The sequence below is a fragment of the Petromyzon marinus genome, chromosome 3, assembly GCF_048934315.1.
Source record: "Petromyzon marinus isolate PM22_M1 ecotype Great Lakes invasive population chromosome 3, UKy_Petmar_22M1.pri1.0, whole genome shotgun sequence".
NCBI lineage: Eukaryota > Metazoa > Chordata > Hyperoartia > Petromyzontiformes > Petromyzontidae > Petromyzon > Petromyzon marinus.
In genome coordinates, this window is record NC_133669.1 from 13,921,010 (window position 1) to 14,065,188 (window position 144,179).

Consider the following 144,179-nt stretch of genomic DNA (forward strand, 5'->3'; position numbering starts at 1 on the left):
TGCCCACTTAATTTTCCAGAGACTGTGCTTGTACAGGGTCATGCAGAGGTTGCATTGTGGGTACATGTACGTGCGTCTCGAAGCAAGGAGCCGTCAAGGCTGCAGATCCTTTCGCATGGAGGCACAACGGCAGGTGTCTGCTCGAACAGTTCAGCTTTAAAACCGCGACCTGAGACGCCATCACAGAATCAGTAGACGACATTTCACCAAATTGGATTGCAATGGGAATAAGGATATAACATCCACATTAATGGCATGTGATGTGCATATGAAGGCTTCCCTAAGCTGTCGCTGCCTCTAGTGGGTCAACAATCCGTCCAGCATGTGCAAGCTCGCCTATTTCATCTCCACGTCTGCAATAGATGTCTTCTCGGACGTGTTATCTCCTTTGGCTGACCCTCCGTCATTAATCTTGACCATCGACTACCATCCGTCCGTATAGCAGTACATTATATTTTCCTTGCGTGTGGCGATATGTTCAGGAGCTACATACCAATATCGAGGTCTTTCTAGCCACAAGAGTGTGTGGTTTTGCGATTGCCCCTTCATTGAAGGAGCTACAATGGTTTACTATATGGTGCGTAGTTTGGGTTGCATGGCCACAGTAACATTGGGGCTCGTCTTTAATTTTCCATTTACGACGGAGATGTGCTCAACCACCTGTTGATGTTCTGATGCGGTCGAATGTTACTCCAGTGTCTTCGAGGAGGGATGTCAAAGCCAGGGGGTGCGATATTTGGGTCTCGAATAAGTTGTTTAATTTGGATGTCCGCATTGTTGCATTCTGTTCGTCAGCGTTCTTCCAGATCTGGGTGAGATTCTAGGATGGTGACAGGACGAACCCGTGAAGGCGATCGACAGGGACGTTGCCGGGGTGATTGACCTCTGCAATACCAAATCTTGTCCACCTGGCGACGCACGACTCATTGCGCTCGTCACCGTCATTCTCTCACAGCCACACCCCTCGAATCTTACCCCCATCCTTTCCTCCATCGGCTCAGCCACTTCCACCCATGGACAGGCGCCATCTGAATCAGAATTTTGACTCTTTTCATTTATTTATCCTGGAGCAATCGAATGAACAAAAAGAGCATTTTTTCCACATATATCCAGTACCGGCGTTTCAGAAAGTAACAACAACAAACAATACAAAAACCGATAGTCATTGATATTCTTAGACCAGGTCGATTTATAGCCTGATCCATAATGCTCTCTGCCAACTGGATGAGTTTTTAAACGTAATTGTTATACCTGTTTACCTAGGAAAACCTAACTGGTTCTCAAAACTCTTTTTCAGGACGATCATGCTAAATTTTCGGATAATGTTGCTCTGTATAATCCCAATGAGTAATTTACAGGTAATTTTTCAGCATTGGAATGTTTGGCCAATGGCAATTACATTGTATCTTTTTTTTTAGCTATGGGAGGAAATCGGGGCACCTCGAAGACACCCATGCAGAACTTGGGGGAGAACATACAAACTCCACACAGCACAGTGCCTGAGTCGGGAATCGAACCCATATCCTTGTTTGCAATTGTGCGGCGCTTCAAGACGTATTTTTTGGTGGGGACGTGTACATTTCAACTCGTATGTTTAGGTGAAAAAGCTCAATATAGGTTAGTGTTTTATGCTATTGCTTGTATGTGCAGGCGAGCACGCACACTCTTATCAAGTCAAATGCCACGTGTCGTCTTATTCCTCATTTGGCATCACAAGGTGCAGCTGCATCCCCGAGGCACCTCCCGGGTGTGGCTCGCTTCAAGCGGCACCCTCACGAGGACCTGACCAGGAACTTCGGTTACAGTTAATACGAATAATAATGGTTCAGAGTGATTAATTTCTGACATTTGGTATTCGCGCCAATATTATAGCAGAAGGCTACCACGAAGGCGCCATGTTTCACAGAAACAGCTTGCAGTAGTTTCACAGTAGGAGGCGATGTTACGATGCATAATCCCCATTGAATAATTTGGTGATATTTTTGTTTGAATTTTGAAATGACGGCAGCACACAATGCCCTACTCTTATCCAATGACGTCAGGGGATCGTTAATGTATGTGTGTATGTTGAACTTCTTTCGTGCCGTACGTAGCCAACCGTCCTAATCGGAGGTGCTAGCGAACGGACAACAAACTAAACACAAAAAGTCCACTGTGAAGCAGCCAACGCGTATTTAACGCTTAATCTACCTGCAGTATTTACCAGTGGGACCTGCTGGACTCAAACCTCGAACCTCTGCAACAAATCAGTAAACGCATTGACGCTCGGCCATCTCACCGTCCCTTCGTCTTTGCCTCCTCACCCTCCCCCATCACTCATGCCCCCTGCCTCGATAGTCCTCCCCGACCTCCACGCGTCCGATGATCACGTGTTTGTTTAACTTTGTATTTACCTGTAATAGGAGTTCCCTGTTCATCTCCACCTGTGGAGCGCTTGGTGTGCTGCACACTGCTGTGTACATTGCACCTCAATATTTCCTCGCACATGTTTGGAAATACATTTTGAACATTGGCATTTAAAAGTATTATGTATGCAATGCGTTGCAAATGAATGATTACATCATAAAACGTGTGTAATTATATTTTTTTTAAAATGCTATGAAGAAGGGCCATTGTCAAAAAGGTCTACTCTGATGTATGTATTTTTTTTGTTTTAAGGCCAGTGTTATTGACAAATTATTTGAGTTAATTACTTCTCCAAACGAATGTGTTTGGTCCACTAATATGGAAATGAACCATCACCACAAACACAACATTTTTTAAAAAAAGCGTCTCCCTGCCCAAACCAAAGTGTCCCCCTGCCTATTCGACCAGAGTGGGCATTCCAATGGTATCCATTTCACAATTCTATAACAGGGTTAAGCACATACACCCATGGATTAACTTTCGCCGTGCCGTCCTGTCTGGAAGAGAGTTCCACAACATATTACCCGCAACCTCCTTCTGCACCTCCGATTATGACGGTTGGCTACATACGGTGCGAAAAAAGTTCAACATACATACACACATACGCATGCACCGCCCACCGCGCCTTCCCCACCCACTGTGTCGCGTCCGGTGGGTTGTGTGGGTCGACGGGCTCCGGAAATTGTTCCATGAGAAAGTAAGCTCTGACTGAAAATTCATAGGGCATTATGGCATTTAAAAAAATATACTTTTCTTAGTGTTTTAACAACAAAGCTCAGAAAAAGCTAACGTCGCTTAAAATGAAAGCGCTGCTGCTGCCGCGGTGCCCCTTGCAACTGACGGCAGAAAGTTGCGACCGGCGCGCACAAAGCTGCGACCACCTCACGATGTCACCGCGAGCGACTTGAGAATCACAATCTGTGTGTATACTGGAGGAATCCGATGATCTATAAAGCTCTATTTTTTAAACAGATGTCCAGTAGGGGCGGGTCAGAACGTTACAACAACAAACAAAACTAAAACACGACAGGAGTGCAAAGTTTAGGAAAGGTCCAGAATCGAGTTTTTTTGGGGGGTTAGATTATGGATAATATTGGTCGTGAAAACCCACGTGTTAATCTATAGGAAAGGTACAATATCACTATTTCTACAAAAAAAATAACAGGTCCCTGCAGGGTGGGCTGGTAGGAACATTGGAAATTTGCGCAATTTTATGACATTGTTACTTCCAAATGTTGGGTGCAATAAGACATCAAGTCTCTGTGCTGTCTATTGCTGATACACCCAACAGCACGAGATTTCACTTCGTTAAAGTATTGAAAGGGGACGGACGGACGGACACATTAATCTATTGCAGGCTGGTACACTCAGTTTACAACTTCGTTCCTACCAGTATAACTTTATGAGTATCTTACCAGGTAAAGCCCACCGAGCGCATTAGCTCATTTTCTTAAAGCGACTTGGCCACAAATGATAGCTCTACAAAGTGGCTTGTCACGTAGAAATCTATCACAGCAAAACCATCTGAATGCATGTTTCTTGATGGCAATAGCGTCGTCGCATTCTTCTCCCCTGCAATGCGTAGAAATAATCGCGCTGCAAACCGCGCAACCTTTTTGCAAGGTGTTATGGCTTCGTGACTCGGTTCTATTCGGGAACTAAATGCCAATGTCGAGGTCTTGTTCGTGCTGCGATGGGTTTTCCACTGCCTCGTGCCCACCCACGTGTTTTGAGATGCGCACAGCAACTCGCACCGCCTCCTCCAGGTGGTCTTTTGTCGCGCCCTGCTCAAGTCGCTGCTTGCGTTTTTAGAATTTCGCCAAGCGTCGCTATTTTCCTCGTACGCACGAGATTCTTTATACAGTACAGTAAGGGGAAACTGGAAAATGCCATGTACGTGCGTATAGACTTTGGTTAAAAATGCAACTTACAAAAGTAAAAATAGACGTGTGAGATGCTCAAAACGAAAATGGATTCGTAACACCGAGACGCAAATTACATGCAGATACGTGGTGCAAAACATTTACAATTAAAACTCTCCGGTGTGCGACTGTGGTCACCCAGAACAGAAGGTTGCACGTGCGATTGTCAACGGAGACGTCAGGGGTGATGGCTGGGTCTGTGCGGTGAGCCCGCCTGTTTGATCGCTCTGGATGACTATATATGTATGTTGGACTTCTTTCGCACCGCACCTAGCCAACCGTGCTAATCGGAAGTGCAGAGGAAGGACAACAAACTAAACACAAAAAGCAGTGTTAAAGATGTGAGTTTTCAATCTCTATTCCAAAGTGCCATAGCTCCAGTGGCTTCCTAATATCGGAAGGAAGAGTGTTCCAGACGGCCGCAGAAGCGTATTCGAAAGAGCGCGATGCGGTGGCCGTCTTTGTTCGATGGCTGGTCGCATAATCATGGTTACGTTTCTGAGCGCAATTGCCACATTTTAAGCCTTGGCATTGCATCCTCTGGATGCGACTCCTGCACTGTGATGGGCCTTTTTGCAGCAAAGCAAGTGAGTCTTCGAGACTGAAGTCGTATGCAACAGCATATCCAGATTATGCACATTGCACAAAATGTGACGGGGAAACATCAGACATGGAAACACGTTCGTCATCTGCATGGAAAGTATATTTAGAAGGGCGCATTGCAAAAGTTGTAAACCTGTTGCTTGAACGAAACTAAACATTCCCTGAGCGTTGTTACCAAACTTATACCATGGTGATTCCCAGTCCGTGACAGTCAGGATAGATTCGCCATGCCTCTTGGCCACAAGATATGCTCACCACCACCACATGCTGATTAGTCTTTTAGCCTCGATGACTCATGGAGGAAATAGAGGGTGCAGCAAAATGAAATGGTGTGGGTGCAGCAGGCACGAGGTAGACTGCAGAAAAACGTTAGGGTGATTGATGGAGTACATCAGGGACCATCATCATGAGCTGCCATTGCCAATTCACTGCTGGATGAAGGCCTCCCCGAGCTGCCACCATCTCTCAGTCCTGCGATATAATAATCCACCGAGCACCTGCAGAACGAGATGATTTAATGGCTCCGTCTCCTGTGCGTATAAGCGTCTCGGACGCGTCCCATCCCTTGGCTGATTTTTCCTTCATTATTCTTGACCATCGGCCATCATCGCTTGTACCAGCGTGCTCTACCCAAACCCACATTTTTTTGCACATTTTTTTTTATCATGCCAATAACCTACATATGTATGTTCTTTTAATCCATGTGTTTCTCTTTCTATCTCTCAGTATGATTCCAAACATGTATCTCTCCATGCTTCTTTCGACACTAATCGAGTTCTATATTGTCGTGTTAACGACCGTGGTTGTTTCTGAACCACGTGTCATAGCAGGTAGTACACACTGATTTAATAATAATGTTCTACTTTAAGCATGTTACTATACAGTAATATATTTTAATATCACAATCAGCTTTCAAAAATCACTCAAAGCCCCTCTTGTCCACCCCTTTATTTGATCTTTTTCATTCCGGTGCGACGTAAATAGCTGTCCGAGGTACAGAATACTCTGCTGCACCCATCTCAGGCCTATCTAAGACCTTGTTTCAGTAGCTTTCTTTCTCTCACCTGAAGACGGTCGCTTGTGTTGCGATCGAAACGTCGTGATTTATTAATTTTCTATCTACGTGACTTTACCGAAATAACAAGAGTATGGATTCCTGCAGTCACGAAAGCTTCAAATCAAGATTGAACCGCCTCTACGGAGAGGGTTTTCACACAACTGTTAGATCTTTTAACGGACTGCGAGACAAGAAGGCTCACTTGATCGAGTCTCTCACCTTTCTGAAGAGATCCCGCGACACTAAGGTAATACCGATCGCCTTTACACTCACATCTGCTGCTGTCACTTCTCCTAATGCTAAACGGATCATGTTCAGGGCTAGCCTAGCCCTAATCTCAGATAGAATAAGACTGCTCGATTTGAACTTGATCATTTAGACAAGACTCTCTTACAATCTCACTTAGCATTGACAGAAAAAATGTCCACATCTGATTGGGACCATGTAGATAACATTATAGTTTCTTCTGCGGCTTCAGTGTCAGCCAAATGTAAAGTTAACCTGATTGCTAAATTCAACTTCCCGTCTAAGAAGAAGCCAGATCCACATATTAAAAAGTTAGATGTTAACAAGATTGTTATCAATCAGAGTAACAGCCAAATTTCTGACAGCCTAAAATCGGTATTAGCTAAAGGGTTGAATTTCGCAGTCACCCCTAATCACACCCCAGTGGATGATATCATTGCCCAGGTCGATGTAGACCTCAAAGGGTTAGGATACATCCCGGCAGACGCAGCAAGATCTGAAATCGCTGCTATCCTCAAAAACTCTAAGAAACCCGTTAGCAACACCAGCAAGGGCGAGCGTTTTTAACGCGCTCAATTAAAAAAGAGAGATGATATTGTCATCCTCTCAGCCGACAAGGGCAATGCCACTGTCAGCATGGATAAAACCACATACAACAAAATTCAGGACCTTCTTATTCCAAAATCAATAGAGATCCTACCAACCGCTTGGTTACGAAAACCAACAATGTCATCACGAACTCGGCTTCTCTAATCGAACCAACCAAGCTGCTCTCTCTAAAACCTTCTGCTGCTAGACCACTCAGATTTGATGGCCTTCCAAAAATCCACAAAGAAGGTACACCGCTCCATTCCATCATCTCCACCATTAACTCAGCCACCTACAAACTGGCACGATTTCTGTCTGAGACCCTGCTTCCATTCACTGGCAAGACCACCTCAGCTGTACTCAGCTGTACTTAACTCTCTAATCAAACACATCTCACTGTCTCCAGATGATTTGCTTGTCAGTTTCGATGTAGTCTCTCTGTTCACCAAGGTACCTGTGCCTGACACCATTGCAATCATTGAAGCCTTGGCCTAACAGGGATTTAATTCTGATGTGCCAACGTTGGTGAGGCACTGCCTTACCAATACTTACTTCACCTGGAATGGTACAGTCTACAAACAAGAGGAGGGTACCCCAATGGGTTCCCCCTTATCGCTAGTGGTAGCGAATATTTTCATGAAGAAATTTGAGACAGATGCCATCCAGACATCCACCCTCCGTTCTTCCTTGTGGAAGAGATACGTAGATGACACGTTCGTCATTTGGCCACATAGCCAGCCAGCACTAAACCAATTCTTCAACCACATAAATTTCATACACCCAGCCATAAAATTCACTATGGAAGTGTAAAAGGATAATAAATTGCCATTCATGGATGTTTTGATCGAGAAGAGACCTGATGGCTCGTTGGGACATTCTGTCTACAGGAAAGCCACCCACACGGATGCCTATCTAAAGCCTGACTCTCACCACCATCCAGCCCAGAAAAATTCCCTCATCAAAACACTACACCATAGGGCCCATTGCATCTCCGACCAGCACCACCTAGCCAGTGAGCTGGAGCACATACACCAAGCCCTCAGGATGAATGGATGTTTTGACCATACAATTCGCAAAGCTGTCCACTACCAGTGGACGTTATAATGACCATGCTCTCAGCAAATATCAGATGGTCAGTCAATATTGTGTCCAATCTAATTTTCACAAAATATCTTCTAATGTCCGTGTGAATAACTTTGACTCCCCTTTTAACATGAGATTTGTTGGTTACTTCTTTATGTTATATCATTGTGGCTTTTTTGTTTTTGTAAACGGATTTTATTGCTTTGAAATATGTTTTATTTTGGCATTGGTTTTCAAGAGTTTTGATAACTGCATACATTTTTACTGAGTCAAATGCTTTTTCATAGTTCCCATAGGCCAGCACATTGGTACTTAATTATTAGGTAGCAGTGTTGATGTTGACCAGGTGCAGTGCAGATTAGACTGAGTTTATCAGGGATTAGACTGTGTGTGCAGCAGGGATAAGACTGGAGTGCAGCAGGGATAAGACTAGGGGTGCAGGAAGGATTCGACTGGGTGTGTAGTGAAGATTAGAATGTGTGTTGCAGCAGGAATTAGACTGTGGGTGCAGCAGAGATACGACTGGGTGTGGAGTAGGGATTCGACTGGGCGTGCAACAGGGTTTAAACTGTGAAGAAGGTATTTGCCTGTGAGTGCAGCAGTGATTATACTGCGTGAAGCAAGGATCTGTCTGTGCGTGGAGCAGGGATTCGACTGTGTGTGCAGTGGATATGAGACCGGGTGTGAACAGGGTTTTAACTGTGAAGCAGCGCTTCGACCGTGCGTGTGTAGCAGGGATTAGACTGTGCGTGCAGCAGGGATTCAATGGTGAAGCAGGGATTAGACTGCGGATACAGCAGGGATTTGACTGCGGTTGCAGCAACTATGAGGCAAGTCATGTTCCGCACTCTCTGCGTGCGCTACGTGGATGAGCGAGAGCTGGTGCTGCAGGGGACGCGAGAGCAGGGAATGGAGGGAGGGAGCTGGGCCCTGCAGGAGCAGCAGTGGCCACGACGTGCGGAGGCTGGCAGTGTCGCGATAAGGCAGTGGGCAGCACTTCCTGTTGTTGGAGGCACGATCTGGAAAAAAGATATAATCTCGCGTTTATGACCGTATATATGCACGCCTAAATGCGACATGATTCTGGCATCTCTGTTTTATAATTTCATTTCCTAAAACATGTATGTTGAACTTATTTCGCACCATACGTAGCCAACCGTGCTAACCAGAGTTGCGAAACATCGCTAATTCGTACATAGTTGGGGTTTAACAATGCTTAATTTAAAACAATGTCAAATGTCTCATTTCTTAAACTCGAAATATATGTATTCAATGCCACGTTGAATATTCATATATGGCTTCATGTGTACCCTTTGGCCACTATAGGCTGCTACATTCACCGCATTTGCTTGAAAAACATTAGTTGTCAATCAATTCGTGAATGAATTGCAAGTGGATGGAATTGCGAGGGGGTACATCGTGGTGGCACCCCGTAAAGACAGTATTGCATATACCTCGAGTACAGTGTCATCGCACACGGTCTCAAAAATTAGGATTTCATAGCGAGTACAGACATGCCAATCAAGGACCTCCCCATACCATGCGGGTCGTGGGGGTGGTTATTTTACCATACTTCACCACGCTGGTCACTTCTAGTTGGTGAAGGCGGGGAGCATTAGCTGTAGGAGCACACCATAGATCCACAGCCTATAACACCTGTTGTGCCATGGTAGTCTCCCTATCCAAGCACTATCTTGCAGACTGGCAATAAGTAATGCACTCCGGGTCATTTGTTCACGGGCTCACAGTGTCAGACTCAAGCGACGACCTCATCGCAGCCAAGGCAATGCGGGCCGATTGTTGCTGCAGGTCAATCAAGGTGCCTCGTTGAGTCCAGAGAGAGAAACCCATCCCCAGGTGTGCTCTCCCCTCACCCAATCCGTACACAATTCACACAAACACAAGGACGCATTTCTGTGCTGACAATATAGTACCAATTTGAACACTGGTCGAGACAATTTTGTACGCTGTGTTTCCCCGAATAAATAAAACCAACCCATCACGATAGTGGCAAACACGTGCCGTGACAGCCGGGCCTTTTGCCCCATCCCCCCCCACACCGAGTGAGCCGCACGAGGAAATGGACCGGGCATACATCGGTCGGGGCCCGGAGGCGCCACGTCGATTCCCGTAAAGCGACGCCGAGCAGATGCCTACAAAAACCCAGGTCCTGTGGCGATCGCCGTGGTCACAGCTGCGGTGGGCTGTGAGGTCATGTCAAGAGGAGATTAGCCCATTTTCCAACCGCATCAACCGCCCTGCACGTAGCCTCCACTGCACCCCCCCCCCTACACTGCTGCCCCCCACTTCTCCCCAGCCTACGCTTGCGCCCATGAGCGGTCACACCACCCAATCGTAGAGGTCGATACGATCAAGCGACAGGCACCCAAGAGGAGAGGCAATGGTGATTTTGGGTAACTCTGGGAAACGATTCTGCTTTACGTCAACTGCAATGCACACACGCCAGGCGATTGACGTGCGCTCATCATCGTCACCACCATCATCCGATAGCGACAATTAAAGACAACAAGTCCCCCTGGCATTTCCCATCGCTGCATGGACGTGCATGCTAACACAGCGATAAGCGGGGGGTTAATTGTTTACTTTCAAATGTGCCCTCACGGGGAGACGAGGGGCTGACTCCTATGGCAAAACGCCACTCTCTTTGTGCGGGCTGCAATAGCCAGGAGGGCAGCTGCTCTTCAGCTCATTCAACGCCCGGTGCTCGTCCTCCCGTACGCGTACAACGCACATGTACATCCTTGGCAGCCTTCCAAGGGCTACATTTTAACCTAAAAACCCCGAATCTTGACCCCAACAGGAACATGACTTCTGCCGAGGTGCGTGCCTGGGTCGTTGCAGCAGAAAGTCGTGAGTCCGTCGTCCGTCGCCTAGAATTCCAGTCGCTTTGCCCAAGGTCCTCCAAAACGCTCAGCTCAGCCCTGAAGCAATGGGACGTCCAGAAATCTCAAGGAGCATAAACCATCGCGCAAACTCCGGTCATCCTCGCAGCGCCGGCTTTTGGCTGGCCATCGAACAGAGACGGCCACTGCAATTGCGCGCTTTCAGATGCGCTTCTGTGGCCGTCTGGAACGTTCTTCCTTCCGATATTAGGAAGCAAATGCGAGCTTTGCACTTTTAAATCGAGATTGAAAACTCATTCGTTTAGAACTGCTTTTTGTGTTTCATGTGTTGTCCTTCCACCGCACCTCCTATTAGCACGTTTGGCTAAGTACGGTGCGAAAGAAGTTCAACATACATCACTGCACGTATACGGTGGTGACCGCGTTACGTTAGCACTGATCAATCAATATAAATCGTTAGATACTGTGGGTCCAAATAAAATACATACACTAACTTTACAGGCAGTTGAGAGGTAAAAGTAACAACACTGCGGTGCAGAAACTGACATGGGAGGGCGATAATATCGTGAAGTACACTACTTGGTGGACAGTTCAGGAAGAGGAGAACATACATTATTGCAATTAGAATCGTGCACGTTTAGGACAACATCCGCTTTATAATTGCAAGTATTTTCTGTACAGTTGTATAAACGCAGAAATTCGGTTGGAGGTGGATGGGAACCCTTTCGAGCCTTGGCTTAGATCTGCTGAGAGGCATCATCAGCAGGGCGGCTGGTTCGTGGATGAACTGGAGCCGCCTCTGTCAAACCCAAAAAGTGATTTACGCAGTTACCATCGGGTTCTTGTTAAACTACACTGCAGCAACACGTTACTTACCAACGACGCGAGCTACGTGGCCCTTATCACTAATGCCGCGTGCACTGTTAACGCCATAGAGCTCACGGAGAGAGATCTGCTCTCAGATATGGATGGTGTGTGGGAGGAAGTCGTGCGGGCTGAGTGCGAGGTGATTGGCCACCGTGAGCTGATAAGGCCACGGGGACGCACTTAAGTACTGGCACTGGGTAGCTCCACCGCGAGCTTGTAAGTCACCGCGTTCATCGGCACAGCGCCGAGATTGTCTCCTGTCCTCCTTACCTGTCTTACCTGACGAACCGTCTGCCTCTTGCCTACTTGGTGGTTGTTATTGTTGTTATTGTTGTTGTCCGCTTTTCCTTGCCTGCAGTGCAGGCGGAGAATGAGGCACAAAACCAAGAGGCACGGGCTAATTGAGCCCGCGAGAAGATCTCCTGCTGTGAGAGAAATTGAAGAATTTGTTAACTGAGAAAGCACTGCCTCGTCTCGTAAGTGTTCGGTGCGTGTATGGCAGGTTCACATCGCGCGCTCGAGACCTGCAAAGGTAAACGTGTTGGCGAGGGCACAGCGCGTGCACAACAGAATGTCAGTGCGTGATGCACATAGCAGCGAGGGAGGTTGAGACCGCTACATCGAGATGACGTGTGTACCGTGAGGCATCGTTGGGGTGTACCGTGACGGATCGCTACACTTCGGCGGGAGTCGCGTCTTCCATACTCGGGCACCACCGTGAAGGTGGATCCGGGGGTGCCGATGGAGGCGCTTGTGGGGGGAGGAAGAGGCCGTCTCTGGCCCAGCACCTCGCTCCCCGCCGGCCTTCACAACTGGCTGCTTTACTGTAGAGGAAGGGGTACAGCATCCAGTTGTGTGAGACGGTGGTGGGCTCTCTCTGCAGCTCAAATTGCGTGGCTCGTCTACTGGAGTTGGCGGAGCCACGCGAGAAGGGGCGGCGAGAGGCCGATGTTGCAACCACGACGGTGTCACCGCCGACACTGCTGATGATTGCCATTATACGCAACACGGTGATAGTTGTACCACTGTGATTGTGATTTTTTTTTATCCCCCCGCCCTCACATCGCTTGTCATTTTTGTATCGTAGTTGTTAGCACAATCCCAGTCGTTTGTTATTGTTGTGCCGTTATTATGTTGCGCATTTGTTACCGTTGTGTTGAATTTTGGTTGAGTTTTCTGTCGTGGCGTTGAGCAACAAAAATATAACGACGGTCCGGCAACGTGGTGGCACGGTTGAAATATAATGTTGATGCGATGTTGAACGAAGGTTGTGAGTACAACACAAACTGAAATAGTATCCCAGTAAACATAGAACTTTGGGGCAAGGTTGGTCAAATTGTTTCAGCTACGTGCAAATGTTGCCCCTACGTTGAATATTTACTGAGTTTGTGTAACACATACGAGTATGTGTACTTGTGGAATATGTTACATTTGAGTGCAATATGATTAGTATACCGTTCAGCTGTTCATGCACTAAGTTACTCGGGGTTATAGTGACAGAATTACTTGGTAATGTTTTCCATTTAAAATATTTCATCATTGATTTTAAAACATCGATTCAAATTTGTGAACATTAAGAATGCTCATTTTCAGAAAGTAATGCTTGGACAAAATTGTTCCATATCGTGCCCCACAAAAAATGTGAGACCCAAAATCCAAAATTTTACTGTCAAAATTGTTAGTTATCAGTGCCACACCGACTCTATTTGTGTACATGCACAATATTTCGACGTTAAATACCTATTTTATAGTGGTGTTAACGTTCCAAATTGTGCCCCTTAAAATTGGAGGGCTAAAACATATTTTAAAATTTTCAGCTTTTTCTCATCATCATGAACACCAACATCATCAAGATGAATCTTCCATATTTAAGTGTATTAGCTCTTATATAAGTAAAGTTCCAAATAGTGCATCACCACGATACAAATAAAGATTTTGGGGAACCAAATTCTAAAATGAAATGCGGACGTTTATGCAGCGTGTGCATTTCGACATCAAAAACGCTTGCGAAGCTCAACCAAATCCTGGAATCAAAACACGAGTGTTGCTCAATGCCAATTCAACATGTTTTGGCAGCTGAAAATTATATTGTTGGTGTTATTGTTTTGTGGATGTTATGGTGATTGTGTTGGGGATATTTGATTGTTTGGTGTTATTTTGTTATTTGTTTTGGGAAGGTCGGTGTACTATTGCGTTGTGTAGCATTATTTAATTGTGGTATATTGTTAGTAATATTGTGGCAATTTTCCGGCCACTCGGTTTGTATTCCTTCTTACATAGATTTACAGCTTACGTTCTTTTTTCGTAAGACCTGTGCGTTACCACAAGGTCGTGCAAGAAAATATACCAGTTGCTTGGAAAAGTTAAAATGTTCCAGTTGCTTGGAAAATGGTAGTTTTTTCACCACCGTTGCATTGTGAATAAAAAACGCGGGAACTGACACGGGGTCGCCAGCCTCGTCTCTCCACACGCAGTGGTGGTGTCCCAGCCCCGCACTGCGGCTCGAGGCGGCCTCACCACAGGCTGAGCGAGCTCGGGGCTCTCACAGCAAAGGGCTTCCTCTCTCCCGAGCCCCAAACCCCTCCGCACTCGAGAGGATCCGCGTTTTCTTCTTTCGCATGGCTGATGTAGATACAGAACAACAAACCGGGCCAGGCAAGGACAGCAAACAAGCTCAGCGTTCCAGGCGTGACAGGGACACTGCGCCTCCATGATCCGTGTTCACAAAGCCACAAACCCAGCACTGTTCATGAAAACGGATCACGGACTACTCCGCGAGATGTAGACATCCACTTAATAACTGTGTCCAACATAAACTTTTTTGTCCAAACTTGCTCACATTTATCTTTTGACCCACTTGTTCGCTTTTTTTTCAGCTCCTTTCCGTTGACTGTTATAACTATATTGTGAGCGAATTTGAAATGTTTAATACGTTATCTATATTTTTCCCATTGTTTCTCCAATCCAAATCGGAAAAGTCACCGTGAATCGTCTTGAGAATAGCACGTCTCACAACTTGACCTCCATTCGAATTGATACTCTTCGATTTTTCATGTAATTTCAACGTATTTATTCAATTGTTATACTGTACATGTTTTCCCCCTATAATTTCAATATCTTTAAATTAAGGGTCTAAGTTTATGAGCTTGGATGACATCATCAAATTAATTTTCAATGTCTGAAAACGCCCAGACTTTGGTAAAGCCGTTCCATATGCAATAATGGCCTAGCAGTTCCCATAGATTTCCTCGTCACAAAGTCGTAAGCTTGTTTAAAAGTTCACAAAGGAACATTCAAACATCCTCTCCATAATTCCAACTTCGCTCAGCTGTCGTGCTGTAAATATTCTGGTTGCCTAAGTGCACAAAGTTCTCAAGCTTTGCCATAAGTTCGGCAGGCTACAATTGTATCAATTCCATCATAAGAGATTACGGCTAATAAGGAAACACACGTGTTCTTGAGACATTGTAACTCCCACTCACGCAGGATCTGTTGATTGCGATTATCACGACTCGCACTGCACCGGCCAATGAATCGCCCGGGGTGAATGGCACAGTTGCAATTTGAGCGTCATGGATGTTGCAGCTGCTACCATTTCCTCAAGAGCAAATTTTGCATGTGAAGCAAACTTCCTTTTGCTGCCCGATGTCCCGAAATGATTGAATGGATCGTGTTCAAAAGCTAGCCAACCACACCGGCGCGTCTCAAAACAATAATTCCATGGCAATTTCGAGCTTTAACTGTCTTAGGGTTTATATTCATATCCATATCTCCGGTCTTTTACTCCTAGCCTTACACACGACCATCACTAGTATATTTGACTTGCAATGTTTCAATCGTGCAGTTGTCTCCCATCTCACTCTCCCCCGCCCGGCGCCGCTCCCCCCCATCCGTGGTGCAGGATCCGGAGCTTTACCATCCCCGTCTCCCAACACCCCCCCCTCACCCGGCATCCTTCCTCCCTGGCTCCCCCCCCCCTCCTCTTACCCCATGTCTCTTATTACAAATAGCTCTTTACAGTAATTTTGCTGTGCTAGTTACACCTGACGACGGAAGCTTGTTGCCTCCCAAAACGTCGTGATTTGATTAACTTTATTTTTTACCTACGTGACTTTACCGAAAGAACTAGAGTATGGATCATTGCAGTCACGAACACTTCAAATTTAGAATCTCGAGCTTGTTAAATGTGCATGGCAGCGTTAGCTGCTGTTACACGACAAATGGATGGTGAGAGGTGGGGGCTGGATTGCCCACTGCCTTCATAAATGACGTCACACAATCCCCCCTCCTCAAATGACGCCACAAAGCTGCCCCGCCCCCCCAGATTTAATGTGGCGCTGCAGTTGTAAAAGAAAACATTAAAGTGTATTTGAGTCGAACGCGTTGTCTATTTAAAGATGCGCATTTGATGTGACGTCACATTTCTCAAACTCTCCCCCCCCCCAGGTCCGTGACGTAATTTACGGAAGGCTCCTTACCTTGCCAAGGTTATCCCAAGATTCCAAAAATACGCAGCATACTCGAGACTTCGCCGTGGAACATCGGTTGAAAAGCACTGCCATAATCGAGATGAATTATTTTCATACGTTACAAATCCATTGCCTAAGTGTGTGTGCAATGGTTGAGGCAGCAAAGTGACCAAGGGAGCCATGTTACCAATTCCCCAAACAATACGGCCAAGTGCTCAACTGAGCTGAGCCAAAACAGGCAAGTGCCTCATTCCTGTTTTTAAGACATTTGCAAGCATTCCAACCTGCAGTCATGCACCTGTGCCTCAACAGTTACGTGCGTCTCACACTATTTGCGCATCAACATAGTAAAGTGTGCCTTGCATGTCATTGAGATTATTTTTACTTGGGTTGACCACTCATCAACACATGCTTGTTGCAGTCTGCAAAAGTCTTAGTTGTATACACGTTATTGTAAAGTAAAATGAAAACAAAAAAGCCACAAATCACAATTGTTTTTTTTTATTGTGCCACAGTAACGCCTTCTCCACACGGATAGATGCAGAAGCGGCCATTGTTCTGGCTGCCAGGAGATTTGTCCCAGCATTCCCGTGCCTACGGTGTGGTCCCTAAGACCAATCGGCAGTGGCTCCACCCCAGTCCTCGGTTTGAGCTGTGGGGGCTGCAGTCCAGTCCTCCATGGTTGCCTGGAAGCCCCAAGTTGCTGCAGCTACACAAACAGAGGCAGCATGTTACACGAGGCCATGGTGTACAGCTGTCCATCACCCTTACAACATGGACGCCATAGGACACTCCACCGTGTCACATTTTCTGTAGCCAAGATGAGTGCATCCTCTTAATTTAAACTTACTGGTGGGATTCTCAGTGACGGGCACGGAGGGTACCGGCACCGCCTCGGCAGCCCAGTCAGCAACCTCAGGTGGCGGAGGAGCCTCGGTAGGTTGAGCAGCCCACTCGCCCTGGTATTCTGGCTCCTTCACGGCCGCCTTCTCTGCTGCAGCCTGTTCCTCCTTCTCAATCTACAAATGAAAACATCACGAGTCAGGGCCACAAGACAACATACTACATCATCTCCGCCTCGGTAGGCTGAGCAGGATATAGAACCAAACATTATTTAAAACCTGAGGCTTAACAGTAGAATGATAAACCAATGTTGCTTTCTGTTATCAGTCTAGAAAAAAATGTTATCACGTAGCATTGCACATGATTTTCGTACATGAAAATGTATTTCAGTAGGTGGAAACGAGAATATTAAAAACCAAATAATTATCAGTTACAAAAGCAATCTATGATGGAACAGCTAGAGGATGCATTAATTAAAAAAACAAATCAGTCGTCAGGCAAGGACACTCACCAAAGTTATTCAGAGTGACATAGAAAATGTTCTGAAGATCAGTTGGAAAAATGCATAAATGTAGTCAATGACAAATAATATTAGATATAAGCTAGAAAGTAAACAAACATGGAGGGGGGTGTACACTTGGAATGACGCTGGAAAACAATATTTAAAGACTCACTGGTCCAGTATAAGCACCACCATTTGAAGGTGCCAATTTAGACTGAACTGGCCACGTGCACAAAATGTACAAGTCCAGCCTCCAAGTGTGATTAGGAATAGAGTACTGAGAGTCGCCCTCGATGATTTGCTTTGGGTTTACCTCTTCGGGGTCACGGTAGAAGTAGAGATCAGGCATGATGTCCCAGGGGTGCTCCCGTCCAATAGTCCCACGCAGACGCAGCACCTCACGAGCCAACATCCACCACATGAGGCCGATGGAGTGAGCTCCCTGAAATAAGGGACAGGGTGCAATAACAGGGGACAGAGGAGAGGGGGAGATCAGGGGCACAGGGGATACAAGAAACAGTGGAGATGGAGAGGGGACAGTTAAGTGGCGACCACACTATTCTTAACTCGGCTTGACAAAAAAGCCTCACGTACGCTGACAAAATGTATTAGTAATTGCGTTTAAATTGCAATTCGTTTGCATTCAACACCATACCTTAGAAAGTTACATTTGTACTTATATTTGATAGTCTTAATTATACTGAAGCTTTTTAACTCGACTGTTTGCCAAGAGTAAATTAACTTTATTGAAAGCCTTAACCATAGGAATTAACATGATCTATTGCGAAATTGTAGCAGGGCCTACTACCAACGGCCAGTCAGGGGGCACAAGAGCCCTACTGGTGTCAGCGAAAACCCTGCAGATTGCTGTTGCACACAGACTACGCTCCGCGTTCATCGACCAAGGTCTCAGCGCAGAGCTCCAGCTGTGTGCCGGCTTTACACCACGTGGGAGGAAGGGCTCGAGAGCTTTTAACTATTAAAAATGTGCTTGGGCTTAAGCAGAAGAGATGGAGGAGACATCAGCTGTACCTTATTGTTACAGGGAACAGCAATGTCCACGTAGCGCAAGGGCGAGTCAGTGTTGCACATGGCAATGGAGGGGATGTTAACGTAGGAAGCCTCCGTGAGCGGCTGATGGTCCTGCCGGGGGTCGGTCACGACGAGCAAGCGTGGCTCACGAAACGCAGCCTGGATCTGGTTGGTGAAGGTTCCGGGGGTGAAGCGCCCAGCAATCGGTGTTGCTCCGGTAGCAGAAGCAAACTTCAGCACTGCACGCTGAGCAGCACAAGATGAAAGCAACTTTATCAAAAAGGCTGCAATTTTTATACTAAAACATTATATAAAACGTCAATGTTCATTGGACTGCATATCTGAGTAAAGTGGCTCATGACTGTCGCACAGATCAACTTTGATCTTAAACAATTTAGAATTTTATATGCAAAAAATCTTGTCCAATTGGTTTAAGTTATGGTATCATTATAGCAAGACCAAATTGAACATGGTTGGTTTTGTATACAAATTAGTGTGGAGATTTAATATTCATGCTATCATTTATAAAGGGAGCTATTTCAGTACCAGAATATGTATTTATACTGGAGGAATTCAATGAGTTAGAGATATTTTTCAGATGTCCAGTGGAGGCGGGTTAGAACGTTACGACACAAAAACACAACGTGGGTGCATAGTATAGGAAAGATCAACAAATCTCATACAATGTGAAGTAAATCTTAACTATTTTTCACCCCGGTTATTCTTGTATATTATTATTATTATTTGCTCCTCAATTACTTGCCTGGCTTTTATTTACAAGCCAAGCTGGAGTCTATATCATGAGCCGAGTTCTCCCAGCCAGGCATGCAGTGTTCCCGCCTCTAATGTACAAGGGATCAGACAGGGGGCCCTCACTTAGCTTAAGGACCCAGTTAAGCGAAATAGTGTCCCATAATAGTTGAACATTTACAATGTTTTACACCAAGTTCGCTCGATCAATCAATTTAAGATTTGAAACATTCCATATTCAGCAAAAGGATGCAAGCTACCATACAGAGTAATAAGTTTGGGTGGCTTACAAATGTAGCAGGGCCTACTACCAACGGCCAGTCAGGGGGCACAAGAGCCCTACTGGTGTCAGCGAAAACCCTGCAGATTGCTGTTGCACACAGACTACGCTCCGCGTTCATCGACCAAGGTCTCAGCGCAGAGCTCCAGCTGTGTGCCGGCTTCATGCCAAGTGGGAATGAATGCGCCTTTGGATCTCATCTATATCCATCAGAAACGCGTTCAAGACTAACTCGAGCTGAATGACTGAGGAGTCCCAACAAGTGTCTGGCCATTTCACGCGAGGCCACGAGCCCACCTGGCCGTAGGGGCGGGAAGAAATGACGCAAACGTCCGCTGGGTTCTCAATGGCCACGATGGCCCTGGCCGCCAGAAGCAGCTTCTCCCACGTCTTCTTCAAGTTCAAAATGAAGATTCCTGAAATTTTGAACCACGCAAGGAGGTAACCCGCGTTACTACCGTAATGTTCAATTCCAAATCTTGGTCTGTAAAACAGGCATTCGGTAGAGTAGCTTAATTTTCAAAGCGTGGTGAGACACCGTACCGTCGTTCTTGCGCTTGTAGACGTACTGCTCCATCTGGAAGTCACAGTTCGTGGTGCCAAGGTGGGAGTTGGCGGCAAGGAACTTAAGCACGTCCTCCTCGCGCATGGCCAGCACATCTAGGCCCCCGGACATCGTGTCGCGTTTCCCGAGTAAAGCAACGATGGGAAACCTGCGGCACAGATAAAGTCGCCCGCCATCAACAACGTGGCGTGCACGTTCAGCGCGAGCTGCAGCTCTCACTGTGAGCGCCAGGATCACCCAGCGACAATCCACTCGCGGCTGCGCCTCATCGAGCAGCAGCCGAGACGCGAGCGCCTACACATCGTGGGTTCGTGCGGCAGGAGCGAGGGGTATAGGGTGGTAGCGGCGGAGGGGCCCCAGGACAACGCGGGGCCTAGGCCGCGAGGCTTCTCGTCCGCGCTCCACGTGCCTCATCCAGATCGCGCAGCCTCCACGCGGCACGATACATTCGCGGAGGGTGATAGGATAGAGTTAGGGTGCGGCGAGACATGGTTGTTGTGGCTAGGTTAGGGTTGGAGTCGCGTTGAGGGCCGCGTTACGGGATGCTGAGCGGAGCGAACCTGAAAACGAAGCCGCATGGAAGCCCGGCCTGGTGAGAGAGACGGGGGCGTGAGCTGCGCCGCGCGATTAGCGCGCGCGACGTCACCGCGCATCCTTGCGTCTTCACGCACAGCCAACCAGCGAGCCTAACGTCATTACGCACAATTAATCGCGGTCTCTTGACGTCACCACGCTGCCCGACGATGCCACATGGAGCCAATAAGCGCCCGCGTTAGCCTCACCGAACCGCGTGTCGTCACGTACGTCCCACCAGCGCGCGTGGCGTAATCACGCACAGTCTCCCAGCTTGCGTCGTGACGTAATCACGCACAGGCCACCGGCGCGCATCGTGACGTAATCACGCACACGCTGGAAGCGTGCGTCGTGATGTAATCACGCACAGTCGACCAGCGTGCGTCGTGATGTAATCACGCACAGTTGACCAGCGTGCGTCGTGATGTAATCACGCACAGGCCACCAGCGGCGCTTCGGGACGCAGGAACGTTCAGCCCAAAAGCGCGTGACGTAATCACGCACTGCTCGAGCGGCCGTACTACGTAAGCGCGTAGCGCCACGGCTTCACGTGACATCACGGGGAGCGATCACCCAGAGAGGTGAGAGGATCGCGGCCTGGGCCGGGGATCGTGAATCCCCGGGGCTCCTTCCCTCCCTCCCGCCTGCCTCTCGTTCTCCCGGGCCTCAGGCTACAGCTTCGAGCCTGGCTCCTGTTTTTGTTGGGTTCATATCGCGGTGATCTGCCGCAGGAGATACGGAGAGAGGGGGGGGGAGGCACCTTGGTAACGGTTCTTTTGAAAAATACAAAAAGTGACATCACCGAGGCGGCTCGTCGCCGTGGCGTAGCGAGGCCGACTGTGAAGGGCGAGGGAAGCCGACGGAGACGAGCCGAGAGCCAAGCGGCGACGGCCGCGCCAGCTTCCCGCGAGCAGGAGCCGGGAGCGAGTTGTCTTTCGTGCGAGCAGGAGCCGGGAGCGAGTTGTCTTTCGTGTGAGGAACTGCGCGTGAAGGGGCTTTAACGTGATAAGGAAACCGTGTGTTGAGTTGAGAGTGAGGTGTGTCTTCATCATATGAGCTGCTGGTAGTGAGGTGTCTTCATCATGCGAGCTGCTGGTAGTGAGGTGTCTTCATCATGTGAGCTGCTGGTAGTGAGGTGTTTTCATCATGTGAGCTGCTGATAGTGAGGTGTCTTCATCATGTGAGCTGCTGGTAGTGAGGTGTCTTCATCATGCGAGCTGCTGGTAGTGAGGTGTCTTCATCATGCGAGCTACTGGTAGTGAGGTGTCTTCATCATGCGAGCTACTGGTAGTGAGGTGTCTTCATCATGCGAGCTGCTGGTAGTGAGGTGTCTTCATCATGTGAGCTGCTGGTAGTGAGGTGTTTTCATCATGTGAGCTGCTGATAGTGAGGTGTCTTCATCATGTGAGCTGCTGGTAGTGAGGTGTCTTCATCATGTGAGCTGCTGGTAGTGAGGTGTCTTCATCATGTGAGCTGCTGATAGTGGTGTCTTCATCATGTGAGCTGCTGGTAGTGAGGTGTCTTCATCATGTGAGCTGCTGGTAGTGAGGTGTCTTCATCATGTGAGGTGTCTTCATCATGTGAGCTGCTGGTAGTGAGGTGTTTTCATCATGTGAGCTGCTGATAGTGAGGTGTTTTGATTATGTGAGCTGCTGGTAGTGAGGTGTCTTCATTATGCGAGCTGCTGGTAGTGAGGTGTCTTCATGTGAGCTGCTGGTAGTGAGGTGTCTTCATCATGCGAGCTACTGGTAGTGAGGTGTCTTCATCATATGAGCTGCTGGTAGTGGTGTCTTCATCATGCGAGCTACTGGTAGTGAGGTGTCTTCATCATATGAGCTGCTGATAGTGAGGTGTCTTCATCATACGAGCTGCTGATAGTGGTGTCTTCATCATGTGAGCTGCTGATAGTGAGGTGTCTTCATCATGTGAGCTGCTGATAGTGAGGTGTCTTCATCATGTGAGCTGCTAGTAGTGAGGTGTCTTCATGTGAGCTGCTGGTAGTGAGGTGTCTTCATCATGTGAGCTGCTGATAGTGATGTGTCTTCATCATGTGAGCTGCTGGTAGTGAGGTGTCTTCATCATGCGAGCTGCTGGTAGTGAGGTGTCTTCATCATGTGAGCTGCTGGTAGTGAGGTGTCTTCATCATGTGAGCTGCTGGTAGTGAGGTGTTTTCATCATGTGAGCTGCTGATAGTGAGGTGTCTTCATCATGTGAGCTGCTGGTAGTGAGGTGTCTTCATCATGTGAGCTGCTGGTAGTGAGGTGTCTTCATCATGTGAGCTACTGGTAGTGAGGTGTCTTCATCATGTGAGCTGCTGATAGTGAGGTGTCTTCATCATGTGAGCTGCTAGTAGTGAGGTGTCTTCATGTGAGCTGCTGATAGTGAGGTGTCTTCATCATGTGAGCTGCTGATAGTGAGGTGTCTTCATCATGTGAGCTGCTGGTAGTTGAGGTGTCTTCATCATGTGAGCTGCTGATAGTGAGGTGTTTTCATCATGTGAGCTGCTAGTAGTGAGGTGTCTTCATCATGTGAGCTGCTGATAGTGAGGTGTCTTCATCATACGAGCTGCTGATAGTGGTGTCTTCATCATGCGAGCTACTGGTAGTGAGGTGTCTTCATCATGTGAGCTGCTGATAGTGAGGTGTCTTTATCATGCGAGCTGCTGGTAGTGAGGTGTCTTCATCATGTGAGCTGCTAGTAGTGAGGTTTTATCATGTGAGCTGCTGGTAGTTGAGGTGTCTTCATGTGAAGAACTGAGTGAGGTGTCTTCGTCATGTGCGCGGTTGAGAGTAAGGAGAGCTCCAGGAAGGAATGAGGCACGAAAGGGCTGCGTCGTCGTTAGTGCAGTTTTCCAGGGTGGGTCTGCGTGTTGATTCGAACCGCATAAGGGATTTGTCGTGCAAGAGTACCGGTATCGATGGGGTTCAGTATTAAACATTCAGTAACGAGTGGTGATTTCTCTCCACTCGCACCGTTCAATACAGTACATGACTCGTAGACAGTATATTTGACACGCCCAGTATAGCGCAATTGAGGCAATATGGGGGAGACGTCAAAATTGGTTACATCTGCAAATTCAGATTGTGAAGGAATGCCTTACTCCTCCCCACAAACCTTTTTTGTTGTTGTAAATATTCTATTCGGCACGTTCATACATGTCATCCCAATACGATTTACCCGTATTCTCGTACAGGGAAATTGAGTTTTCATGTCCATACGGCGTATAGCCGTTTCAGTACGGGCTTTGTAGGATGAACGTTGAGATTTATAAAGGCACGGCGTGACCAATAAGGTATGAATTGGTCTGTAATAAGGTCACTGATGAGGCGTTGAAAGGTTTGCATGTTTATCTGCAGCCATGTGTATAAAGTGCAATGTGTCAGATTGCAGATTGAGCTGTACGCATCCCTGTCCCGATTTCCTTCCCCTACCTCACCACGGCAAGCCTATTTTAAACCCATTGCAATGGTGGAAAATTTCAGACTGATTATGACTGATGTCCTTGCTATAATTGAAACGTCTCACTTGTTACGTTAGAGGTGGGTGGTCTTGATTGTTACTTTTAAGACGAGCGTGAAAAATATATTGCTTAACTAACTCTGGTTTCTGCCAGCAGAGAGAAGCTTGCTGTCACATCACACTGCGGTGTGAAGGGTGACTGCACTCTTAAGTCATGGATGAAGATGAACAAGTGGAGTTTTCAAGCGTGGAGGAGGAGTTGTGCTATTGGAAGCAAAATGCATTAAAATACAAAGCAAGGTAAGGGCACACATTTAATGGTGCCTCTCACCACTCGGTTGAACATGCTTGTTTGTCCTGAGGCTGCCGTGGCATGAGGCTGAGCTCATGCGAGTGTCTTCATGTATTCAGTTGGATCGCTGCACAGGAGGAGCTTGAGGAGTTCACCATTGGTAGCCGTGAGCTGGAGACAGAGCTGGAGGCACAGCTGGAACAGGCCGAGGGCCGCACTCGCGAGCTACACGCCACCAACCAGCGCTTGATTAACGACCTGGAAATTCTCAAGGTGTTTTACAGCGCACAGCTTTACAGCACCATCACACACACAGACCTGTACAACAACAACCGCCATTCACCACTAAGTAGTGGTGATGTTACCATGGCGCTTGTGGCATGCTAGCTGCACTTTGAGGCTACGTGAAGTGTCCAAGGCCTGTTGGCAGGAGGTCATGGAACAGTGCCATGAGTTCATCTTCTTTGGTTCTTTCGGTAAAGTCACGTAGAATGAGAATAAAATAATAAATTGATAAAATAAAATAACAATAATATTCTCACGACGTTTCGGCCACAACACAAGCGGCCTTCATCAGGTGAAGGGACGAGACTGTCTGGTAGGACTTTACGAGACTGTCTGGTAGGACAGCGCTGTCCTACCAGACAGTCTCGTCCCTTCACCTGATGAAGGCCGCTTGTGTTGTGGCCGAAACGTCGTGAGAATATTATTGTGTTATTTTATTTTATCAATTTATTATTTTATTCTCATTCTACGTGACTTTACCGAAAGAACCAAAGAAGAGAAAAATTATAATTAAAAAAATCACGACTTTTCGATCGCAACACAAGCAATCGTCTTCAGGTGAAAAAATACAGCAGGAGAACTGCGATCGAAAAGTCGTGACTTTTATTGATTATATTTCTATCTACGTGACTTTACCGAAAGATCCAAAGAGTATGATTAATTATTATTCGTTATTAATTATTATGAATCATGCCTGACAAGACCAACATCTTATCTAGATGGTACCATATTCATATTCTTAGCTTTTTCGGTAAAGTCACGTTGAAATATGAATGAATAAATACAAGGCACAATATAAATGAGACAACATACAAGACAGTAAAAATAAACCTATTTATATCAGGTAATACCTGAAAAAGTACAAATAAGATGAGACAAAATTAATACAAGCAATACAAACTTTACATGTGGAACAAATGATTTAGAACATATGAGACACAACACGTCAGAAAAACAAATTACATTTTCAAAATAGCAGATAGAAAATTCAAAGAAGACGTACAATAAAAATGAGAAAAAGTATGAGACAGACAATACAAACAAATCAAACAATACAAATGAACCAGAACACATGATACCTTTAATACATTTGAGATACATATTACATATGAGACTGTATAAATGAAATAGAAAATCGTTCTTGATTTGAGTCATGACCCAGAATAATGACAATGAATAATGTGACTAGGGTGTTGATTTTTTATATCATGACCTGTAATGACAGGAAAAGCTGGAGCAGCAACATGGCCAAAGCTATCAACAAATATCATCCCTGGAGGAGCAGTTGGCACAAATCACTGCTATCAAGGATCAGCTGCACAAATATGTGCGTGAGCTGGAGCAGGCGAATGATGACCTGGAGAGGGCCAAGCGGTATGTTACACAGTGCATTGGCAGTACATGAGGCACAGTGGTGAGGTTTATGATGCAGAGCACCCATCATGGCCCCGTAAACTGACAAGAGTGGCTGTGCTTTTTGCTGGTTCTTAGTGCAACGTTCGTTTCCATGGACGACTTTGAGCAGCGAATGAACGAGGTGATTGAGCGCAACGCCTTTCTGGAGAGTGAGGTGGACGAGAAAGAGAACCTGCTCGAGTCTGTACAGCGGCTTAAGGACGAGGCTCGCGGTGAGTGTGGTGTAGTACTGATGTTGTGGGACTCATGTTTGTCTGTGTGTGTGTGGCCTTAAAGTGCACATAGCCTGGTGACTGGCAAATGGCGGTGTTACATGTTGTTTGCTGATTTACATGACGGTTATCTGAACTGGTCCCGGGCCTCCCCTAGGTAGACTTGGTCTCAATGAGTACCTCGTGTGTGTAAACATGGCCACTGGCGAGACATAGGTGGCCGGGCATGGTGCTGGCCACCCACGACCTCGTGTGCCGTGCCGGTCTTTGTAGGCATTTGCTGACAGCACCTGCCCCAACCGTCTGTTACAGGCTATACGGAGATCTTTGGCTTGTGATTGCATGGTGTCTTTGTATGGTTTATTGGTGTTTGGGTGTTTTTCCATGGTGTATGTGTTCTGATGTGTACCATCAGCCTAACTAACACACTTGTGAGGCACATAAAAGTGGATACTCCACCCACTCAACTCTCCTAGACCAGTCGGGTGGTTATGAAGAAGTTCGAGAAGTTTTCATTACTCGGCATTGTGCTCCTGGCCAGCTCTGCTTTGAAAACAGGCCTCGCTCAAAATCATATATAGCACAAGCTAGAAGGGTGATGGGCTGATGTGGTACAGATGAACTTGGCGGTGAGTAGACTTGCCTTCAACTAATACCAATGGTGTCAAGATTTACCTCTGGTGGGGGCTCATGAAATATGCTACTGGGCAGTTAGGGGCAGCTATCAGCAACTATGGAGAGAGGAGGAGCAATGCTCACAACAATAAACAGTGCTGGATGGCTTTAACATCATCATCATCATATATGTGTAGGTGGCATCAACCCTTTGCACTAACCTGTATCCATGTGGCACCACGTTGAAAGCCTACTGCAAGGCCAGTTTCACGATAGATCTGATGAACCCACGAGTCCCTTGGGCAGCTCACTGAATGTTGCAATTATAGAGACAGTCGAGATCTGCTAAAACACAGCAGGGTGGTCGTAGCAACGACAGGTGGTGCATCTACAGTGAGGGAAAAAAGTATTTGATCCCCTGCTGATTTTGTACGTTTGCCCACTGACAAAGAAATGATCAGTCTATAATTTTAATGGTAGGTTTATTTGAACAGTGAGAATAACAACAAACAAATCCAGAAAAACGCATGTCAAAAATGTTGTAAATTTATTTGCATTTTAATGAGGGAAATAAGTATTTGACCCCTCTGCAAAACATCACTTAGTACTTGCTGGAAAAACCCTTGTTGGCAATCACAGAGGTCAGACGTTTCTTGCAGTTGGCCACCAGTTTTGCCCACATCTCAGGAGGGATTTTGTCCCACTCCTCTTTGCAGATCTTCTCCAAGTCATTAAGGTTTCGAGGCTGACGTTTGGCAACTCGAACCTTCAGCTCCCTCCACAGATTTTCTATGGGATTAAGGTCTGGAGACTGGCTGGGCCACTCCAGGACCTTAATGTGCTTCTTCTTGAGCCACTTCTTTGTTGCCTTGGCCGTGTGTTTTGGGTCATTGTCATACTGGAATACCCATCCACGACCCATTTTCAATGCCCTGGCTGAGGGAAGGAGGTTCTCACCCAAGATTTGACGGTCCATGGCCCCGTCCATCGTCCCTTTGATGCGGTGAAGTTATCCTGTCCCCTTAGAAAAACACCCCCATAGCATAATGTTTCCACCTTCATATTTGATGGTGGGGATGGTGTTCTTGGGGTCATAGGCAGCATTCCTCCTCCTCCAAACACGGCGAGTTGAGTTGATGCCAAAGAGCTCCATTTTGGTCTCATTTGACCACAACACTTTCACCCAGTTGTCCTTTGAATCATTCAGATGTTCATTGGCAAACTTCAGACGGGCATGTATATATGCTTTCTTGAGCAGTGGGACCTTGCGGGCGCTGCAGGATTTCAGTCCTTCACGGCGTAGTGTGTTACCAATTGTTTTCTTGGTGACTATGGTCCCAGCTGCCTTGAGATAATTGACAAGATCCTCCCGTGTAGTTCTGGGCTGATTTCTCACCGTTCTCATGATCATTGCAACTCCACGAGGTGAGATCTTGCATGGAGCCCCAGGCTGAGGGAGATTGACAGTTCTTTTGTGTTTCTTCCATTTGCGAATAATCGCACTAACTGTTGTCACCTTCTCACCAAGCTGCTTGGCAATGGTCTTGTAGCCCATTCCAGCCTTGTGTAGGTCTACAATCTTGTCCCTGACATCCTTGGAGGGCTCTTTGGTCTTGGCCATGGTGGAGAGTTTGGCATCTGATTGATTGATTGCTTCTGTGGACAGGTGTCTTTTATACAGGTAACAAGCTGAGATTAGGAGCACTCCCTTTAAGAGTGCTCCTAATCTCAGCTCATGTGATCTCAAAGTGCACCCATCCTTCAAATCTAGATTGCACCCATCCTGGTACAAGTGCCGTGGTAACGGCAAGTGTGTGTGTGCTGGCTGTAGACCTGCGCCAGGAGCTGGCGGTGCGGCAGAAGCAGGTGCGACGCTCGGCACCGAATTCACCATCAGCAGAGGTGGCTCCATCACCGGCTCCATTACCATCTCCATCGCCTGCTCCAGCTCCAATGTCCGTGCCATCACCTTCCACCCCCCGTGTCCCTGGAGACATCGCCTTCGAGATGCCTGTCACTCCGCGATCAAAAGGTACCTCCCTCCCACTGCCACCAAATTTCAGGGTGGCCTCTTTGTAATTGTGTTTAAGAGGGCAACATGCAACTAGAGACTGGGTAACATGTGTGAACCCCTAAGGTATGCAATAGACTATGGAACATGTGTGAACCCCTGCTGCAGGAATGCCCAATGGTTACGGGAGTTCGCCACTGACCCCATCGGCCAGAATCTCTGCTCTCAACATTGTTGGTGATCTTCTCAGGAAAGTCAGTGTAAGTAGCACGTTGTCTTTTTGTGTTCATTTTGCTGATTGCTTGATATAAATGTTAAATATATTAACACTTATGTTGAAATATTTAAGTCCTGAGGTGAGGATGTATGCTTCAAGGAAGGTGCTGTAGTGAGTCCGTGCGGTTTTGCAGGCACTGGAGTGTAAACTTGCCTCTTGCAAGAATGTCATGCGGGACCAGCAGTTGCTGGGAAAAGTGAGCGGGGGTCTCTCGGGTACGTCTCGGGCCCCCCACAGCCCAAGCCCTCCATCTCCCGGACACGACATGGGGTGAGGAAGGACCGCACACCCCACATGCCCGTAATCGTCCTCTCGCACTGCCCATAGGAGATCCATATCTCAATCCCCACGAAGCCAGGAGTAGCAGAGCTTCAGGCTGCACATGCCATTTCCCTATCTAAAGTGTGCACAATGGGTGTGAAGCACTTTTTGTTTGCTCATAGAACATGGTGCAACTGATCAGGAAATACATCAAGACACGCGCAATAGTGTACGGCTATGACATGAATGTTCAATGGTTGTTTCCTGGCTGTTTCTTGAGGATGATGCATAATTGCCTCAATAATAATTGTGTCTGTGTGTACTCTCTGCAGGCCGAGCAAAAGGTTGGAGAGAGCTTCCTATTTGCCCTTTGCGGGCCCAACCCCACCCACACCTGCCTCCCCACCGGGTGGCATGCAGATCACCGTTTGACCTACAATGCCACCTCTGCAACCTGGCCACCACAGTACCATAGCAACCCTGGAGCAACCACAAGCACCCAGCACACCCTACCTCAGCATAGGCTGTATATCCCAACACAAACTACCATCCGCACCTCTAAATTTATTCGGTGTCCTCTGCAAGTACTGGTCCCCCTATAGTTGTGTTCTTTAGTTGTGAAGTCCATTCGAGAATCTGCACAGAGCAGATGGAGTTGTAATGTTCACTTATGCCACAAACCTTTAAAGTGTGCGCCTCGTGCTGCCAGCTATTTACTGCGTATTTATTGTCTCATGTAGGGATTTGCTCAGCATGCGCGTACATATAGGCGGATCCGTCTGTACGCTCGATACAAGAGTAGATTACATTGTTGGAGTGAGTTCAAGGCCATGATCCACTTGAGCATTTATTTAAAGGCAATCGTTGCTTGCAATGCATTTACCATGAGAGACTGGAATTTTGGTGAGAAATGGAATGGGGTGATTGAGTTCTGTCTTGCCTTTAATCTCTTGAAATGACTCGGGCCCATCATGCCTCTCACAACACATCACATCTTTTCACCACCAACTCCACATCAGACCACCACACCGCATCTCTCCACACAAACACACTATCTCTCCACATCATCACAACACTACATCATCACATCATATCCACAGCTCACTCGTGCGGGGACTTAAAGGCACCATTTTTAAAAATGCAGATTGTGTCAGTCTTGTGAGCTTTCTGCGATCTAATTGGAAGTTGCTGTCCCAGTTGCCCACGAGGGGGAGTTGAGATCAGATTCAGATTTGGGCAACAATATTTTAACAATGGGTAATGCTGCGGCAACCATTGCCGGTGCTGATTTCCGGCAATGATGATCATGGCCTTGAGAAAATGATTTGGGATTCTGTGCATCTTAACATGCCGGAGGTGCCTACGCCTGTTGCTTTGGCCTATGAGCCACAAAGCAACGTGCGGTTTTATTTTCAAAATGTGTTGTACAGCAGACAGAACTTTTACAATATTCCCCAGTGCTGCCAGAAAGCCTTGAGATTGCTCTGCCCAATTAAATTCTCTGTTTCAATGGTGGACAACAGAGCTGTAGTTTCAGGTGCATAGCAAGGGTCCTAATGGCACTACGTCTGTAGCTTGCACAGCAGGTATGTGCTTTTGCAATTGCACATGCTCGTAGTACCATGTGAGTGTTAATGCAGAGCGGTGGTACTATGGGTTGCTGTACCCCCCCTATCACCAAAGCAATACTAGAGGTAGCTGCAGCCCTTAATCACCATCACAGCGTGAGAAGTAGCAACCTATGGCGATGCAAGGGCTGGAGCAGCAACTCCGTGCAGTTGTGGCAGAGGTTAAGGTTTGACTTGAAGGGTGTGTGTGCTGCTCAATATCTTCTTGCTTTTGTTGTAATCCTCTAACTTTTGTCAGCACATTTCATTGTATATACGATTGTTCTTGTAAAGTGGTGGACTAAGTGAACACGACTATTGCACATAGGTTTTGATCGCTTGAGGCAATGCCTTCCACTCAAGTGACTGAAAACCGTGTGCTTTATCTTTTGTTATAAAATGTATTGGAATAAAGTTGGACTTCAAAAACATAACGATTTCCCTTTGAACATGTATGTATATTAGAGCACTTCACGTTACTACACCATCTCTAATTTATCTTAATGCCACAAACTTAATGTAGGAACGAAGCAACACCAGTCTACACTGAGCCCCAAATACACATTGCTTCTGTAAGACAGCAAAGATGCATGGCAAATGAGCTTTATTGAAATCTGTACAGCAGCGGTAAAACATTCATTAATGTAACATCCTTTTGCGTATTTATAATCACATCTTCTGTAAACATTACGCACATGCTTGTTAAATTCTCAATTGGACCCTTTTATTTAAAGGCACAACTGCACACTGTCGAGATTTAAGTGCTAGATGGCATCAAGTGCTGGTAAGTTACCCAAGTAATATAGAACGTTCTTGCTTGGCAAAGTCCTTGTGACTTTCGTAATGTTATCTCCAAACAAATTCAAATGCCGGTTGATTTGTCACGGTGGCGGCATGGTCATGTGGGTCTGTTCACCACCACTCAAGGTAATACTCGTGAGACGCCTGGGTTACATGGATTCCTGTGTGGGAATTGGTGCAAATGGCGAACGCTTTGGTCGTGTAAGACTCATTGCTTTGACTCCACACGCCAGCGTGACAATGAGAAGCAGTATTGTCATGTGTGTTGATGTCATGTGGCATTGTTAGTCAGAGACACTTGTATCACGTGTCAGACTCATGCGTAAGTCACTGTCCGGTGTGCTGCAGCCATGGTGGTGGTTTCACGTCTTCAGGCCCAGTCCCACCATCATCCTTTCATACACTGTCCACGCCATGGCTGTTACCAGTGTGCGGCGTAGACATCGCGGCACAGCGCCATGGAAGAGACCTGTCAGACCTTGGCTCTGTGCACGTGGGGACGGAAGTCGCACACAGCATGCGCATGATGGCAGTCAGGTCCTGTAAATGGCACGAGCAGTAGTGTTCTTATAGAGCCCAGCTACATCCTGTGGCCAAGGACACCCGTTGAGGATTTGGAAAGCGAGCTGGGCTTGTTTTGTATTCACTTGGTGGCAGCAACTTATGATGCCTCTGTCTCCATCGGGTAATGCAGTAAAGTGCAGAGACCGTGGCTATCAATACCGAGGGGCTGTGAATACTGGGTTCTGCCAAGTGCACTGAAGGAAATAAACATCCCTGTAGGTAGAGCTCAGCATTATGGGTGCATGTAAAAAGGGACTCACTCTGCAGATGGCCACAAAAGTTTGTCCTGTGTGGGAAAATCTGTGAGGCTCCATTTGCATGTAGGTTTTGATGGTATCGGCTGGTTGCGTGACGAGAGATGCTACCACTCCAGCCAGCACCCCGCACGCAAACCGCGTCGGCGCCTGGCCCTCCCTCTCCACTCCTGCAGGACACAAGATGCAGTCGGCACCAGATGCAGGAATCGTGGCTACGCAGGAATCGTGGCTACACAGTTGGCGTGGTAAAGGCACCACTCTGCAACCCCTGCCTTCACAGAGCCCGATGCAACCAAACCGGCCAGTGCAATTTTCCAACCATTAATGGAGGTCACACAAGGTGAGGACTCATCTATTTTAAAACCCAACAACTTTAAGTGTGGAGATGCTGGTGATAAAAAGGCTTTGTACCATGTAGCAGCATGTGCTTGGCCTGAGTGTAGATCATGACGTAGATCCCCGAGAAGGGCGCATCGCGAGCGAGTGTTGCTGTCAAGCCGCTAAAGAGGGCGCGGATGCCTTCCGTCTTACGGATGCTGCTCAGTGCTCCGAGCACACTCCTGTACTTGAAGCGGCCACTCTGCCTTGGAAAAACACAAAATTTAGCAAAAGCTCATGGTGTTAGTGCGTGCAAAATTATCCGAAGTGGTGATTGTACCTCATATCGTGTTTTCACAACGGTAACGGGCAGCATGCACACTGCAGATATGGTCCTTGCCGACAGCCCCAGCAGGAGCGAGTCTAGGGCGGATGGAGCACGATCCCTGCATCCCCACGGCACAGGACCCAGTGACGTCACTCACTATCTCTACGGAGCAACAACAAACCCCTGTTAATGAGATCGGGCACCGCAAGCTACTTGGAGCCATCGGCCCCGATGCTTGTTCTCATCACGCTGGCTCATCTGAGCCTTTAGTCCATTAAGTGCAATTCACCTTGTATCAACGCTGCCCAAATACAAGCTCAGGCCCCATGTATAGCCACGTCGCCAATAGGACCAGCACTCGCCTTCGGAGTTGATTTGGTCACATTGTGTTAGCAGTGCTAAATCACAAAAAAAGATATTCAGAAATTACACTACCAAAAAAGGAAAAACAAAAGCAACTTTCTGGAAATGGCCCTTCATAGCAAATATTTTATTTTATATGTGAGGTCAAGATATTTTTTACGTGCTCTGAAGGGCCATTGCTCGAAATGTCGCCTATGATGTATTATTTTTCCTTTTAAGGCAATATTACCTGAAGAAACTCTCTCTGAGTGAGTGCAGGGTGCAGAAGTAGATGCCAACGCCAGGTACGCAGCGCACGAGAGACTGCAAGTGACACGGACAAGGAAACAGGCATTTGTAGCGCAGGTAGAATCGTAGCAACAGAACAATGACTGTGCTACGGTAACCTCTTTAAACACATGTGTGCGGTTGTAAAATACTTGTGTCCACTCCACGGGGACCTGCAGACTCACAGGGCCAAGTCCCTTCCAGAGGCCACGCACGCTCTCCGTACGCACCACATGGGTCAGCACGGACACCATCCGCACCCTCGGGGACCTGGCAATGAAAGGGGCGACATAGGCCACATTGAAGCTGGGTCCACACCTGAGTTGCATGTAAATCAATCGCTTATATGTTGGCATCTCTGCAATGAGTTGTGAGCAGTTCCGTAACTGGTTTATTACAGTAGGCTTTGCAGCAGTGAGCATTGGTGATTATACTTATAAGTCCTGCTAAGAAAAAAACTGGTATACGGTTAAATTTTGTCTGTCTCACTTGTCAGTTGGTCTCACTTGTCAGTTGGTCTCACTTGTCAGTTGGTCTCACTTGTCAGTTTGTCTCACTTGTCAGTTGGTCTCACTTGTCAGTTGGTCTCGTCAGTTGGTCCCACTTGTCAGTTGGTCTCACTTGTCAGTTGGTCTCACTTGTCAGTTGATCTCACTTGTCAGTTGGTCTCACTTGTCAGTTGGTCTCACTTGTCAGTTGGTCTCACTTGTCAGTTGGTCTCGTCAGTTGGTCTCACTTGTCAGTTGGTCTCACTTGTCAATTGGTCTCACTTGTCAGTTGGTCTCACTTGTCAGTTGGTCTCACTTGTCAGTTGGTCTCGTCAGTTGGTCTCACTTGTCAGTTGGTCTCACTTGTCAGTTGATCTCACGTGTCAGTTGGTCTCGCTTGTCAGTTGGTCTCGCTTGTCAGTTGGTCTCGTCAGTTGGTCTCACTTGTCAGTTGGTCTCACTTGTCAGTTGATCTCACTTGTCAGTTGGTCTCACTTGTCAGTTGGTCTCACTTGTCAGTTGGTCTCACTTGCTTGTCAGTTGGTCTCGTCAGTTGGTCTCACTTGTCAGTTGGTCTCACTTGTCAGTTGGTCTCACTTGTCAGTTGGTCTCACTTGTCAGTTGGTCTCACTTATCAGTTGGTCTCACTTGTCAGTTGGTCTCACTTGTCAGTTGGTCTCACTTGTCAGTTGGTCTCACTTGTCAGTTGGTCTCACTTGCTCAAATTTATTGATGGTCACCGTGACAATAGGACCACGATGCAGTTTTTTTGCACAATGCATATGGCCGAGTGCGTTTTGTACATTGCTGTGTTGTCTTAAACTTAGTCGACTTACTATTAAGCGACACAGATCAGCAAAGTGAGTGATTATTTCACCACGTGCACATTTGCGAACAATGATTGGTTGTGAGAATCTTGAACATCTTGTTTGTCTTTAGAGGCAGTAAATTCATAACAATGTTGACCAATAGAATGCATTCAGCAGGCATTTCAATACCATCGGTAATAAATGAAGCCATAATTTAACGAAACTGACAGCACCAAAAGAGTCGGTCACTCCAAATGCCAGAAAATGTTTGACACACGTCTCAACACGGAAACCTTGCTTTGCAACAACTACTTCCTCAAATGTGGTCAAAGCAGTTGGCTGCGCAATTGATCACTCAGGTGTGGACCTGGCCTTCGAGACCCGTTGGGTGGAAGAGTTTAGGCATAAACTCGTTTTTTATAATTAGTGTATGTATGGCTAGTTGGGGCTAATGTTAAATTAGCATAAAAGTATACGTTTAGGGGGTAGAAAAGTGAAGGTAGACTAGTTTAGGGATATTCAGGGCATTAGGCTGACGGCAGGAGTCGGAGAGAATTTCCTGATCGAGGGCAAAATAGGACTGCCCAATAACTTTAGCGGACTACACATTAACATCCACACTTTCAGCCCCGTTACTCCAAGATGCCCTTGCAATGGCAGAAGTGACGGAGCGCGCTAATCCTGTAGTTATAAAGTGTCGTCGTGTCGAAGACATTCCCCTCTAGTACCCGATTAGTGTGGGTGAGATGCATTCACTGACGATTAGACGTTGATGAGACAACGTGTTTCAGTAAAAACCAGTTTGGTTTGTACTGAAGCAATGTTGCTGAAATTATGCAGTCCCAGAAGGCCGCTGGGCCGACGGCTTCTGTAAGAACTGTTTTTTTATTTGTATTCTACGTGCACATTGTCTGCCTATCTCTTGTTAATTGTTAAGTCGTCCGCCTCATGTGGCTGCCGAACGTAATCGATAATGTCGCGGGTGAGCACAAGTTGCGTCACCGGCCCTGACGGTGCACGACATCGGCGAGGTTCACGGCTTTAGGGGTAAATGGTTTTGACGGGGTCCCAGATGACCGCTGTTGTTTTTGTTGCTGCTGCTGCTGTTGTTGCTGTTGTTGTTCGCACCGCGGGGTACCGGCGGCGCGCAGCAGCTGGACCCGCGTCTTCACCAGGTCCAGGGGCTGGAGCAGCAGCGTGGAGCACGACCCGCTCAGCGCCCCGCACAGGAGGGCGCGCAGCGCCGAGCCCGGCGTCTACGAGCAGGAGGCAGCAGAGGCCGAGACGGCAGCGGCAGTAGGCGAGGGTCTGCGGGCACCGTCGTAACGAGCGGTCTCCCACAGCTGCCATCGGCTCTAACCCCCTCGCTCTCTCCCGGGCAAGGGGATAGCCTCTGCCTGCACTGGGCCTAGGAAGGTCCGCGTGCTTACGGCCTCCCACCCCGTCCCCACCGTCACCTCGCCTTCACTTTCTACGACCATCGCCAGATATTATCCGAGGATTCACCCTCTCCTCACCTCCCCGGCCTCACCCTCCTCCTCACCTCCCTCGGCCCTCGCCCAAACACCCTCGGGCCTCACCACCACCAGCACCACCACCCTCCTCCCGCCGCCGCCACGGTCCTCACCTCTACTGCCTCCATGAATCTACGCAGCAAGGGCAGCCGAGAAGCGGAGAGTCGATCGGAGTCATGGCCCCGACGGATGAGTGGAAAGTTTATAGCCGAGAGAGAGAGGGGGGGGGGTGAGAGACGCGAGGGTTGGGGGGGGTCGTAAGGGGGGGGGGGCGCAAGGGGGGGGGGTCACAAGAAGCCGGCGGCGGGGTCCCGCTTGGCGCCGGGGTCCCGCTTGGCGGCGCTGTGTCGCTGATTTCTCATCAACAGCAAGAGAGCGGGAAGGGAGTGGAGAGGGGCCCACACGAACCTTATGGCGGTACCCCGGCTCTCGCACGATGCCCGTGATGCCAGTCTTTTTTAGTCTGTTGATGGTCGGCGATGCGGCGATCGACTCGGCGAGCTGTACTCACGATGCACCACTGTGGTGCGCGTGTGAGCGTTCAGGGTTTCAGCGCAATCGGCAGCGATGTCGGATTGATTTGGTGACCCAGTCGTGGAGTGAAGTACACCCCTGGACAAAAAGTGTCCCAGAAATGAAATATGTAATTGCCTCGGCCATTCTGTATTATTTGGTACCCCGGAGTACCGCCAGAAGGATCATATCTTGGTGTGTGAGGGGGTGGCAGATGCACATGAACGGTGATGGGTGTTCACGTGTTCATTCATGGGGGGTTGGAGTCAACGTGTTCATCGTGGGAATGAGTTGTTCACGTATTGATGGGGAGTGGGGGGGGGTCCACGTGTTACTTCATGGGGGTGGCGATTGTTCACGTCTTATTTCATGACGGAGAGCGATTGTTCACGTGTTACTTCAAGACGGGGCGATTGCTCACGTGTTAACTCTTGGCGGGTTGAGTTACCACTGCTGCTTCTGTACCTGTTCGGAATTTGAGAACGCTTGTCACGATTTTATTGAGAACGCGTTCAAGTGACATTGTTGCTTGATACCGTTTCACGTAAACGGAAGAAAATGTGTTTTAAACACGACTGTTGCTTATGGAAATTAAGCACATATACACCCACATGAGACAAATAAAACATTTATTTAGCCACAGGACGAAAAATTGCACGGTATTTTATGCCATTGCACTCACTACTACCTTTTGTGAGGGCACGTTGTTAAATAGAGGCCATCTGCAGCGTTTGACCGCGAGCAATGGGACGGCACACTTGTCCGCAGCGCGTCAAAACCCACCATCGTTTCGTATGCGCCACAACTTAACCACAAACGTCAATGACATCCCTGTCAAAAGCGAGCTGCAACAACCTCCCCCACGGACCAACAGGTCGCGGTGAGGCCCTCGCAGAGCGCGCATGGATTGGCGCGGGTCCCAAGTGGGCCGCCGAGGTCACGGGCGGCGCGGCGCCCTCAGGCCGCTCGCCGCCAGGTACAGCTCGGCCGAGTCGCGGCGGCTCGCGGGCGGCTTGAGGGCGCGCACGTCGCGGAAGGCGGCCCGGAGCCGGGCGCGGAGCTCCTCGCTGCTCGCGCCGTCCCAGAATTTGCAGAGGAAGTGGCCCCCGGGCCGCAGGATGACGAGGGCGAGCGCCAGGGCGGCCCCGCACAGCGCCAGGCTCTGCTCGTGGTCCAGGGCGCGCACCCCGCTCGCCCGGGGCGCCATGTCGCTCAGCACCAGGTGCGCCGCGCCGCCCGGGAGCAGGGCGCGAACCTTCGTCTCGGTGTCTGCGGCGCGCACGTCGGTGCCGCCCAGGAAGGAGACTCCGTCGAGGGGCTCTACGGGCAGCAGGTCCAGGCCCAGCACGAAGCCGCGCGGGGCACCGGGCAGGGCCCCGGTCGCGTTCACCCTGCGCGCCGCCTCCTGGCTCCAGGCGCCCGGCGCCGCCCCCAAGTCGAGCACGGCTCGGCCGGGCCGCAGCCAGCCCAGCTGCTCGTCCATGTGCGCCAGCTTGAATCCGCTGCGGCATCGCAGCCCCAGCTCCTGGGCGCGCTGCACGAACGGGTCGCGCCGCTGCCTCTGCAGCCAGATCTGCGCGGCCCCCGAACGCGCGCGGGGGGCCGGGCTCGGGGCGTGCAGGGCCCGGCGCGGCGAGGGGGCGCGCAGGGCCCGGTGCGCCCTGCACAGCGAGTCGACGCGGCGCGGGAGACCCACGGGGAAGCCGGGGGCCATGGCCTCGTGGCTGGCGCACGCGACACGCCTCTCCGGAAGTGTCGCTGTGCAAGTCACGCGAGTTCATTCATTTCGCTTGGCGCCACGTGGGTGGTGTGGTGTGAGGAATCCTGAGACGGTGCGGGGTCGTCGTCCCCCCCCACGGGTCCGGGTTTTTGGGGTGCCCTTGCGATGTCGCGCCGCCTCTTCACGCTCGTGCTGGTGTTGAGTCCTCCGCGGGTGCTGCTCGGGATGAAGAAGCGCGGATTCGGCGCTGGGCGCTGGAACGGGTTCGGGGGGAAAGTGCAGGCGGGAGAGAGCGTGCGGGAGGCGGCCAAGCGGTACGGGCGGTCGGGCTGGAGTAGCAAGGTGGTGGTCGTGGTGGGGGGTGGGTGGGAGATCTGTGTAAAAGGGAAAAAGGATGAGGGAGATAGGGGGGTCGGATATTGGTGGGTTGGCGCAGGGATTGTTTGGGCAGATGTGACCTGTGCCAAGCATAACCACTGGCACTTGCCATCACACAGCTCGAACGCATAGTTGTATAATTCCCAACGCGAAACGTTGTCTCTAGATTATAGTCAAGTTGGTGGGGGCGCTTGACTCGAAACGCACAGCCCTAACGTAAACACCTTGCACGAAAACATTAGTGCATGGCCCTAACCCTAATGCATGTACCTAACTGGTGAGACGTGAGGTCAATAAGCAAAGTTTATATTTGTCACTCAAACACATGTGCGGGCAGGGGGGTGACAGTCATTTGTAATTTAACAGTCATGTTAAAGTATGTAATTAGTTATTTATTGTTAAATAAATACTATAGTACTGTACGTTAAAATTGCAGAAATATATAAATGTAGGAGCGCGTGTGAGGTGTGCGTTGTTTTGAGGTGTCTAATGACTTGCAGAATGTATGAAGGGTATGAGGTGGATCTGTGCCAAGTGACGATGCGTGTGAGGGTTGGCGTGTGTGGTGAAGAGGGTGGTGAAGAGGGTGGAGAATGAGGAGAGTGGGGGTGAGTTGCATCAGGTGGCGTGAGGAGCTATGTGAAGAGGTGAGTGAGAAGCTGTTGGACGAGGTGTGTGAGGAGGTGTGTGTTTTGCAGGGAGCTCTGGGAGGAGTGCTCCATCACGGCTCAGGAGCTCATTGAGGCCGGCACGCTGACGTTCGAATTCGTTGGGGAACCTGAGGTGATGGAGGTGCACGTGTTCCGGGCTGACGCCTTCACCGGGGAGCCCAGCGAGTCAGATGGTGAGTCACTGGGAACAAAGTAACATCTTCTTCTACACGTTTGTCCCACTCATGTGGGGTCCGCTGTCCTTGCCAACCCTCTCCACACTGCCCTGTCTTGCGCCATCTCACGTCCGATCGCATCGCCCCACCTCATTTTCTGCCTTCCTCTTGATGTTCCACTTGCATCACTTGAACGCAATAATATCACTCGCCGCAACACAGCGACTCCAGCACCTGTTATGAGTGAACACCTTGCAGCTGCTTCCCTGTGTGACACTTGTACTGCACCCACCCCCCAATTTCTTCCATCAGAAATGCGCCCTCAGTGGTTTGACCTGGACAAGGTTCCCTTCTCGGAGATGTGGCCCGATGACCACCTCTGGTTTCCGATGTTGCTCAAGAAACAGAAGTTCTGCGGCTTCTTCCGGTTCCAGGGCATGAATACCATCTTGGAACACAGCCTGGAGGTTGTGGAATAAGGGTTGCGGCAAGCAAGCGCTCGTAAAACATTAGACGAGGTCCAGACACACCTACCGATGTTGCACGTGCTACACGGCTTTTTGGAGGAAACGTTTGTTGAAGCTGAGATATTAGTAGAGGTTGTAGATATTTGTGATAATGGCGCGTTTGTGTGGGCGGTGGGTAGAGGAACTCCGGTTTAATCGCATTGTTTTTTTTTCACATTGTATAGTGTTCACTGCTGCAAACGTAAGTGGTGCCTGAATCATTTGTGAACTTTCATCTCAGCATAGCAAAAGTATGTTAGTTTTACATAAACATTCCTTATACACCATTTAATCCAAGTGAGGGCGAATTGAAACCAAAATGATATTTTACAAAATAACCTCTGGGCCACAACGTAATACAATATGCATGCATTTGAAAGATGTACTGTAACATTGTATATTTAAGCTGATGTGAAAATAAAGCTCATGAGTTTGTAAGGACACGTGAAACACGGCTACATGCAGGTACAGTGTTGTGAGTGGGCACAGCCGCAGCACGGGCAACGTGGAGACATTTCCACGATGTGCTTTTTTCATAATCCTTATAGAACTTCGCTATTCCACTCCCAGAGTTGTGTAACTTGTCTCTCTTGAGCCTCAATTCACAATCGGTGAGCGTTGTGTAACGGGGTTTTAATAGTTGGTGCAAGACAATCTTTAACAACCGGAACAATGAGAGGTGGATGTCAACCCTGAATTTTATTCTTGATTTGAAGCTTTCGTGACTGCAGAAATCCATACTCTTTGGTTCTTTCGGTAAAGTCACGTAGGTAGAACTAAAATAAAACACCTGATGAAGATTGTGTTGCGATCTAAACGTGTTTTATTTGATTTCTACCTACGTGACTTTACCGAAAGAATCAAAGAGTCTGAATTTTATTGTTAGCTTGTGGCACACGAAGGGACTAAAAATCCCCCCCTTAACCAATCACAGTGCCTCCCACTTCCTCATGACGCTCATTGCCTTAGCGTGACAGCGTCTTGAGATAAACGCGTTTCCGACTCTACAAAGCACGAAACACGTCACCAAAAGCAGCGTGCCACCTCAAGCTTTGTGTGGGTTGGTTCGGGTTCTTGGGCTCCTCTGGTAGAGGGGTGGGGGCGTGGTTATGGTTCTTGGGTTTCTCTGGTAGATAGGGGGGCGTGGTTATGGTTATTGTATTTCTCTGGTAGAGAGGGGGGCGTGGTTAGGGTTCTTGGATTTATCTTGTAGAGGGGGGCGTGGTTATGGTTCTTGGGTTTCTCTGGTAGAGGGAGGCGTGGTTATGGTTCTTGGGTTTCTCTAGAAGAGAGGGGGGCGTGGTTAGAGGTCATGATTTTCTCTGGTAAAGGGGGGCGTGGTTATGGTTCTTGGGTTTCTCTAGTAGAGGGGGGGCGTGGTTAAGGTTCTTGGATTTCTCTGGTAGAGAGGGGGGCGTGGTTAGGGTTTTTGAGTTTCTCTAGAAGAGAGGGGGGCGTGGTTATGGTTCTTGAGTTTCTCTGATAGAGAAGGGGGCGTGGTTATGGTTCTTGGGTTTCTCTAGAAGAGAGGGGGGCGTGGTTATGGTTCTTGAGTTTCTCTGGTAGAGAGGGGGGCGTGGTTATGGTTCTTGGGTTTCTCTAGGAGAGAGGGGGGCGTGGTTATGGTTCTTGGGTTTCTCTGGTAGAGAGGGGGCGTGGTTAGGGTTCTTGGGTTTCTGTGGTAGAGAGGGGGCGTGGTTAGGGTTCTTGGGTTTCTCTGGTAGCGGCGGCATTCGCTGTCATGTTCGCGTGGACTTGATCTCCCTCGCAGTTGAGTTTCTAAGCCCCAGTTCCATCAGGCGCCATTAGCTGGTCTTGCTGCCTGTTGTGCCCGTGTCAGTGGACGTACGAGTCTTCATGACGAGCTGAGCTTTGCTGGACTGGGGTTTCTAGACCGGTGCGAGTTTGGAGGTGAGGTTCAGAGAAGCGGGAAGTGCGAGTATCAGGGTGTGCGCTTGTGTGGTCGTGTGCTGACCATAATATGTGTTCGCTAACCGCACCATTCCCCAACAGTCTGTACGGCTATACGGTAATCTTTGTGTGAGTGTGCATGTCAGTGTCATTGAGTGAGCAGCGGTTATGTAGTGGTTAGTGCGCTGCGCTACGAACCCGGCGACCCGAGTTTATTTTTTTGCTCACGCTCCTGGGCCTCCCTTAGGTCGACTCAGCCTTAAATGAGTACCTGGCATTGGAGAGACAAAGGCGGCCGGGCGTAGTCTTGGCCACACCACCCCGTCGTATGCCGAAGCGGCCTTCATAGGTGCTCGCTAACAACACTTACCGCAACAGTCTGTTAAGACTGCATGGAGGATCTTCGTCTCGAAGGGGGGCAACTTCGCCTGGGCACCAGCAGCAGTGAGGTGAAATCACCATCACTTGGTGGCGAATAGCTGCTGCGTTAACAGTGTCTGTGTTGGTATGTCGTTGTGCCATTGTGTTAGCGTGTGTGTCAGTATGTATGTCGTTTTTCATTTGTGCCGATGTATTCGTGTATGCATATCAGTGTGTCTTTGTTTTTGGGTTGTATGTGTACTTACGCATTTCTGTGATGTGTATAGTAGTGTATTTCTTTCAGTGTGTGTGTGTGCGTGCGCCCTAGAGTCTGAGGATCTGGGTTCGACATGGATATGCGGGAGGCAGCGCTGACGTGTCTCTTGGTGCTGGCGTTGGGCTGTGCTGCGAAACGGAGTGAAGGTGAGGGGTGTGTCTGTGTCGTTGTCTTCGTGTGTGTCATTACTGGGATATGGGGGGCGGTAGTTTTCGTGGTGGTGGTGGTGATGGTGGTGTCGATTGGTGGTGTAGTAGCGGTTAGCGCACTGCGCTACGGCCACCAACACCAGTGGTGACGATTATCTGAACCGGTCCTGGGCCTCCCTGAGGTCGACTCAGCCTCGATGTGGAGACAAAGGCGGCTGGACGTGGTTGCTGGCCACCCACCCCCTCGTGTGTCGTTACGGCCTTCATAGGTGCTCGCTAACAGCACTTGCCCCAAGATTATGGTAAGGCTATACGGGGGGGCTTTTGTCTTTGTGTACGGATCGTGGAGAACTGGCGCACTGGTGAGCGCACTGCTACAAAATCCGCTCACCCCCAATATCAGTGTTAAATATTTGAACCGGACCCTGGGCCTCTCCTAGGTAGACTCAGCCTTAAATGAGTACCTGGTGCGGTGTGTAAACATCAGCACTTGGGAGACAAAGGCGGCCGAGCGTGGTGTTGACCACCCACGCCCTCGTGTACCGTCCCAGCCTTCGTAGGTACTAGCTGACAACACTTGTTTTAACAGTCCGTTAATTTGCCAAATTCGTGTTACCTCAAAATGCACCTAGCCTGGCACAAGCACCATGGTAAGGTCACCACCAATTAGCATTTTGGTCTCCATCTGTGTGTGGTTGAGTATACAGTAGTTTCTAATTTCTTGCCGTAGATGTGCATAAGCGTGTTGTTAATGTGTGTGGTTATGAATAGCTTATTGACTGGAGTGCATAGCTGTGTGGTGGTCATTCCATTTCTTGATTCTGAGCTGGTGGTGTAAGTTCCACACTTTTATGATGAGGGTCAGTCACTCCTTTAACACGACATACACTTGTGATGCCTTATCCAGGTGTTACTCATTCTGCCTAAGGGACACTGTTGTGCCTTCGATACCATAGTTGGGATCAGAACACCTGAATGTAACTTTCGGGGATTTGAATCTTTACCCACCGAATTCTATCCCAGTCCATATCGTATAACCGGCACATGTATGTCAGTATTACACCATACACTAACAGGAATACACACGAGAGACATTATTATTCCAGTTGTAAAGATGTTTATTGTCATTGGCCTTCTAAGTAAAAACTTTATTTTAAGTTTTAAAAAGATGCTTGACCTAGGAAGGCCATTTGGTGACATTTTGCATGATTGGCTTTGGAAGTGCATGGTTCTTCATTGGCCTTGTACCTTTCATGTCAATTTTCACTGATAGCGTTGATGCGTTTTACAACACATGCTCTATGTAGATGTACATTAATATTGTTGGTGGTGTTTCTATCACAGTAAACAGGGGGCACATATGTGTGCACCACCTAATATTAGTGGGGCCGTCTGCAAAACACCATAATTGGGATTAGGCTGTAAGAGCAGAGCTCGAAGTTCAGGTGTCAACTGTGTAACTCTTTCTGGATCTGGATGGGATGGTAAGAGGTGGTGGAGCTAATGGCATGAAAACATTACTTATTTAACCTGAGGGCCTCCCCAGCACTAAATGTTTGGCCAACTCCTTGCATTTGTATTGCACACCAACAGCATGGTAATGTGAATATTCATGCATTTTTATCTAGTTAAGATTTCATATTAAAATAAACCCTTGTTTCCTCATTTATTAAATGTTCAGGCACAGTCTTTATTTTTATTCAACTGAGTTGTTTTTTTTTATGTTGCAAACTGGTAACTTCATGCTGAAATGTAAAACAAATTGATGCAATGCTTACATTGCCCATATACATTTCAATACTTGCTGTATACAGTATTCCCTCGTTATTCGCGAACTTGTTATCTGCGATTTTGGCTATTCGCGAATCGCATCTGGAACTTTACTTGACTGCATCGAGAGAGAGAAAGAAAGTGATGAGATAAAATGATGAGATAAACTCATGTGCAACATCATAATTTAAGGTGAGTTCATTTATAAACTATTATTTAAAACTTTAATATTTATGTTTATTTACCATGGTTATTAAAACCAATTGAATATGTTCGTGTTACTCAAGGTAAGTCATTGCGAAGATAGATTTTCGTAGGCCAATATATTTATTCGCGAAATTTTCTATTCACAAGGATCGCCGGAACGTATCTGTATGCCTCGCGAATAATGAGGGAATACTGCATATATTATATATACAGGCAGACCTCGCTCAGCGTGACCCCGTACAATGCTGATTCATTACGGCGTTCTTTGCCCTGGATATTTTTTTACCATCTTTTTTTTTTTAAATCAAAATATCTACAAAGTGCTTACGAGTGAGAACACAAAGCAGTGCCAGACGAGAAAAAGTTCCCGCCCCCCTCATTCACTTTGCCATTCACAGCGACTTAAGCTCTGAGCCAATCAGAACCGCACCCCCTGCGATTCTATTATCACAATTTGTGGTCACCATTCTATTTTAAATAATCGATTTGTTGAGGGAGGTGAGACCTCACAAGACCAGGATGGAGTCTCAGGCTCCACCTAAAAGAAACCTCACCACAGAAATGTAGACTGAGTGCATCACAAAGATCACAGAGTTCCTGGAGCTTTTCTCTGAGAATGATCCAGATTGGGAGTGCAGCAGCTCCCCCATGGATGCCTTGGAGGAGTACGGTAGAATGCACTCATGAGTAAAGGATATACTACTGATCATAAATGATTATTTTTACGTATGAAATAATGTTTACCATTTGTATTATTCGCACTTTTACCAATACCCTAATGAAGCCCTCATATTTTGCTCAAACTAAAGACACAACAGTATATACAATATATAATGACCCCTTTTAGCGCTGTTTTGATTAGTGCTCCCTTCTCTTTGAATACATCTTGAGTGCTAAGCGAGGTCTGCCTGTACTCACAAGATATCGCACCCTATGGGAGGCAAATTACTTGATTTATTTAAAAAAGTGTATTTGTGTTTGGGATGAGATGTAAAGCTATGTAGAACTTTAGGGTGGCCCTATACTGTGATTGAAACCAACATTTGGGTGTAATTCTTTGGGGCCTAAATTCTAATATTACTATTTTCAGATTTTTTTTATTTCTAGTAAAGCATAGATTAAGGGTGCGGTGGTGGCAAGATGGTTAGTGGGAATGCACTGTTATCCTGGTGACCTGCATTTGATTCCCGGCCACATTAATGGTGAGTCATATCTGACCTGTTAGTGGGCTCCAACCTGCACTTATCAGCTTGGTGAAGTTTGGTCAAACAATCCGCAAGACTAACATAGCATGAAGAAGCTTTCATTCAGAAGTGAATTAACAAAGTGTTGAAAATAGTTTTTTTTTATTATAATTATCAGCCATATTCTATCCAACGCTGGAAGAAGGCCACCTCATGTCGTCACCATCCTTCGCTATCATGCGATGTACCAAACCCATCTCGCTCCTACACGTGAGCCGATCTTGTAATTTTATCTCTGCAGTAGTGGTCCTCCTGGTTATGTCCTCGCCTTTAGCTGCCATTTCACGTCCTGCAAAAGCCAACTATTCTTAAGTCAGCAGGATTGATCCAATTTGCATTTGTTCTCTGATCCATGTCACTGTTATTCCTAGCATGCATCGATCTCTATGCTTTGCATACGTTTCATGTTTTACCTTGAATAGCCTCCGTGAGTGTACTTCCTTGTTTAACTTATTTTCTAGTCTGATACTACTTTGTTTATATTCAGTCTCATTGTAATGTCCATTTTTATAAATTTGTTGTCAATATAGCAATCCCCTGCCAACCGCGGGGGTTAGACTCGTCATAGCTTAACTAAGTTTCCTGTTTATTAACTAAACACCGAATAAAATACAGTACATGACACAATAACCTAATGAAACATAAATAACATTACATACCTGTAATATTCACGATGACGACAAGGAGATGATGTGGGAGGAGCTGAGCCAAACCTGCTCTTCCTCGGCCACAGACGCAAACGCTGGCCTTCACCATTTACGGCACGCTTCGGGTCCATGGTTAAGGGCAAAATTAACCCTTTCCCGGAATCGGAAGAAAAATTAAGTAACTTTATTGGCACATTATGTCTTTTATAACATCACACAATACAATGATGTCATGCTGTTATGTAATACACACATTATTTCCTTAACACCGTGCTTACCCGTGGATGCTGACGTTTCCAGGCCGCGGTTGGTAAACAGGTTTTCAGAATATTGTGTTATTTTATTTTATCAATTTATTATTTTATTCTCATTCTACGTGACTTTACCGAAAGAACCAAAGAAGAGGTTTTCAGAAGTAAATCCGCGTATACTCAAATCTCGCAGCTGGAAAATTCTCAGTTGGAAAGAGATTACTGTGTATTTTTTTAATAAAGGTTCATGAGAGCTTAGATGACTGTATCATATCCACTAATAAGATGAATTATGTATTTCTGGGTCAATTCGGTAAGCGCAGATAATAGGATTAATTTGCAGAAACTTCTGGTGCATGCCACTTATCTTGTAAAGAATGTGAATTATAGAATGAATGGTGTTTTTTTTTTATCCAGTACTTGGAATGTCCACAGATCGATGGGGCAGTACAGATGTAGGAAAACAGAAACATGAGGGCATATAAGAGATATTTCACTGCACAAGTAAATGACTCTTATATCTTAGTATTCAACAGCACGCGCATCATTTCTGTAAACGCGCATACTGTACGTAATTATAAATAACGGACAGCATTATAACGCATTGTGCACTTTTTACACTTGCATTAGTGTGCATGCATGTAACTCGAAACCTGAGTCGATGTGTGTGTGTGTGCTGGTGTAATTTCATAGGGCTCCACAATAAATATATTTTTTTACGTCAAATATCTTAGGGTCTAATTTGCCAGTGGAGTAGAAACACATGCTGAATATACTTTACAATTCTCATCACTTAATGACAAACGCTGCAATACCAAAACGAGGAGCATTTCCAAAACGGTACATAATTTACATAAACCTTCACTTATTTGCCTTGCAGTGTTGTTAATGCGGTGATAAGAAAGCATTCCCATCCTGTGTTTTTTGGTACGTGAGAATAAACTTGGCACGTTGCGGCTTGCCTTCTTTAAGAAGTGGTTTTTTAGAACTGAATAAAATAACGAGGTCTATAATGTTTTTTGCTCAGAATACATTTTGATAGTTTGGTGGTAGAGCCATGGCTTTCTTCAGGGCTTGTATGAATGTCCTGATTGAGGCCAGACAGCCAAAAACAGCCATTTTTATTAACATTTATTTGAATGTTCTTTCAACAGTAGGAAAACAAGGCATGACTGTATTTTTTGCTCCTCTACTTGCTTGTAATCTCTGAAGGAGCAACAATTAATTATTCTACGTGTATACTATATAGTGCTCTGTAATTGCTTGTGAGTGATTGTGTGAAGTTTTATACATGTGTTATTGTGAGAATAGGTTTTCCCCTTTTTTTCTGGCAATAAACAGGTGTTAAGATATTAAAACACCAAACTGAAAATCTTTTACAAGGAATCATGTCTGCATTAACCACAATACTGTGGTCAGACTGCAAACAAAAAACACTCTGATAATATATGCATTGTCTTTGAAACTGATTGGTCCACACCAGAGACAGCTTTCTTTTGAGTCTAGTCTCAAAACGGTGTTAGACCAGAGGACACCAAAAGGCGTACAGCACAACGACAATGCCAATATCAGAGTAATGAGAGCTCGGGGGGAGCAGATACATCATGGGACCTCCTTTGCCAGTACCAAAACATGAGAATAGGTTTTCCCTTTTGTGTTATTGTCTTTGCAGTTTAATGCATGTAACTGTGCCTCTATATGTGTGGCTGTGTAACTTTATAGGTGTTTGCCTGGCTATATTTTCCATTTTGTGTCTCTGGTTGTACTTGTAACTGGTGAAAACACACCTCCCCCTTGTGTTGTGCTGGCCTAAATAGGTGCTTACAAACAGCATTTTCTTAGGCAGTCCAAGGTTAAATGGAGGATTATTGTATGAGATTGTGTGTGTGTGTATATAAGTATGAACTTGGCTGCTTGAGTTCGATTCCCGCTCATGGCCAACACTAGTGACGATTATTTGAACCAGTCCTGGGCCTCCCCGAGGTCGGCTCAGCCTCAAATGAGTACCTGGTGTAGTGTGTAAACATCGCCACTGGGGAGACAAAGGCGGCCAGGCGTGGTGCTGGCCACCCACCTCCTTATGTGCTGTGCCAGCCTTCATAGGTGCTTGCTAATAGCACTTCCCCCGACAGGCTGTTCAGGCTACACAGGGAATCTTTGTCTTTGTATATGAGTGCAGGGCTGTTAAGTTTGAGGAAAGAAGATGCATTATCTGTAAATTGTTGCAGCAGTATAAGTTGAGAGGAAGAGTGAGTGAGTGGAGGGGGTGCTGAGTGAGCAGTTTTTTTTGGTCACTTGTATGAGTCTGATTGCGTGTGATATGTGCATGTGGAAGGCTGATTGCGCTGCGTTCGCGTGCGAGTGTTTGACGAGGCCCAATTGCACGTCACACTTGGCAATAAGTGAGAGTTGACAAGCCTGTAAGAATAGCAATGTATGGAATGGTGCATGTTTAGTGGTGTTTGTGCGGTTGGGTTTGTGTGATTCTGTATTTTTGGCTCTGGGTGGTTGTGTGTGAACGTGTGTTTGGCTGGTCCAGTTTGAGGAGCTGGTAACCCCTTTTCATTTATTTCCTTTATCAAACGACCAAAGAACACAAATCCAAGTAAGAATGTGTAAGAGGTTCTGAGAGAACATGCATCCATTTGTTCCCTAGCCAAAACAATATGGTAGAGCCAGCGGACTAAATCCCCGCCGCCACTTTCAAGAGCTTCTTAAAGCGGCAGTTAATTGATTCAACTGGCCACGTGGAATATTTGAACGCTCACTGGGGTAGAGAGACTGCCATTCCGCGGTCCGGAGCTCTTCCAGTACCAGCTAGAGAACTGTGGAATACAGGCTTTTGTTACAACGAGGGGTGTACAGTGATTTATTCAGGGCAGGATAACTTTAAAAAAGTGAGTGCTCATTCTTGAATAAAAGGGGGGTGTAGGAGTGTGGAGGTGATGATTGGGAGGTGGTGAGTGCTAGGCTGTTGTGTACTCACCTGCCTCTCAACAGATGTTGAGGATTGATGGGATCGTTGTCATTGGAGTGTGTGTTTTGGGGTGTGTTTGCGTGCGCATGTGACCTGTGTGTGTGTCTGTGTGTGTGCAAAAAAGATCTGGACAAAGTCCCATCGGTGAGTTCCTCCGGCAGACAAGGCTGCATTGGCTGGGTCATGTAGCCCGCATGCCCAGCCACCGCAAGCCTAAATAGCTTTTGTTCGGCCGGATCGAGGGGGCTAAATGGGTGCGGCACGGGTTAGAGAATAGATGTATTGATGTGGTACAGGAGGATGTGGTGCTGAGTGGACTTGCCGATGACTGGTACCAGCGGTGTCAAGATCGGCCTCAGTGGAGGAGGCACGTGAAGGATGCTACTGGGCAGTTGGAGGCAGTCGCCCTCCAACAACAACGGAAGGGGGAGGAGCGACGCTCACAGCAATGAGTGGAGTGCCGGGTGGCTAAAGCACAGAAAGTTTGCACAGTCCCGGCACAAGGTGGTGCATTTCAGTCAATCAACCCATTGCACCTGGGTGCAATGGCCTTAAAGTGCACAAAGCCTGGCACAAAGCATCGTGGTGACGTCACCGCCACTTAGTGGAGATTGGTGGTAGTTGCAATTTTCGTGGCTCATTGCGCCCTCTCCGACAAGAAAGCCATCATCAGGACTCAAGGTAAGTGAAAATGAAACAGATTTTTTTCTATTTTTGTTACTTTATTTTACGTGTTATTTACTGCCCAGTTTTATTCATGAGTTGAACAATACTTCCCTTTGTTGAACTGTAAAATGTTTAATAACACTGATCATATGGGCATTTATATCCAGCATATTCTACGTTCGACTTTATGAACGGGTCTCAGGAACTAATTGTGTTCGTAAGTCGAGGACTGACCATAGTCTTTCTCCTTGCACAGATATTCCTGTGCTGTTGTCCTGAATGGCATCCACTCTTTCTAAGTATCTGACGAAGTTGTTTGGTGATAGTGGATCTCCCTTTCTCATACCTGTTGTTGTTGGGAACCATTCTATTTCTTTTCCAAACTTTACTGCCGACTTAGACCTTTCACCTATATCTTACAGAAATCTCTGTCAGTCTTTTCTCTACTCCACATGATCTTAATGTTGCCCACATTGTCTTGAATTTCGATTTAAAGCTTTTGTGACTGCAAGAATTCATCTTCTTTGGTTCTTTTGGTAAAGTCACATAGAATGAGAATAAAATAATAAATTAATAAAATAAAATAACACAATAAAATTCTCACGACGTTTCGGCCACAACACAAGCGTCACATTGTCTTGCTTAGTCGAATCAAATAGGTTCTGGAAACCTATTAAACGTTCCTGTCTTTGCTAAACCCTGCCTGTTCATCCACAAATCGATTTGATAGTATTATCATTAGTATCTTCCCCGTGTGGCTCATGAGTGCGATGGTTCAGTAATTTTTTACAATCGTGAGATCTCCTTTCTTGGGTATCGTCCCAAATATGGATTTTTTACACTCTTACAGTATTTTCCCTTCTCTCCATACTTGTTTTCATAGCTCATTCCTTCATATAGTCTATTATTACTAGTCAGTTAACCAGTCACTCAGTCAATACAATATATTATTTACTAGGAAAGCAATCAATCAGAAGGCTTTCTCTGTCATCCATCAAGATCTCACTCATTTGAAAACCCAAATTTTTTTCAGGTGCAAAAAGCATGTCAGACGATTGTGTAATACCCTTCCTCGGTTCATTAGGGATTATCTTTTTCTTTTTAAATCACGTCTTAAAATTCACCTATTTCAACATGCTTTCCATGTAACTTACAATAAAAAATGTCTGTTTAGATTACTCACTAATTATTATTACAGTATTCACTTTTCATCAAAAGTCTTATTTTATTGGAATTTCGAGTGTAGTTTTTAATTTTGTTATTATCAGCATTCTATTTCGCTAAGATTTTAACTATAGTTGTGAGTGTAGTTTTACTTTTAAGTACCGCGCTTTAAGATACTTCAATATGAAAGGCACTTTATAAAATAGAGATTATTATTGGAATTTGCCACCCCAGTTGCCCACTAGGGGACAGCTTAAATCAAAATTGTTCAGATTTTGGGAAATTAGTTTTGCAATGAGAAGTGCTGCGGCAACCATTGCCGGTAATGACTGCCCTCAAATTGCCAACGTAGATCATGGCCATTAATCATTTAGCGTTAAATGTTGAGACGTTTGTACAGTGTAAAACTTTTTTTATTTGTACTCTTTGGTTCTATTCGGTAAAGTCACGTAGGTAAAAAATAAAACAACAAAAATCACGACGTTTCGGCCACAACACAAGCGGCCTTCTTCAGGTGAAGGGACCAGACTGTCTCGAAGACTGCGCAGTATTCGAGACAGCACGGTCCCTTCACCTGATGAAGGCCGCTTGTGTTGTGGCCGAAACGTCGTGATTTTTGTTGTTTTATTTTTTACCTACGTGACTTTACCGAATAGAACCAAAGAGTATGGATCCTTGCAGTCACGAAAGCTTCAAATCTTTTTTTATTTGCTTAACGTTTAAACTGTCCAAAATGTGTAACTTCCAACGCCACCTACAGCACGTGGCTTGCAGTGCTCGCACACAAAACGTGCCCTCCGTACCTTTATGGTTCTGTCTCTCTTGTTTTATTTCTCTGATTTTTTTTGTCTGCCTTTTACTGCGCTTTGTCTCCCTTGCTTTATTTCCACACAACAACAATGGAGGATGGATGAGCCATTGTTACAACAATGAGCAGTGCCAGGCAACTAAAACATAGAAAGTTGGCGCATTGGGGTATGCAGGTGGTGCATCTGGTAGTAATCTCAGTTAACTCGTAACAGCTGGGTCTGTTTCTCTTGCCAGCAAGCCTTCAACACTTCCCTTGGCCTCAAAGTGCACATAGCCTGGCACAATCACTGCGCTGATATTTCCACCACTTTATAATGAATGGCGGCTGTTGATGTTATTTTGTCTGTGTGTGATTGTGTGTGGATGCGTGTTTGGTTGGGTGGTTATGTGTTTGAATTTGTCAACGTGGGTGTGTCACGTGTTACGTGTATGTGGGTGTGGGTGTGAGTTGTGTTGTAAACATTTTGTACACATTGTTCGTGGTAATCTGTAATGTGTGTGAGTGAATATGTATGTGATTATTAATAGTCTGAACCAGCACTTGCAGAACAGCTTTCAGACCAGCAGTTGTTTGTCGTCATCTTTTGTGTCAACATATTTTTGGTAGTGATTCTGTGTGCTTATGCCATTTAGGATTTGTTTTTAAAGGTCGTGTCTCGTGAATGATTTTACAATGTAAATGTTGAAGTTGCTGTATAGGTAAATATCAGAAGGCTTGTGTGTGATGACGTGCAATGGGTATTTTTTTTAACTGCCCTACGGTTCTATTACTCTCTGGAGTTCCCTGCTATGAATAATATTCATGGCAGTTCGTATATGAACCTCTCCTTGGTCTCCCTAAGGTAAAATTGTCCCTAAATGAGTACTTGGTGCAGTGTGTAAATATACAACTTCTCAAAGCTAGTTAGGGAGACAGCCTTTCCAGTTTTGGGGGATGTCTGACATACTGCAAATAGTTCATATTTTAGTTTTACAAACATTCACTTATATTTACAGGTAATTAACGCCTAACACATTTCATTAACAATCAATTACTTGATAAGAATGATCTATTATTCAGAATGTAAGATTAACAATTCAGCAACAAGTAAGATTACTACTGTACAGTTTCATCCAAGACATTGAAACAGAGGTGTATTGCTGATGTTCAGAAGATGTGGAAAGTGGAGGAGATTTTTTTTAACAGGTTTGAAGAGTTTATTTTGTTGTTGTAAAATAAATGTGAAACCCAAGAGACATACTTAGCCGAGCACGTTGATGGATTGAGGTGTCCAAGGACATGAATGAGTAAAAAAAACCCATAAACCTTTTCAATTTGTAGATTTTGATTTTCTAGTGCATAAACATACATTAATTGTATATATTACAATGCTCAAAAACACGGCCTTAAAAAGAAAATATACACGCACTCTTTGGGTCTTTCGGTAAAGTCACGTAGAAAAAAAATCACAACGTTTCGATCGCAACACAAGCCATCGTCTTCAGGCGAAAAAATACAGCAGGCGGACTACTGAGGCAGGAAGAAAAATAGCGAGAGAGCTACTGCAGCTAAAGGTTATATATGTTTAAGATGGGTACAACCCAAGGGTAAGTGGACGGGGCTAGAGATGGAATTTGCAAGTCAATGTAAGATCGCAGAGCTAGATATACCACGGCTAATCATGTCTGCATTAACCACAATACCTGTGGTCAGAATGCAAACAAAATAAAGGCGATTGGTATTGCCTTGGTGTCGTGGCATCTCTTCAGAGAAGTGAGCGACTCGATCAGATGAGCCTTCTTGTCTCGGAGTTTGTTAAAAGATCTAATGGTTGTGTGGAAACCCTCCCCATAGAGGCGGTTAAATCTTGACTTAAAGCTTTCGTGACTGCAGGAATTCATACTCTTTGGGTCTTTCGGTAAAGTCACGTAGATAGAAAAATAATAATAAATCACGAAGACGATTGCTTGTGTTGAGATCGAAACGTCGTGATTTTTTATTGTTTTATTATTTTTCTATTTACGTGACTTTACCAAAAGACCCAAAGAGTATGAATTCCTGCAGTCACGAAAGCTTTAAGTCAAAATATATACAGCAATCGGTGACGTGACACTGTTTAACCACTACATACTTCACTTGGAATGGAACTTTCTACAGACAAACTGAGGGCACCCCAATGGGCTCCCCCCTATCTCCGGTTGTAGCCAACATTTTCATGGAGAAATTTGAGACTGACGCCATCCAGACGGCCACTCTGCGCCCAACCTTATGGAAGAGGTACGTGGATGACACTTTTGTCATCTGGCCACATGGCCGGCCTGCTCTAGACCAATTCTTCGACCACATCAATTCCATACACCCAGCCATCAGATTTACCATGGAAGTCGAAAAAGATGGCAAGCTACCTTTTTTGGATGTCCTAATAAAAAAGAGACCTGATGGTTCAATGACCCACTCTGTCTACAGGGAAGCTACCCATACAGATGCTTACCTGAAACCGGATTCCTACCACCATCCATCCCAGAAGAATTCCCTCATCAAGACTCTGCACCATAGAGCCCAATGCATATCCGACCAGGAACACATAGCCAGTGAACTCAAGCACGTACAACAAGCTCTTAAGGCTAATGGTTTTTCCGACTACACAATCCGCAAAGCTATCACTCCAACCATGAAGAAGGACCCTCTTGAGGAGCCTTTCAAAACCATCACTTTACCCTACATTGCGGGGATCACAAAAAAGATCTCCAAAATCTTGAATAAACACAAGATCCAGGTCCGATTCGACACATTACATAAAATCCGTGATCTTGTTCTGTCTGTAAAAGATGTGATTCCGGACATACAGTACCCTGGCGTCTACAAACTAAGTTGCCTCTGTGGTAGTAGTTACATTGGAGAAACCAAACGACATGTCTCGGAGCGCATTCGTGAACACAAAGCAGACCTGAAACACGGTAGGACCAACACTTCGGCGTGGCAGATCACTGTTATAATTCAGTAGGTTCACATGACATTGACGTCTCCAAGACAGAGGTTCTTTGCAAGCCATCTGGCTACCATGAGAGATTTGTTCATGAGGCTATCCACATATACAAATACAGAGACAATTTCAACCGAGAAGATGGATTCTGGCTTTGCAATCATTGGAATGATTTGATAAACCATTTCGGGTCTTAATTGATTGTTCACGCTTAAGGTGGCTTTCAGACCGCATCAATTATTTTCGTCTCCCCCCTCTTTTACGAACATAGATGGACTCATACTCTTTGGTTCTATTGGGTAAAGTCACGTAGGTGAAAATAAAATAACAAAAAATCACGACGTTTCGGCCACAACACAAGCGGCCTTCATCAGGTGAAGGGACGAGACTGTCTGGAGGACAGCGCTGGAGTGGAAGAAGCCACGCTTAGATCACGACCTTTAAGCTGTGTGAGAAGAAAAAGACCACGCGCCTTGACAAAGGAATTGGCATATAATTTAGCATTGAAATGGCTCATTGAAATAGCTAAGTTAAAGTATACACATCCGCAGAGGTACCCCTTGACAAAGGAATTAGCGCTGGAGTGGAAGAAGCCACGCTTAGATCACGACCTTTAAGCTGTGTGAGAAGAAAAAGACCACACGCCTTGACAAAGGAATTAGCATATAATTTATCATTGAAATGGCTCATTGAAATAGCTAAGTTATATTCCTTTGTCTAGGGGTACCTTTGGGGATGTGTATACTTTAACTTAGCTATTTCGATGAGCCATTTCAATGCTAAATTATATGCTAATTCCTTTGTCAAGGCGCATGGTCTTTTTCTTCTCACACAGCTTAAAGGTCGTGATCTAAGCGTGGCTTCTTCCACTCCAGCGCTGTCCTCCAGACAGTCTCGTCCCTTCACCTGATGAAGGCTGCTTGTGTTGTGGCCGAAACGTCGTGATTTTTTGTTATTTTATTTTCACCTACGTGACTTTACCCAATAGAACCAAAGAGTATGGATCCTAGCAGTCACGAAAGCTTTAAATCTAGAATAGATGGACTCGTCCATCTGAATAACTGCCAAACCGCTCTCCGTGGTGCTAACGTTAAAAAAACTGCCACTTTTTTCAAATTTTCTTGCTGTGGTTTTCACACCTGATGATGATTGCTTGTGTTGCAGTCGAAACGTTGTGATAATTTTATTGTTTTATGTTTTTATTATTTAATTGTTTCCCTTCTATGTGACTTTACCGAAAGAACCAAGAATAAGAATATGGCAATAGTCCTTTTCCATAGCACGTAAAAAATATGCATACCATTATAAAGAAAGGGAAATTCCTGAAATGTTACCTGATTATAAGAATATTTTCATGGCGTGTTATTGATGAATCTATTGAGTTTTTTTATTGTGCTTGTACACCACTGCTAACTCAGCAGCATCACCAAATAATGTATTTATGAAAATCGTTGTGCTATCGCGGCTTGCAATTCCCAGTGGTGAATAGCACATCTCCTATTTCCTGCACATTAGCATAGAGATGTATGGCCGACTTGCAATGAGGATCACTGCAGAATGCCATGTTCTCCCGCTCACAGCTTAATTAGCCCACAAACAGTATTTTGGTAGAAGTATATTTTTTACAAATTTTTCCTTATTTTTTTACAAACCGTTTTGGTCACCTTTCCGGCTTGATCAAGTTCCAGATTACTCGAGTCCGTATTGAAGAGGTTTTACTTTATCAGCACACCTGGCTTTGACATTCATCAAAGACATTTGTGTAACCATCAACTTCATCACAACATTTACTGGCCGATGCACACTTCTCCTTTGTATGTGGAAAATTTAAGACAAGCTGCAATGCGATTGTCGCCATGCAACCAACAACTATGGACTGTATAATAAACCACCGTGGTCTGCGCTCCTTCAATGGAGGAATACTAAAACTACACAAACTCGGTCCTGAGCCTTCTCTTGGCTAGCAGACCTCTACATTGGCACTTACTCCCTGAACATATTGCCATTCGCAAGCATAGAATACACCACCTCCCCAATGTCACCTCAGCAAGTGTCCATTAACAGTGAGTGGTGGGGTGGGGAATTTACTTAAAAAATTTGTGAGTGACACTTTATGGGACCACACATCCGTGTGCTTTATTGCCTCAGTTCCTTCAAACGGAAATTAATCCATGAAACCTGTGTGTACAGAGAACACCCAGTGTTGGGGCTGTTCACGAGCACTTAAGACCACCTAACACCGGCTTGGCGCATGTGAAGTTGGCCTGGCCAACACCATGCCCGGCCACCTTTGTCCAGTGCCAGTGTTTACACAGTATCTCGTACTCCTTTAAAGCTGAGTCCACCGATGGGAGGCCCATGACTGGTTCAGAAAAATCGCCGCTGATATTGGCCGTGCCAGCAGGAATATCATTGGGTTTATAGTGCAATGCGATAATTACTACGACTGCTCCCCACAATAATATGAAAAAATGCATTCAACAAAGACAAAGATCCCCAGTTTTAACATGTAACAGTATTTTAGGGCAAGTGCTGTGCGTGAGCACCTTTGAAGGCTGGCACGGCACAGAAGGGGGTGGGTGGACAGCACCACGCCCAACTGCCTTTGTCTCCCCAGTGGCGAAGTTAACACATTGCACCAGGTACTCATTTGAAGCTGAGTAGACCTAGGGGAGGCCAAGGGCCGATTCAAATATTTGTTGCCACTGTTATTCATCTTGATCGGCAATCGAACTTTGGTTGCTGGGTACGTAGCACAGCGCACCAACCACTACACTTCTGCTTTCTAACCACACACTGATGCACATATTTACGAAAGACATACAGTATACAGTACGGTATATGAATGCACAGACAAGTACTAGATGTGCACACATACACAGACATAACACGTGAACACTTAATAACGTACATGGTAATACTGTACACCATACACAACATTCGTACTTACAGAAACTTTGCACCCAGGTTACAAGTAGCTGTGTGCATGCTTACTGACGTGAGCACACAGGCGAATGGGCCATGTCACGCAAAGAAAAATATCCCCCTTTTGCCATACAGACTGTTGGGGCAGATGCTATTCGTGAACACTTTTGAAGGCCATATTCATAAACACCTTCATTCGGGTATGCAAATACACACATCGCACCATATGTAACGCATGTATTAACAACTGTCCAACAATATTCAGAGCACGCCTTAATTGCTGAAATAAAAAAAAGAATTTGCAATGCCCCTGTTGTGAAATCCATATATGTATGTGCTTGGCCATGGTACTGGATATTAAATCAAAGACCTTTAAAGGCATGTTTATGGCTCATTGATGAGACACTAGAGCTCAACACACATTTACAATGAGACTCTCCCAGCAGTTACCCATCCATAAGCTTTGATCCCTAAACCATAATCCCTTAAAACCTATACAAAGTCAAATGAAGCGGCATCTGATAATATTTCATCTATTGAAAGTCAAGGAAGGTCTGTGATTGCATTAAAATCTGGTCTATGATTTTTTGTTACAAAAATCTGTGGGAACAGTAGAGCCAGATATTATATAAGTACAATCGTCACTTTTTGCAGTTAAACAAGTGGAATTGTTGAAGCTTCCGGAATGAAAAATCCTTAGTTTGACACCATCCTCAATGAGTACCACTTCTTGCCGCATGTAATTTTGTTGTTTTAAGGCTGCGAAATGTATGTGCCAGTTATAAAGTTTGGATATAAGGCTGATAGATCTGTTTAGACCTGTGTGCCCGTGTCAGGTGTATTGTGTACCTTTGCATGCTGCTCATCGTGTGTTTTATATTGCGCCCTGGAAAGGGTACTATATAAATGTGAAATAAAATCTTATCCCTGTGCTCTCTACATATGTAGTACAGCAGTTAGATTGCTGTGTTACGATCCCGGCGAACCGAGTTGTTTTCCTGCCCACGGCCACCACCAGTGACAATTATCTGAATTGGTCCTGGGCCTCCCCTAGGTTGACCCAGCCCGAAATGAGTACTTTGTGCCATTGGGGAGACTAAGACAGCCGGACTTAGTGCTGGCCAACTACCTCCTTGTGTGTCGTGCCGGCCAACATAAGTGCTTGCTAAAAGCACTTGCCCCAACAATTTGTTGAGGCTTTAAGGGGGAATCTGTGTCTTTGTGCATGTGTGTACATGCCGATGTATGGACTTCTTGCTAATTGTTTTATTCTTGCCTATGGAAATATGTTCAGTAGCTAAATTCCAATGTTGAGGTCTGCTAGCCACGAGATGGCTTCAGGAGAAAGTTTGTCTAGTTTAGCTATTCTTCCACTGAAGGAGCGCAGACTACATTGGTTTACTTTATGATCTATAGGTTTGGGTTGCATGGACACAATCGCACTGTGACTTGTTTGTAATTTTAAATGCATTAAGGAGATGTGTGCATTGGCCTGTTGATGTTCTGATGCAGTTGATGGTTACACTAGTCTTTTAGAGTAATATCAAAGCCACTTGTGTTTGTCTGTTGTGTGTGTGTCTGTTGTGTGTGTACACGTGTTGTTTAGCATTTTGTTGTTTTCCTGTGCTTCTCATGTGCAGACAAGTGTCCTCTGCCCGGGTGCAATGTGGACCCCGCAACGCAACTGAGCTTCGATGCCGTGAGCTCGATCCACGCGCGCATGGACGATGATGAGGACGGCACCATTGACACGAGGGAGAGCGACGGCGTGAGCAACATCATCGTCACTGTCACGATCAAAACATTATGATCGTTGTCATCATCAATATCATCAACAAAAATTACACCAGTTACTTCATCATCATCAACATACCATCATCGCCAACTTCACAATTGTCATTATTGCCAGCATCATTCACACTGAGACATGGAAATGGCATAAGGATTTCACCAACACAAGCCTCACTAGCATTGTGTGTATGTGTGAGTGTTGGGTACATGTGTCAGGCTAAAGCCCATTTGCCCTTAGTTAAGGGACTGAAATCCTGCCCCCCGCAGAGAGCCTACAGAAAGACTGCACAGGTGCAGTCCTGAGAACTTATGTTTAATTCTCTGCAATGTAACACGAGTTATCCCTATCCGCACCACTCGTACTGTGGCTACTCAACCGGAAGCTAGTCTTTGATGAAGCGTGTTTACATCAGCATCGTGGAGACAAATGCGCCTAGGCATGGTGTTCGTCACATGACCCTCTTGTGTGCCATGCAAATCTCAATAGATACGAGCACCACTTGGTGTTCTGGTTTGTATGATTAATAATAATAAATAATTTCAACTTGTCTTGGACACAGTACACACACTAGAAAAGTTTAACATACATACAAATAAAGGCATTCAGGTGGTGAGCCGGTACCAATTTTCGGCTAAAGCTCTGTGGTCTTCTATATATTGAAGTGTTATTGGTGATTTAATTAGTGTTTACATGTTAGTGTAAACCGGGCCACCTGGAGAAAACCGATACGTAAGAGGGGGAAACACTTTATCCCATGCAGATGGAAAAGGTGGAGTCCACATTTTCTATAGCGCCTTCTCCTGGCAAGTAAGGGTAATGCACATTGACACCAACAGGATTTGTGTGATCCACCATCCCTCACTGCATCCACAGTACTGGATTATATGCCTACACCACCATCGCCTGGTGATGTAAAGACATGTGTTTGTCTGTGTACATCCAAGTTCCTGCGTGAGGACATGGAGTACAGCGACCCGGCCACACAACACCGTCGCTTCCACGGCGGAGACCAGACAATCACGCTTAAAGAGATGTGGGCAGCCTGGCTTGCATCTGATGGTACACTCACACACACTCACAAAATCGTACATTTCGCAGTGCAATGCTTTACAATCACTCACACGCTCATATACACACGAGGGTACGCACATGTCATGTACACAATCTTGAATGCAGTGCTTGTACCTGCACTCATTGTACATGCTCACTCGAATTGGTTAATTTGCAATTTCGTTGTATCGGCTACGTAACAATGTGTGAAAGCTACTTAGCTTGTTCCTCCACAAGAAGCTCTGGGAATTCTCGGCCACATTTAATGCTCTCATTTTTTTACTTGTGAACCATACACCCATTTAAAAGAACACCTGTGCTGGCTTGAAACATTCAGGCTGGCCAGCTTATGATCAACTGTTGGTTTGACAAGACTGGATTGTGTGATGAACTTACATATTGGAAATAATGTAGACTTCTTTTTCTATGCCCAGCCTATTGCATACTCTGTTTGGCTCAATGGGCCTAAATGGGCATGGTATGTGCTTAAGAGGAGATGGGCAGATATGGTACAGCAGGACACGGAGCTGAGTGGACCTGCGAGCGATTTGTACTAGCGGTGTCAAATTCAGCTTTTGTGGAGTAGAGTCGTGAAAAACGCTGCTGAGCAGATGCAGACAGCCACCCTCCAACAACAACAGAGTGCCTCGGAGTGACACTCAAAACAATGAGCAGAGCCCTGGACAGATACAACACAGCAATTTTTTTTTTTATTTAAAGCTTTCGTGACTGCAGGGATTCATATTTTTGGTTCTTTCGGTAAAGTCACGTAGAAGGAAAACAATAAAATAAAAAAATAAAACATATATAGAACAATAGAATTTTATTGTTTGATATTTTTATTATTTTATTTTTTCCCTTCTACGTGACTTTACCGAAAGAACCAAGAATATACAGCAATAATTGTTTTATTTTATCAGGTAAAACCCACTGAGCTATTAGCTATTTTCAGAAGCAACCTGGCCACAAATGATAGCTCAACAAAGTGGCTTATCATTTGAAAAGTTATAGCAGCAGCCAAATAATCCAAACGCATGTTTCTGAATGTGGAAAGAAAAACCGGAGGACCCGGAGAAACATCCACGCGACCACGGGGAGAACAAGTAAACTCCAAATATACAGGCATCGTCAGGGTTGAACCCCTGAGCTTCTGCATACCAGGCGAGGGAGATGACACTGGGGAGCAGTCACCTCAGTAATTTAAAACGGTTATGTGACTGATGCGATAAAACCTGACCCTGTTCAGTCGCCTCCTGCGATTGAGCCTATAACACTTTACATGGCCTTAGTGTGAACCATCGGTTATTGTTATTGTGGTGTCTGTCTACCCCCCTCAGTTTACAATTGGACAGTGCAGGATGTGGCACTGTGGCTGGAGACCATGGTGGAGCTGCCCCAGTACTTGGAAAACTTCCTCGAGAACAACATCGACGGGCCTAGTCTCCCCAGGTGTGTACAAACATGTTCTGTCTTAGGCAAACTCAGCCTAAAATGGCTGGAAGGTCCTTGTGTGTATGCATTTGGTCAAGAAAAAATGAACACTGGTATTTTGGAGCCAAAGGTGACCTTGTGGTCACGGTTCTGGGCCTACTGTTACCTCTATATGTGTTTTGATGTACATGTTTGCATTTCAGCTTATACACATTATTTACATATCTTCAACCAGGTGAGCGCTCATTGTTTATGTACAGTCCTTTTGTCACTCCACTGCTGAATGAGGGCCTCACAGTGCCATGCGGGTCATAGAGGTTAATAGTCCATACTTCTCTATGCTAGTCAGTGTGGGTTCATAAAGGCGGGGAGCATACACATAGCGGCACAAGTACAGTACAGCAATAGATTTTTCCGCACTACCCTATGCTGCCTACCCTCTGTTTCCACAGTCTATAACAACCAACTGTGCATTGTGGTCACCAATCCCATCACTTTTCAGGCTCAGGCTTGCTTAGCTTCGAAGATCTGACGGAATCGGGTGCATTCTGGGTGATTTAGTCATATGCGAGAGCACATTTACAGGAGGATAAAACTAAATTTATCTTAGCTTTTGGTGATAATTTCAAGTGTGTGTCTCAGGTTGTCCAATATGGGCGAGATTGTCCAATATGGGTTTGATTATTCCTTAATGAGCACTCATGTAAAATTTTTAGCGGTGTTGTTTTCTCTTTAAATACTTCATTGCAGTCATGTCACCAGAGCACTGTAGTGGTTATTTTGAAAAATCCTTTGAGGTTATTTTTCTCATGAAAAAAAACGTTAAACCTTGAGTTGGACAACTTGTGACCCAACCTATGAACCAGGGATGTGTTTCCGATATTTGGATTACAGTAAAGCCTCTCAAAACCGGACTGCTTGAAGAGAGCCTTTCCCATTCCCGGGGATGTCCAGGATACTGCATACAATTTAACAATCACTAAGTTACTACATTTTAAGTAAAGTCAAATCTAATTAACACTGATCTTTTATTTAACATTTCATAACGATTCACAAAATAATTATATCATAGGACTTCCTTTGCCAGTACCAAAAAATGAGAATAGGTTTTCTCCTTTTTTCTGGCCACAAAACAGGTGTTAAGATATTCATATTCTTAGTTTTTTCGGTAAAGTCACGTTGAAGAGAAACAACGTGACTTTACCGAAAAAATTAAGAATATGAATTACTGCAGTCACGAAAGCTTTAAATCAAAATTTAGGTGTTAAGATGTTAAAACACCAAACTGAAACCTTTTACAAGGAATCATGTCTGCATTAACCACAATACTTGTGGTCAAAATGCAAACAAAAAACATACTCTGATAATATATGCATTGTCTTTGAAACTGATTGGTCCACACCAGAGACAGCTTTCTTTGGAGCCTCGTCTCAAAAGGTGTTAGACCAGAGGAAGCCTTTTGGCCAGAGGACACCTTTTGGTGCCTTTTGGCATTTGTGGGAATATCTTTGTGCTAGTTTGTGTGCATGCATGTGTAAGCAAGTGTATGATTGTGTATCTGATAGTATGCTTTATGGCCGTGTGTGTGAATGTGAGTGTATGTGGGGAGCGGTGGTGTTGTGATTAGCGCGCTGCGCTACGAACCCAGCCACCTGAGTTCGATTCCCGCTCACGGCCAACACCAGTGACGATTATCTGAACCGGTCATGGGCCTACCCTAGGTCGACTCAGCCTCAACGGAGTACCTGGCATGTGTGTGCTGTGCCGGCCTTCATATGTGCTGGCTAACAGCACTTGCCCCTACAGGCTATATGGGGAGATTTGACTTTCTACAAATGTGAGTGTGAGCTTCGCACCACGACCTACAGTCACTTATCAGCTGGCAGTGGTATTAAATGCCTGTGATCTAGTGCTTTGGAATCAAGCATTGATAGAGCTGCTGGGCTGTGAGGTGGTGACCCATGGTGTGGTGATACAGAATGTGGTGTTGGTTCATCAACACCATTTTCTATAGAATGTGTGTACATGTATGAATTGGCCTGCATGCATACGTGTGTGTATGTTCAGTGGGGAGTGGTGGAACAGTTGTTTGTGCACTGTGCTACGAACCCGGCGACCTGAGTTTGGTTACCACACAAGGCCAACAGCGACAATTATTTGAACCAGTCCTGGGTTTCCCCTTTGTCGACTCGGCCTCAAATACCAGGTGCGATTTGTAAAAACATCGCCACGAAGGAAACAGGCGTGGTGCCGGCCACCCACCCACCCCTTTATATTCCGTGCCGGTCTTCATAGGTGTTTGCTTAACAGCACATGCCTGAAAAGTCTGTTAAGGCTATATGAGGGATATTTATCTTTGTATGTTCCAGGTTGGCCATCACCAACCACACATTCATGACCACCATTCTGAAAATCCCGGAGAGGAGCCACCGACACAAACTGCAGCTCAAGGCCCTGGATGTGGTGCTGTTCGGGGCACCACTGTGTGGGTCTACGCACCCCATTCCTCCCCACCGCATCCCATTACTGTATATCACATGACCATACATAAAATCACATTGCCTAAATATCAAGCCACATTGATATGCATCACAGCACATTTATTTATCATCAAGCCACTTTGCTATATGTCAAACCACATGACTGTCCTTCATACCATGACTGCGCATCACAACACACATGTGCATCACACCAAAAGGATTTACATTACACTCTATCATGCTGTCACATCCTTTTCATCCACAGTCTCATTGCTCCCAATCACTTTCCGTCTGTGTATGTGTGTGCAAGCAGCGGCCCAGCGGAGCCGCGTGAAGGATGTGGCGTTGGCTGTAGCGGTGGTGGCAGCTGTGACGGGCTGCTGGCTGGCACTGGTGCAGCGTCGTCGTGCGCTGGAGCACGTTGCTCGCGTTACTAGCGAGCTTGACAGCCTTCAAAAGGCAGAACAGAGTCTGCTCGACATGCAGGCCAGGTGGGGACACGAGAGACTGTGGGACAATGATTCACGGGAATTGGAGCTGCACATGGCCTAAAGTGATTTATCAATTTACACGGTGATAAGTTGCAGCACGTATTGTGTGCATGACATCGATTGAACAACTTCGGACCACAGTTTTCGATCCAACTGTGCAATTGTGATACCAGGTCATGAGATAAAGTAATGTCATAATAATATCCAAGTCACTCTTGCTAATGAGACTCTCCTGGTCTCTTGAATTCTCACCTGGTTAAATAAACTTGCGTCGACTTTACGAAATCACCGGAAACAGAGAGACCAGGACCCGAAGACACACAGCTGATGCTTTGTCTCGATGGCTGATGATAATATGTCTCTGGCTGAAGCTGTGAGGCTCTGGATCGCGGGTATAAAATTTATCTTCTGATAACACTGCCACCATCTCGGTGTCTCCCTCTGCACAGGCTTCTGAAGGCCCAGGAGGAGCAGCGCCAGGCAGAGGAGGAAAAGCAGAACCTGGAGATGCGGCTGCATCAGGAAGCGACCAAGCGAGCACAAGAGTGCTCGGCCCAGCCCGCGGATGAGCACGAGTTGAGGGGGCAGGGCGAGTGGTCGTTGGGCGAGTGGGCGGTGGACGAGCGGGCGGTAGGCGAGTGGGTGGCGGGTGAGCGGGTGGAGTATGAGCCGAGCGTGCTGCAGGCGTGGCTGCAGCTCACGCATGAGATGGAGGTTGTGCACCATGCGACGGCTCGCTCTCATGCTGAACGCCAGCTCTCAGTCGCCCGTGACATGGTGAGGCTCGTGTGCGCTGCTCACCGACACACAAAGTATAAAGCTAGATTCGAAGGTTTTGTGACTGCAGGAATTACTCTTTGATTATTTCGCTAAAGTCATGTAGAAATTTAATAATAATATAATACGACGTTTCGATTGCAACACAAGCAACCATCATCAGGTACAAATGAATGAGAAAACAAACATCGTAAACTTGGAACTAAAATGCAATACAACACAGAGAGTCGGCCAACACAACAGTCAACACCCCACCTGGTTGATTACATTCTTCCAAAGATTGCTAAATTTTAGAGGGAGACAAAACATAGACACGGAGACACACAGACAGACACACAAGCAGAGAGAGACTCACACAGATACAAACAGAGAGAGACAGACACATAGGCACACAGAAAGACAACGTCTCTGTATCGAGGCCTTAAATTGGGAGAGACGGGGGGGGGGGGGGGGGTTGGCAGAGGGGGAGTTGTGTGGAATTCCTGCCCATGGCGGACGGACGAGTTGGACACTGGACTTCTAAACATATAAGCACAGAGCGTTGTGTGGAATTCCTGCCCATAGCGGCCGGAGGAGAGAATTGACTTATAAACAAGCACGGAACAAGCACGGTAGAAAGCAAATTTTGTAAAATTAGGAAGTGTAATGCAATGCAACACAGAGTCGGTTAGCACACAGTTAACACATAGCCTGGTTGGATATGTTTGTTTTCTCATTTATTTGTACCTGATGATGTTTGCTTGTGTTGCATTCGAAACGTCGTATTCTATTATTATTTTATTTAATTTCTACGTGACTTTACTGAAAGAACCAAAGAGTAAAGTCTAAAGCCTCTGTTTAGACACACAGACTGTGGGGGAAAGTGCTGTTAGCAGCCCCGCATGGCGCACAAGGGGGTGGTGTGACCAGGACCATGCCAGGTTGCCGTGGTCATCTCCCTAGTGCTCGCACACTGCACCAGGCACTCATTTAAAGTTGAATCAATCTGGAGCAGGCCGAGGATTGGTTCACGGATGTTGACCGTGAGTTCAAATTGAACACGGGTCTCAAAGTTCGTAGCACAGTGCGCTAGACATCGCACTTCTGCTGCTACACTAACAAAGACAAAGATCCCACATGTAGTCCTTAACAGACTGTTATGGGAAGTGCTGTTAGAAAGCACCTATGAAGGCTGGCACAGCACACAAGGGGGTGGTGGTCAACACCATGCCCAGCCGCCTTGTCAATCCATTGCTGATTCTTTACGCACTGAACCACACACACAAACACATACAAAGACAAAGATCCCCCATATAGCCTTAACAGACTGTAAGTGCCCTTAGTGAGTACCTATGAACACCAGCACGGCACACAAGGGGATGGGTGGCCAACACCACACCCGGTTGCCTTTGTTTCCCCAGTACACCGCACCAGGTACTCATTTGAGACTGAGTCGACCTATACATATGTACACACGGACATCCACACACTTACATGTCCTCTTGCTCACGAACGCACGCACTCACTAACATTCCCACAGTGGATTCACTAACATGCAATGGCAGCCCAACCTGTTTACAAAAACAATCACTGCAGCATGACAACATGAGCCAAATAATGCATTCTCCAGCACACATCACGCTCACTGATATTGAACACTCAACAGCATATGCTCATTACTTACTTGCTTACTCCTTTTCGATCCCTGTGGAGCATAAGGCCGCAACAAGCCCACGCCATGCCGGACAGTCTTTAGCATCTTTCTCTCATTTGCTCATTAACACATAATAATGTTGTTTTTGCCTACACCCTGATATACTCACTGATATACACCAAGCGGCATTCACTCATGCGAGTACACACTCACGAGCACGCACGCATGCATACGCTCACCAGCTTAGAATCAGGATCACAATCTTTATTTAGACTGGAGGAATCCAATGAGCTATGAAGCTCTCACATATGGCCTCGGGCATGCATTGGTGCGTGTGGGTGTACGTGTGTGCAATGGTTTTGTCTGTGTGCGGAATTTTAAGTGTGCATGTGTTTGCGGGTGCCCATGCAGGCCGAGAAGGTACAGCGAAAGCGCAGCTCAGTGCTGGGCGCATTCTACATCGCTCACAGCGCCTCCCTCGACGAGGTCGATCACAAGATCCTCACTGCTAAGTACGACCTCTCCCCCTCACTCACCCCATTACACCCTATCGTTCACCGCATCACTTCCACCCTCATGTTGTGTGGTATAATCTCATGGGTTGGAGTTGGTTGGGCTGTAGCACGTCCTGTTGTGTGATATGTTGTAATATTTCGTGCTGTGTAGTTATGTAGTGTATTATGTTACACTGTATCGTGTGTTGTGTTATGTCATGCTGTATTATATGGAGTGTTGTGTTACTTGTAGGTTCTTTGTGTAGTCTTTTGCCATCTTACGGTGTTGTTTTGCTATGAAGTTTTAATTTTATTGTGTTGTTGTGGTGGGTGAATGTCCAGGCAGGCGCTGTATGACGTGACCAACAGCCTGCGTGAGCGGCTCCATCGCTGGCAGGAAATAGAGAGAGTGTGCGGCTTCAGTATTGTCCAGAACCCAGGCCTCAACGCCCTGCAGGTCCGCCTGATAGAGGGGCGCCAGGGAGACGGTACGGAGAGATGGGACACGGGGAGAGACACAAGACACGGGGGGAAGACATGGGGAATGGGGAGAGACGTGGGACATGGGGTCACACCTGTCTTGCAGACGAGTACCTGGGAGATAGTACAGTTATATGAGGCATGGGGACACAGGGAGAGACCAGGGCCATGGGAGTGGGTCAACCACACAAAGGGTTGCCTGAAATCCTATGGCTGACGGTGTGAGAGCATGTGTAGGGTAGACAGACAGAATGCAGGAGAATTCACAGGGACATAGCAAGAAATGTAAAGGTATATAAAGACACACAGGACCCGGGAGGACACATGGGATATGGGAGGCAACATACAATGCATTCATGGGCACATGGTGACACAGGATGAGACACAGGAAAATGGGAGGGCATACATTACATTTGAAGGAGACCTAAGGATACAAAAGAAGACTGAATAAATGCCAACACTAGAGGGAACACATGGACAAAGGGACTGGGACTTGGGGAGGAAGACACAGGTATATGGATGGAGATTGTAATGGCACAATCTCCACCCATCTTCCTGTCTCCTCCTCCCATCATTATGCATCTTCATTTCCCTCCCTCCCTCCCTCCCCCTGTCCCCACAGACGAAATCCCAGCCTCGGCCTCCATGCCTGTCTTATCCTCGCGCCCATCCTCGTCTTCCTTGTCTCTCCCATCATCCCAGTCGGCTAATCAACTCCCCTCCAAGAGTCACGTGACCCGCTCGGTGGCCAATGATATGGCTCCTGCGGCACTGCGAGCACGTTTTGCCCACCTGCCGCAATCAGATTGGTCAAGGACCGTGTCACATGACCCTCTCCCTTTGGCGGGGCATCTCCACAAGCCCAAAGTGGCTTTCACTGCAGGCTACGTGCGGTAGGAAAATTTGGTGAACTTTAATGAACAAACTGTGCATTCATATAAGCCCATGGGCAACCTTGGGGTTGTTATAGGCAATCAGCCAGCATCACTTAAAAAATTATGTTTTAATTATCAGGCTGGGTGTCTAAAACTGTTAGCTCATAATCACCTTGTTGGGGCACCAAGTCGGCATCACTGATATCTTAGGGTCAAATATTAAGCTCTTATCAGCCACATGTGGTGAAACCAGGTTCAACTATGTTTTGATTATGACAGTCCCAACCCAGTTGCTGTTGACTGCACAAAAACAATTGTGTGATAAAAATACTAAGAAAATTATAACAAAAACAGCAACAGGAAATAATTTTATATCGTGTCTCAATGCAAGCGCATTTTAAGACGCTTTAAACGAATGAAGGGCAAAACAATGCTTGAGGGTAGAAGGCTGGTGGAGAGGCCAATGTGAGAGCAGGGAAACATGGGATAGAGAAGAGAGTTACACCTTTGCAGCGCCTGGGACAAAGCAACCAGGACTCAGCACCAACAACAACAGCACGAGCTCCAGGGACAGCCGCAGCAGCCAGGGCAACACCAACGAGTGCAGGACACCCACGAGGGATCTATCACCATATTTGAAACCCCCTCCTGTAGGAATCGCCTCGTCCTTCCACTGCATAGCACCAATGGAAGGCATTTGTGAATACTGATTTGTAATTGCCACATACATTTGCTTTAGTAAATTGGCACTTGAATAGGTATTTAGGTCGTTATTACCATTTAAAATGAAATGCAAGCAGTGAATTAATCGCTACCAAATGCATTCAGATTATATATGGTACTTGAATTATCGGGTTACATTTGTTTAACTACAGTAACATAATTTTGGTGACACTGTACTAAGTTCGTGTTTGTCTGTCCTGCATCTCTGAATCTATTTTTTATATCTATCCCAACCTCTCCCTCTTTTTCTCTCCATCTCTTTACCCTGTTCCATCTCTTGCCATTCACGCTCACTCTTATGCTGCTGCAACACCTCTCTCTCCTCTCCTCATTATTTGCTCGTTTTCCAATCCTTCCCTATCCTCGCTATCTCCCACAACCCGTTGTATGCTCCCTTTCCTCTCTTCCGTTTTCCCTCTTAGGCAGGGAACCAGCATGGAGTCACTGGGCTCCATATCATCTGCCCCCCTAGGCTGCATCTCCCAATCACCGACAGGACAGGTCCCATCGGGCCCTGGCCACAGTCCTTCGGGCCCCGAAGACTCGAGTGAGAGCGACACCAGTGGCGGTGGTACCAGTGGAAGTCTGAGAAGGGGAGGGGCGAACAGTCCAGGCAGCCATGCGATGAGGTCTTCGCCCACTGCGGCTGCGGTTGCTGCTGGAGCTCCGGTCACCAAGAAGAGCCGTGCCTCAAAAATCACGCGCATCTTCAAGAAGGCGAGCATCTGAGGCCTCTGTGCCATCGCACGTAAATAAATACAAATGTAGTGTTGCTTGTTTAGGGCCTCATTCACTTGTTGAAAGGTATCATTTTAATGTTGTCACTGATATTTTTTGGTGGAAACTGCATTTATATCAGCCTATGCATTTATTTCTTAATTTACAGATTTGAACACGATTGATGACAATGCTGTCACAAACCGGCATCTAGGCTGACAATTGAATAACAAATGAATAGATTTTATACAAATAAAAACGTATTTCATTGACAAAGTTTACTAAGAAAGGCTGAAGCCCAGTGTACACATGACTGGCACAGGGTAACAACAGTGAAAACTCAACTATGCATTTCCCTCCGGCTGTATCACTGGTGTGTGTTGCTCTGTCATCACACTGGCACTATAACTCGATCATCTGGGATATTGAGGGGAGAGGGGTTCCCTGGATAAAACAAAAAGACAGATAATGGAAAATATATTTAAATTAGGCCATAACAACATATTTATTGTTTATCAGCTTGTAATGAGAATGAAGGCGTCAAAAGCGTAGTGTGTTTGTTGCTTACTAAAGCAATCGATTTGCATGCCAACGTGTTTTTGGTCACGTGGACACTGAGTCGCTGACTCTCAATAAGTGAGCAACTGCTCACAAACCAACAAGTGCATATAAAGATATTTTATTTCTTTTTTTGCAAGCACGGCTAGTCCGCAACCAAGATAGATGGCCCATGGACAATGGAGTGTTCACTGTATTTGAGCAACCAAGTAGTCGTGAAAGAATGGCTTGGTGAAGACCGGCCAGTCGGTGACAAGTGTGACCTGAGGTAGGCTCAGTGCAGTACCCCAGTCAGCACAAGAACTACTTCATCACTAAATTTTGATTTAAAGCTTTCGTGACTGCAGTAATTCATATTCTTAGTTCTTTCGGTAAAGTCACGTTGAAGGAAAACAATAAAATAATAAAATATATATAAAACTAAGAATATACTTCATCACTGTCGTAACATTTATGTTTGTCGCCAATTATGGTTCATCATAACAGTCACTGTTATTGCCATGTTGCTGGTTATTTACTGAATGTATGCACTATAATATCTATGTTAGGCATGTAATAATGCATTGATTTATTGATATTGATTCTTATGATCGTGGTCATAGAATTGTGTATCAAAGAATCGATCTTTTTTTTTATCCTATATGTTGTCTGTGGAAGCGGAGCCGTTAAGAGCACTATGCCATCAACCCAGTAACTAGAGTTACATTTCTGGCCATAGCTGCCTTCAGTGGTGAGTGATATCTGAACTGGTCCTGTGCCCCCCACCCTTAATCAACTCCCAGTGACTAGTGTGGTGAATAATAGCGAAATTTGCCCTATAATTGAAACGGGGTGTTACGGCCTTAGGCACTGGATTGAGAAAGGGCTGATATTGCATGTTATATGTAATTTATTCAAATAAACCTTGCAACCACCCTCGATCCCACATGGACTGCAGGCAGTGGCAAAAAAAATATCGATTCTTAAATCATTTGGCAACGTAATATTTACCTGTAAGCTCATGATATGTATGTGCAAATGCTTCTTCACCTTCTGAAATAACCTGAGTCTACATGTCTCAATTAATTTGGTTTAATGGTTTATTTCACATGTGAATAAAAAGCATGAAACTTGAGTTGAGAAACACGTAAGGCCATTATAACCTCAATTGTTGCAATTGAGTCAAAGCATGGATTAACTTTTATACTTAATTATTTGCTGATTGAGAGACAATGTCTTTAAAAAAATCTCACGCAGTTTATAGTTGACAATTACAGTAGGCTCCTACTACCGTGGACTTCTTGTTTGCATGAGTACAGTGACTGAAAGTGTTATAAAAAAAAATAAGATGAACGTTATGGCAGTGCATTGTCATCGAAACATACCATGTTTCACTCCAGTGCCATTGGGAGTCCGAGGAGTTATCGCAGAATGTATGCTTTTTGTTTCTATTTTTTGTTACTTAATGACTGTGTCAGGACCTGGCCACTTTGAGCCTCTTCAGAGATTAATACTTTTAAGTGCCTTTTTTTCGTGTTTTGTTTTGTAACATTACATGCTGTGCATCACATTGCCACCGGTTAGTAGCAGTTGAGCTGGTACATTGCTTCTTTAAAACCGCTGAATAGCTTTTTTCCAATGAGAAATGTGTGAGCTCCAGCCATTGGGGGTTCCCATTAAATATGAATTGCTTTACTTTGCTTTCGCTTTAAGTCAAAGTGCCTTAATATTTATAAGCCAAAGAATTAAACGCATGTTTAAAAAGAGCAATGGTTGTAGCATGCATTATGAAATTCATGGTATAGATCTAGACCTGTAGGCATGTAACAATACATCAGTTAATCAATTAATGTAAATTATTTCGGTAAAGTCACGTAGGTATATAAAAAAAATAATCACGACGTTTCGGGCGCAACACAAGCGTCCGTCTTATACTTACTACGTGACTTTACCGAAAGAACCCAAGAGTATGGATCCCTGCAGTCACGAAAACTTCAAATCTAGATTGTAAATTCTCATAATGTATAAGCATCAACTCGCGAGTATACGAATACTTTTCTGCAATTGGTCATTTATTTCATGTCAATTCTGCAGCCGTTAAGAGACTATCGTTAATTGTGATGTTTAAACAAGAACCATTTATTCAAGTAAATCATGACCCTCAATTGTGACAACTTGTCTACTCGCCAGTAGTTTATGGAAGTGAATCATTCCACTCCTGCTAGGACTGCTTACTTGTTTGGGGCACCACGGTGGTGAGATAACTCCCCCTCACCTGGTTTGTAGGAGGGCGTGGGTTCGATCCCGACCCTGACACCTGTATATTTGGAATTTGCATGTTCTCCCCGTGGTGGCATGAATTTTTCTCCAAGTCCTCCGTTTATTCCCTCCAGATTTAGAAACATGCGTTTAGAGTATTTTGCTGCTAGAAATTTTGACATGATAAGCCGTTTCGTTGAGCTATCATTTGTGGCCAGGTCGCTTCTGAAAAATAGCTATATAGCTCATTGGGCTTTACCTGGTAAAATAAAAAGTTTAATAGTTATAAAAAATGTTTACTTCAGGTTATATATAGTAGTTTGAATGTTAATGATTTATAATTTTGGGGGAGCTTTGTCTGTAGTAAGTTAAAACGTCATTCCCGAAGGACAATCTGCACTATCCAACCTAGAGTTCACGCTTTTGGTAAGAGAACTGTCGGTTGGTGAATATATGGGTGAGAAGATAGGGCAGAGAAAAACAGATTTTTGGGAACACTCTGCAATAATATATTCCATCTCCTCCAGAGGGGGTGTTTCTCACCTATGTATTGCCATGTGGACCCACGGGAGAGCATTCCTGTATTTATGCAAGTGTCGGTACACCTTTATTTAAACAATCAGGACATTCCATTATTCAACCAGTGAGTGCATTCCTTTATTTAACAGTGGTAAACACATTCCTTTAACCAGGGGAGAATGTTTTAATTATGAAAGTGGTTGAATGCTTTCCATGGGGGTTTGCAAAGGGTTGGGGCTTGCCCCATGACTGCTGTCTGGTAGCCCTTCACCTCACTGTGAATCTGATGTGCGTTATTTTGCCTTGATTCGATGTGTAGTATATTGTCTTGGTCTGCACATGTTTTCCCAGCTGATGGGGATTGTTATTATCAGGAGATGGCGTCCATTGCTTCGCATACTTGGTATGGTTTTTTTTTGCAGAGTGTAGACGTGCTTGAGCTGTTGACGGGGTTGGCACTGGTGCTGAGACATGTTTGTGAACACTCACACTTGTACACTCACACGCAATAACACTAATCATCACCGTCACATATGCCAAAGCTCCAATATACTACCAAGACGCACACCATCACTCGCACTCAAATACACCAACACACTAACATTCACCACCACTCGCACAACAACACATACATGAACACTTACGTACTTTAGCTTTCAGCCGTATATCTTGAATATACCGTAATTCACATACACCAACACTAATCAACACATACAGCAACGTTCACTTTAACTAACATACAACACTGACGAACGCATACACCATCACTCGCATGCACCAACACTCAACCACACAAGCCCCACATGGCAACAGCCAACTCTCACAAGTTCTACACTTACACTTCGACACCAACAGTCTTAACGTACACACGTAAGAACCAACAGTCACTGAAATAAAGTTGCCAACACTGTCACTCAACCACTTAGTCACCAATGAATATACATTTACCAATGCGTACTGTTGCCCATCAATACAATATCACCAACATAAACACACACTTGCCTACATACCAACACATACTCGCATGCGCCAATTATACACATTCGCCCTCTCTTACTCTTAGGCTGGATTCACACTGGATTTTAGACGTGCGTTTAGTGGATGTCACATGCTTTGTGTAAATCCATTCAACCATCCACAAACTTCTTAACCTTAGGGTTACTTGGTGTCACGTAGTGTGTGTTTATAGTTTGGGCCGATATTTGGCCCACATTATTAACATTTAGCCCACATTGTTAACATTTAGACACTCTCATCAAAATATTAAAAACATATTTCCTTTTTGATTGTGTTTCATTATCCTTAGAAAGTAATATACAATAGCTAATGATTTAAAGCTGGTTTATTCACCAATTAAGTTGAATACCCATTAGAAATACCTCTTTCTCACCCAATACACTTAATAACATTGACACCAGGGTTCTGACTGATTTTCTTTTTGTCCTTGAAAGCAGGTGTGCTGCAGTTATAGAGCAGCCATGGAAATGCCCTCACTTCTGCTATTAACATCTCGTTGAATTCCACTCAGTGTCCTTTATGTTAAGCTGTTTGTCACTCCCCAACCCTGATTGGGTACAGTTCCACTCGCTGAACAATATAGAGTTCTACTCTTGTATATTAGAATGCATTAACGTTACAGCCCATAATTAATGTCGCCTCTTTTAAATTCTTTAGAACTGCTTTTTGTGTTTAGTTTGTTGTCCTTCCCCTGCACCTCTAATTATCACGGTTAGCTAAGTACGATGGGAAATAAGTTCAATATACATAATAGCTATTCGGTTTTGTGTGTGCGTTAAGCGATCCTGTGTAAACTCAGTTACACTCCCAACACCCCTCACTAACACACACGCTTGTCGCCACAAATTGACACTTGCGCAGTTGTGCTTTCATCACTTGTGCTGGTGGAACCTCAATGTTGGTGATGCCTTCTGTGTGCCTGCTTCTGTGCCCATTGTCTGTTGAATTAAATATCGTGCTTTATGCCATCGCTGTATGTTTGGTTGGTGTATCTAGTCCAGGGGTTGGCAACCAAAATAACAAGAGCCATTTTTTCGAATTTAGTACGAAACTCAATTTCAAAAGCCGTAATGCATATGTAATGACTCTCGGACAACACGAACATTACTACGTGTTAAACGAACATTACATCACAAAGCAGTCCTTAAAGAGGCACATGCAGTTCTGGAGCTGCAGGTTGCCAACCCCTGAGCTAGTCGGACTACTTGCGCACACACTCGTCACTTGTATAAATATGTGTAATGACGACTTGACACACTTTCTTGAGATGGTTTATTTTATTGTAGACACGTTCACTTGAACAGGCGGAGACCCCACTGCAACAGCCCCGAGTCTCCCCCGCATCTCCCTTATGTACGGTCCGAGGCCACGCCCCCATTCCATAACCTTCTTGCTGATTCTAGACGCTTGCTGTACCAGCAGACTCTACCGTCCTCTTCTGTCACCTGGCAACGCTCCTATTCTCGATCATTCCCATAGCCACCAGTCCATTCGTACTACAAGATGATTCCCCTTACATTTCCTCCCGTGGCCACTAGTCCATTCGCACTGCAGGCTGACTGCCTTGTCATTACCTACCGTGGCCACTAGTCCACCCACACCGTAGGTTGACTCTACTGTCATTACACATGTAAGGATGTTAGACATCCTTGGATAGCATATTTGTAGGACATGGGGGTAACATGGCTATTAATACCATAACTTTCACGAGGGGGGCGTTACTGCATACAGATAGCTATGATGTGGCTTGCTAGATGGTGATTGGTTGGAAGGTATTCAAGAGTGAGAAGATGGATATTTGAAAAAGGTAAGGGCTCCATTGGGCACTTAGAAGGCGAGCAGAGGGATTGGATAGGAGGAAGGGATGGGCGGAGATTGAAGAGCGGGAGGGAGATGAGTATGAAAGGGAGGAGTGGGGGAGTGGAGGGGAACTTGGAAGAGGGAAGCAGGGAATTGTGTTGGCTGGTGGTGGGCATTGAACGTTATTGTTGAGGACAAACTTTATCCAGGAAGTACCGCCTTTGGAGTCCATTACATTTGGTGGCAGCGGTGGGATACTGCATATTCAGATCCTGCTAAATATGAGGGACTCTCGGAGAGATCTGTGGAAATGGAATATGGAGTGGTATGGGGCAGCGCGGAAGAGATGAAAAAAGCCTGGGACGGCAGGTCCTCAGGAAGGCTCAACCCGAGCACCACCTCCAATACGTGACACAAGATCTGCAAAGTAGATCCGTACAAGAGTTACACAGACGCCACGAAGAAATCCGTCCCACGTGGAGAAGTTGGAGAGACTGTTGGATGCTGTTACATTGTTACTGCAACAGCAAATGAGAAGGGATGAGTCCGCAGCCAGTACCGGTGGAACCAGAGCTAGAAACTGAGGGACCAAGGCTGCCTACCCCACAGCCGGTTCTTGGGGAAACCATGCCAGATCAACCTTCCTTGCCAGATCAACTGTTACCTATCCATCAACAGCAGTTGCAGCAGCCGCAGCAGTTCCAACAACAGCTGCAGCAACCACAGCAATAGAAGTTTCAAAAACAACAGCAGCTTCTATAGCAGCAGCCAGTGCTAACAGAGAGCCCATCTCACCTCAAAGAACAGGGGGCCCCGGGCTTATAGGATTCCATGGCAGCGGAGCGGCGTGGAGGTGCAAGACAGCTGCGTTGGCTGGCAGCGACAATAGAAAAGTTCCTGGCAGATGGAGGAAACTGGAGCGCCTTAGTGAGACGGCTTCAAGCAGCAGCAAAGGCGCTGGCATGGTCGGATGGAGAGGCGTTAGAACCACTACCGTCGGCCCTGGGTGATGGAGCACTCATTATTTTTACGGGAATCGCAAATGAGAAGATGACTGCAAGCAGCCCTCAAGGAGATGACGGATATTGTTGAACCCTCATCTGTTAAACGGCAGTTTGAGGAGCATTAACTAGGTGCTGCCGAATCGCGATTGGTCTTTAGAGGAATGCTGCTGGCCATGGCACGGGAGGCTTTCCCAAAGGCAGTTGAGGACGCCACTGGTTCCACGGTAGCCGATCACCAACTTGAGTATGCACACCAGCAACAACGTCTTCTTGCCAACGGGGGAGGATGACTCTCCTACTTCCCTATGGGTCGCCCACCACATCCAATCATTAAGAGAGCATGTGGCAGGCGTGCCGAATAGTAGGGCAGGTGGCGGAGCAAGCAGCGAGCGCTGGACAACCAGTAATGGCAGATGAACGACCAGGGAAGAATGCTTCACAAGGGTTGAGCGAGATGGGGAAACCCCCCCCCCCCCCCCCCCCCCCGGGGAGTCGATGCGAGAAATGGTGGTGGCTTATTAGAGCGCTGGCGTCGGCGCAGAGGGATGATGTTAACCAGATGAATCGCTAAACCAGGGAGACGGGAGCAAGTTCCCATGGTTCGCCGATGAGGAATTCCGTGCTTCCGTTGCGGCCAGGTGGGACATATGGCCCGACGGTGTCGAAACGAGGCCAGGACAACAGAAGCATCGCCCTAGGGTCCATTCTCCACGAGTGCGCTCAACATGCGGAAGGCGACTGCCGCCGACACCCGGCGGGACTTGCTTAGAATGCATTTGCACAACGGGTCATTAGAGGGGAGTCCACTAAGTTTGGCCCCGCACACACCACGCAAGAGGTGTAGGATCAGTAGATCCCTCATCGCAGTCATCCCACCTATCAGGGGGCGAGCCTGTTCAGTGGCTAAACTGCCAGACAGTGGGAGGGTCGTAGCAGCGGCGTTGGGAACTTCAGTCCTGGCGGGCATGGTAAGGGGGTATCGGGGGGTGTGTGCTCGTAGAAGGCCGTCCATAAATGACGTCATGCACCTGGGGAGGGGATCAGACATCTGTGACGATGTGTGACGAGGAGGGGAGGGGGGGTTTGAGAAATGTGACGTCACATCAAAATGCACAACTTTAAATCAATATAGACAACACGTTCTACATAATAAAATAGACTTTTTAATACATGTTTTCTCCTACAACATCAGAGTGCAGCGCCACATTAAATACGCACTACAATGACAATAGTTTAAAGCGATTTGGAGCATGTTTTTTGGGGGGTGGGAAAGAGCTTTGTGACGTCATATTTGAGGGGGTGTCTGACTTTTTGTGACGCCGTGTGACGAGGGCGGGAAGGTAAAAAATCGTCCAAAATCGCGTGACGTCATTTATGGACGGCCCCGGGACACGGGGGCCTCCGCGACAATTATATCCATGTTAACTTTCGAGATGCTACCTCAGGGCTGCTATCAATTTGAGCCGGATAAAGCAAGATATGTTGCAGCCAATGGGGGCAGTATGCGGATCATAAGCACAATTGAGGCTCCTATCTCTGGGAGATTTGGAAAAATTGGTCCCTGGTCTTGGGTAAACTCACTGTGTGCCATGTTTGATGGGCACTGATTGTTTTAATTGAATGCCCATTAAAATGAACACCGCAGACAGCTGTCTGGAGACACCATCAGGCAGGTTATTTTTTGTTGCGACCCAATGCGCAGACGGTGGTGACGACACAGGTCCAGGCAGTTTTCACAGAGACAGTAACCATTTCCTCCAGAAGCTCAGACACTCATCCCGTTCATGTATAGGACCCTGTTAATCATGACGCGTTGGAACTCTGCTCTTCTGGTGTCACTGATAGTCCATGGGGGGGCTCCGGTAGCGCTGATGAAGACAACCTGATGGTTCTATGAGATTTTGCATTGATTTCCGTCGCTTAAATAAGGTCACCCTAGCCGACGCATATCCCATCCCGCGCATCAATGATGCGCTTGACGCTTTTGCGCGTGCCACATATGTTTCCACGCTGGAGCTTTTGTCAGTATTTTGGCAATTTCCATTAGATGAGGAGGCCTGAGCCAAAACAGGCGTTGTTCCACTTTCATTCCTTATCTATTGACCTTCAGACAGCTCCTGCTACGTTCCAGAGATTGATGGAACTAGTGTTAACAGGGCTTCAGTGGGAGGTATGCCTCATCTATTTAGACGACGACATCGTATTTGGTCGCACCTTCGAGGAACATGTGGTTCGGCTGAGACAGGTATTCATGAGGATGAGGGAAGCAATTTTTTTTGTTATAATGCCATCCAAATGTCGTCTAGTGCAAACCTTGGTGCGGTAACTATAGGTCATGTTAGCGCAAATGGTGCCACTACAGACCCAGAGAAAAAGTCTTGAATATTCGAATGGCCCACCCCCACTACAGCACCTGAGATGCAGCGTTTATTCGGATTCATCTCCTATTATCGTAGGTTTGTTCCCCAATTTGCTACCATCGCAAATCCCCATACACATACTCACCGGTAAAAATCATCAATTTGCGTGGGGTACGAAGGAGGACACTGTCTTCACCAACACTTCTCTTAAAAGCACTGCCGTTAGCATCCCCAAATGTTGCACTTCCTTTCACTCTAGACACGGATGCCAGCGATGTAGGCATTGGTGCAGTTCCATCTCAGACACAGGATGGCCGACAATTTGTCACAGCATTTGGGAGTCGTGTCCTGTCCCCAGCCGAATAGCGATATTGCGTCATGCACAGGAAACTGTTAGCGACAGTACATTTCACACAGCAATTTCGCCCATATTAAATATAATGAACCTTATGGCGGGACCCTGGGGTCCCATAAGCCCTCGGCTCTCGCATAAACATTATAACGTAAACAAAAAATTTGCTCTTTTTCACCAGTGGGTTTGAAGGATGGTGGCAAGTGTTGTCCTGTTAAACTACGCCTTTAAAACTGAAAACTATTCACCTACAGTACCTCTATTTAAATACACTATCGAAAAAATCATGTATACACCTCTCTCAATCATAGTGTTTTCTCAGTGTGGATTTGTGAACACACTTTGTAAACAGTACATAAGGTTCATATGGGCGCGAGTTTACTATTCGGACTGATCGTACATCACTCCAATTTTCATTACGCATCGATCAACCAGCTGGCCAGCTAGCACGTTGGATAGAAAAATTAGAATAATTTATGTTTCCCATGGTGTATGGAAAAGGCTCGCGCCACACAAACGCTGACGCTCTTCCCAGACTACGACCCAACTCGCTGTGTGCGTGCACAATCGGCTTAGCGCGTTGCAAGAAATTTGACTCGGGGATGTCGGCTTATGTTGTTACACATATTCTTTTGGTCTTTCCGTAAAGTCACGTAGATAGGGTGAAAGAAAATAACAAAAAAACTACGACGTTTCGATCACAACACAAGCGATCGTTATCAGTGCTGAGTAAACTTGGAGTAACTTCTAGAACATTCTAGAACTTTCCTAGCGATCTTGAGACAATTGAATGATTGGCAGGAGGCGGCACGAGTCACATCGACATCTCCGCAGGCTATCAACTAAATAGATTTGGTTAAAAAAGATACAGAGATGACTGTCGGTGCTGGAGAATTGGCTTAGTTGCACTGCCCACAGGCCGAGTCGATCTACGGGCGGCCCAGGACCGGTTCAGAGAATCGTCACTGGTATTGGTCGTGAGTGGGAATCGAACTTCGGTGGCAGAGTTCACAATGCAGCACGCTAACCGCTACACTACAACATGCAGTCACATACAAGCATACACACACACACTCACGTATGCACACGTGTACACATGAACAAGGGGTAGTCGGCTTTAATTTAAGCAAGGCTGGGTTTATTTCAATGCATGTGGAAACAACAATCCATCAGAACGCTGGGCTGCATTTGCAGACAGAACCGTGTTTGCATTCTGCACACTGCTGCTTTTCAGGTTACCAAGCCACATCCAGCATTTTTAAGTAGTGTTGGTCAAGATTGAAATATTACTGGTTTGAGTAAGTGTACTGCACTGAGGTGTTTATTCTACAGTGAATGGATGCATTATGCCTGGTTCGAGTTGTCATTGTGCTATTTGCCATAATGGTGCCAGGACGTCCTTCTAGCACAGTGCATCTGAAAGATTATTGAAATGCTTTGTACTAAAAGTACATTTCAATGGAGCATTAGTGGTAGTGCTATTAGCAGTAGTGTCAAATACAGTAGTAATAGCTATAATTAATAGCGGTAGTTTTTTTTATTAGGCATGTAAAGATTAACCTCTGATTCAGTGAAATGTCACAATTCTCTCTATTATATTCAAGAATCAATTCCTTTTTTTACGTCTTATTTGTAATGTATTTAATCTCATTTGTGCCATTAAATTTGCTCAGCATAACGGTAATGTTTGCATATAATATGCAATGCCGTTTAAATGACAGATTCTTGCACGACCGATTGTAGGCATGAAAGAGAGAGTACGAATTAATTTTAATGAATTAATACATCATTACATGCCTAATGCTTAGTAGCAGGGTTGACACTGGTCATGATGATTAAGAAGCAAGGAGTGGAAGCCTAACAAACTAAAAGCAACCCAATCACCCCACAGGCATGTCCTTGGAGTTCACTTTTTCAGCTTCAGTTTCTCCTTCTGCTTGTCAGAGTCCTTCTTGTAGAATTCAGAGAACTCTGGCATGGGAGAGAAATGTATTTTAAAATGGATGGCATACGTACAGGTTTCCCTCGCTTTCTGACGTAAATGTGTTCCAAAAGAGGGTGGACAAAGCTAAATTGCATAGCGGAGACACATAACTCACAATGGACCGCAGGAGACAGCTGCAGAGGTAGACACAATGTCGCATGTCCAGCCACATAGCCGCATTTCAATGAATTCAAACCGCACATCGCAAATTTTGGGTATAAAATGTTAGCCGCATATACTGTACACGAAATCACATAAACTGAACCCGAATGAAGCAAGGGAAACCCATTATTTATAACAAAAAGTGCCCATCACTGATCGATGCCCACACCCAACCGGTATACCTACATGACCCCACCCTATCTGAATGGACTGAAAATGTTACACACATTAACTTACTTCTAAAGTACAGTAAAGAAGTTCGTAAAATTTAAAGGACTTTGTTTTGGTCCAGGAACCTATTTGTGCAAGGCCGAACTCTAATTTTATTTAGATGTTCACTTATCCGACCTTGTTACATAACCACCTATACCTCAGTTCCCATCAAGTCGGGTATGCGGTATTGTGCTGTATCGTTTGTAGAAGAGAATGAAACGAAACAATCTGTAAAATAACCACAATTCTACCTTGAATTTCCTGAGAATGCTGTGTTTATGTGCTAAATTTAAAATGAGAATCTAAAAAACACAATTTTCACTTGAATGTAAATTACAATGTGATGAATTTGATAACTACAAGTTGTCAGATGGCAGTAGTGCAATGGATTCTCAAATGTTTGTGCACATTTTACTGCTATTCACTTGTATAAGCGTGATTTCTGTGGGTACACCAATTTCCTCCCACAAGTGAAACGAGAATTTATGTAATTGGGAAGACATTCCAGTTCAGGAGAGAGTGTGGAAGCTTTTCTTTGTAAATACGTGTCATCTTTGTTCATATAGCAATGCCTTTTCGTAGTCTTTGTCCTCTCTATCTTCCGTGGGTCCGATTATCCCCAGTGTAGCCCTTTAGCATCAGCAAGGTAGAGCATTTATCATGGTCGCAACAAAGGCAGATGTCATTATGACTCACGGACTATATAATGCCCTCCTGAGTTTGTGTATGCTCCTTTTAAACAAGGTAATGGCCCTGTTCCATGATCTTCCCTAGACCATGGTCACCCACCTTCGAAAGAGATCTTGCCATCTTTGTTTGTGTCCACACTGCTGCAGTCTTGATCCACACCGTTCATTTCCAAGAAGTCCCGGTATTCGTTAAACGAAATGAAGCCGTCGTCGTCCTGTTTCCGCAGAATAAGGAGGAGACATTCCCTTGCTTGTTAATGGCAGCATTGTGAGTGCTGGTGCAAATTAATGGGAAGGTGGCTAGTGGTCAAGAGGAGCAACAGATTCACATCCAAGGAAGGAAACGCGTTTGTGATCTACCACGGATATGGTAGTGATGGAATTAGCTTGTGTGCTGTTGATTGGTGGATTAGTATATCGCATAACTGCGAGTGATGGCTTTTACCTTAATGTCCCCATGTCTACGCTCACCACCTTTAACTCAAAATTATCAGTGTGGTGAAGTATGGTCAAATTACCCACAATCCGCAAGGCATGAGGAGGATCTCATCCAGCAGTGGACTGACTTAAGGTTTGTACATGTACCACTCATGCACGGAATTAGTAAATCACGGCAATGGAGGAGCCTGCTGGAAACATCTTGAGACGACGTGAGAATTTGGGAATAAATAATGGGTCTCATGATCATCATTATATCAGCTGGTACAGAGGTGAATGCTGGGTCTGATCAGGGGTACAAGTCTCAAAGTAGCTGAACGATCCCACAGGCTTGTGAGGGCCATGATCTAGCGATACACGACAGGAAGCATGGACTTGCTGTGTGGAAATCGCACCTCTTAGAGACTGCATTTCAAGTGCCTCAGGTAAACACGAGCGAGATGAACTGAGATACCAATCTCGTGTCCAGGTGCCATGGCTTGGGCACGAGTTAGAGTGAGTAGGTTCAGTCTTTAATGCTCATAGAGCAGCAGAGCTAAACACGACACATAAGTGCAACAGTGCTCGTCCATTGGGGGCTCTAAGCATTTACGTTCCCTCCCTTTCAATTCGTAAACTCCCAATTAAGATAACACAGGATGTAGACAAGTGAAACATGACATGTAGCAAGAGAAGATAAGGTGGACAAAGTACATAGGTGTAATGAGATGCAAGAAGACGATACAGATGCAACTGCCTTCACTCACCACGTCAATTGCGTCGAAATTAGCGTGCGTCTCTGTTTCCCAGTCCTGTTTTTCAAAACAATTCAAAACAAAACTTTTATAATCTTAACATCATCATACGGAGCTGCGACACTGCATCTTGGTCATTGTGCGAAGTCAAAGTTTGAGAGTATTTTATTTGAAGAGACGAATAGATGTATATTTATTTATGTATTTCAGAACACTTCACAATAGAGTAGAATATCTAGAGCCATGAACTGCAGCGATCCATTTTACATTGCATCCTTGGCTAATCGTGTGGTTTAATCGTAGCTTATGACGATGCAAATAATCAACAAGCCATGAACAATTTAAACATCTAATCTACGTTCGTCTTCACTGGATTCAATGATCGATTCCATGACTAGCGTATGGATATCAGTGTCCAAAAACGATTTTGTTTTATTCAATTGTTTAACAACCTTAATAGGTAACGGAAAATAATCTTTAGAGTCATCGAGAACATATGTCTCTCCACATAAATTATATAAATGTTTTTATACGAATATATCATTTCTTTCCTATTTAATAGGTGCTCACTAAAGAAACGTTCGGTATCAGTGTGTATGTGAAAGGCAATGCCAGGCATCTTTTGTCGTGATGGTGCAATGAGTGTATTCCCTACCATGGCTGAAGTCGTTGGTGATCCGTGAGCAACTGGAAGGTCGAATCTGGAGCCGCTGATGTGAGGATCGCAGCGATGCGCGCACTTTTATTTGCGAGCACCCAGGTGAGGGTGGGGCTCTCCAGGTGCGTGGGGCTGGGGAAGGGTGGGGGCGGTCGTGGGGTTGGGGTGGTACGTGTGCATGTTTACATGTGGCTGGGAGAGGTGACACTGTGGGGAGCCAAGGTGGTGCATCTGCCAATCTTCTCGAATATTCAACCCACGGCACATGGATGGATCTGTCCCGAGACCTGCCAGCGAGCCTTCGACACTTGACGTGGCCTCAATGTGCACGTACCTGACAATTATGTATGCTGAGCTCTTCCTTTACTCTCAATGACAAAAACACCCCTAGTTACGTCGCTTAATTCAGCCTGTTACTCATGTGTGTGCTTATGTAATAATGTACTGTTTTTGGAAAACACATGTAATTTATATTAATGTTGAAAAGGGTTCCTGCATGGAGAATGTTTGGACAATTGTATTAATGAGTGTTCGGCTTGGGCTAGAAAATGTGATAACCAGGAGAAAACCCATCACGCATAATAAAGATATAACACCCAAAGCTCTGGATATATAGATTCAGTCCTGTGTTATACTTCAATCTCCTGGCAAAATCACTTGTTTTCCTGTCCTTCTATCCTCCCACGTCCATGCTTCACGCCTTTTACAATCAACCCCCAAAACCAGGATGATGGTGACATATGGTCAACTAAGGGGATGTTGTGTGAGATTAAGAATAGCCTGTCTCCTTGGTGTGTGTGCGAGTCAGTTCATTGGTTGAGTATCAACAACACATAGGGTTGATGTTTGCATTGAATCTTGAATAAATCACGCTCATGCTTCCAGAAAACTAAAAAGATCTGATGAATTAATGAGCATCATTTTAATGTTGCTGATTTAAGGAAGCATTAATCATTGGTCCTTCTAGAAGATTACTTTGCAATGACAGCAAACGCTTTCAGCGTTCGAATTCATCATGGCAGAAAGCTACCAGAATATTCTTTCAAGCTATGAATAAAAAAATACATCGTCAACACTGTTTGTGTGCTCATTAAACTATGCACAGTAGGGATATGGTGTTCTCTATTGACACTACATGCATCAGTCTACCACGTGCATTGTCTGATGGTGGTCAATTTACACTACCTTTTATTAAGCGTTGTTCTTAATACATTAAATACATGCCATTTGTAATACGAATCATTTTATTTAAAATATATGTGTTATATTCAGGAAAATGTATACTCTGGTTCTTTCGGTATAGTCACGTAGGTATAAAATAAAATAAATTAAATCACGACGTTTCGGGCGCAACACAAGCGTCCGTCATCAGGTGCGACAACTACATCAAGAAACAATTGCTGAAGTGGGCAGGAAAATGTATGTTAGAAATCTATACTGCAAGGTCACAACAATCCCACGTGGTACAAATAAGGCAGTTGGTGGATTCTTGGATTCGTAAGTTGTCCACGTTTTCTGCTCGTGGACTCTTTTTTCCCCTTGATATTATAAATACATCGCTGTGAATACTTTTTTGTAATATATTTTTATTCTTCCACCTACAAATGCATTGTGTAAATATGTATTTTACTCACGAATCTCTTTAGCCTTCTTCATCCAGTCAACCTGAAGCGTTCCACCTCTGCTTATGGTAATGAAGAGGGACTCAATTTTTAAGTAGTTTTTTATATATGTTGAACTTGCACCGTATGAAGCCAGCCATACTAATCGAATGTGCAGGGGAAGGACAATAAATAAAAAACAAAAAAGCAGTTTCGAAGAAATAAGTTTTCAATCGAGATTTAAAAGTGCACATCTCCAGTGGCTTCCTGATATCGGAAGAAAGATCGCTCCAGATGGTTGCAGAAGTGCATCTGAAATCGAGCGATGCAATGACCGTCTGTGGTCGATGGCTAGCTAAAATCCGCTGCAAGGATAATGGGAGTTCCGGTGATGGTTTACGTTCCATGACGAGATCAGCAAGGTATTGTGTTTCATTTGTGGCAAGTACTTTGTGTGTAATGAGTGCGACCTAATGAAGGTGGGTGTCTTCCTTTTGATATGTTTAAACACATGACATGCAAGGCACCAACTTTTATTCATCAAATTGTATTAATATATGGGGTGAAAATAACGTATTTCTACTTTTGAGTGCAAATAAAAGTGTGTGCATTGAAAGACTAGCTTTTTACCTCATTTGTATATTATTCCTTTGATGGAGAGAAGATTAAAGTGGTTTACTTAATGATCCATATTGTGTTGCATGGCCATACTCTCACTGTGGCTTGTCTTTAATTTAAAATAATAAAATTGTAATGGATCAGCTAGTTCTAGGACCAATATTCTTACGTAACTAAAAAAGGCACGTATTAATAAATACACAAATACTTTACAGGGAAGTTTTCTTATTGGATGGCAGTTTGGGAAAAAGTCTTATTTTCAATTAAAAATCAGCCTCAATTTTATGCAAAAGTATGTTGTGTTTATGTCAGTGGAGCAATCACATCTGTATCGTACACCACAGCATCGACTTTATTATTTTAGGGTTATTATCATTGACATTAAGTATTTTCTATCGTCTCATAGATGTATTACATCAACTTTGCTTTATTATTTTCTAGATTCAGGATTGACATTCATATCAGCATCATCAATGATCAATCAGCTGATGATTGAAGGCTTTCCCAAATGTATAATAGCACTGAAATAATAAAAGAACGAAAAACTTAAAGGCACTGAGACATTGTATAATGATTGCTTGTTTTAGCTGACACCAGTCGATATCACATTTATTAAAACCAAAGCTGCTTGTGACTGAGCTATTGTTCAGGCTGAACATCCATACTGGGTGGTCAAATCACATAACCTCACTTTCCCATGTCAGTCGTTGCGAGTTTGTAAAAATTGCAACCAGAAAAAGAGTGCACCAATCTCACAGATTATTTCATAACTTATGCCAAAATTTTAATGTACTAAATGTATGCATTGCCACAAATATGGTTGAAAGTACAGATAACTTCGATAATAAATTTGCAATTTTATATGTTTGTTGAACTTCTTTCGCACCGTACGTCGCCCACCGTGATATACAGTATATCAGCCACAGATTCATTCATCCATTACAATTTAATCATAATTCAAACATATGCTCCTGACAACAAGCCAGTTTGTGATGTTTGTATTATATCTCCATTAAACATACTTGGGCTTGAATCGTTCAAATAAAAATCTCATGAAGATTGGTGCGTGTACGTAAAACACTTTCTGGGAATTATAACAAAACTGCAACTTCTGAAAACGGTTATCGTGCCTTTCGACTGAGTTATTGCGGCCAAAAGAGAATTTGCATTCCTACGCAATCCCTGTGCGTAAATCCCTTGGGGAATCGGACATGCCAACAATCGTGGCCTACGCAATGTATATAATTATTCTTAGCTCTTTCGGTTAAGTCAAGTTGAAGGGAAACAATAAAATAATGAAATATATTTAAAACAATAAAAATTCTCACGACGTTTCGACCATAACGCAAACGGTCATCATTAGGTGTGATACATCCACTGCTGGATCAAGGCCTTCTCAAGTTGCAGCCATCTCTCACAATTCTGCGAGGCAACTTTCCATCCAGTCCCTGCATATGTGTAGTGGGTGTAAATGGAGAGGCTTCTCTGGAGGCAACACGTTTATTTAACAATAACGATAACAATCCCTGATAAGGGGTAACGGCCCCTTCCACCCGATACTCTAGGGAGGTATGTTCTCTGGATTAGCGTTTGGTACACACTGGGGCAACAGCTCTAGTATCGGTCCTCCAGCTAACGGGGTCTAGGGAGGCTAACTCTGACCCGACCCAGCCAAGGTCCTCGGGTCCTGGCCCTGGCTCCAGGTCTTCAGGGTGGCGTCTTCGGATCTTCAGTGGACAACAAGAGCCGGACCCGTTCAGGGGTCCGGCTTTTATACACAGTCCCAGCTCTCTCCGCCTCTTAACCACGCTTTCCTTCACGAACCTTCCAGTGGGACCTGGAGTGTGACGTCATCTCCCCTGCCACCAAAGTAAAGCTTGAAGTCTAGAACACTTATGTAACGATAAAAACAACCTTTGGGTCCTTTACCTATAAGATGCAACAGCACGTGTGTCACATAAATTCTTGAACCGAGTCGCCATTAACCACGTGACTGGTGTACACGTGCGGTTATTCAATAACCCTGCCAGCCACCTACAGGCCCAACCCAGTCACCACATGCTGCTGTACACATGCATTGCTGCACTGCACAGCACATCAGGACTTTCACAGAACCAAACTTTACTCCGTTGTTGCACAAGGAAATAATTAAAAGAGTGGTCCATTCCTAATGTGCCACATGCACCTCCAGTCACGAGCCTCTCTGGAATCACCTGAGCCCAACGGGCCGACTGAATCCGGGCACTCGAGTTCGGCCCTTCTTCCGCCCCCTGTTGACCCGGGGCCGGTACTACAGGCCAAGAGTAGTGGCGATCGCGCATCGCGCCCAACAATGCCACTACACATGGATTGATTTTATCGTCACTCCGGTGGCAGAGTTCGCAGCACAGCGCGCTAACAGCGACACAACACACAAGCACACACAAGCATACACACACTCACGTATGCACACGTGTACATATTAACACGGGGTAGTCAGCTTTTATTTAAGCAAGGCTGGGTTTATTTCAATGCAAATGAAAAAAACAATCCATCAGAACGCTGGGCTGAATTTGTAGAAAGAACCGTGTTTGCATTCTGTCCACCGCTGCCTTTCAGGTTACCAAGCCACGTCCAGCATTCTGACAGTAGTGTTGTTCAAGAGTGATCTGTGACTGGTATTTGTGAGTACGTGTACTGGACTGAGGTGTTTATTCCATAGTGAATGGATGCACTATGCCTCGTTGGAGTTTGTTTCATTCCGCTATTTTCGATCATGGTGCCAGTACGTCGCACAGGACAGTACATCTGAAATATTACTGAAATGCTTTGTACTAAAAGTACATTTCAATGGAGTCTTAGTGGTAGTGCTATTACCAGTAGTGTCAAATACAGCAGTAATAGCTATAAATAGTAGCAGTGGTTTTTTAATTAGGCACGTTAAGATTATCCTCTGATTCAGTGAAATGTTACAATTCTCTCTATTATATTCATGATTCTTTTCCTTTTTTACGTCTTATTTGTAATGTATTTAATCTCATTTGTGCCATTAAATTTGCTCAGCATAACGGTAATGTTTGCATATAATATGCAATACCATTTAAATGACAGATTCTTGCACGGCCGATTGTAGGCACGAATGAGTACGAATTAATTTTAATGAATTAATACATCATTACATGCCTAATGCTTAGTAGCAGGGTTAACACTGGTCATGATGATTAAGAAGCTTGGAGTGGAAGCCTAACAAACTAAGAGCAACCCTTTCACCCCGCAGGCATGTCTTTGGAGTTCACTTTTTCAGCTTCAGCTTCTCCTTCTGCTTGTCAGAGTCCTTCTTGTAGAAATCAGAGAACTCTGGCATGGGAGAGAAATGTATTTTAAAATGGATGGTATACGTACAGGTTTCACTCGCTTTCTGACGTAAATGTGTTCCCAAAGACGGTGGACAAAGCTAAATTGTGTAGCGGAGACACATAACTCACAATGGACCGCAGGAGACAGCTGTCTGTCGAGGAGTGCAGAGGTAGACACAATGTCGCACGTCCAACCACATTGCCGCATTTCAATGAATTCAAACCGCACATCGCAAATTTTGGGTATAAAATGTTAGCCGCATATACTGTACACGAAATCACATAAACTGAACCCGAATGAATCAAGGGGAACCCTTTATTTATTACAAAAAGTGCGCATCACTGATCGATGCCCACACCCGAACGGTTTAATTAAATAACCCCACCCTATCTGAATGAACAGAAAATGTAACACACATTAACTTACTAACAAAAGTACAGTATAGAGGTTCGTAAAATTTAAAGGACTTTGTTTTGGTCGAGCAACCTATTTGTGCAGGGCCGAGCTCTAATTTTATTTAGATGTTCACTTATCCGACCTTGTTACATAACCACCTATACCTCAGTTCCCATCAAGTCGGGTATGCGGTATTGTGCTGTATCGTTGGTAGAAGAGAATGAAACGAAACAATCTATAAAATAACCACAATTTAACGTTGAATTTCCTTAGAATGCTGTGGTTACGTGCTAAATTAAAAATGAGAATCTAAAAAACACAATTTTCACTTGAATGTAAATTACAATGTGATGAATTTGATAACTACAGGTTGTCAGATGGCAGTAGTGCAATGGATTCTCAAATGTTTGTGCACATTTTTACTGCTATTCTCTTGTATAAGCGTGATTTCTGTGGGTACTCCAATTTCATCCCACAAGTGAAACAATAATGTATGCAATTGGGAAGACATTCCAGTTCAGGAGAGAGTGTGGAAGCTTTTCTTTGTAAATACGTGTCATATTTGTTCATATAGCAATGCCTTTCCCTTGGCTTTGTCTTCTCTATCTTCCGTGGGTCCGATTATCCCCAGTGTAGCCCTTTAGAATCAGCAAGGTAGAGCATTTATCATAGTCGCAACAAAGGCAGATGTCATTATGACTCACGGACTATATAATGCCCTCCTGAGTTTGTGTATGCTCCTTTTAAACAAGGTAATGGCCCTGTTCCATGATCTTCCCTAGACCATGGTCACCCACCTTCGAAAGAGATCTTGCCATCTTTGTTTGTGTCCACACTGCTGCAGTCTTGATCAACACCGTTCATTTCCAAGAAGTCCTGGTAGTCGTTAAACGAAATGAAGCCGTCGTCGTCCTGTTTCCGCAGAATAAGGAGGAGACATTGCCCTGCTTGTGAATGGCAGCATTGTGAGTGCTGATGCAAATTGATGGGAAGGTGGCTAGTGGTCAAGACGAGTAACAGATTCACATGCAAGGAAGGAAACGCGTCTCTGATCTACCACGGATATGGTAGTAATGGAATTAGCTTGTGTGCTGTTGATTCGTGGATTAGTATATCGCATAACTGCGAGTGATGGCTTTTACCTTAATGTCCCCATGTCTACGCTCACCACCTTCAACTCAAAATTATCAGTGTGGTGAAGTATGGTCACATAACCCACAATCCGCAAGGCATGAGGAGGATTTCATCCAGCAGTGGACTGACTTAAGGTTTGTACATGTACCACTCATGCACGGAATTAGTCAATCACGGCAATGGAGGAGCCTGCTGGAAACATCTTGAGACGACGTGTGAATTTTGGAATGAATAATGGGTCTCATGATCATCACTAAATCAGCTGGAACAGAGGTGAATGCTGGGTCTGATCAGGGGTACAAGTCTCACAGTAGCTGAAGGATCCCACAGGCTTGTGAGGGCCATGATCTAGCGATACATAACAGGAAGCATGGACTTGCTGTGTGGAAATCGCACCTCTTAGAGGCTGCATTTCAAGTGCCTCAGGTAAACACGAGGGAGATGAACTGAGATACCCATCTCGTGTCTAGGTGCCATGGCTTGGGCACGAGAAGAGTGAGTAGCTTCAGTCTTTAATGCTCATAGAGCAGCAGAGCTAAACACGACACATAAGTGCAATGGTGCCTGTCCGTTGGGGGCTCTAAGCATTTACGTTCCCTCCCTTTCAATTCGTAAACTCCCAATCAAGACAACACAGGATGTAGACAAATGAAACATGACATTTATCAAGAGAAGATAAGTTGGACAAAGTACATAGGTGAAATGAGATGCAAGAAGAGGATACAGATGCAACTGCCTTCACTCACCAAGTCAATTGCGTCGAAAATGGCGTGCGCCTGTGATTCCCAGTCCTGTTTTTCAAAACAAATCAAAAACATAACTTTTATAATCTTAACATCATCATACGGAGCTGCGACACTGCATCTTGGTCATTGTGCGAAGTCAAAGTTTGAGAGTATTTTATTTGAAGAAACGAACAGATGTATATTTATTTATGTATTTCAGAACACTTCACAATAGAGTAGAATGTCTAGAGCCATGAACTGCAGTGATCCATTTTACATTGCATCCTTGGCTATTCTTGTGGTTTGATCATAGCTTATGACGATGCAAATAATCAACAAGCCATGAACAATTTAAACAACTATTCTACGTTCGTCTTCACTGGATTCAATTATCGATTCCATGACTAGCGTATGGATATCAGTGTCCAAAGCCGATTTTGTTTTATTCAATTTTTTAACAACCTTAATAGGTAACGGAAAAATATCTTTAGCGTCATCGAGAACATATGTCTCTCCACATAAAATATATAGAATGTTTTTATAAGAATATATAATATTTTTCCTATTTAATAGGTGCTCACTAACGAAACGTTCGGTATCAGTGTCTATGTGAAAGGCTATGCCAGGCATCTTTGTCGTGATGGTGCAATGAGTGTATTCCCTACCATGGCTGAAGTCGTTGGTGATCCGTGAGCAACTGGAAGGTCGAATCTGGAGCCGCTGATGTGAGGATCGCAGCGATGCACGCACTTTTATTTGCGAGCACCCAGGTGAGGGTGGGGCTCTCCAGGTGCGTGAGGCTGGGGAGGGGTGGGGGCGGTCGTGGGGTTGGGGTGGTACGTGTGCATGTTTACATGTGGCTGAGAGAGGTGACACTGTGGGGAGCCAAGGTGGTGCATCTGCCAATCTTCTCGAATATTCAACCCACGGCACATGGATGGATCTGTCCCGTGACCTGCCAGCGAGCCTTCGACACTTGACGTGGCCTCAATGTGCACGTACCTGACACTTATGTATGCTGAGCTCTTCCTTTACTCTCAATGACAAAAACACCCCGAGTTACATCGCTTAATTCAGCCTGTTACTCATGTGTGTGCTTATGTAATAATGCACTGTTTTGGGAAACACATGTAATTTATAGTCATGTTGAAAAGGGTTCCTGCATGGAGAATGTTTGGACAATTGTATTAATGATTGTTCGGCATGGGCTAGAAAATGTGATAACCAGGAGAAAACCCAGCACGCATAATAAAGATATAACATATTCTTAGTTTTTTCGGTAAAGTCACGTTGAAGAGAAACAACAAAACAACAAAATATATATAAAACAATAAAAAATTCTCACGACGTTTCGACCATAACTCAAACGGTCATCATCAGGTGTGTCGGTTTGCATAAATTTATTTTTAAAACGGCACATTTATTTATTTATAAAAAACGTTGGCGTCACGCGCAGCGATTGGCAGTTTGCCCAGGACTAGTCCATCTATTTTTTTTTTTTAAAAGAGGAGGGGGGAGACGAAATTTTTTATAATGTATGCTGTCTGAAAGCCACTGTAAGCGTGAACAATCAATCAAGAACTGAAATGATTTATCAAATCTTTCCAATGATTGCTAAGATAGAATCCATCTTCTCGGTTGAAATTGTCTCTGTGCTTGTATATGTGGATAGCCTCATGAACGAATCTCTCATGGAAGCCAGATGGCTTACAAAGAACCTCCGTCTTGGAAAAGTCAATGGCATGTGAGCCTACTGAATTAGAACAATGATCTGCTACGGCCGAGGTGTTGGTCCTACCGTGTTTAAGGTCTGCTTTATGTTCACGAATGCGGTCCGAGACATGGCGTTTGGTTTCTCCAATGTAACTACTACCACAGAGGCAACTTAGTTTGTAGACACCAGGGTATTGTATGTCCGGAATCACATCTTTTACAGACGGAACCAGATCACGGATTTTATGTAATGTGTTGAAACAGACCTGGATCTTGTGTTTATTCAAGATCTTGGAGATCTTTTTTGTGATCCCAGCAATGTAGGGTAAAGTGATGGTTTTGAAAGGCTCCTCAAGAGGGTTCTTCTTCATGGTTTGAGTGATAGCTTTGCGGATTGTATAGTCGGAGTAACCATTAGCCCTAAGAGCTTGGTGTACGTGCTTGAGTTCACTGCTTATGTGTTCCTGGTCGGATATGCATTGGGCTCTATGATACAGAGTCTTGATGAGAGAATTCTTCTGTGATGGATGGTGGTGGGAATCCGGTTTCAGATAAGCATCCGTATGGGTAGCTTTCCTGTAGACAGAGTGGCTCATTGAACCATCAGGTCTCTTTTTAATTAGGACATCCAAAAAAGGTATCTTGCCATCTATTTCGACTTCCATGGTAAATCTGATGGCTGGGTGTATGGAATTGATGTGGTCGAAGAATTGGTCTAGAGCAGGCCGGCCATGTGGCCAGATGACAAAAGTGTCATCCACGTACCTCTTCCATAAGGTTGGGCGCAGAGTGGCAGTCTGGATGGCGTCAGTCTCAAATTTCTCCATGAAAATGTTAGCTATAACTGGAGAAAGGGGGGAGCCCATTGGGGTGCCCTCAGTTTGTTTGTAGAAAGTTCCATTCCAAGTGAAGTATGTATTGGTTAAACAGTGTCTCACCAGGGGGGGTACCTCAGTGTTTAGTCCTTGATGAACCAAGTCTTCAATGATTGCAATGGTGTCAGGTACAGGAACCTTGGTGAATAAGGAAACTACATCAAAACTGACAAGCAGGTCGTCTGGGGACAGGGAAATACCCTTGATTGTTGATACCAGGTGAGTAGAATTTTGTACCGCAGAGGTGGTCTTTCCAGTGAAAGGACGCAGGATTTCAGACAAAAAACGAGCTAGTTTGTAGGTGGGGGAGCTGATAGTAGAGACTATGGGACGAAGAGGTGTATCAACTTTATGTATTTTTGGTAAGCCGTATAATCTTGGTGGCCTGGCAGCAGAAGGTTTCAACGAAAACTGTTTAGATTGATCAATTAATGTGGTTGAATCAGAAATTATTTTGTTGGTTTGTGTGACGAGGCTGTTGGTGGGATCTCTTTTTATTTTTGTATAACTACCATCGTCGAGTAATTCTTTAATTTTGTTGTTGTATTCTATTTTATCCATGATGACAGTAGCATTGCCTTTGTCAGCTGAGAGAACTACAATATCATTCCTCTTTTTTAATTTATATAATTCAAAACGCTCATCTTTGCAAAGATGAGCGTTTTGAATTATATCTTTGCAAAGATGAGCGTTTTGAATTATATAAATTAAAAAAGAGGAATGATATTGTAGTTCTCTCAGCTGACAAAGGCAATGCTACTGTCATCATGGATAAAATAGAATACAACAACAAAATTAAAGAATTACTCGACGATGGTAGTTATACAAAAATAAAAAGAGATCCCACCAACAGCCTCGTCACACAAACCAACAAAATAATTTCTGATTCAACCACATTAATTGATCAATCTAAACAGTTTTCGTTGAAACCTTCTGCTGCCAGGCCACCAAGATTATACGGCTTACCAAAAATACATAAAGTTGATACACCTCTTCGTCCCATAGTCTCTACTATCAGCTCCCCCACCTACAAACTAGCTCGTTTTTTGTCTGAAATCCTGCGTCCTTTCACTGGAAAGACCACCTCTGCGGTACAAAATTCTACTCACCTGGTATCAACAATCAAGGGTATTTCCCTGTCCCCAGACGACCTGCTTGTCAGTTTTGATGTAGTTTCCTTATTCACCAAGGTTCCTGTACCTGACACCATTGCAATCATTGAAGACTTGGTTCATCAAGGACTAAACACTGAGGTACCCCCCCTGGTGAGACACTGTTTAACCAATACATACTTCACTTGGAATGGAACTTTCTACAAACAAACTGAGGGCACCCCAATGGGCTCCCCCCTTTCTCCAGTTATAGCTAACATTTTCATGGAGAAATTTGAGACTGACGCCATCCAGACTGCCACTCTGCGCCCAACCTTATGGAAGAGGTACGTGGATGACACTTTTGTCATCTGGCCACATGGCCGGCCTGCTCTAGACCAATTCTTCGACCACATCAATTCCATACACCCAGCCATCAGATTTACCATGGAAGTCGAAATAGATGGCAAGATACCTTTTTTGGATGTCCTAATTAAAAAAGAGACCTGATGGTTCAATGAGCCACTCTGTCTACAGGAAAGCTACCCATACGGATGCTTATCTGAAACCGGATTCTCACCACCATCCATCACAGAGGAATTCTCTCATCAAGACTCTGTATCATAGAGCCCAATGCATATCCGACCAGGAACACATAAGCAGTGAACTCAAGCACGTACACCAAGCTCTTAGGGCTAATGGTTACTCCGACTATACAATCCGCAAAGCTATCACTCAAACCATGAAGAAGAACCCTCTTGAGGAGCCTTTCAAAACCATCACTTTACCCTACATTGCTGGGATCACAAAAAAGATCTCCAAAATCTTGAATAAACACAAGATCCAGGTCCGTTTCAACACATTACATAAAATCCGTGATCTGGTTCCGTCTGTAAAAGATGTGATTCCGGACATACAATACCCTGGTGTCTACAAACTAAGTTGCCTCTGTGGTAGTAGTTACATTGGAGAAACCAAACGCCATGTCTCGGACCGCATTCGTGAACATAAAGCAGACCTTAAACACGGTAGGACCAACACCTCGGCCGTAGCAGATCATTGTTCTAATTCAGTAGGCTCACATGCCATTGACTTTTCCAAGACGGTGGTTCTTTGTAAGCCATCTGGCTTCCATGAGAGATTCGTTCATGAGGCTATCCACATATACAAGCACAGAGACAATTTCAACCGAGAAGATGGATTCTATCTTAGCAATCATTGGAAAGATTTGATAAATCATTTCAGTTCTTGATTGATTGTTCACGCTTACAGTGGCTTTCAGACAGCATACATTATAAAAAATTTCGTCTCCCCCCTCCTCTTTTAAAAAAAAAAATAGATGGACTAGTCCTGGGCAAACTGCCAATCGCTGCGCGTGACGCCAACGTTTTTTTTATAAATAAATAAATGTACCGTTTTAAAAATAAATTTATGCAAACCGACACACCTGATGATGACCGTTTGAGTTATGGTCGAAACGTCGTGAAAATTTTTTTATTGTTTTATATATATTTTGTTGTTTTGTTGTTTCTCTTCAACGTGACTTTACGGAAAAAAACTAAGAATATGAATTACTGCAGTCACGAAAGCTTTAAATCAAAAGATATAACACACAAGCTCTGCATATATAGATTCAGTCCTGTGTTATACTTCAATCTACCTGGCAAAATAACTTGTTTTCCTGTCGTTCTATCCTCCCACGTCCATGCTTCACGCTTTTTACAATTAACCCCCAAAACCAGGATGATGGTGAAGTATGGTCAACTAAGGGGATTCTGTGTGAGATTAAGAATAGCCTGTCTCCTTGGTGTGTGTGCGAATCAGTTCATTGGTTGAGTATCAACAACACATAGGGTTGATGTTTGCTTTGAATCTTGAATAAATCACGCTCAGGCTTCCAGAAAACTAAAAAGATCTGATGAATTAATGAGCATCATTTTAATATTGCTGATATAATGAAGCATTAATAATTTGTGCTTTCTAGAAGATTACTTTGCAATGACAGCAAACGCTTTCAGCGCTCGAATTCCTCATGGCAGAAAGCTACTAGAATATCCTTTCAAGCTATGAATAAAAAAAATGCATCGTCAACACTGTTTGTGTGCTCATTAACCATGTACAGTACGGATATGATGTTCTCCATGAACACTACATGCATCGGTCTACCACGTGCATTGTCTGATGGTGGTCAATTTACACTCCCTTTTATTTAACGTTGTTCTTAATACATTTAATACATGCCATTTGTTATACGAATCATTTTATTTAAAATACGTGTTATATTCAGGAAAATGTATACTCTGGTTCTTTCGGTATAGTCACGTAGGTATAAAATAAAATAAATCACGACGTTTCAGGCGCAACACAAGCGTCCGTCATCAGGTGGGACAACCACAGCAAGAAACAATTGCTGAAGTGGGCAGGAAAATGTATGTAAGAAATCTACACTGCAAGGTCACAACAAGACCACGTGGTACAAATAAGGCAGTTGGTGGACTCTTGGATTCGTAAGTTGTCCACGTGTTCTGCTTGTGGACTCTTTTTTCCCCTTGATATTAAAAATACATCGCTGTGAATACTTGTTTGTAATATATTTTTTGATCCTTCCACCTACAAATGCATTGTGTAAATATGTATTTTACTCACGAAAAAACTGATGATGACCGTTTGCGTTATGGTCGAAAAGTCGTGAGAATTTTTATTGTTTCATATATTTTTTATTATTTATTGTTTCCCTTCAACGTGACTTTACCGAAAGAGCTAAGAATATGAATTACTGCAGTCACGAAAGCTTTAAATCAAAATGTATAGAATTGTTTTGGCCATTTGGTACTCGGGCTCCAGGTACTTAACACACAACTGGACAATCACAGAGATCTCTCCACTCACGCACCCGTGTCAGAGAGTAATGGAGTCCTCACAGCTGCTCGAAATCACTCGTAAATTCTCGTGGAAATGTATGCAATGCATGTGTGTAAATTCCGGTGGGAATCGGACATTTGGTACTCAGGCTCGAGCTACTTATTTAAAGCTGTATCGACCAAGAGGAGACCCAGGTTCCTTTCAGATAACCGCTGTTAGACATGACCGCGAATTTAACTCGGGGGGCCATGTTTATAACGCAATGTGCTTCATTTCATGATACATCCACTGCTGGATCAAGGCCTTCTCAAGTCGCAGCCATCTCTCACAATTCTGGGAGGCAACTTTCCATCCAGTCCCTACATATGTGTAGTGGGTGTAAATGGAGAGGCTTCTCTGGAGGCAACACGTTTATTTAACAATAACAATTCCTGATACAAAGGGGTAACGGCCCCTTCCACCCGATACTCTAGGGAGGTATGTTCTCTGGATTAGCGTTTGGTACACACTGGGGCAACAGCTCTAGTATCGGTCCTCCAGCTAACGGGGTCTAGGGAGGCTAACTCTGACCCGACCCAGCCAAAGTCCTCGGGTCCTGGCCCTGGCTCCAGGTCTTCAGGGTGGCGTCTTCGGATCTTCAGTGGACAACAAGAGCCGGACCCGTTCAGGGGTCCGGCTTTTATACACAGTCCCAGCTCTCTCCGCCTCTTAACCACGCTTTCCTTCTCGAACCTTCCAGTGGGACCTGGAGTGTGACGTCATCCCCCCAGCCCCCAAAGTAAAGCTTGAAGTCTAGAACACTTATATAACGATAAAAACAACCTTTGGGTCCTTTACCTATAAGATGCAACAGCACGTGTGTCACACAGAAATTCTTGAACCGAGTCGCCATTAACCACGTGACTGGTGTACACGTGCGGTTATTCAATAACCCTGCCAGCCACCTACAGGCCCAACCCAGTCACCACATGCTGCTGTACACATGCATTGCTGCACTGCACAGCACATCAAGACTTTCACAGAACCAAACTTTACTCCGTTGTTGCACAAGGAAATAATTAAAAGAGTGGTCCATTCCTAATGTGCCACATGCACCTGCAGTCACGAGCCTCCCTGGAATCACCTGAGCCCAACGGGCCGACTGAATCCGGGCACTCGAGTTAGGACCTTCTTCCGCCCCCTGTTGACCCGGGCCCGGTACTACAGGCCAAGAGTAGGGGCGATCGCGCATCGCGCCCAACAATGCCACTACACATGGATTGATTTTATCGTCACTCCGGTGGCAGAGTTCGCAGCACAGCGCGCTAACAGCGACACAACACACAAGCACACACAAGCATACACACACACTCACGTATGCACACGTGTACATATTAACACGGGGTAGTCAGCTTTTATTTAAGCAAGGCTGGGTTTATTTCAATGCAAATGAAAAAAACAATCCATCAGAACGCTGGGCTGCATTTGTAGAAAGAACCGCGTTTGCATTCTGACCACAGCTGCCTTTCAGGTTACCAAGCCACGTCCAGCATTCTGACAGTAGTGTTGTTCAAGAGTGATCTGTGACTGGTATTTGTGAGTACGTGTACTGCACTGAGGTGTTTATTCCATAGTGAATGGATGCATTATGCCTCGTTGAAGTTTGTTTCAGTGCGCTATTTTCGATCATGGTGCCAGTACGTCGCACAGCACAGTACATCTGAAATATTACTGAAATGCTTTGTAATAAAAGTACATTTCAATGGAGTCTTAGTGGTAGTGCTATTAGCAGTAGTGTCAAATACAGTAGTAATAGCTATAAATGGTAGCAGTACTTTTTTTGTTAAGCATGTAAAGATTATCCTCTGATTCAGTGAAATGTCACAATTCTCTCTATTATATTCAAGAATCTATTCCTTTTTTAGGTCTTATTTGTAATGTATTTCATCTCATTTGTGCCATTAAATTTGCTCAGCATTACGGTAATGTTTGCAGATAATATGCAATACCATTTGAATGACTAATTATTGCACAGCCGATTGTAGGCACGAATGAGAGAGTACGGATTGATTTTCATGAATTAATACATCATTACATGCCCTATTCTTAGTGGTAGGGTTGACACTGGTCATGATGATTAAGAAGCAAGGAGTGGAAGCCTAACAAACTAAAAGCAACCCTTTCACCCCACAGGCATGTCCTTGGAGTTCACTTTTTCAGCTTCAGCTTCTCCTTCTGCTTGTCAGAGTCCTTCTTGTAGAATTCAGAGAACTCTGGCATGGGAGAGAAATGTAATTTCAAATGGATGGTATACGTACAGGTTTCCGTCGCTTTCTAACGTAAATGTGTTCCAAAAGAGGGTGGACAAAGCTAAATTGCGTAGCGGGGACACAACTCACAATGGACCGCAGGAGACAGCTGCAGAGGTAGACACAATGTCGCATGTCCAGCCACATAGCCGCATTTCAATGAATTCAAACCGCACATCGCAAATTTTGGGTATAAAATGTTAGCCGCATATACTGTACACGAAATCACATAAACTGAACCCGAATGAAGCAAGGGAAACCCATTATTTATAACAAAAAGTGCCCATCACTGATCGATGCCCACACCCAACCGGTATACCTACATGACCTCACCATATCTGAATCGACTGAAAATGTTACACACATTAACTTACTTCTAAAGTACAGTAAAGAAGTTCGTAAAATTTAAAGGACTTTGTTTTGGTCCAGGAACCTATTTGTGCAAGGCCGAACTCTAATTTTATTTAGATGTTCACTTATCCGACCTTGTTACATAACCACCTATACCTCAGTTAACATCAAGTCGGGTATGCGGTATTGTGCTGTATCGTTTGTAGAAGAGAATGCAACGAAACAATCTGTAAAATAACCACAATTCTACCTTGAATTTCCTGAGAATGCTGTGTATATGTGCTAAATTTAAAATGAGAATCTAAAAAACACAATTTTCACTTGAATGTAAATTACAATGTGATGAATTTGATAACTACAGGTTGTCAGATGGCAGTAGTGCAATGGATTCTCAAATGTTTGTGCACATTTTACTGGTAGTCTTTTGTATAAGCGTGATTTCGGTGGGTACTCCAATTTCCTCCCACAAGTGAAACGAGAATTTATTTAATTGGGAAGACATTCCAGTTCAGGAGAGAGTGTGGAAGCTTTTCTTTGTAAATACGTGTCATCTTTGTTCATATAGCAATGCCTTTCCCTAGTCTTTGTCCTCTCTATCTTCCGTGGGTCCGATTATCCCCAGTGTAGCCCTTTAGCATCAGCAAGGTAGAGCATTTATCATGGTCGCAACAAAGGCAGATGTCATTATGACTCACGGACTATATAATGCCCTCCTGAGTTTGTGTATGCTCCTTTCAAACAAGGTAATGGCCCTGTTCCATGATCTTCCCTAGACCATGGTCACCCACCTTCGAAAGAGATCTTGCCATCTTTGTTTGTGTCCACACTGCTGCAGTCTTGATCCACACCGTTCATTTCCAAGAAGTCCCGGTATTCGTTAAACGAAATGAAGCCGTCATCGTCCTGTTTCCGCAGAATAAGGAGGAGACATTCCCTTGCTTGTTAATGGCAGCATTCTGAGTGCTGGTGCAAATTAATGGGAAGGTGGCTAGTGGTCAAGACGAGCAACAGATTCACATCCAAGGAAAAAAACGCGTTTGTGATCTACCACGGATATGGTAGTGATGGAATTAGCTTGTGTGCTGTTGATTGGTGGATTAGTATATCGCATAACTGCGAGTGATGGCTTTTACCTTAATGTCCCCATGTCTACGCTCACCACCTTCAACTCAAAATTATCAGTGTGGTGAAGTATGGTCACATAACCCACAATCCGCAAGGCATGAGGAGGATCTCATCCAGCAGTGGACTGACTTAAGGTTTATACATGTACCACTCATGCACGGAATTAGTCAATCACGGTAATGGAGGAGCCTGCTGGAAATATCTTGAGACGACGTGAGACTTTTGGAATAAATAATGGGTCTCATAATCATCATTATATCAGCTGCTACAGAGGTGAATGCTGGGTCTGATCAGGGGTACAAGTCTCACAGTAGCTGAAGGATCCCACAGGCTTGTGAGGGCCATGATCTAGCGATACACGACAGGAAGCATGGACTTGCTGTGTGGAAATCGCACCTCTTAGAGGCTGCATTTCAAGTGCCTCAGGTAAACACGAGGGAGATGAACTGAGAAACCCATCTCGTGTCCAGGTGCCATGGCTTGGGCACGAGAAGAGTGAGAAGATTCAGTCTTTAATGCTCATAGAGCAGCAGAGCTAAACACGACACATAAGTGCAATAGTGCTCGTCCATTGGGGGATTCTAAGCATTTACGTTCCCTCCCTTTCAATTCGTAAACTCCCAATCAAGATAACACAGGATGTAGACAAGTGAAACATGACATGTAGCAAGATAAGATAAGGTGGACAAAGTACATAGGTGTAATGAAATGCAAGAAGAGGGATGCAACTGCCTTCACTCACCACGTCAATTGCGTCGAAATTAGCGTGCGTCTCTGTTTCCCAGTCCTGTTTTTCAAAACAAATCACAAACAAAACTTTTACAATCTTAACATCATCATACGGAGCTGCGACACTGCATCTTGGTCATTGTGCGAAGTCAAAGTTGGAGAGTATTTTATTTGAAGAGACGAACAGATGTATATTTATTTATGTATTTCAGACACTTCACAATAGAGTAGAATGTCTAGACTCTAGAGCCATGAACTGCAGCGATCCATTTTACATTGCATCCTTGGCTAATCGTGTGGTTTGATCGTAGCTTATGACGATGCAAATAATCAACAAGCAATGAACAATTTAAACAACTATTCTCCGTTCGTCTTCACTGGATTCAATGATCGATTCCATGACTAGCGTATGGATATCAGTGTCCAAAGCCGATTTTGTTTTATTCAATTGTTTAACAACCTTAATAGGTAACGGAAAATTATCGAGAGAACATGTCTCTCCACATAAAATATATAGAATGTTTTTATACGAATATATATTTTTTCCTATTTAATAGGTGCTCACTAACGAAACGTTCGGTATCAGTGTCTATGTGAAAGGCTATGTCAGGCATCTTTGTCGTGATGGTGCAATGAGTGTATTCCCTACCATGGCTGAAGTCGTTGGTGATCCGTGAGCAACTGGAAGGTCGAATCTGGAGCCGCTGATGTGAGGATCGCAGCGATGCGCGCACTTTTATTTGCGAGCACCCAGGTGAGGGTGGGGCTCTCCAGGTGCGTGGGGCTGGGGAGGGGTGGGGGCGGTCGTGGGGTTGGGGTGGTACGTGTGCATGTTTACATGTGGCTGGGAGAGGTGACACTGGGGGAGCCAAGGTGGTGCATTTGCCAATCTTCTCGAATATTCAACCCACGGCACATGGATGGATCTGTCCCGTGACCTGCCAGCGAGCCTTCGACACTTGACGTGGCCTCAATGTGCACGTACCTGACACTTATGTATGCTGAGCTCTTCCTTTACTCTCAATGACAAAACAACCCTAGTTATGTCGCTTTATTCAGCCTGTTACTCATGTGTGGGCTTATGTAATAATGTACTGTTTGGGAAAACACATGTAATTTATATTAATGTTGAAAAGGGTTCCTGCATGGAGAATGTTTGGACAATTGTATTAATGAGTGTTCGGCTTGGGCTAGAAAATGTGATAACCAGGAGAAAACCCATCACGCATAATAAAGATATAACACACAAAGCTCTGCATATATGGATTCAGTCCTGTGTTATACTTCAATCTACCTGTCAAAATCACTTGTTTCCCTGTCCTTTTATCTTCCCACGTCCATGCTTCACGCTTTTTACAATCAACCCGCAAAACCAGGATGATTGTGAAGTATGGACAACTAAGGCGATGTTGTGTGAGGTTAAGAATAGCCTGTTTCCTTGGTGTGTGTGCGAGTCAGTTCATTGGTTGAGTATCAACAACACATAGGGTTGATGTTTGCTTTGAATCTTGAATAAATCACGCTCAGGCTTCCAGAAAACTAAAAAGATCTGATGAATTAATGAGCATCATTTTAATGTTGCTGACATAAGGAAGCATTAATAATTTGTGCTTTCTAGAAGATTACTTTGCAATGACAGCAAAAGCTTTCAGTGCTCGAATTCGTCATGGCAGAAAGCTACTAGAATATTCTTTCAAGCTATGAATAAAAAAATGCATCGTCAACACTGTTTGTGTGCTCATTAAACTATGTACATTACGGATATGGTGTTCTCCATGAACACTACATGCATCGATCTACCACGTGCATTGTCTGATGGTGGTCAATTTACACTCCCTTTGTTAAACGTTGTTCTTAATACATTTAATACATGCCATTTGTTATACGAAACATTTTATTTAAAATATGTGTTATATTCAGGAAAATGTATACTCTGGTTCTTTCGGTATAGTCACGTAGGTATAAAATAAAATAAATCACGACGTTTCAGGCGCAACACAAGCGTCCGTCATCAGGTGGGACAACCACAGCAAGAAACAATTGCTGAAGTGGGCAGGAAAATGTATGTAAGAAATCTACACTGCAAGGTCACAACAAGACCACGTGGTACAAATAGGGCAGTTGGTGGACTCTTGGATTCGTAAGTTGTCCATGTGTTCTGCTCGTGGACTCTTTTTTTACCCTTGATATTAAAAATACATCGCTGTGAATACTTTTTTATAATATATTTTTATCCTTCCACCTACAAATGCATTGTGTAAATATGTATTTTACTCACGAAAAACCTGATGATGACCGTTTGCGTTATGGTCGAAACGCCGTGAGAATTGTTGTTGTTTCATATATATTTTATTATTTTATTGTTTCCCTTCAACGTGACTTTACCGAAAGAGCTAAGAATATGAATTACTGCAGTCACGAAAGCTTTTAATCAAACTGTATATAATTGTTTTGGCCATTTGGTACTCAGGCTCCAGGTACTTAACACACAACTGGACAATCACAGAGATCTCTCCACTCACGCACCCGTGTCAGAGAGTAATGGAGTCCTCACAGCTGCTTGAAATCACTCGTAAATTCTCGTGGAAATGTATGCAATGCATGTGTGTAAATTCCAGTGGGAATCGGACATTTGGTACTCAGCATCGAGCTACTTATTTAAGGCTGTATCGACCAAGAGGAGACTCAGGTTCCTTTCAGATAACCGCTGTTAGACATGACCGCGAATTGAACTCGGGGGGCCATGTTTATAACGCAATGTGCTTCATTTCATGATACATCCACTGCTGGATCAAGGCCTTCTCAAGTCGCAGCCATCTCTCACAATTCTGCGAGGCAACTTTCCATCCAGTCCCTACATATGTGTAGTGGGTGTAAATGGAGAGGCTTCTCTGGAGGCAACACGTTTATTTAACAATAACAATTCCTGATACAAAGGAGTAACGGCCCCTTCCACCCGATACTCTAGGGAGGTATGTTCTCTGGATTAGCGTTTGGTACACACTGGGGCAACAGCTCTAGTATCGGTCCTCCAGCAAACGGGGTCTAGGGAGGCTAACTCTGACCCGACCCTGCCAAGGTCCTCGGGTCCTGGCCCTGGCTCCAGGTCTTCAGGGTGGCGTCTTCGGATCTTCAGTGGACAACAAGAGCCGGACCCGTTCAGGGGTCCGGCTTTTATACACAGTCCCAGCTCTCTCCGCCTCTTAACCACGCTTTCCTTCTCGAACCTTCCAGTGGGACCTGGAGTGTGACGTCATCCTCCCAGCCTCCAAAGTAAAGCTTGAAGTCTAGAACACTTATATAACGATAAAAACAACCTTTGGGTCCTTTACCTATGAGATGCAACAGCACGTGTGTCACACAGAAATTCTTGAACCGAGTCGCCATTAACCACGTGACTGGTGTACACGTGCGGTTATTCAATAACCCTGCCAGCCACCTATAGGCCCAACCCAGTCAGCACATGCTGCTGTACACATTCATTGCTGCATTGCACAGCACATCAAGACTTTCACAGAACCAAACTTTTCTCCCTTGCTGCACAAGGAAATAATTAAAAGAGTCGTCCATTCCTAATGTGCCACATGCACCTCCAGTCACGAGCCTCTCTGGAATCACCTGAGCCCAACGGGCCGACTGAATCCGGGCACTCGAGTTCGGCCCTTCTTCCTGTTGACCCGGGGCCGGTACTACAGGCCAAGAGTAGTGGCGATCGCGCATTGCGCCCAACAATGCCGCTACACATGGATTGATTTTATTGTCACTGGTGTTGGTGGTGAGTGGGAATCGAACTCCGGTGGCAGAGTTCGCAGTACAGCGCGCTAACAGCGACACAACACACAAGCACACACAAGCATACACACACACACTCACGTATGCACACGTGTACATATTAACACGGGGTAGTCAGCTTTTATTTAAGCAAAGCTGGGTTTATTTCAATGCAAATGAAAAAAAACAATTCATCAGAACGCTGGGCTGAATTTGTAGAAAGAACCGTGTTTGCATTCTGTTCACCGCTGCCTTTCAGGTTACCAAGCCACGTCCAGTATTCTGACAGTAGTGTTGTTCAAGAGTGATCTGTGACTGGTATTTGTGAGTACGTGTACTGCACTGAGGTGTTTATTCCATAGTGAATGGATGCACTGTGCCTCGTTGGAGTTGGTTTCATTCCGCTATTTTCGATCATGGTGCCAGTACGTCGCACAGCACAGTACATCTGAAATATTACTGAAATGCTTTGTACTAAAAGTACATTTCAATGGAGTCTTAGTGGTAGTGCTATTAGCAGTAGTGTCAAATACAGTAGTAATAGCTATAAATAGTAGCAGTAGGTTTTTTTAATTAGGCATGTAAAGAGTATCCTCTGATTCAGTGAAATGTTACAATTCTCTCTATTATATTCAAGATTCTTTTCCTTTTTTACGTCTTATTTGTAATGTATTTAATCTCATTTGTGCCATTAAATTTGCTCAGCATAACGGTAATGTTTGCATATAATATGCAATACCATTTAAATGATAGATTCTTGTACGGCCGATTGAGGCACGAATGAGAGAGTACGAATTATTTTAATGAATTAATACATCATTACATGCCTAATGCTTAGTAGCAGGGTTAACACTGGTCATGATGATTAAGAAGCTTGGAGTGGAAGCCTAACAAACTAAGAGCAACCCTTTCACCCCGCAGGCATGTCCTTGGAGTTCACTTTTTCAGCTTCAGCTTCTCCTTCTGCTTGTCAGAGTCCTTCTTGTAGAAATCAGAGAACTCTGGCATGGGAGAGAAATGTATTTTAAAATGGATGGCATACATACAGGTTTCCCTCGCTTTCTGACGTAAATGTGTTCCCAAAGAGGGTGGACAAAGCTAAATTGTGTAGCGGAGACACATAACTCACAATGGACCGCAGGAGATAGCTGCCTGTCGAGGAGTGCAGAGGTAGACACAATGTCGCACGTCCAACCACATAGCCGCATTTCAATGAATTCAAACCGCACATCGCAAATTTTGGGTATAAAATGTTAGCCGCATATACTGTACACGAAATCACTTAAAATGAACCCGAATGAAGCAAGGGAAACCCATTATTTATAACAAAAAGTGCCCATCACTGATCGATGCCCACACCCAACCGGTATACCTAAATGACCCCACCCTATCTGAATGGACTGAAAATGTTACACACATTAACTTACTTCTAAAGTACAGTAAAGAAGTTCGTAAAATTTTAAGGACTTTGTTTTGGTCCAGGAACCTATTTGTGCAAGGCCGAACTCTAATTTTATTTAGATGTTCACTTCTCCGACCTTGTTACATAACCACCTATACCTCAGTTCCCATCAAGTCGGGTATGCGGTATTGTGCTGTATCGTTGGTAGAAGAGAATGAAACGAAACAATCTATAAAATAACCACAATTTAACCTTGAATTTCCTGAGAATGCTGTGGTTATGTGCTAAATTTAAAATGAGAATCTAAAAAACACAATTTTCACTTGAATATAAATTACAATGTGATGAATTTGATAACTACAGGTTGTCAGATGGCAGTAGTGCAATGGATTCTCAAATGTTTGTGCACATTTTACTGCTATTCTCTTGTATAAGCGTGATTTCTGTGGGTACTCCAATTTCCTCCCACAAGTGAAACGAGAATTTATGTAATTGGGAAGACATTCCAGTTCAGGAGAGAGTGTGGAAGCTTTTCTTTGTAAATACGTGTCATCTTTGTTCATATAGCAATGCCTTTCCCTAGTCTTTGTCCTCTCTATCTTCCGTGGGTCCGATTATCCCCAGTGTAGCCCTTTAGCATCAGCAAGGTAGAGCATTTATCATGGTCGCAACAAAGGCAGATGTCATTATGACTCACGGACTATATAATGCCCTCCTGAGTTTGTGTATGCTCCTTTTAAACAAGGTCATGGCCCTGTTCCATGATCTTCCCTAGACCATGGTCACCCACCTTCGAAAGAGATCTTGCCATCTTTGTTTGTGTCCACACTGCTGCAGTCTTGATCCACACCGTTCATTTCCAAGAAGTCCCGGTATTCGTTAAACGAAATGAAGCCGTCGTCGTCCTGTCTCCGCAGAGTAAGGAGGAGACATTCCCTTGCTTGTTAATGGCAGCATTCTGAGTGCTGGTGCAAATTAATGGGAAGGTGGCTAGTGGTCAAGACGAGCAATAGATTCACATCCAAGGAAGGAAACGCGTTTGTGATCTACCACGGATATGGTAGTGATGGAATTAGCTTGTGTGCTGTTGATTGGTGGATTAGTATATCGCATAACTGCGAGTGATGGCTTTTACCTTAATGTCCCCATGTCTACGCTCACCACCTTCAACTCAAAATTATCAGTGTGGTGAAGTATGGTCACATAACCCACAATCCGCAAGACATGAGGAGGATCTCATCCAGCAGTGGACTGACTTAAGGTTTGTACATGTACCACTCATGCACGGAATTAGTCAATCACGTTAATGGAGGAGCCTGCTGGAAACATCTTGAGACGACGTGAGACTTTGGGAATAAATAATGTGTCTCATGATCATCATTATATCAGCTGGTACAGAGGTGAATGCTGGGTCTGATCAGGGGTACAAGTCTCACAGTAGCTGAAGGATCCCACAGGCTTGTGAGGGCCATGATCTAGCGATACACGACAGGAAACATGGACTTGATGTGTGGAAATCGCACCTCTTAGAGGCTGCATTTCAAGTGCCTCAGGTAAACACGAGGGAGATGAAAAGAGACACCCATCTCGTGTCTAGGTGCCATGGCTTGGGCCCGAGAAGAGTGAGTGGAATCAGTCTTTAATGCTCATAGAGCAGCAGAGCTAAACACGACACATAAGTGCAATCGTGCTCGTCCATTGGGGGCTCTAAGCATTTACGTTCCCTCCCTTTCAATTCGTAAACTCCCAAGTAAGATAACACAGGATGTAGACAAGTGAAACATGACATGTAGCAAGAGAAGATAAGGTGGACAAAGTACATAGGTGTAATGAGATGCAAGAAGACGATACAGATGCAACTGCCTTCACTCACCACGTCAATTGCGTCGAAATTAGCGTGCGTCTCTGTTTCCCAGTCCTGTTTTTCAAAACAATTCAAAACAAAACTTTTATAATCTTAACATCATCATACGGAGCTGCGACACTGCATCTTGGTCATTGTGCGAAGTCAAAGTTGGAGAGTATTTTATTTGAAGAGACGAACAGATGTATATTTATTTATTTATGTATTTCAGAACACTTCACAATAGAGTGGAATGTCTAGATCCATGAACTGCAGCGATCCATTTTACATTGCATCCTTGGCTAATCGTGTGGTTTGATCGTAGCTTATGACGATGCAAATAATCAACAAGCCATGAACAATTTAAACAACTATTCTACGTTCGTCTTCACTGGATTCAATTATCGATTCCATGACTAGCGTATGGATATCAGTGTCCAAAGCCGATTTTGTTTTATTCAATTGTTTAACAACCTTAATAGGTAACGGAAAATTATCTTTAGCGTCATCGAGAACATATGTCTCTCCACATAAAATATATAGAATGTTTTTATACGAATATATAATATTTTTCCTATTTAATAGGTGCTCACTAACGAAACGTTCGGTATCAGTGTGTATGTGAAAGGCAATGCCAGGCATCTTTGTCGTGATGGTGCAATGAGTGTATTCCCCACCATGGCTGAAGTCGTTGGTGATCCGTAAGCAACTGGAAGGTCGAATCTGGAGCCGCTGATGTGAGGATCGCAGCGATGCGCGCACTTTTATTTGCGAGCACCCAGGTAAGGGTGGGGCTCTCCAGGTGCGTGGGGCTGGTGAGGGGTGGGGGCGGTCGTGGGGTTGGGGTGGTACGTGTGCATGTTTACATGTGGCTGGGAGAGGTGACACTGTGGGGAGCCAAGGTGGTGCATCTGCCAATCTTCTCGAATATTCAACCCACGGCACATGGATGGATCTGTCCCGTGACCTGCCAGCGAGCCTTCTACACTTGACGTGGCCTCAATGTGCACGTACCTGACACTTATGCATGCTGAGCTCTTCCTTTACTCTCAATGCCAAAAACACCCCTAGTTATGTCGCTTCATTCAGCCTGATACTCATGTGTGTGCTTATGTAATAATGTACTGTTTTGGAAAACACATGTAATTTATACTCATGTTGAAAAGGGTTCCTGCATGGAGAATGTTTGGACAATTGTATTAATGAGTGTTCGGCATGGGCTAGAAAATGTGATAACCAGGAGAAAACCCATCACGCATAATAAAGATATAACACACAAAGCTCTGCATATATAGATTCAGTCCTGTGTTATACTTCAATCTCCTGGCAAAATCACTTGTTTTCCTGTCCTTCTATCCTCCCACGTCCATGCTTCACGCTTTTTACAGTCAACCCGCAAAACCAGGATGATGGTGAAGTATGGTCAACTAAGGGGATTTTGTGTGAGATTAAGAATACCCTGTTTCCTTGGTGTGTGTGCGAGTCAGTTCATTGGTTGAGTATCAACAACACATAGGGTTGATGTTTGCCTTGAATCTTGAATAAATCATCCTCAGGCTTCCAGAAAACTAAAAAGATCTGATGAATTAATGAGCATCATTTTAATGTTGCTGATTTAAGGAAGCACTAATCATTTGTGCCTTCTAGAAGATTACTTTGCAATGACAGCAAACGCTTTCAGCGCTCGAATTCGTCATGGCAGAAAGCTACCAGAATATTCTTTAAGCTATGAATAAAAAAAATGCATCGTCAACACTGTTTGTGTGCTCATTAAACTATGCACAGTAGGGATATGGTGTTCTCTATTAACACTACATGCAGTAGTGTTAATGATGGTGGTCAATTTACACTACCATTTTTATACGTTGTTCTTAATACATTTAATACATGCCATTTGTAATACGAATCATTTTATTTAAAAAATGTGTTATATTCAGGAAACCGTATACTCTTTGGTTCTTTCGGTATAGTCACGTAGGTATAAAATAAATTAATTCACGACGTTTCGGGCGCAACACAAGCGTCCATCATCAGGTGGGACAACCACAGCAAGAAACAATTGCTGAAGTGGGCAGGAAAATGTATGTAAGAAATCTACACTGCAAGGTCACAACAAGACCACGTGGTACAAAGGCAGATGGTGGACTCTTGGATTCGTAAGTTGTCCACGTGTTCTGCTCGTGGACTCTTTTTTCCCCTTGATATTAAAAATACATCGCTGTGAATACTTTTTTGTAATATATTTTTATCCTACCACCTACAAATGCATTGTGTAAATATGTATTTTACTCACGAATCTCTTTAGCCTTCCACATTCAGTCAACCTGAAGCGTTCCACCTCTGCTTATGGTAATGAAGAGGGACTCAATTTTTAAGTAGTTTTTTTATATATATGTTGAACTTTGTTTGCACCGTATGAAGCCAGCCGTACTAATCGAATGTGCAGGGGAAGGACAATAAATAAAAAAAACACAAAATCAGTTTTGAAGAAATACGTTTTCAATCGAGATTTAAAAGTGCACATCTCCAGTGGCTTCCTGATATCGGAAGAAAGAGCGTTCCGGATGGTTGCAGAAGTGTATCTGAAATCGAGCGATGCAATGACCGTCTGTGGTCGATGGCTAGCTAAAATCCGCTGCAAGGATGATGGGAGTTCCCGTGATGGTTTACGTTCCATGACGAGATCAGCAAGGTATTGTGTTTCATTTGTGGAAAGTACTTTGTGTGTAATGAGTGCGACCTTATGAAGGTGGGTGTCTTCCTTTTGATATGTTTAAACACATGATATGCAAGGCACCAACTTTCATTCATCAAATTGTATTAAAATCTGGGGTGAAAATAACGTATTTCTACTTTTGAGTGCAAATAAAAGTGTGTGCATTGAAAGACTAGCTTTTTACCTCATTTGTATATTATTCCTTTGATGGAGAGAAGATTAAAGTGGTTTACTTAATGATCCATATTGTGTTGCATGGCCATACTCTCACTGTGGCTTGTCTTTAATTTAAAATAATGAAATTGTAATGGATCAGCTAGTTGTAGGACCAATATTCTTACGTAACTAAAAAAGGCACGCATTAATAAATACACAAATACTTTACAGGGAAGTTTTCTAATTGGATGGCAGTTTGGGAAAAAGTCTTATTTTCAATTAAATATCAGCCTCATTTTTATGCAAAAGTATGTTGTGTTTATGTCAGTGGAGCAATCACATCTGTATTGTACACCACAGCATAGACTTGATTATTTTAGGGATATTATCATTGACATTAAGTATTTTCTATCGTCTCATAGATGTATTACATCAACTTTGCTTTATTATTTTCTAGATGCAGGATTGACATTCATATCAGCATCATCATTGATCAATCAGCTGATGATTGAAGGCTTTCCCGAATGTATAATAGCTCTGAAATAATAAAAGAACTAAAAACTTAAAGGCACTGAGACATTGGATAATGATTGCTTGTTTTAGCTGACACCAGTCGATATCACGTTTATTAAAACCAAAGCTGCTTGTAACTGAGCTGTTGTTCAGGCTGAACATCCATAGTGGGCGGTCAAATCACATAACCTCACTTTCCCATATCAGTCGTTGCGAGTTTGTAAAAATTGCAACCAGAAAAAGAGTGCACCAATCTCACAGATTATTTCATAACTTATGCCAAAATTTTAATGTACTAAATGTATGCATTGCCACAAATATGGTTGAAAGTACAGATTACTTCGTTAATAAATTTGCAATTTTATATGTGTTTGTTGAACTTCTTTCGCACCGTACGTCGCCCACCGTGATATACAGTATATCAGCCACAGATTCATTCATCCATTACAATTTAATCATAATTCAAACATATGCTCCTGACAACAAGCCAGTTTGTGATGTTTGTATTATATCTCCATTAAACATACTTGGGCTTGAATCGTTCAAATAAAAATCTCATGAAGATTGGTGCGTGTACGTAAAACACTTTCTGGGAATTATAACAAAACTGCAACTTCTGAAAACGGTTATCGTGCCTTTCGACTGAGTTATTGCGGCCAAAAGAGAATTTGCATTCCTACGCAATCCCTGTGCGTAAATCCCTTGGGGAATCGGACATGCCAACAATCGTGGCCTACGCAATGTATATAATTATTCTTAGCTCTTTCGGTAAAGTCAAGTTGAAGGGAAACAATAAAATAATAAAATATATTTAAAACAAAAAAAATTCTCACGACGTTTCGACCATAATGCAAACGGTCATCATTAGGTGTGATACATCCACTGCTGGATCAAGGCCTTCTCAAGTCGCAGCCATCTCTCACAATTCTGCGAGGCAACTTTCCATCCAGTCCCTGCATATGTGTAGCGGGTGTAAATGGAGAGGCTTCTCTGGAGGCAACACGTTTATTTAACAATAACGATAACAATCCCTGATAAGCGGTAACGGCCCCTTCCACCCGATACTCTAGGGAGGTCTGTTCTCTGGATTAGCATTTGGTACACACTGGGGCAACAGTTCTAGTATCGGTACTCCAGCTAACGGGGTCTAGGGAGGCTAACTCTGACCCGACCCAGCCAAGGTCCTCGGGTCCTGGCCCTGGCTCTAGGTCTTCAGGGTGGCGTCTTCGGATCTTCAGTGGACAACAAGAGCCGGACCCGTTCAGGGGTCCGGCTGTTATACACAGTCCCAGCTCTCTCCGCCTCTTAACCACGCTTTCCTTCTAGAACCTTCCAGTGGGACCTGGAGTGTGACGTGATCCCCCCAGCCCCCAAAGTAAAGCTTGAAGTCTAGAATACTTTTATTACGATAAAAAACAACCTTTGGGTCCTTTACCTATAAGATGCAACAGCACGTGTGTCACACATAAATTCTTGAACCGAGTCGCCATTAACCACGTGACTGGTGTACACGTGCGGTTATTCAATAACCCTGCCAGCCACCTACAGGCCCAACCCAGTCACCACATGCTGCTGTACACATGCATTGCTGCACTGCACAGCACATCAAGACTTTCACAGAACCAAACTTTACTCCGTTGTTGCACAAGGAAATAATTAAAAGAGTGGTCAATTCCTAATGTGCCACATGCACCTCCAGTCACGAGCCTCCCTGGAATCACCTGAGCCCAACGGGCCGACTGAATCCGGGCACTCGAGTTCGGACCTTCTTCCGCCCCCTGTTGACCGGGGGCCGGTACTACAGGCCAAGAGTAGTTGCGATCGCGCATCGCGCACAACAATGCCACTACACATGGATTGATTTTATCGTCACTCCGGTGGCAGAGTTCGCAGCACAGCGCGCTAACAGCGACACAACACACAACCACACACAAGCATACACACACTCACGTATGCACACGTGTACATATTAACACGGGGTAGTCAGCTTTTATTTAAGCAAGGCTGGGTTTATTTCAATGCAAATGAAAAAAACAATCCATCAGAACGCTGGGCTGCATTTGTAGAAAGAACCACGTTTGCATTCTGACCACAGCTGCCTTTCAGGTTACCAAGCCACGTCCAGCATTCTGACAGTAGTGTTGTTCAAGAGTGATCTGTGACTGGTATTTATGAGTACGTGTACTGCACTTAGGTGTTTATTCCATAGTGAATGGATGCATTATGCCTCGTTGAAGTTTGTTTCAGTGCGCTATTTTCGATCATGGTGCCAGTACGTCGCACAGCACAGTACATCTGAAATATTACTGAAATGCTTTGTAATAAAAGTACATTTCAATGGAGTCTTAGTGGTAGTGCTATTAGCAGTAGTGTCAAATACAGTAGTAATAGCTATAAATGGTAGCAGTACTTTTTTTGTTAGGCATGTAAAGATTATCCTCTGATTCAGTGAAATGTCACAATTCTCTCTATTATGTTCAAGAATCTATTCCTTTTTTAGGTCTTATTTGTAATGTATTTCATCTCATTTGTGCCATTAAATTTGCTCAGCATAACGGTAATGTTTGCAGATAATATTCAATACCATTTGAATGACGAATTATTGCACAGCTGATTGTACGCACGAATGAGAGAGTACGGATTGATTTTCATGAATTAATACATCATTACATGCCCTATTCTTAGTAGTAGGGTTGACACTGGTCATGATGATTAAGAAGCAAGGAGTGGAAGCCTAACAAACTAAAAGCAATCCTTTCACCCCACAGGCATGTCCTTGGAGTTCACTTTTTCAGCTTCAGCTTCTCCTTCTGCTTGTCAGAGTCCTTCTTGTAGAATTCAGAGAACTCTGGCATGGGAGAGAAATGTAATTTCAAATGGATGGCATACGTACAGGTTTCCGTCGCTTTCTGACGTAAATGTGTTCCAAAAGAGGGTGGACAAAGCTAAATTGCGTAGCTTAGACACATAACTCACAATGGACCGCAGGAGACAGCTGCAGAGGTAGACACAATGTCACATGTCCAGCCACATAGCCGCATTTCAATGAATTCAAACCGCACATCGCAAATTTTGGGTATAAAATGTTAGCCGCATATACTGTACACGAAATCACATAAACTGAACCCGAATGAAGCAAGGGAAACCCATTATTTATAACAAAAAGTGCCCATCACTGATCGATGCCCACACCCAACCGGTATACCTACATGACCCCACCCTATCTGAATGGACTGAAAATGTTACACACGTTAACTTACTTCTAAAGTACAGTGAAGAAGTTCGTAAAATTTACAGGACTTTGTTTTGGTCCAGGAACCTATCTGTGCAAGGCCGAACTCTAATTTTATTTAGATGTTCACTTATCCGACCTTGTTACATAACCACCTATACCTCAGTTCCCATCAAGTCGGGTATACGGTATTGTGCTGTATCGTTTGTAGAAGAGAATTAAACGAAACAGTCTGTAAAATAACCACAATTCTACCTTGAATTTCCTGAGAATGCTGCGTTTATGTGCTAAATTTAAAATGAGAATCTAAAAAACACAATTTTCATTTGAATGTAAATTACAATGTGATGAATTTGATAACTACAGGTTGTCAGATGGCAGTAGTGCAATGGATTCTCAAATGTTTGTGCACATTTTACTGCTATTCTCTTGTATAAGCATGATTTCTGTGGGTACTCCAATTTCCTCCCACAAGTGAAACGAGAATTTATGTAATTGGGAAGACATTCCAGTTCAGGAGAGAGTGTGGAAGCTTTTCTTTGTAAATACGTGTCATATTTGTTCATATAGCAATGCCTTTCCCTAGTCTTTGTCCTCTCTATCTTCCGTGGGTCCGATTATCCCCAGTGTAGCCCTTGAGCATCAGCAAGGTAGAGCATTTATCATGGTCGCAACAAAGGCAGATGTCATTATGGCTCACGGACTATATAATGCCCTCCTGAGGTTGTGTATGCTCCTTTTAAACAAGGTAATGGCCCTGTTCCATGATCTTCCCTAGACCATGGTCACCCACCTTCGAAAGAGATCTTGCCATCTTTGTTTGTGTCCACACTGCTGCAGTCTTGATCCACACCGTTCATTTCCAAGAAGTCCCGGTATTCGTTAAACGAAATGAAGCCGTCGTCGTCCTGTTTCCGCAGAATAAGGAGGAGACATTCCCTTGCTTGTTAATGGCAGCATTCTGAGTGCTGGTGCAAATTAATGGGAAGGTGGCTAGTGGTCAAGACGAGTAACAGATTCACATCCAAGGAAGGTAACGCGTTTGTGATCTACCACGGATATGGTAGTGATGGAATTAGCTTGTGTGCTGTTGATTGGTGGATTAGTATATCGCATAACTGCGAGTGATGGCTTTTACCTTAATGTCCCCATGTCTACGCTCACCACCGTCAACTCAAAATTATCAGTGTGGTGAAGTATGGTCAAATAACCCACAATCCGCAAAGCATGAGGAGGATCTCATCCAGCAGTGGACTGACTTAAGGTTTGTACATGTACCACTCATGCACGGAATTAGTCAATCACGGCAATGGAGGAGCCTGCTGGAAACATCTTGAGACGACGTGAGAATTTGGGAATAAATAATGGGTCTCATGATCATCATTATATCAGCTGGTACAGAGGTGAATGTTGGGTCTGATCAGGGGTACAAGTCTCACAGTAGCTGAACGATCCCACAGGCTTGTGAGGGCCATGATCTAGCGATACACGACAGGAAGCATGGACTTGCTGTGTGGAAATCGCACCTCTTAGAGGCTGCATTTCAAGTGCCTCAGGTAAACACGAGGGAGATGAACTGAGACACCAATCTCGTGCCCAGGTGCCATGGCTTGGGCACGAGAAGAGTGAGTAGGTTCAGTCTTTAATGCTCATAGAGCAGCAGAGCTAAACACGACACATAAGTGCAACAGTGCACGTCCATTGGGGGCTCTAAGCATTTACGTTCCCTCCCTTTCAATTCGTAAACTCCCAATAAAGATAACACAGGATGTAGACAAGTGAAACATGACATGTAGCAAGAGAAGATAAGGTGGACAAAGTACATAGGTGTAATGAGATGCAAGAAGACGATACAGATGCAACTGCCTTCACTCACCACGTCAATTGCGTCGAAATTAGCGTGCGTCTCTGTTTCCCAGTCCTGTTTTTCAAAACAATTCAAAACAAAACTTTTATAATCTTAACATCATACGCAGCTGCGACACTGCATCTTTGGTCATTGTGCGAAGTCAAAGTTTGAGAGTATTTTATTTGAAGAGACGAACAGATGTATATTTATTTATGTATTTCAGAACACTTCACAATAGAGTAGAATATCTAGAGCCATGAACTGCAGCGATCCATTTTACATTGCATCCTTGGCTAATCGTGTGGTTTGATCGTAGCTTATGACGATGCAAATAATCAACAAGCCATGAACAGTTTAAACATCTATTCTACGTTCGTCTTCGCTGGATTCAATTATCGATTCCATGACTAGCGTATGGATATCAGTGTCCAAAGCCGATTTTGTTGTATTCAATTGTTTAACAACCTAAATAGGTAACGGAAAATTATCTTTAGAGTCATCGAGAACATATGTCTCTCCACATAAAATATATAGAATGTTTTTATACGAATATATCATTTCTTTCCTATTTAATAGGTGCTCACTAACGAAACGTTCGGTATCAGTGTGTATGTGAAAGGCAATGCCAGGCATCTTTGTCGTGATGGTGCAATGAGTGTATTCCCTACCATGGCTGAAGTCGTTGGTGATCCGTGAGCAACTGGAAGGTCGAATCTGGAGCCGCTGATGTGAGGATCGCAGCGATGCGCGCACTTTTATTTGCGAGCACCCAGGTGAGGGTGGGGCTCTCCAGGTGCGTGGGGCTGGGGAGGGGTGGGGGCGGTCGTGGGGTTGGGGTGGTACGTGTGCATGTTTACATGTGGCTGGGAGAGGTGACACTGTGGGGAGCCAAGGTGGTGCATCTGCCAATCTTCTCGAATATTCAACCCACGGCACATGGATGGATCTGTCCCGTGACCTGCCAGCGAGCCTTCGACACTTGACGTGGCCTCAATGTGCACGTACCTGACACTTATGTATGCTGAGCTCTTCCTTTACTCTCAATGACAAAAAACACCCCTAGTTACGTCGCTTTATTCAGCCTGTTACTCATGTGTGGGCTTATGTAATAATGTACTGTTTGGGAAAACACATGTAATTTATATTAATGTTGAAAAGGGTTCCTGCATGGAGAATGTTTGGACAATTGTATTAATGAGTGTTCGGCTTGGGCTAGAAAATTTGATAACCAGGAGAAAACCCATCACGCATAATAAAGATATAACACACAAAGCTCTGCATATATGGATTCAGTCTTGTGTTATACTTCAATCTACCTGTCAAAATCACTTGTTTCCCTGTCCTTCTATCTTCCCACGTCCATGCTTCACGCCTTTTACAATCAACCCCCAAAACCAGGATGATTGTGAAGTATGGACAACTAAGGCGATGTTGTGTGAGATTAAGAATAGTCTGTCTCCTTGGTGGGTGTGCGAGTCAGTTCATTGGTTGAGTATCAACAACACATAGGGTTGATGTTTGTATTGAATCTTGAATAAATCACGCTCAGGCTTCCAGAAAACTAAAAAGATCTGATGAATTAATGAGCATCATTTTAATGTTGCTGATTTAAGGAAGCATTATTCATTTGTGCCTTCTAGAAGATTACTTTGCAATGACAGCAAACGCTTTCAGCGTTCGAATTCATCATGGCAGAAAGCTACCAGAATATTCTTTCAAGCTATGAATAAAAAAATACATCGTCAACACTGTTTGTGTGCTCATTAAACTATGCACAGTAGGGATATGGTGTTCTCTATTGACACTACATGCATCAGTCTACCACGTGCATTGTCTGATGGTGGTCAATTTACACTACCTTTTATTAAGCGTTGTTCTTAATACATTAAATACATGCCATTTGTAATACGAATCATTTTATTTAAAATATATGTGTTATATTCAGGAAAATGTATACTCTGATTCTTTCGGTATAGTCACGTAGGTATAAAATAAAATAAATTAAATCACGACGTTTCGGGCGCAACACAAGCGTCCGTCATCAGGTGGGACAACTACATCAAGAAACAATTGCTGAAGTGGGCAGGAAAATGTATGTAAGAAATCTACACTGCAAGGTCACAACAATCCCACGTGGTACAAAGGCAGTTGGTGGACTCTTGGATTCGTAAGTTGTCCACGTGTTCTGCTCCTGGACTCTTTTTTCCCCTTGATATTATAAATATATCGCTGTGAATACTTTTTTGTAATATATTTTTATTCTTCCATCTACAAATGCATTGTGTAAATATGTATTTTACTCACGAATCTCTTTAGCCTTCTTCATCCAGTCAACCTGAAGCGTTCCACCTCTGCTTATGGTAATGAAGAGGGACTCAATTTTTAAGTAGTTTTTTTATATATATGTTGAACTTTGTTTGCACCGTATGAAGCCAGCCGTACTAATCGAATGTGCAGGGGAAGGACAATAAATAAAAAAACACAAAAGCAGTTTTGAAGAAATAAGTTTTCAATAGAGATTTAAAAGTGCACATCTCCAGTGGCTTCCTGATATCGGAAGAAAGAGCGTTCCAGATGGTTGCAGAAGTGCATCTGAAATCGAGCGATGCAATGACCGTCTGTGGTCGATGGCTAGCTAAAATCCGCTGCAAGGATGATGGGAGTTCCCGTGATGGTTTACGTTCCATGACGAGATCAGCAAGGTATTGTGTTTCATTTGTGGAAAGTACTTTGTGTGTAATGAGTGCGACCTTATGAAGGTGGGTGTCTTCCTTTTGATATGTTTAAACACATGACATGCAAGGCACCAAATTTTATTCATCAAATTGTATTCATATCTGGGGTGAAAATAACGTATTTCTACTTTTGAGTGCAAATAAAAGTGTGTGCATTGAAAGAGTAGCTTTTTACCTCATTTGTATATTATTCCTTTGATGGAGAGAAGATTAAAGTGGTTTACTTAATGATCCATATTGTGTTGCATGGCCATACTCTCACTGTGGCTTGTCTTTAATTTAAAATAATGAAATTGTAATGGATCAGCTAGTTGTAGGACCAATATTCTTACGTAACTAAAAAAGGCACGTATTAATAAATACACAAATACTTTACAGGGAAGTTTTCTTATTGGATGGTAGTTTGGGAAAAAGTCTTATTTTCAATTAAATATCAGCCTCATTTTTTTGCAAAAGTATGTTGTGTTTATGTCAGTGGAGCAATCACATCTGTATTGTACACCACAGCATCGACTTTATTATTTTAGGGATATTATCATTGACATTAAGTATTTTCTATCATCTCATAGATGTATTACATCAACTTTGCTTTATTATTTTCTAGATTCAGGATTCACATTCATATCAGCATCATCAATGATCAATCAGCTGATGATTGAAGGCTTTCCCGAATGTATAATAGCACTGAAATAATAAAAGAACTAAAAACTTAAAGGCACTGAGACATTGGATAATAATTGCTTGTTTTAGCTGACACCAGTCGATATCACGTTTATTAAAACCAAAGCTGTTTGTAACTGAGCTGTTGTTCAGGCTGAACATCCATAGTGGGTGGTCAAATCACATAACCTCACTTTCCCATGTCAGTCGTTGCGAGTTTGTAAAAATTGCAACCAGAAAAAGAGTGCACCAATCTCACAGATTATTTCATAACTTATGCCAAAATTTTAATGTACTAAATGTATGCATTGCCACAAATATGGTTGAAAGTACAGATTACTTCGTTAATAAATTTGCAATTTTATGTGTTTGTTGAACTTCTTTCGCACCGTACGTCGCCCACCGTGATATACAGTATATCAGCCACAGATTCATTCATCCATTACAATTTAATCATAATTCAAACATATGCTCCTGACAACAAGCCAGTTTGTGATGTTTGTATTATATCTCCATTAAACATACTTGGGCTTGAATCGTTCAAATAAAAATCTCGTGAAGATTGGTGCGTGTACGTAAAACACTTTCTGGGAATTATAACAAAACTGCAACTTCTGAAAACGGTTATCGTGCCTTTCGACTGAGTTATTGCGGCCAAAAGAGAATTTGTATTCCTACGCAATCCCTGTGCATAAATCCCTTGGGGAATCGGCACATGCCAACAATCGTGGCCTACGCAATGTATATAATTGTTTTGGCCATTTGGTACTCAGGCTCCAGGAACTTAGCACACAATTGGACAATCACAGAGATCTCTCCACTCACGCACCCGTGTCAGAGAGAAATGGAGTCCTCACAGCTGCTCGATATCACTCGTTAATTCTCGTGGAAATGTATGCAATGCCTGTGTGTAAATCCCGGTGGGAATCGGACATTTGGTACTCAGGATCGAGATACTTATTTAAGGCTGTATCGACCAAGAGGAGACTCATGTTCCTTTCAGATAACCGCTGTCAGACATGACCGCGAATTGAACTCGGGTCGCCATGTTTACAACGCAATGTGCTTCATTTCATGATACATCCACTGCTGGATCAAGGCCTTCTCAAGTCGCAGCCATCTCTCACAATTCTGCGAGGCAACTTTCCATCCAGTCCCTTTACATGTGTAGTGGGTGTAAATGGAGAGGCTTCTCTGGAGGCAACACGTTTATTTAACAATAACGATAACAATCCCTGATACAAAGGGGTAACGGCCACTTCCACCCGATACTCTAGGGAGGTATGTCCTCTGGGTTAGCCTGTCGTACACACTGGGGCAACAGCTCTAGTATCGGTCCTCCAGCTAACGGGGTCTTGGGAGGCTAACTCTGACCCGACCTAGCCAAGGTCCTCGGGTCCTGGCCCTGGCTCCAGGTCTTCAGGGTGGCGTCTTCGGATCTTCAGTGGACAACAAGAGCCGGACCCGTTCAGGGGTCCGGCTTTTATACACAGTCCCAGCTCTCTCCGCCTCTTAACCACGCCTTCCTTCTCGAACCTTCCAGTGGGACCTGGAGTGTAACGTCATCCCCCAGCCCCCCTCTTGGGGGTCTGGGGTCTGCATGTTGCACACCCGAAATGAAGGACGTGGGCAGCTGCTCCAAATCGAGGGCAAACACATTTATTGTGGTTAATCTGTAAGATGCAACAGCACGTGTGTCATACACACCAATTCTTGAACCGAGTCGCCATTAACCATATGACTGATGTACGCGTCCAGTTATTCAAAAACAGTTTTCTTAAACCCAATTCTACTACTGATAAGCCATCTTTGTCTTTGACAATAACCTTTACACTTCACTATTCGCATATTACTTTAATCCTAAACTGTATGTCTATACCATCGACTTATATCGGTATCTTACACCCATTACCTCTACTGTATGTGTACAATATACGTACTGTACGTGTCACCATTGTACCACTTACGACTGTAATGGGCTCAGATAGGCGCACACACTTCTTTGGAAGCAAAACTGTTTATTAACAACAAGCTCGTTACACTAACATAAGGTGGTAACCACCGTCCTACTCTGACTAACACACACACCGTCACTCAGTATCTCAGACTCTCGGATACACTAGCGTGACCCAGTCAGGTGGGCTACTATGGGTCCGCTGACTGGAGGCTTGACTCTTCTTCTTCTCAGGAGGCGTCTTCACGATCCCTCTTCATTCTTGACACGGGCAGCCTCGAGCCCTGTGAGGAGGCTGCTTCTATCGGCCTCGGCGTGTGCGGGCCCCACCCTGGACACGCCTCTCTTCGAGAACCCTCTCGAAGCTCCCCGGCTATCCACCTGGCAACCCAAGGTCCCTCTGGGCCCGCGGCCCCCACCTTGATAGGTCACGTGTCCAGCCGGGTTCACTCAAGAGTGCCACGGCCTCACCCAACCTCCAGACTCTCTGAACCGGCCCTGACGTCATTCCTGCCTCCAGCCGGGATGACGTCATGTGTGTGTTTGGACCCGGGGGATAGTGACGCTACCCCGCATAGTGACGTCATACGTGTGCGTGTGACACAGTAGTGACTGCCAGTCACTACACTACTATGCATGTGTTCTATTATCAATAGCATTGAAAGTAGTCATACACTGGGTGCATGGGCATGGTTATAGCCTAAACAGTATTAGGGTTAGAGAATTGCAATTACAGTATGTAAATACAGCGTGTCATCCTTTACAATGCACAGTGCTAAAACCCCTTCAATTGAATATGTCACAAATGAACAATTCAAAGTCAAGCTTGAAGTCTAGACTAAGTCGATAACAAGTCTAGAACACTTCTATAACTATAAAAAAACAACCTTTGGGTCCTTTACCTGCAAGATGCAACAGCACGTGTGTCACAGAAATTCTTGAACCGAGTCGCCATTAACCACGTGACTGGTGTACACGTGCGGTTAATCAATAACCCTGCCAGCCACCTACAGGCCCAACCCAGTCACCACATGCTGCTGTACACATGCATTGCTGCACTGCACAGCACAACAGGACTTTCCCAGAACCACACTTTTCTCCCTTGCTGCACAAGGAAATAATTAAAAGAGTGGTCCATTCCTAATGTGCCACATGCACCTCCAGTCACGAGCCTCTCTGGAATCACCTGAGCCCAACGGGCCGACTGAATCCGGGCACTCGAGTTTGGCCCTTCTTCAGCCCCCTGTTGACCCGGGTCCGGTACTACAGGCCAAGAGTCGTGGCGATCGCGCATTGCGCCCAACAATGCCGCTACACATGGATTGATTTATTGTCACTGGTGTTGGTGGTGAGTGGGAATCGAACTCCGGTGGCAGAGTTCGCAGTACAGCGCGCTAACAGCGACACAACACACAAGCACACACAAGCATACACACACACTCACGTATGCACACGTGTACATATTGACACGGGGTAGTCAGCTTTTATTTAAGCAAAGCTGGGTTTATTTCAATGCAAATGAAAAAAACAATCCATCAGAACGCTGGGCTGAATTTGTAGAAAGAACCGTGTTTGCATTCTGTCCACCGCTGCCTTTCAGGTTACCAAGCCACGTCCAGCATTCTGACAGTAGTGTTGTTCAAGAGTGATCTGTGACTGGTATTTGTGAGTACGTGTACTGCACTGAGGTGTTTATTCCATAGTGAATGGATGCACTATGCCTCGTTGGAGTTTGTTTCATTCCGCTATTTTCGATCATGGTGCCAGTACGTCGCACAGCACAGTACATCTGAAATATTACTGAAATGCTTTGTACTAAAAGTACATTTCAATTGAGTCTTAGTGGTAGCGCTATTAGCAGTAGTGTCAAATACAGTAGTAATAGCTATAAATAGTAGCAGTAGTTTTTTAATTAGGCATGTAAAGATTATCCTCTGATTCAGTGAAATGTTACAATTCTCTCTATTATATTCAAGATTCTTTTCCTTTTTTACGTCTTATTTGTAATGTATTTAATCTCATTTGTGCCGTTAAATTTGCTCAGCATAACGGTAATGTTTGCATATAATATGCAATACCATTTAAATGACAGATTCTTGCACGGCCGATTGTAAGCACGAATGAGAGACTACGAATTATTTTAATTAATTAATACATCATTACATGCCTAATGCTTAGTAGCAGGGTTAACACTGGTCATGATGATTAAGAAGCTTGGAGTGGAAGCCTAACAAACTAAGAGCAACCCTTTCACCCCGCAGGCATGTCCTTGGAGTTCACTTTTTCAGCTTCAGCTTCTCCTTCTGCTTGTCAGAGTCCTTCTTGTAGAAAGCAGAGAACTCTGGCATGGGAGAGAAATGTAATTTCAAATGGATGGCATACGTACAGGTTTCCCTCGCTTTCTGACGTAAATGTGTTCCAAAAGAGGGTGGACAAAGCTAAATTGTGTAGCGGAGACACATAACTCACAATGGACCGCAGGAGACAGCTGTCTGTCGAGGAGTGCAGAGGTAGACACAATGTCGCACGTCCAACCACATTGCCGCATTTCAATAAATTCAAACCGCACATCGCAAATTTTGGGTATAAAATGTTAGCCGCATATACTGTACACGAAATCACATAAACTGAAACCGAATGAAGCAAGGGAAACCCTTTATTTATTACAAAAAGTGCCCATCACTGATCGATGCCCACACCCGAACGGTTTAATTAAATAACCCCACCCTATCTGAATAGACGGAAAATGTAACACACATTAACTTACTTCTAAAGTACAGTATAGAGGTTCGTAAAATGTAAAGGACTTTGTTTTGGTCGAGCAAAATATTTGTGCAAGGCCGAGCTCTAATTTTATTTAGATGTTCACTTATCCGACCTTGTTACATAACCACCTATACCTCAGTTCCCATCAAGTCGGGTATGCGGTATTGTGCTGTATCGTTGGTAGAAAAGAATGAAACGAAACAATCTGTAAAATAACCACAATTCTACCTTGAATTTCCTGGGAATGCTGTGTTTATGTGCTAAATTTTAAATGAGAATCTAAAAAACACAATTTTCACTTGAATGTAAATTACAATGTGATGAATTTGATAACTACAGGTTGTCAGATGGCAGTAGTGCAATGGATTCTCAAATGTTTGTGCACATTTTACTGCTATTCTCTTGTATAAGCGTGATTTCTGTGGGTACTCCAATTTCCTCCCACAAGTGAAACGAGAATTTATGTAATTGGGAAGACATTCCAGTTCAGGAGAGAGTGTGGAAGCTTTTCTTTGTAAATACGTGTCATCTTTGTTCATATAGCAATGCATTTCCCTAGTCTTTGTCCTCTCTATCTTCCGTGGGACCGATTATCCCCAGTGTAGCCCTTTAGCATCAGCAAGGTAGAGCATTTATCATGGTCGCAACAAAGGCAGATGTCATTATGACTCACGAACTATATAATGCCCTCCTGAGTTTGTGTATGCTCCTTTTAAACAAGGTAATGGCCCTATTCCATGATCTTCCCTAGACCATGGTCACCCACCTTCGAAAGAGATCTTGCCATCTTTGTTTGTGTCCACACTGCTGCAGTCTTGATCAACACCGTTCATTTCCAAGAAGTCCTGGTAGTCGTTAAACGAAATGAAGCCGTCGTTGTCCTGTTTCCGCAGAATAAGGAGGGGATATTGCCTTGCTTGTTAATGGCAGCATTGTGAGTGCTGGTGCAAATTAATGGGAAGGTGGCTAGTGGTCAAGACGAGTAACAGATTCACATCCAAGGAAGGAAACGCGTCTCTGATCTACCACGGAATTAGCTTGTGTGCTGTTGATTGGTGGATTAGTATATCGCATAACTGCGAGTGATGGTTTTTACCTTAATGTCCCCATGTCTACGCTCACCACCTTCAACTCAAAATTAACAGTGTGGTGAAGTATGGTCAAAGAACCCACAATCCGCAAGGCATGAGGAGGATCTCATCCAGCAGTGGACTGACTTAAGGTTTGTACATGTACCACTCATGCACGGAATTAGTCAATCACGGCAATGGAGGAACCTGCTGGAAACATCTTGAGAGGACGTGAGACTTTGGGAATGAATAATGGTTCTCATGATCATCATTATATCAGCTGGTACAGAGGTGAATGTAGGGTCTGATCAGGGGTACAAGTCTCACAGTAGCTGAAGGATCCCACAGGCTTGTGAGGGTCATGATCTAGCGATACACGACAGGAAGCATGGACTTGCTGTGGGGAAGTCGCACCTCTTAGAGGCTGCATTTCCAGTGCCTCAGGTAAACACGAGCGAGATGAACTGAGACACCCATCTAGTGTTCAGGTGCCATGGCTTGGGCACGAGAAGAGTGAGTAGATTCAGTCTTTAATGCTCATAGAGCAGCAGAGCTAAACACGACACATAAGTGCAATAGTGCTCGTCCATTGGGGGCTCTAAGCATTTACGTTCCCTCTCTTTCAATTCGTAAACTGCCAAGTAAGATAACACAGGATGTAGACAAGTGAAACATGACATGTAGCAAGAGAAGATAAGGTGGACAAAGTACATAGGTGTAATGAGATGCAAGAAGACGATACAGATGCAACTGCCTTCACTCACCAAGTCAATTGCTTCGAAATTAGCGTGCGTCTCTGATTCCCAGTCCTGTTTTTCAAAACAAATCACAAACAAAACTTTTATAATCTTAACATCATCATACGGAGCTGCGACACTGCATCTTGGTCATTGTGCGAAGTCAAAGTTGGAGAGTATTTTATTTGAAGAGACAAACAGATGTATATTTATTTATGTATTTCAGAACACTTCACAATAGAGTAGAATGTCTAGAGCCATGAACTACAGCGATCCATTTTACATTGCATCCTTGGCTAATCGTGTGGTTTGATCGTAGCTTATGACGATGCAAATAATCAACAAGCAATGAACAATTTAAACAACTATTCTCCGTTCGTCTTCACTGGATTCAATTATCGATTCCATGACTAGCGTATGGATATCAGTGTCCAAAGCCGATTTTGTCTTATTCAATTGTTTAACAACCTTAATAGGTAACGGAAAATTATCGAGAGAACATATGTCTCTCCACATAAAATATATAGAATGTTTTTATACGAATATATATATTTTTTTCCTATATAATAGGTGCTCACTAACGAAACGTTCGGTATCAGTGTCTATGTGAAAGGCTATGCCAGGCATCTTTGTCGTGATGGTGCAATGAGTGTATTCCCTACCATGGCTGAAGTCGTTGGTGATCCGTGAGCAACTGGAAGGTCGAATCTGGAGCCGCTGATGTGAGGATCGCAGCGATGCCCGCACTTTTATTTGCGAGCACCCAGGTGAGGGTGGGGCTCTCCAGGTGCGTGGGGCTTGGGAGTGGTGGGGGCGGTCGTGGGGTTGGGGTGGTACGTGTGCATGTTTACATGTGGCTGAGAGAGGTGACACTGTGGGGAGCCAAGGTGGTGCATCTGCCAATCTTCTCGAATATTCAACCCACGGCACATGGATGGATCTGTCCCGTGAGCTGCCAGCGAGCCTTCGACACTTGACGTGGCCTCAATGTGCACGTACCTGACAATTATGTATGCTGAGCTCTTCCTTTACTCTCAATGACAAAAACACCCCTAGTTACGTCGCTTAATTCAGCCTGTTACTCATGTGTGTGCTTATGTAATAATGTACTGTTTGGGAAAACACATGTAATTTATATTAATGTTGAAAAGGGTTCCTGCATGGAGAATGTTTGGACAATTGTATTAATGAGTGTTCGGCTTGGGCTAGAAAATGTGATAACCAGGAGAAAACCCATCACGCATAATAAAGATATAACACCCAAAGCTCTGGATATATAGATTCAGTCCTGTGTTATACTTCAATCTCCTGGCAAAATCACTTGTTTTTCTGTCCTTCTATCCTCCCACGTCCATGCTTCACGCCTTTTACAATCAACCCCCAAAATCAGGATGATGGTGACGTATGGTCAACCAAGGGGATGTTGTGTGAGATTAAGAATAGCCTGTCTCCTTGGTGTGTGTGCGAGTCAGTTCATTGGTTGAGTATCAACAACACATAGGGTTGATGTTTGCATTGAATCTTGAATAAATCACGCTCAGGCTTGCAGAAAACTAAAAAGATCTGATGAATTAATGAGCATCATTTTAATGTTGCTGATTTAAGGAAGCATTAATCATTTGTGCCTTCTAGAAGATTACTTTGCAATGACAGCAAACGCTTTCAGCGCTCGAATTCGTCATGGCAGAAAGCTACTAGAATATTCTTTCAAGCAATGCATAAAAAAAAATGCATCGTCAACACTGTTTGTGTGCTCATTAAACTATGCACAGTAGGGATATGGTGTTCTCTATTGACACTACATGCATCAGTCTACCACGTGCATTGTCTGATGGTTGTCAATTTACACTACCTTTCATTAAGCGTTGGTCTTAATACATTAAATACATGCCATTTGTAATACGAATCATTTTATTTTAAATATATGTGTTATATTCAGGAAAATGTATACTCTGGTTCTTTCGGTATAGTCACGTAGGTATAAAATAAAATAAATTAAATCACGACGTTTCGGGCGCAACACAAGCGTCCGTCATCAGGTGGGACAACTACATCAAGAAACAATTGCTGAAGTGGGCAGGAAAATGTATGTAAGAAATCTACACTGCAAGGTCACAACAATCCCACGTGGTACAAAGGCAGTTGGTGGACTCTTGGATTCGTTAGTTGTCCACGTGTTCTGCTCGTGGACTTTTTTCCCCTTGATATTATAAATACATCGCTGTGAATACTTTTTGTAATATATTTTTATTCTTCCATCTACAAATGCATTGTGTAAATATGTATTTTACTCACGAATCTCTTTATCCTTCTTCATCCAGTCAACCTGAAGCGTTCCACCTCTGCTTATGGTAATGAAGAGGGACTCAATTTTTGAGTATTTTTTTACATATATGTTGAACTTTGTTTGCACCGTATGAAGCCAGCCGTACTAATCTAATGTGCAGGGGAAGGACAATAAATAAAAAACAAAAAAGCAGTTTCGAAGAAATAAGTTTTCAATCGAGATTTAAAAGTGCACATCTCCAGTGGCTTCCTGATATCGGAAGAAAGAGCGTTCCAGACGGTTGCAGAAGGGTATCTGAAATCGAGCGATGCAATGACCGTCTGTGGTCGATGGCTAGCTAAAATCCGCTGCAAGGATGATGGGAGTTCCCGTGATGGTTTACGTTCCATGACGAGATCAGCAAGGTATTGTTTCATTTGTGGCAAGTACTTTGTGTGTAATGAGTGCAACCTTATGAAGGTGGGTGTCTTCCTTTTGATATGTTTAAACACATGACATGCAAGGCACCAACTTTTATTCATCAAATTGTATTAAAATCTGGGGTGAAAATAACGTATTTCTACTTTTGAGTGCAAATAAAAGTGTGTGCATTGAAAGACTAGCTTTTTACCTAATTTGTATATTATTCCTTTGATGGAGAGAAGATTAAAGTGGTTTACTTAATGATCCATATTGTGTTGCATGGCCATACTCTCACTGTGGCTTGTCTTTAATTTAAAATAATGCAATTGTAATGGATCAGCTAGTTCTAGGACCTATATTCTTAGGTAACTATAAAAGGCACGTATTAATAAATACACAAATACTTTAAAGGGAAGTTTTCTTATTGGATGGCAGTTTGGGAAAAAGTCTTATTTTCAATTAAATATCAGCCACATTTTCATGCAAAAGTATGTTGTGTTTATGTCAGTGGAGCAATCACACCTGATTGTACACCACAGCATCGACTTCATTATTTTAGGGTTATGATCATTGACATTAAGTATTTTCTATCGTCTGATAGATGTATTACATCAACTTTTCTTAATTATTTTCTAGATTCAGGATTGGCATTTATATCAGCATCATCAATGATCGATCAGCTGATGATTGACGGCTTTCCCAAATATATAATAGCACTGAAATAAAAAAAAGAATTAAAAACTTAAAGGCACTGAGACATTGGATAATGATTGCTTGTTGTAGCTGACACATTGTACCAGTCGATATCACGTTTATTAAAACCAAAGCTGCTTGTGGCTGAGCTGTTGTTCAGGCTGAAAGTCCATAGTGGGTGGTTAAATCACGTGACCTCACTTTCCCATGTCGGTCGTTTTGAGTTTGTGAAGATTGCAACCGGAAAAAGAGTGCACCAATCTCACAAATTATTACATAACTTACGCTAAAATTTTAACGTGCTAAATTAATGCATTGCCACAAATATGGTTGAAACTACAGATTACTTCGTTAATAAATTTGCAACTTTATATATGTATGTTGAACTTCTTTCGCACCGTATGTCGCCCACCATGATATACAGTATATCAGCCACAGATTCATTCATCCATTACAATTTAATAATAATTCAAACATATGCTCCTGACAATAAGCCAAACAGTTTCTGATGTTTGCATTATATCTCCATTAAACATGCTTGGGCTTGAATCGTTCAAATAAAAATCTCATGAATATTGGTGAGTGTGCGTAAAACACTTTCTGGGAATTATAACAAAACTGCAACTTCTGAAAAAGGTTACCGTGCCTTTCGACTGAGTTAGTGCGGCCAAAAGAGAATTTGCATCCCTACGCAATCCCTGTGTGTAAATCCCTTGGGGAATCGGACATGCCAACAATCGTGGCCTACGCAATGTATATCATTGTTTTGGCCATTTGGTACTCAGGCTCCAGGAACTTAGCACGCAATTGGACAATCACAGAGATCTCCACTCCACTCACGCATAACGCAAACGGTCATCATTAGGTGTGATACATCCACTGCTGGATCAAGGCCTTCTCAAGTCGCAGCCATCTCTCACAATTCTGCGATGCAACTTTCCATCCAGTCCCTTTACATGTGTAGTGGGTGTAAATGGAGAGGCTTCTCTGGAGGCAACACGTTTATTTAACAATAACGATAACAATCCCTGATACAAAGGGGTAACGGCCACTTCCACCCGATACTCTAGGGAGGTATGTCCTCTGGGTTAGCCTGTCGTACACACTGGGGCAAGAGCTCTAGTATTGGTCCTCCAGCTAACGGGGTCTTGGGAGGCTAACTCTGACCCGACCTAGCCAAGGTCCTCGGGTCCTGGCCCTGGCTCCAGGTCTTCAGGGTGGCGTCTTCGGATCTTCAGTGGACAACAAGAGCCGGACCCGTTCAGGGGTCCGGCTTTTATACACAGTCCCAGCTCTCTCCGCCTCTTAACCACGCCTTCCTTCTCGAACCTTCCAGTGGGACCTGGAGTGTGACGTCATCCCCCCAGCCCCCCTCTTGGGGGTCTGGGGTCTGCATGTTGCACACCCGAAATGAAGGATGTGGGCAGCTGCTCCAAATCGAGGGCAAACACATTTATTGTGGTTAATCTGTAAGATGCAACCGCACGTGTGTCATACACACCAATTCTTGAACCGAGTCGCCATTAACCATATGACTGATGTACACGTCCGGTTATTCAATAACAGTTTTCTTAAACCCAATTCTACTACTGATACGCCATCTTTGTCTTTGACAATAACCTTTACACTTCACTTTTCGCATATTACTTTAATCCTAAACTGTATGTCTATACCATCGACTTATATCGGTATCTCACACCCATTACCTCTACTGTATGTGTACAATATACGCACTGTACGTGTCACCATTGTACCACTTACGACTGTAATGGGCTCAGATAGGCGAACACACTTCTTTGGAAGCAAAACTGTTTATTAACAAGCTCGTTACACTAACATAAGGTGGTAACCACCGTCCTACTCTGACTAACACACACACCGTCACTCTCTATCTCAGACTCTCGGATACACTAGCGTGACCCAGTCAGGTGGGCTACTATGGGTCCGCTGACTGGAGGCTTGACTCTTCTTCTTCTCAGGAGGCGTCTTCACGATCCCTCTTCATTCTTGACACGGGCAGCCTCGAGCCCTGTGAGGAGGCTGCTTCTATCGGCCTCGGCGTGTGCGGGCCCCACCCCGGACACGCCTCTCTTCGAGAACCCTCTCGAAGCTCCCCGGCTATCCACCTGGCAACCCAAGGTCCCTCTGGGCCCGCGGCCCCCACCTTGATAGGTCACGTGTCCAGCCGGGTTCACTCAAGAGTGCCACGGCCTCACCCAACCTCCAGACTCCCTGAACCGGCCCTGACGTCATTCCTGCCTCCAGCCGGGATGACGTCATGTGTGTGTTTGGACCCGGGGGATAGTGACGCTCCCCCGCATAGTGACGTCACACGTGTGCGTGTGACACAGTAGTGACTGCCAGTCACTACACTACTATGCATGTGTTCTATTATCAATAGCATTGAAAGTAGTCATACACTGGGTGCATGGGCATGGTTATAGCCTAAACAGTATTAGGGTTAGAGAATTGCAATTACAGTATGTAAATACAGCGTGTCATCCTTTACAATGCACAGTGCTAAAACCCCTTCAATTGAATATGTCACAAATGAACAATTCAAAGTCAAGCTTGAAGTCTAGACTAAGTCGATAACAAGTCTAGAACACTTCTATAACTATAAAAAAACAACCTTTGGGTCCTTTACCTGCAAGATGCAACAGCACGTGTGTCACAGAAATTCTTGAACCGAGTCGCCATTAACCACGTGACTGGTGTACACGTGCGGTTAATCAATAACCCTGCCAGCCACCTACAGGCCCAACCCAGTCACCACATGCTGCTGTACACATGCATTGCTGCACTGCACAGCACAACAGGACTTTCCCAGAACCACACTTTTCTCCCTTGCTGCACAAGGAAATAATTAAAAGAGTGGTCCATTCCTAATGTGCCACATGCACCTCCAGTCACGAGCCTCTCTGGAATCACCTGAGCCCAACGGGCCGACTGAATCCGGGCACTCGAGTTTGGCCCTTCTTCAGCCCCCTGTTGACCCGGGTCCGGTACTACAGGCCAAGAGTCGTGGCGATCGCGCATTGCGCCCAACAATGCCGCTACACATGGATTGATTTATTGTCACTGGTGTTGGTGGTGAGTGGGAATCGAACTCCGGTGGCAGAGTTCGCAGTACAGCGCGCTAACAGCGACACAACACACAAGCACACACAAGCATACACACACACTCACGTATGCACACGTGTACATATTGACACGGGGTAGTCAGCTTTTATTTAAGCAAAGCTGGGTTTATTTCAATGCAAATGAAAAAAACAATCCATCAGAACGCTGGGCTGAATTTGTAGAAAGAACCGTGTTTGCATTCTGTCCACCGCTGCCTTTCAGGTTACCAAGCCACGTCCAGCATTCTGACAGTAGTGTTGTTCAAGAGTGATCTGTGACTGGTATTTGTGAGTACGTGTACTGCACTGAGGTGTTTATTCCATAGTGAATGGATGCACTATGCCTCTTTGGAGTTTGTTTCATTCCGCTATTTTCGATCATGGTGCCAGTACGTCGCACAGCACAGTACATCTGAAATATTACTGAAATGCTTTGTACTAAAAGTACATTTCAATTGAGTCTTAGTGGTAGCGCTATTAGCAGTAGTGTCAAATACAGTAGTAATAGCTATAAATAGTAGCAGTAGTTTTTTAATTAGGCATGTAAAGATTATCCTCTGATTCAGTGAAATGTTACAATTCTCTCTATTATATTCAATATTCTTTTCCTTTTTTACGTCTTATTTGTAATGTATTTAATCTCATTTGTGCCGTTAAATTTGCTCAGCATAACGGTAATGTTTGCATATAATATGCAATACCATTTAAATGACAGATTCTTGCACGGCCGATTGTAAGCACGAATGAGAGACTACGAATTATTTTAATGAATTAATACATCATTACATGCCTAATGCTTAGTAGCAGGGTTAACACTGGTCATGATGATTAAGAAGCTTGGAGTGGAAGCCTAACAAACTAAGAGCAACCCTTTCACCCCGCAGGCATGTCCTTGGAGTTCACTTTTTCAGCTTCAGCTTCTCCTTCTGCTTGTCAGAGTCCTTCTTGTAGAAAGCAGAGAACTCTGGCATGGGAGAGAAATGTAATTTCAAATGGATGGCATACGTACAGGTTTCCCTCGCTTTCTGACGTAAATGTGTTCCAAAAGAGGGTGGACAAAGCTAAATTGTGTAGCGGAGACACATAACTCACAATGGACCGCAGGAGACAGCTGTCTGTCGAGGAGTGCAGAGGTAGACACAATGTCGCACGTCCAACCACATTGCCGCATTTCAATAAATTCAAACCGCACATCGCAAATTTTGGGTATAAAATGTTAGCCGCATATACTGTACACGAAATCACATAAACTGAAACCGAATGAAGCAAGGGAAACCCTTTATTTATTACAAAACCATCACTGATCGATGCCCACACCCGAACGGTTTAATTAAATAACCCCACCCTATCTGAATAGACGGAAAATGTAACACACATTAACTTACTTCTAAAGTACAGTATAGAGGTTCGTAAAATGTAAAGGACTTTGTTTTGGTCGAGCAAAATATTTGTGCAAGGCCGAGCTCTAATTTTATTTAGATGTTCACTTATCCGACCTTGTTACATAACCACCTATACCTCAGTTCCCATCAAGTCGGGTATGCGGTATTGTGCTGTATCGTTGGTAGAAAAGAATGAAACGAAACAATCTGTAAAATAACCACAATTCTACCTTGAATTTCCTGGGAATGCTGTGTTTATGTGCTAAATTTTAAATGAGAATCTAAAAAACACAATTTTCACTTGAATGTAAATTACAATGTGATGAATTTGATAACTACAGGTTGTCAGATGGCAGTAGTGCAATGGATTCTCAAATGTTTGTGCACATTTTACTGCTATTCTCTTGTATAAGCGTGATTTCTGTGGGTACTCCAATTTCCTCCCACAAGTGAAACGAGAATTTATGTAATTGGGAAGACATTCCAGTTCAGGAGAGAGTGTGGAAGCTTTTCTTTGTAAATACGTGTCATCTTTGTTCATATAGCAATGCATTTCCCTAGTCTTTGTCCTCTCTATCTTCCGTGGGACCGATTATCCCCAGTGTAGCCCTTTAGCATCAGCAAGGTAGAGCATTTATCATGGTCGCAACAAAGGCAGATGTCATTATGACTCACGAACTATATAATGCCCTCCTGAGTTTGTGTATGCTCCTTTTAAACAAGGTAATGGCCCTGTTCCATGATCTTCCCTAGACCATGGTCACCCACCTTCGAAAGAGATCTTGCCATCTTTGTTTGTGTCCACACTGCTGCAGTCTTGATCAACACCGTTCATTTCCAAGAAGTCCTGGTAGTCGTTAAACGAAATGAAGCCGTCGTTGTCCTGTTTCCGCAGAATAAGGAGGGGATATTGCCTTGCTTGTTAATGGCAGCATTGTGAGTGCTGGTGCAAATTAATGGGAAGGTGGCTAGTGGTCAAGACGAGTAACAGATTCACATCCAAGGAAGGAAACGCGTCTCTGATCTACCACGGATATGGTAGTAATGGAATTAGCTTGTGTGCTGTTGATTGGTGGATTAGTATATCGCATAACTGCGAGTGATGGTTTTTACCTTAATGTCCCCTTGTCTACGCTCACCACCTTCAACTCAAAATTAACAGTGTGGTGAAGTATGGTCAAAGAACCCACAATCCGCAAGGCATGAGGAGGATCTCATCCAGCAGTGGACTGACTTAAGGTTTGTACATGTACCACTCATGCACGGAATTAGTCAATCACGGCAATGGAGGAACCTGCTGGAAACATCTTGAGAGGACGTGAGACTTTGGGAATGAATAATGGTTCTCATGATCATCATTATATCAGCTGGTACAGAGGTGAATGTAGGGTCTGATCAGGGGTACAAGTCTCACAGTAGCTGAAGGATCCCACAGGCTTGTGAGGGTCATGATCTAGCGATACACGACAGGAAGCATGGACTTGCTGTGGGGAAGTCGCACCTCTTAGAGGCTGCATTTCCAGTGCCTCAGGTAAACACGAGCGAGATGAACTGAGACACCCATCTAGTGTTCAGGTGCCATGGCTTGGGCACGAGAAGAGTGAGTAGATTCAGTCTTTAATGCTCACAGAGCAGCAGAGCTAAACACGACACATAAGTGCAATAGTGCTCGTCCATTGGGGGCTCTAAGCATTTACGTTCCCTCTCTTTCAATTCGTAAACTGCCAAGTAAGATAACACAGGATGTAGACAAGTGAAACATGACATGTAGCAAGAGAAGATAAGGTGGACAAAGTACATAGGTGTAATGAGATGCAAGAAGACGATACAGATGCAACTGCCTTCACTCACCAAGTCAATTGCTTCGAAATTAGCGTGCGTCTCTGATTCCCAGTCCTGTTTTTCAAAACAAATCACAAACAAAACTTTTATAATCTTAACATCATCATACGGAGCTGCGACACTGCATCTTGGTCATTGTGCGAAGTCAAAGTTGGAGAGTATTTTATTTGAAGAGACAAACAGATGTATATTTATTTATGTATTTCAGAACACTTCACAATAGAGTAGAATGTCTAGAGCCATGAACTACAGCGATCCATTTTACATTGCATCCTTGGCTAATCGTGTGGTTTGATCGTAGCTTATGACGATGCAAATAATCAACAAGCAATGAACAATTTAAACAACTATTCTCCGTTCGTCTTCACTGGATTCAATTATCGATTCCATGACTAGCGTATGGATATCAGTGTCCAAAGCCGATTTTGTCTTATTCAATTGTTTAACAACCTTAATAGGTAACGGAAAATTATCGAGAGAACATATGTCTCTCCACATAAAATATATAGAATGTTTTTATACGAATATATATTTTTTTTCCTATATAATAGGTGCTCACTAACGAAACGTTCGGTATCAGTGTCTATGTGAAAGGCTATGCCAGGCATCTTTGTCGTGATGGTGCAATGAGTGTATTCCCTACCATGGCTGAAGTCGTTGGTGATCCGTGAGCAACTGGAAGGTCGAATCTGGAGCCGCTGATGTGAGGATCGCAGCGATGCCCGCACTTTTATTTGCGAGCACCCAGGTGAGGGTGGGGCTCTCCAGGTGCGTGGGGCTTGGGAGTGGTGGGGGCGGTCGTGGGGTTGGGGTGGTACGTGTGCATGTTTACATGTGGCTGAGAGAGGTGACACTGTGGGGAGCCAAGGTGGTGCATCTGCCAATCTTCTCGAATATTCAACCCACGGCACATGGATGGATCTGTCCCGTGAGCTGCCAGCGAGCCTTCGACACTTGACGTGGCCTCAATGTGCACGTACCTGACAATTATGTATGCTGAGCTCTTCCTTTACTCTCAATGACAAAAACACCCCTAGTTACGTCGCTTAATTCAGCCTGTTACTCATGTGTGTGCTTATGTAATAATGTACTGTTTGGGAAAACACATGTAATTTATATTAATGTTGAAAAGGGTTCCTGCATGGAGAATGTTTGGACAATTGTATTAATGAGTGTTCGGCTTGGGCTAGAAAATGTGATAACCAGGAGAAAACCCATCACGCATAATAAAGATATAACACCCAAAGCTCTGGATATATAGATTCAGTCCTGTGTTATACTTCAATCTCCTGGCAAAATCACTTGTTTTTATGTCCTTCTATCCTCCCACGTCCATGCTTCACGCCTTTTACAATCAACCCCCAAAATCAGGATGATGGTGACGTATGGTCAACCAAGGGGATGTTGTGTGAGATTAAGAATAGCCTGTCTCCTTGGTGTGTGTGCGAGTCAGTTCATTGGTTGAGTATCAACAACACATAGGGTTGATGTTTGCATTGAATCTTGAATAAATCACGCTCAGGCTTGCAGAAAACTAAAAAGATCTGATGAATTAATGAGCATCATTTTAATGTTGCTGATTTAAGGAAGCATTAATCATTTGTGCCTTCTAGAAGATTACTTTGCAATGACAGCAAACGCTTTCAGCGCTCGAATTCGTCATGGCAGAAAGCTACTAGAATATTCTTTCAAGCAATGCATAAAAAAAAATGCATCGTCAACACTGTTTGTGTGCTCATTAAACTATGCACAGTAGGGATATGGTGTTCTCTATTGACACTACATGCATCAGTCTACCACGTGCATTGTCTGATGGTTGTCAATTTACACTACCTTTCATTAAGCGTTGGTCTTAATACATTAAATACATGCCATTTGTAATACGAATCATTTTATTTTAAATATATGTGTTATATTCAGGAAAATGTATACTCTGGTTCTTTCGGTATAGTCACGTAGGTATAAAATAAAATAAATTAAATCACGACGTTTCGGGCGCAACACAAGCGTCCGTCATCAGGTGGGACAACTACATCAAGAAACAATTGCTGAAGTGGGCAGGAAAATGTATGTAAGAAATCTACACTGCAAGGTCACAACAATCCCACGTGGTACAAAGGCAGTTGGTGGACTCTTGGATTCGTTAGTTGTCCACGTGTTCTGCTCGTGGACTTTTTTCCCCTTGATATTATAAATACATCGCTGTGAATACTTTTTGTAATATATTTTTATTCTTCCATCTACAAATGCATTGTGTAAATATGTATTTTACTCACGAATCTCTTTATCCTTCTTCATCCAGTCAACCTGAAGCGTTCCACCTCTGCTTATGGTAATGAAGAGGGACTCAATTTTTGAGTATTTTTTTACATATATGTTGAACTTTGTTTGCACCGTATGAAGCCAGCCGTACTAATCGAATGTGCAGGGGAAGGACAATAAATAAAAAACAAAAAAGCAGTTTCGAAGAAATAAGTTTTCAATCGAGATTTAAAAGTGCACATCTCCAGTGGCTTCCTGATATCGGAAGAAAGAGCGTTCCAGACGGTTGCAGAAGGGTATCTGAAATCGAGCGATGCAATGACCGTCTGTGGTCGATGGCTAGCTAAAATCCGCTGCAAGGATGATGGGAGTTCCCGTGATGGTTTATGTTCCATGACGAGATCAGCAAGGTATTGTTTCATTTGTGGCAAGTACTTTGTGTGTAATGAGTGCAACCTTATGAAGGTGGGTGTCTTCCTTTTGATATGTTTAAACACATGACATGCAAGGCACCAACTTTTATTCATCAAATTGTATTAAAATCTGGGGTGAAAATAACGTATTTCTACTTTTGAGTGCAAATAAAAGTGTGTGCATTGAAAGACTAGCTTTTTACCTAATTTGTATATTATTCCTTTGATGGAGAGAAGATTAAAGTGGTTTACTTAATGATCCATATTGTGTTGCATGGCCATACTCTCACTGTGGCTTGTCTTTAATTTAAAATAATGCAATTGTAATGGATCAGCTAGTTCTAGGACCTATATTCTTAGGTAACTATAAAAGGCACGTATTAATAAATACACAAATACTTTAAAGGGAAGTTTTCTTATTGGATGGCAGTTTGGGAAAAAGTCTTATTTTCAATTAAATATCAGCCACATTTTCATGCAAAAGTATGTTGTGTTTATGTCAGTGGAGCAATCACACCTGATTGTACACCACAGCATCGACTTCATTATTTTAGGGTTATGATCATTGACATTAAGTATTTTCTATCGTCTGATAGATGTATTACATCAACTTTTCTTAATTATTTTCTAGATTCAGGATTGGCATTTATATCAGCATCATCAATGATCGATCAGCTGATGATTGACGGCTTTCCCAAATATATAATAGCACTGAAATAAAAAAAAGAATTAAAAACTTAAAGGCACTGAGACATTGGATAATGATTGCTTGTTGTAGCTGACACATTGTACCAGTCGATA

The 144,179-nt window shown here is 44.4% G+C and overlaps 6 protein-coding genes and 2 non-coding genes across 15 annotated transcripts; 3 read left to right on the forward strand and 5 right to left on the reverse strand.

Moving 5' to 3' along the window:
• Positions 1–16,590: 16,590 nt before the first annotated feature.
• Positions 16,591–20,782, reverse strand: RPSA (ribosomal protein SA). Its single transcript, XM_032974783.2, has 7 exons — positions 20,638–20,782; positions 20,056–20,225; positions 19,810–19,928; positions 18,483–18,728; positions 17,764–17,892; positions 16,956–17,124; positions 16,591–16,814 (listed from the first exon to the last, which is right to left on the reverse strand). The coding sequence occupies exons 2-7, from the start codon at positions 20,186–20,188 to the stop codon at positions 16,714–16,716; spliced, it is 897 nt and encodes a 298-aa protein (XP_032830674.1). The 5' UTR covers positions 20,189–20,225; positions 20,638–20,782; the 3' UTR covers positions 16,591–16,713.
• Positions 18,238–18,387, reverse strand: LOC116958714 (small nucleolar RNA SNORA62/SNORA6 family). The gene has a single exon (XR_004405459.2). It is a non-coding gene; the product is annotated as a small nucleolar RNA SNORA62/SNORA6 family (small nucleolar RNA).
• On the reverse strand, positions 19,523–19,672 carry LOC116958709 (small nucleolar RNA SNORA62/SNORA6 family). Its single transcript, XR_004405457.1, has one exon. It is a non-coding gene; the product is annotated as a small nucleolar RNA SNORA62/SNORA6 family (small nucleolar RNA).
• A 342-nt stretch (positions 20,783–21,124) lies between the features above and the next one.
• On the forward strand, positions 21,125–31,519 carry NDEL1 (nudE neurodevelopment protein 1 like 1). Of its 4 annotated transcripts, none has more exons than XM_032974741.2 (9): positions 21,125–21,231; positions 24,267–24,409; positions 24,521–24,674; positions 25,912–26,060; positions 26,178–26,314; positions 28,761–28,961; positions 29,109–29,200; positions 29,351–29,487; positions 29,811–31,519. In XM_032974741.2, the coding sequence occupies exons 2-9, from the start codon at positions 24,324–24,326 to the stop codon at positions 29,908–29,910; spliced, it is 1,056 nt and encodes a 351-aa protein (XP_032830632.1). In that variant the 5' UTR covers positions 21,125–21,231; positions 24,267–24,323; the 3' UTR covers positions 29,911–31,519. The 4 variants fall into 4 exon arrangements, with proteins under 4 accessions (XP_032830632.1, XP_032830641.1, XP_032830649.1 ...); XM_032974750.2 differs by having other exon boundaries at positions 21,128–21,231; positions 24,264–24,409; XM_032974758.2 differs by lacking the exon at positions 21,125–21,231 and adding an exon at positions 21,238–21,622 and having other exon boundaries at positions 24,264–24,409.
• Positions 31,520–31,672: 153 nt separating this feature from the next.
• SLC25A38 (solute carrier family 25 member 38) lies at positions 31,673–37,057 on the reverse strand. 2 transcript variants are annotated; one of them, XM_032974795.2, is made up of 8 exons: positions 36,908–37,057; positions 36,409–36,536; positions 34,169–34,253; positions 33,946–34,019; positions 33,366–33,471; positions 33,119–33,287; positions 32,711–32,874; positions 31,673–32,371 (listed from the first exon to the last, which is right to left on the reverse strand). In XM_032974795.2, exons 1-8 carry the CDS (start codon positions 36,920–36,922, stop codon positions 32,249–32,251), a joined length of 864 nt encoding a protein of 287 aa, XP_032830686.1. In that variant the 5' UTR covers positions 36,923–37,057; the 3' UTR covers positions 31,673–32,248. The 2 variants fall into 2 exon arrangements, with proteins under 2 accessions (XP_032830686.1, XP_032830704.1); XM_032974813.2 differs by lacking the exon at positions 36,409–36,536 and having other exon boundaries at positions 36,908–37,047.
• Positions 37,058–37,919: 862 nt separating this feature from the next.
• MRM2 (mitochondrial rRNA methyltransferase 2) lies at positions 37,920–39,021 on the reverse strand. The gene has a single exon (XM_032974825.2). The coding sequence runs from the start codon at positions 39,019–39,021 to the stop codon at positions 38,245–38,247; it is 777 nt and encodes a 258-aa protein (XP_032830716.2). The 3' UTR covers positions 37,920–38,244.
• A 171-nt stretch (positions 39,022–39,192) lies between these two features.
• Positions 39,193–41,187, forward strand: NUDT1 (nudix hydrolase 1). The gene is made up of 3 exons (XM_032974838.2): positions 39,193–39,341; positions 40,104–40,249; positions 40,544–41,187. The coding sequence occupies exons 1-3, from the start codon at positions 39,193–39,195 to the stop codon at positions 40,708–40,710; spliced, it is 462 nt and encodes a 153-aa protein (XP_032830729.1). The 3' UTR covers positions 40,711–41,187.
• Positions 41,188–42,409: 1,222 nt separating this feature from the next.
• LOC116954261 (stromal interaction molecule 1-like) lies at positions 42,410–77,301 on the forward strand. Of its 4 annotated transcripts, XM_076074330.1 has the most exons (13): positions 42,410–42,648; positions 42,896–43,097; positions 43,337–43,431; positions 60,699–60,826; positions 61,795–61,909; positions 63,238–63,349; positions 65,701–65,816; positions 66,125–66,302; positions 66,752–67,079; positions 69,124–69,224; positions 69,549–69,694; positions 70,309–70,579; positions 71,707–77,301. In XM_076074330.1, the coding sequence occupies exons 3-13, from the start codon at positions 43,359–43,361 to the stop codon at positions 72,011–72,013; spliced, it is 1,875 nt and encodes a 624-aa protein (XP_075930445.1). In that variant the 5' UTR covers positions 42,410–42,648; positions 42,896–43,097; positions 43,337–43,358; the 3' UTR covers positions 72,014–77,301. The 4 variants fall into 4 exon arrangements, with proteins under 4 accessions (XP_075930445.1, XP_075930448.1, XP_075930440.1 ...); XM_076074333.1 differs by lacking the exon at positions 42,896–43,097 and having other exon boundaries at positions 43,313–43,431; XM_076074325.1 differs by lacking the exon at positions 42,896–43,097 and having other exon boundaries at positions 43,339–43,431.
• The last annotated feature ends 66,878 nt before the right edge of the window (positions 77,302–144,179 follow it).

What these genes read in the sequence shown, in the direction of transcription:
- RPSA (XM_032974783.2), bottom strand. Translation starts at nt 20,188, where the DNA reads ATGTCCGGGGGCCTAGATGTGCTGGCCATGCGCGAGGAGGACGTGCTT. An exon ending in CTGTTCCCTGTAACAATAAG is followed by an intron (nt 17,893 to 18,482) that starts GTACAGCTGATG and finishes CCCTTATTTCAG; the next exon opens with GGAGCTCACTCCATCGGCCT. An exon ending in TCTACCGTGACCCCGAAGAG is followed by an intron (nt 17,125 to 17,763) that starts GTAAACCCAAAG and finishes TTTCATTTGTAG; the next exon opens with ATTGAGAAGGAGGAACAGGC.
- NDEL1 (XM_032974741.2), top strand. Translation starts at nt 24,324, where the DNA reads ATGGATGAAGATGAACAAGTGGAGTTTTCAAGCGTGGAGGAGGAGTTG. An exon ending in ACGACCTGGAAATTCTCAAG is followed by an intron (nt 24,675 to 25,911) that starts GTGTTTTACAGC and finishes CTGTAATGACAG; the next exon opens with GAAAAGCTGGAGCAGCAACA. An exon ending in GCTTAAGGACGAGGCTCGCG is followed by an intron (nt 26,315 to 28,760) that starts GTGAGTGTGGTG and finishes TGCTGGCTGTAG; the next exon opens with ACCTGCGCCAGGAGCTGGCG.
- SLC25A38 (XM_032974795.2), bottom strand. An exon ending in TCTGGAAGGGACTTGGCCCT is followed by an intron (nt 34,020 to 34,168) that starts GTGAGTCTGCAG and finishes TGTCACTTGCAG; the next exon opens with TCTCTCGTGCGCTGCGTACC. An exon ending in CTCAGAGAGAGTTTCTTCAG is followed by an intron (nt 33,472 to 33,945) that starts GTAATATTGCCT and finishes GTGGGGATGCAG; the next exon opens with GGATCGTGCTCCATCCGCCC.
- MRM2 (XM_032974825.2), bottom strand. Translation starts at nt 39,021, where the DNA reads ATGGCCCCCGGCTTCCCCGTGGGTCTCCCGCGCCGCGTCGACTCGCTG.
- NUDT1 (XM_032974838.2), top strand. Translation starts at nt 39,193, where the DNA reads ATGTCGCGCCGCCTCTTCACGCTCGTGCTGGTGTTGAGTCCTCCGCGG. An exon ending in GTGCGGGAGGCGGCCAAGCG is followed by an intron (nt 39,342 to 40,103) that starts GTACGGGCGGTC and finishes TGTGTTTTGCAG; the next exon opens with GGAGCTCTGGGAGGAGTGCT. An exon ending in GGAGCCCAGCGAGTCAGATG is followed by an intron (nt 40,250 to 40,543) that starts GTGAGTCACTGG and finishes TTCTTCCATCAG; the next exon opens with AAATGCGCCCTCAGTGGTTT.
- LOC116954261 (XM_076074330.1), top strand. Translation starts at nt 43,359, where the DNA reads ATGGATATGCGGGAGGCAGCGCTGACGTGTCTCTTGGTGCTGGCGTTG. An exon ending in ACACGAGGGAGAGCGACGGC is followed by an intron (nt 60,827 to 61,794) that starts GTGAGCAACATC and finishes TGTACATCCAAG; the next exon opens with TTCCTGCGTGAGGACATGGA. An exon ending in TCTCAGTCGCCCGTGACATG is followed by an intron (nt 67,080 to 69,123) that starts GTGAGGCTCGTG and finishes GTGCCCATGCAG; the next exon opens with GCCGAGAAGGTACAGCGAAA.